The sequence below is a fragment of the Pholis gunnellus genome, assembly GCF_910591455.1.
Source record: "Pholis gunnellus genome assembly, chromosome: 14".
NCBI classification, from domain to species: Eukaryota; Metazoa; Chordata; class Actinopteri; order Perciformes; family Pholidae; genus Pholis; species Pholis gunnellus.
In genome coordinates, this window is record NC_136541.1 from 14,564,636 (window position 1) to 14,705,743 (window position 141,108).

At 43.8% G+C, this 141,108-nt stretch overlaps 11 protein-coding genes across 15 annotated transcripts; 3 read left to right on the plus strand and 8 right to left on the minus strand.

The window, feature by feature from the left end:
- Window positions 1–6,668: 6,668 nt before the first annotated feature.
- fndc7a (fibronectin type III domain containing 7a) lies at window positions 6,669–15,882 on the minus strand (the record flags this gene model as incomplete). Its single annotated transcript, XM_079172992.1, has 13 exons — window positions 15,764–15,882; window positions 15,229–15,247; window positions 14,694–14,951; window positions 13,710–13,970; window positions 12,881–13,138; window positions 12,555–12,806; window positions 11,586–11,840; window positions 10,509–10,766; window positions 9,709–9,966; window positions 9,031–9,285; window positions 8,586–8,849; window positions 8,444–8,473; window positions 6,669–6,766 (listed from the first exon to the last, which is right to left on the minus strand). The coding sequence occupies exons 1-13, from the start codon at window positions 15,818–15,820 to the stop codon at window positions 6,669–6,671; spliced, it is 2,523 nt and encodes an 840-aa protein (XP_079029118.1). The 5' UTR covers window positions 15,821–15,882.
- A 3,025-nt stretch (window positions 15,883–18,907) lies between these two features.
- On the minus strand, window positions 18,908–28,308 carry aknad1 (AKNA domain containing 1; the record flags this gene model as incomplete). Its single annotated transcript, XM_079172993.1, has 21 exons — window positions 18,908–19,093; window positions 19,238–19,406; window positions 19,512–19,623; window positions 19,895–19,993; window positions 20,114–20,251; window positions 20,393–20,499; window positions 20,744–20,926; window positions 21,449–21,563; window positions 21,661–21,866; window positions 21,994–22,088; window positions 22,224–22,383; window positions 22,707–22,865; window positions 23,160–23,341; window positions 24,272–24,464; window positions 24,568–24,701; window positions 24,853–24,912; window positions 24,992–25,143; window positions 25,683–25,794; window positions 25,881–25,955; window positions 26,102–27,312; window positions 28,104–28,308. The coding sequence occupies 21 exons, from the start codon at window positions 28,306–28,308 to the stop codon at window positions 18,908–18,910; spliced, it is 4,053 nt and encodes a 1,350-aa protein (XP_079029119.1).
- A 1,408-nt stretch (window positions 28,309–29,716) lies between these two features.
- On the plus strand, window positions 29,717–38,922 carry gpsm2 (G protein signaling modulator 2). Of its 3 annotated transcripts, XM_079172428.1 has the most exons (16): window positions 29,717–29,907; window positions 30,646–30,684; window positions 32,413–32,747; window positions 34,805–35,026; window positions 35,111–35,246; window positions 35,355–35,494; window positions 35,594–35,717; window positions 35,922–36,037; window positions 36,406–36,561; window positions 36,656–36,764; window positions 36,907–37,036; window positions 37,122–37,198; window positions 37,305–37,493; window positions 37,823–37,982; window positions 38,112–38,302; window positions 38,434–38,922. In XM_079172428.1, exons 3-16 carry the CDS (start codon window positions 32,683–32,685, stop codon window positions 38,599–38,601), a joined length of 1,983 nt encoding a protein of 660 aa, XP_079028554.1. In that variant the 5' UTR covers window positions 29,717–29,907; window positions 30,646–30,684; window positions 32,413–32,682; the 3' UTR covers window positions 38,602–38,922. The 3 variants fall into 3 exon arrangements, with proteins under 3 accessions (XP_079028554.1, XP_079028553.1, XP_079028555.1); XM_079172427.1 differs by having other exon boundaries at window positions 37,823–38,302; XM_079172429.1 differs by lacking the exon at window positions 32,413–32,747.
- A 208-nt stretch (window positions 38,923–39,130) lies between these two features.
- Window positions 39,131–49,396, minus strand: wdr47a (WD repeat domain 47a). Its single transcript, XM_079173542.1, has 16 exons — window positions 49,233–49,396; window positions 48,824–48,907; window positions 48,638–48,722; window positions 47,408–47,539; window positions 47,008–47,184; window positions 46,404–46,915; window positions 46,175–46,292; window positions 44,644–44,828; window positions 43,634–43,873; window positions 43,474–43,537; window positions 42,945–43,102; window positions 42,450–42,619; window positions 42,113–42,283; window positions 41,870–42,001; window positions 41,519–41,737; window positions 39,131–40,827 (listed from the first exon to the last, which is right to left on the minus strand). Exons 1-16 carry the CDS (start codon window positions 49,388–49,390, stop codon window positions 40,685–40,687), a joined length of 2,748 nt encoding a protein of 915 aa, XP_079029668.1. The 5' UTR covers window positions 49,391–49,396; the 3' UTR covers window positions 39,131–40,684.
- A 2,922-nt stretch (window positions 49,397–52,318) lies between these two features.
- On the minus strand, window positions 52,319–82,474 carry camsap2b (calmodulin regulated spectrin-associated protein family, member 2b). The gene is made up of 23 exons (XM_079172426.1): window positions 82,280–82,474; window positions 77,017–77,276; window positions 71,429–71,608; window positions 70,380–70,466; window positions 66,737–66,769; window positions 65,498–65,639; window positions 64,187–64,326; window positions 62,371–62,461; window positions 62,109–62,213; window positions 61,579–61,648; window positions 61,204–61,485; window positions 59,840–60,593; window positions 59,562–59,708; window positions 59,248–59,479; window positions 58,846–59,029; window positions 58,035–58,758; window positions 56,520–56,656; window positions 56,180–56,394; window positions 55,997–56,096; window positions 55,405–55,464; window positions 54,577–54,692; window positions 54,368–54,486; window positions 52,319–54,280 (listed from the first exon to the last, which is right to left on the minus strand). The coding sequence occupies exons 1-23, from the start codon at window positions 82,416–82,418 to the stop codon at window positions 53,981–53,983; spliced, it is 4,617 nt and encodes a 1,538-aa protein (XP_079028552.1). The 5' UTR covers window positions 82,419–82,474; the 3' UTR covers window positions 52,319–53,980.
- A 1,723-nt stretch (window positions 82,475–84,197) lies between these two features.
- ticam1 (TIR domain containing adaptor molecule 1) lies at window positions 84,198–87,401 on the minus strand. Its single transcript, XM_079172663.1, has 3 exons — window positions 87,153–87,401; window positions 85,307–87,009; window positions 84,198–84,896 (listed from the first exon to the last, which is right to left on the minus strand). The coding sequence occupies exons 2-3, from the start codon at window positions 86,865–86,867 to the stop codon at window positions 84,868–84,870; spliced, it is 1,590 nt and encodes a 529-aa protein (XP_079028789.1). The 5' UTR covers window positions 86,868–87,009; window positions 87,153–87,401; the 3' UTR covers window positions 84,198–84,867.
- A 21,687-nt stretch (window positions 87,402–109,088) lies between these two features.
- On the minus strand, window positions 109,089–110,356 carry LOC306705806 (C-C motif chemokine 20-like). Its single transcript, XM_079172662.1, has 4 exons — window positions 110,230–110,356; window positions 109,700–109,808; window positions 109,523–109,597; window positions 109,089–109,407 (listed from the first exon to the last, which is right to left on the minus strand). The coding sequence occupies exons 1-4, from the start codon at window positions 110,303–110,305 to the stop codon at window positions 109,359–109,361; spliced, it is 309 nt and encodes a 102-aa protein (XP_079028788.1). The 5' UTR covers window positions 110,306–110,356; the 3' UTR covers window positions 109,089–109,358.
- Window positions 110,357–114,929: 4,573 nt separating this feature from the next.
- capn10 (calpain 10) lies at window positions 114,930–121,922 on the plus strand. Its single transcript, XM_079173795.1, has 13 exons — window positions 114,930–115,082; window positions 115,559–115,812; window positions 116,231–116,362; window positions 116,521–116,717; window positions 116,839–117,074; window positions 117,158–117,299; window positions 117,605–117,771; window positions 117,865–118,121; window positions 118,205–118,407; window positions 119,551–119,806; window positions 120,120–120,313; window positions 120,419–120,464; window positions 120,824–121,922. Exons 2-13 carry the CDS (start codon window positions 115,669–115,671, stop codon window positions 120,851–120,853), a joined length of 2,004 nt encoding a protein of 667 aa, XP_079029921.1. The 5' UTR covers window positions 114,930–115,082; window positions 115,559–115,668; the 3' UTR covers window positions 120,854–121,922.
- A 169-nt stretch (window positions 121,923–122,091) lies between these two features.
- eif4e2 (eukaryotic translation initiation factor 4E family member 2) lies at window positions 122,092–126,612 on the plus strand. 3 transcript variants are annotated; one of them, XM_079173885.1, is made up of 8 exons: window positions 122,092–122,198; window positions 122,964–123,069; window positions 123,146–123,301; window positions 124,078–124,182; window positions 124,291–124,443; window positions 124,539–124,679; window positions 125,303–125,378; window positions 125,477–126,612. In XM_079173885.1, the coding sequence occupies exons 1-7, from the start codon at window positions 122,179–122,181 to the stop codon at window positions 125,336–125,338; spliced, it is 717 nt and encodes a 238-aa protein (XP_079030011.1). In that variant the 5' UTR covers window positions 122,092–122,178; the 3' UTR covers window positions 125,339–125,378; window positions 125,477–126,612. The 3 variants fall into 3 exon arrangements, with proteins under 3 accessions (XP_079030011.1, XP_079030010.1, XP_079030012.1); XM_079173884.1 differs by having other exon boundaries at window positions 124,539–124,675; XM_079173886.1 differs by having other exon boundaries at window positions 123,167–123,301; window positions 124,539–124,675.
- Window positions 126,613–126,801: 189 nt separating this feature from the next.
- On the minus strand, window positions 126,802–130,088 carry LOC306706525 (phospholipid scramblase family member 5; the record flags this gene model as incomplete). The annotated part of the gene is made up of 7 exons (XM_079173649.1): window positions 126,802–126,828; window positions 127,062–127,120; window positions 127,391–127,490; window positions 127,585–127,696; window positions 129,274–129,466; window positions 129,582–129,659; window positions 129,752–130,088. The coding sequence occupies 7 exons, from the start codon at window positions 130,086–130,088 to the stop codon at window positions 126,802–126,804; spliced, it is 906 nt and encodes a 301-aa protein (XP_079029775.1).
- Window positions 130,089–131,860: 1,772 nt separating this feature from the next.
- On the minus strand, window positions 131,861–137,599 carry chrng (cholinergic receptor, nicotinic, gamma; the record flags this gene model as incomplete). The annotated part of the gene is given in 13 exon segments (XM_079172484.1): window positions 131,861–132,266; window positions 132,350–132,483; window positions 132,572–132,833; window positions 132,949–133,063; window positions 133,148–133,262; window positions 133,963–134,163; window positions 134,266–134,363; window positions 135,567–135,722; window positions 136,117–136,241; window positions 136,319–136,363; window positions 136,445–136,581; window positions 137,474–137,561; window positions 137,564–137,599. Coding segments are annotated over 13 exon segments (1,734 nt in total). The 3' UTR covers window positions 131,861–132,044.
- Window positions 137,600–141,108: the final 3,509 nt, after the last annotated feature.

Consider the following 141,108-nt stretch of genomic DNA (forward strand, 5'->3'; position numbering starts at 1 on the left):
GCAACAGACTTTGGAACATTTTTGAATATATGTTTGTAAAAACTAGAAGGAGATGAATCACCAGAGCAATCCAACCCTCTGACCCACCTGTCATAAAGCTGACCTCCTCGCTGGCGCTGCTGTTGCACTCTAGATTGGAGCCAGTGACGCTGGCAGTGTAATTCTGTCCGCATCTCAGGCCTTCGATCAAGCAGTCGTTGCCCATTGAATTGCAGCTGTGCAAATTCCCATTTTGGTCCTCAGCGATGGCGATGTACAATATTGTACCGATGCTCGCCGTCCAGTTGGCTTTAACAGAGTCTTGGCTGCAGTCCACTGATGCGGAGAATTTCATCGGGGCACAGGGAACTGGAGAGACGGGAAAGGTTTGTGTTTAAGTCAAATACCTCATTAATAAAGTCAGAATAACAGAACATCAATGAGATCAGTATAGTGTCTAACAGAGCCCCCCAAATACATACCAGTCTGAGCAACATCTCCCAACACCCTGTTAGTGGTGCAGTTGTCATTGGAGGCGGTGATCCACACACTGAGGTGTTCACCACACGGCACCCCGGTCACCGCGCAGCTGTTTAAGGAGGAGGTGCAGTTGAAGGATTCTCCAGTGTTCCCCTGTGCCTCCACCGTGTAGGAAAGAGCTCCAGCAGCAGAATCCCAGGTGGTGAGGAAAATGTCGGAGTGACAACCAGCTCCGGTCTTTACGGTTGTTGGTATACATGGAGCTGGAGGAAAGGAGGGACATACATAAAGACTTACTTACTCTCTCTTCTTTTGCCTTCATACAAGATGCCACATTGATTCCATCTAAATATTTAAAAACTAAAGTGCTATGTGAGAACGAGCATGCCGATACTGTGGTAAATGATTGGCCTCATTATATTTAGTTATTATAGTTATGATACGTTTTATTAATGTATTTAAAATAGCACAGTGATTATGCAGATCAAGTTTAATAATTGTATGTCATCAATAGTAGGTTAAATTCAAGTCAGTCAAAGATCAGACATTTTTTTATAATATATTTAACAATCATGTCTTTTTTAATGCTAAATAAATTTCCCAAACAGCTGGGCACTGTAGTTTTTGTTTTTTTTACACGGGAAGAAGAAGTGCATTAGTTGGGGACTATTTTCAGCTGTGGAGTAATACGCACTAGGTGCTCTATTAAATCTAGCAGGCAGGGCTTGTATGTGGGACTAAAATAAACTCCATTTTTTACAATTTTTAATAATTTTTGGATAATAACGAAGAGTCTTTTCATGGGACTTGTTGACAATAAGACAAATATTTAATACTACCAAAATTACGACAATTTAAGAAAATAACAAAGACATTATTGTTGCCGTCTATGTAAACAAATCAAATCCTATACTCACAGGTCCGGACAAACTCAGGTTGGCTGACTTCGGTGTTACAATCAGCGGTGACGCCGTACACGGTGTACGTGTAGTACTGACCACAGCCCGTATTAGTGAAGAAACACGTGCTGTCTGCCGTCCTGCACTCGGTCACCTTGCCAGTTTTGTCCACAGACGTTGCCACATAGTAGAGGGTGTTGTTGGTGGGCTGCCAGTTATAGACGATCACATTGCTGGAGCACTCGTGAATGGTATGAGGATTAGCCGGAGCACAGGGGACTGGGGGAATGGGATTAGACATTAAAACACAATGAATATGGAGGACAGAAAAGGGTGGAATACATTTAAAATCTTGCTGAATTAGGGGAAAAGAAGAACGGTTATGCAGAGAGCAGCGGAGTTTATATTGATCAGTGAATTTTGTGATGCACTGCAATTGTTTAGAAGTAGGTATTTACGGTGGACTCACATACAATTCACCTTCCATTGTTTGAAAGCCCTCAAAAAGATCCTGAGATTTGACTCCAGTCTTTCGTAATAAACCTCTTTGTAGCACTCACCACTTCATTGGAGTCGGTGTGAGTGGACATTAGATAATTAGATACATTAGATAATTTCCCTGGGGGTCTGTATGTGTGTATGTGTGTCTCCTACACTTTTTCACTTTCCAGACTGATGCTGTAGCTGACCTTTGAGATAACTCCCTGACTTCAATAGGCTGTTTAGAGCTTTAGACTGACTGGTGTTGGATGTCAGGTCTTGGTGCCTAAAGAGAGGATGTGTTTCACCGCTCAGCATGAGAAAAGACCAGAGAACACCACCATGGGAGGAACCTAAACAGCTTCCCACAGGACAGACTTATGGGGAAGGTTTGTGATAAAGAGCTTTCCAGAAGTGTGCGTGTGAGTGTGTGACAGTGGGAGGTAAAATGAGAAGGTGTGTACATACATGTGGGAAAAACACATACAGACAGGTGGTGAATGTCTGGGGAGAGGTGGAGACAATGACAATGTTTCCTCATGAGCAGGAGCTGCGCTCACCTGTCTCGAACAAGGAGGTGATGTTGGAATTGCTCACACAGTCGTCAGAGACGGCTGCCACACGGACCACGTACATCTCACCACATTTGAGCATGGTGATCTGGCAGCTGGTGGAGGCCGATGTACAGTTAATGGACGCGCCGGTGCTGTCGACGGCCGTGGCCCTGTACAAGTTGGCCCCGAATACCAGATCCCAAGTTACTGTCACCATGCCGCTGGAGCAGCTGTAGTCCACAGAGATGGTCGTCACTGGGTTAATAGCTGAAGAAAGATGTGTGAACAGATGAGACAGATGTTCAGAATCCTTCTTCCGCTTTTAATCCTCATGTTCTGTATGGCTACTGGAGGCCCTGGGCCCTTTTTTTAGCAGCTCAAAAACATACTTAACATTGTTTTATCAGCTTGATACTTCATTTGTTTCCCAAATTTTATGAGAATTTCTTTCGAAATGTTGCAGAAGTCAGCAACAGAAAATGCTGCATTAAAGACCTCAGCTGTTAAATATGGTTGAATACAGCAGCTTTTTGTAATCTTTGTATGTTGCGACACAAATTCCAAATAAGTTTATTTTAATTTTTTCACAGGAGGTCTAACTAGGACTCAGACCCTTCTGGCATCTCATTGACCCCAAACATAAGTAGCATCACTATGTGATTGACTTTTAGGCCAACATATTTACTATGTATTTGTTCATGCATAGCCCATAGAACACATGGAATGTGTGTATTAACAATACGTTATGGCTCATTTACATATTTTGTCACCTTCATCAAATGCCGGGGGGTCTGTGGGACCCCAAACATCGAGGAAGTAAGGTCAATATCGACTCAACACACAAAGTGAGTGTATCTATGAATTATACTGTTAAAATACTCACTAGCGGTAGTGTATGTAACATCAGAGGCCTCCCCAGGCTCTAACAAGACATTGAAGGATGACACTCCCACTGTGTAGGTGGAGCAGGGCTCCAGATTACCGATGTCCACGGATGTGGTTGAAGTATCTTTGATGACCGGAGCTTTGCTGGGGTTGTCGTTGTCGCTCACGACCACTTGATAAAGCAGGACTTTACTTACAGAGTTCCACGTCACTCGGGCTGTGCTCTTTCCCGTCGATACCAGAGTCACACCGGTTGGTGGCTGCACCACTTCCAAGAAAAATACAGGTGTTAATCTAATGTATTTGCCAATCCCCATTAATGTTTTCACATGTCCTTACGTGTAAAGGATTGGCTCACACAAAACTTGCTGTTAAGTAGTTTTTCTGAGGACCAATCTTCTAACTCTGCATTACATAAATCAGCAAAACCAGCGTCTCATGTGCACTTACGCATCGTGATTGTCCTCGTGCGACTTTTGGCACCTCTTCCAGCAATGTTTGATGAGTAAACGTGACAGTTGTACGTTCTAGAAGGAGTTAGGCCGTCCATTTGTCCACCCATAGTCGTGAAGGTCCGGTTGAAGCTTTTTGCAGGAGAACTAAACAACTCCTCCACAAACAATATATAGCTGTCCGCTCCTGGCACGTCGGACCACTCAAACCTTATAGATGTACTGGAAATAGCTTTGGAAAAGGTGATCTGAGATGTGGCGGGCACTGTGGGAATGTAAGATAAAGGATTCAACATTGTTCAACAGAGGGATTCTTCTGTTTTTGTTTTTATTTAACTGGCAACTTTTTAAAAATGGTGTCATTACCTGTTGTGGCTATTTCAACATCTGTGCACAACATACTGGGAAAATCAAAGACCTTCAGTGTGACTTGATAGACACTTCCAGGTCTTAACCCCTGAATCAGCCTGCGTGTGCCGGGTGCTGTCTGCGTCACCACCACGGGGGCGACAGTGGTGGAGTTCACAACTCTCAAGTCCACCAAGTAAACTGAAGCTCCAGCGTAGCTGTTCCATGTCACATCCAGTGTTGATGCAGAAGGAGACGTCACTGACACAATATCACATCCTGAGAGAAGAGAAAGGAAGAATTTTTCCTGTTTGGGAATATCATTTTAGTACCTTTTGAGATTAAAATAGTAAAAAAAAATATTAATACTGAGGATTTAGTCTGATTTTTTTTTAAAAAATGTTATTGGGGTTTTTGTCACAAGAAGATAAATGCCAGACTTATATGGAATATGCAATTCTGAGCACACCCTGGAGCATTTTTAAATAAATTGTCATCATGTTACTAATTAAAAATGATATTTAGGCCCTCTAGTGGTCACCAGCAGCTACTATCAATTTTAATTATTCAAATCTTCAGTCCATATAATCCACCTAAAGCCTTAAGTGTGTCTGTATTTTGAAGGGGAATCGATGAAGACCAATGAGTTCCTCCTACTGTCTGACCAAGATACACGTCACCTGGAGGGCTTAACAGCCAGAAGAATCTTTCTTTGCTATTTCTTTAATTTGTCAGTTTTGTTAATATCTGTAATTTTACAATAGGGTCCATATCATTGGTGAATAATGGTGCATTTTAATTTTTGATTAAATTCTAAGACAGTTTTGATCAAAACCCCCATTTCTTGGTGCATATTTTTAGGCCACAGTTAAGAAAATACAATATCCAATAAAGACAAGTAAAGATGAACCATATAGATATAAAGATTCACTGTGCTAATGTTTATACATCTAGCCATAAGTGATGGACAAAAAACAAATAGTCAGCATCTAGAAATCAGTGTCTGTCTTTCCTCACATGTAGCAGCAGCAGAACACTCACCTGTTGCCAAAACATGTTGAGTCTGAAAAAGACAAAATAAATTATTAAAAATTACAAAATACAATAAACAATTGATCAAATAAGAAACTGAATTTAAAAAAAAGTTGTATTACCTGTATGACAGACAAAAGGATGACTGATGAATATAGCATCCACATATTATCCATTGTAATTGTCAGGGTTTCAGTGCGTTACATCCATATGTCGGTTCTTCACACTGCAGCTCAACTGAAGTCTTTACTGGCTGAATGCTGTAGATCAACTTAATGGGAGCCAATCAGGACGTCTTAAATGAGGACAGGTAGAACCTGTTGCCTCTTGGTCAACATGAGAAGGAAATAAAGTAGAATTCCTGCTGTAGGCAGAGGAGGGGGCGCTTCCATCCCCCACCCCTTTACGGTAAAACTGCCCTTCCTCCATGTTCCCGGAATATTTTATTCCTGTAACTACCAACTTGTAACACTTGACATAAGAAGTCATTTTTCTCTAAATCTCTACATTTCTTTATGGAACAGGATTTGCCTGCTGTAAAATGATATAATCTCCTTTGTATGACATACTGAGTGACCAAGTCCCTCTCCTGCATCCTTCCTGGATTGATGTCATTTTTCTTGGAAAAATGCATTATTGCATGATAGGTGACATGTATAACTAATTATGTTTCGCTAAGATTAATAATATATAAATACATATATATATAAAAAGATCAGTACTAAAAAAAAAAATCACAGACTCGTAAACTTGTAAAATCCCTAAGAAGAATCATATTTACGGCCACCCTGCTTGTTTTAGTGGGAAATACACCGAATGCTAGAATAAAATAAAGGGTTTGGTCGATAATTCCACAGCTATTCGTTAAACAATACAGATGTAGATGTATATCATTTTAACAATGTTTAGAATATACTATAAGTTGAGTGCTAATAAAGCCCTTATTTTACTCTTTTTATGTTATTTAATAGCGATTTGATGATTACATAACTCAACTAAACAATTTACATTTGGTCACATGTGGAACATAACAGAACTTGATTAATTGATTAATTAATTAATTAATTGATTAATTAATTGACAACTTTGTCTTTTTGCTTTCTCTTCTTTTTCACTCCTTCCTTCCTGGACAACGTGAATGTGCTGTTTTTACTTTGTATTACGGTCTTAAATTCTGTTTTCTTTTGTATTTCTTCCCGTATTTTGTGCCCGTGGGACGTGTCCAATGACCACCTGCCTACAGGCTGATCTGGAGTCAGTTTGTTAGAATTTTCTTTTTGGAAGGGGGACATATTAGTCATGTAATTTGCATGCAAAATAGGTATACCCAACCAGCAGTCAAACAAATTCAACCCACGGCAACGTCTCAAAAGTAGCCTGTTAAGATTGTCTCTTTTGCACATATAGAGTGGTCATTATCATCATTACTAGCCTGATCCTCCACCCCTGGAATGTACAATATACTGTATGTGCAATAAGCTCAAGCAGAGTCCCGTGGGTCAGTTAAACAACCTTTAAAGTCAGTGAAAGTCACAACAAGTCTGTTGAATCAGTACGACCTATTTCAGGAAGTTTCTCTGATGGTTTTGTTTCTGGATTCTTTTTTTGGGGGGGGACTGAATGTAGCTCATGTATCCCACCACCTGATCCTCTGCTCCTTAAAGAAACACCCACACAAGATGATTGACAGCACACGTTGTTGTAATGCAAAAAGCGATGTGCTTTATTGTTGTCGTCTGTCAGCAGCGAGAAAACAAACCCAATGATGGCAGAGGCAACGCTGAATCCATCTCCAGCAATCTGATCAGACGTATCATCCACAGGACGTGCCACACATGACTTCAGGCTAAAGAGATGAATACCTGCTGCCTCACTTTCAACCGACCCTCTTCTTTCGACATGTCATGCGGCCGCCGTGTGGAGGTCTTCTACTTGAGGAGTCCTAAGATCTTATTTCAAATTGATTTGGTCTTTGAATGACTTTTTGCCAAGATACATCCATATGGAGGTTCACTGTAAAGTTTCTATTTCTGCTTCTTTTTCATTTTTACTAGAGGTCGTTACATGTTATGAGGTTACATCATTATGAAAAGGGCAACTGCATTGATTAAACACGAGGCACAGCAGAGCAGAAGATAAAATAACATGCAGCCTATTGTAAAAAGTAGCAACATGGAGAATATTTTTCAAAAACATTGGCTACATGCCCACAGTTATTTATTTGAAAGCCCTCTTCTATAAATTGTATTGTAGTAGTTCAGTGTTTCATTTTTGTTTCTCATATTTATTCAGCAGAAACAATCAGACTCTATACAGCTTTTCTTGCAAACAGCAGTAACAACGAAACAGATATTCCTAAACGAGGCTGAGATTTATTTTTGGTACATTGGGTTCAGTTGTCGTTGGTCTTCTGTCCATGTGTGTGTGTGTGGGGGGGGGGGGGGGGGGGGGGGGTTCGCTGTAGGGCAAGAAAGATGAGAGAGAGAGAGAGGGATTATCAGCCTGGATTTGCTGGAAAAAATACAAATATATCATCATAGCTGCAGTACTGATTCATCACACTCGATAAGAAAGAAAGAGCAGAATACAGCCTTGTCATGCTGAGTCAGGGGGCTATTGAATATCCGTCGTCTTATCTATCATCGCAGACACAATAAGATGCCCGTGTCACGTTTCCCGCCGCAGCTCTCCATCTTCATTCACCTGATTCATGTTCATGCTCATTCTTCTTCCCATGCTTTACAGACACACACGTATCCCAGAGGTACATCAGCCTCACCTGTGCTTGTCTTTCTGCTATATGCACTACTCAAGCACGCCTATTGTTGTACCAGAGTTCTATAGACACAGTCAATTTATGGATGCTTGTGATTCTGTCACAAGATACCCCTCAAGCTCAAGAAGCAGCAACAATGGAAGCATCCTGTAAAAGCAGTGTTCATAAATTTTTTTTTACATCTGTAATGTCAAGGAAAGCGCGTTGTTTGTCTCATGTTGTTATGCAAGTCCAAGTGGGCTGAAGACAGCGCCTTCTTCTCTGGAAGGAGTTGAGTACCAATGAACTTACCGCAGTTAATCCACAGTTTGTCTTCCGCTAATCACTGAAGAAGGAGAGAGATGAGGTTTTCAGTGCAGTAGCAGTTTTCAAACAACTTCTTAGAGTTTAAAAGAACAGTTTTGGTGAATGCACTTATTCAACTTCTTGCTAAGCGTTACATGAGAAGAGCCGTACCACTGTCTAGTCTAGGTGTTAACAATCTACTCATCAAACCCTCTGCAAGATGCGAATACGTGTATTAAACAACGTGAAGTTTACAGTTTAGAGGATACTTACCCATACCAGCATTACTTCCTGGGCAGAGAACTGAGAATATAACAAAGATGAACACATTAATGCAGCTCGTTACCCCAAAATCATTCACAGATTATAAAAATAAATGTTTTTGCACACTCTAAACATCCCCTCCATGACTCACCCGAGTATATCCTGGGTTGACAGAAGTTGACTTTGATCCCGTTCTGTCCCACTGGTGCCACCGCTACTGTGTACACGTCCCCACACGTCGCCTCCTGGATGTCACAGTATTTGCTGCCGGCGGCTGCGATGCACGTGTAGTTGGCTGCCGTCCCGTTCAGCTCGACTGTGTGGTTCTGCGACAGAGCGCCCATGGAGCGCCAGTACACCCTGAGGGAGTTGTTGGCCCTGCGATAGAGCTTGACGCTCGTTGGACAACAGGCACCTACGAGAATGAGTTTTAAGTGTTCATGTCAAGGACATGTGACGTGTCTTTTGATGTTTTTACTTGAAACTTTATTGCTACTGACCATTTGCAATTGTCCAACCTTAACATTCACCCCTCACCTCACACTCTCAAACAGGTGCACATTTCTGTGTGTGTGCGTGTGTGTATTTGCCCTCACTCGATGAGAATCCACGATATTTGCACTCTGACTTGTGTCCTGTGCTGCTGATGGCCTCCAGGTTGACGCTGTAGTTGGTGCCGCAGGTGATGCATCCCATCAGGCAGTGGTTGTCCAGGGTGTGGCACTTAGCGTGTCCGCGTGAGGACGTCAGGGTGGTGATGAAGGAGCGAGCTCCGCTGCCAGGTGACCAGGTCACGTTGGTCATGGCCTGGGTCACCTGGGTCACATTCACATACGTGGGGCAGCAAGGACCTTGGGGAGTGAATCACAGAACAATAATCGACATGTGAGTGAATGTAGTGAGAATAGTTTTGACTGATGCTTCATGATACTTTATCATCCATTCATTCATACAAGATACAAATGTTTGAAATGACCTTATTTAAGCTCATATTCTTATAATGAGAAGTCTATTATTACCAGCGGGATCAGTATGTAACTGTCCTGTTTTTAGCTGCCAAATTCATGTTGTTATATTTATTTGTAGGATAACTATAATGGACAAAACATGGTTCAGCCGGGATAGTAAAAAAGGGATAAACGTTACATTCAAAAAGTTTTACAGCCGACTTGACTTTGGCACATGGCCCTGTGAGACAAACTTGTGGTTTTGGGCTGCATAAATAAAATAGACTTCACATTCAAATCTGGCGATAACCAATCCTACTATCGTACCCGTTTCCAAGGTTTTACTGAATCCAGGTAGACTTCTCCCCACAGTTGTGATGGCCACTGCCATGACCTCATAGGTTGAACCACAGGGCAGCTGTGTGAGCTGACAGGAGTTGTTTCTTGACTGGCAAGTGTGCGTGCCGTAGCGTCCGACAGCTGTGATGGTATAATTTGTGTTGGGGTTGTTGGGGGTAGTGAAGAGGACTGTGAATGTGGAGTTGTTGGTCTGCGTCATATTCAGGATCTCTGGAGCGCACGGAGCTGTTTTCATACCAAAAACACACACGTTAATACCGCAGAGTAATAAATGACTTTAAATGGGAAATAGCATGATTCACTTTCTTGCCAAGAGTTACATGAGAAGATTGATACCATGCTCATGTCTGTAAGTATGTAAATATGAAGCTACCATCATCAGCTGGTTAGCTTAGCTTTATTTAGCACAATGACTTGAGACAGATGTGAACACATACCAACACCTCTAAAGCTCATTGATGGACAAATTATATCTGATTTGGGTTTTTTTCTTCTTTTAAAAACAACACATAGGTGCTGGTAGATTTGGACAGAGGCAGGCTGGCTGTTTCCCCCTGTTTCCAGTTTGTGTGCTAAACTACGCTAAGCTAATCTGGCTGCTGGATGTAGCTTCATATGTATTGTGTAGACATGAAAGTTGTTTTAATCCTCTCATCTAATTCTTGACAAGAAAGCAACATTTTCCAAAATATTGAAATAGCAGTATGTTTTCTGTCTAAGTGTGTATTTATGGGGTGAGATGTCACTCTAAATAGCCCCATTGATACCTGTCTCATGTGTGCGCGGTGCGCAGGTGCGGTTGCATCCTCGTAACTCGCTGCAAGGTGTGACGGTCACAGAATAAGCTGTGTTGCACCTCAAATCTGACAGCGCGCACACCGGTGCTGTGTCGTTACAGTGGATGACATCATTAGTCTGTGCCGCTGTCGTCTCGTAGAGCTCGGCCCCTTTGACCGGCGGCCACATGACCTCCAGCGTCTCTGTAGAAACCAGCTTTATGATAACATCCTGTGGGCAACAAGGAACTGGGGTAGAGGCAGGGAAGAGAAATGCCAAAGCAGGTGAGAATATTAGTCAACACTGTGCAAAAGAACATACTGATGATTTGACATGTTTCAAAAATTATTTTCCACCTTCCAGGCAGCCATTGTTTTCACCTCATGTCAACTTGCATGTACTTGAAACTTCATCATCACACTGCTTTTTCTTTTCTTTTTTTATGTATCAGAAAAGGTGCAGCTGTAACTACTAACATGGGCTCTGTTCCATGTGTCCCAGAATGTCCCATGCCAGTGTGCTTAGAGGAAAAAAACTTTGTACGACCTTTACTTCTTGAAGAAAACATAATTTTTCTTGCACGCCTCCATGCCGTGAACAAATGATCAAAAAAGGAAAAAGTAAAAGCAAAGTTTTAAGTGCATATCAAGTAAAAGTATTCCTTTAATTCTAGGGACGTGATATTGTGATAGAAGGGCCACACCTGAATGGAATGCAGCCATAGTATGATTTACATCTGCTCATTCCCATCATGGAATAGGGCTATTCTTTTCTGACAATACCATGGTGGAGAATTCAGGGAATCTCCATCATTTGAGATTTTAGAGTTAACTGCCAATAAGCCTTGCAAAACGGATGATATGGATTTAGGCATTTCTTATATTAAGGGGGTGCTGTTGAGCAACCACAGGTTACATTTTTGATGTGAAAGTTGCCGATAATAAATAAGGCAATGGCGTACTTTGGAAGATTGTTGGTTGTAAAAAGTACAAAACAACTAGTATGGTCCTTGACTTGATATCAAAAGCATTTGTGGCGGTACTACATGTGGGTGCTTCTGGTCCTACTGGTGGTGTAGTTGCGGACTTGTGCGTAAGGGCTGGAGCCGGCCTGGTTGTAGGGGAAGACGGTGGTGAGGTAGGTGTAGCCACACATGCAGGCAAATGGGCATGTGGTTCCAGTGGTGTTACATGACTCCTCGGTCCCGTCGTCCCTCTTTATGAAAGCCACGTAGTGCTCCACCAGTAGCACGTCATCCCACACAACCGAGCAGTTGCCTGCTACAGGCTCCTCCACCCAGATGTTCTCCGGAGGACACGGGTCTGTCAAGTGAAGCAGGTAGATTTAAAAAAAACACTTGTGAAAGGAATAGTCTGACATTTTGGGATTGATACTACTCGTATTGATGTTCTAATCTAACTGTCAGCAAGAAAGCCAATAAGGCCAAAACTAAGGTCTGGCGAAAAATAACAATAAAATGAAGATGTGTGTGTGTGTGTTGTATTATCATCTATAATCATGGTTATTATAATTATTGCTTATATTATTATTATAATAATTATTATTATTATACAACCCCTTTATGATAACATGTCATTATATTATTATTAGGATATTGCTGTTGAAGCATATATTAATGTATTACTACTGCAACAATTCCACTACATCTTTTGTTTTTCCGCCAAACATCTCGTAGACTACTCCGACGTATACTGTTGCCTGTTATGCAAACATACAAACCCACACACACACCCTACGTAACCCAATCTAATTGTAATCTATACTCCAGTTATCATTTCATTACCTATGTCTTCGTAACTGCTTTATCGTATTGTCTGTCTTTTCATCTGTCTTCCATGTTTATGTTACTGCATGTATTTTCACATTGCAAAGAAAAGAAAAAAGAAAGCTGATAAGCACATTTCCCAAAATGTCAAACTATAATTTAAAGATAGAGGACTTTGTGTCTGATATACCAAATACATACAAGTATGTCGTATTGTATGTGCCTATGGTTGCGTGTGTGATATACCCACATGTAATGTAGTCTGTTGGTTGCGAGGGGTCGCTGGGGCCGGCACTGTTGTTGGCGACGACAACTACTGAGTGGTTCTGGCCACACTCCACAGGTATAATATAACAACCATTATCTGTTGAAGTACAGTTTTGGCCAGTAGTGGTCGTGGCCATGTAGTTCTCTGCTCCCTCCACTAACACCCAGTACACAGCGAGCCCAAGAGACCGACCCGCAGTCACTTGGACGTAGGTCACATCGGGGCTTAGAGGACCTGTAAGTGAAAAGTGTAAGTGAGTTGAGTAACACCACCAGCCACATTCATCGTCTACGTCGTATCATGCTTACGTGTGATCTGGCAGACAGTGAGGTCGTCTCCAGCTCGACCCACAGAGTCCCAGGCCGTGCCCTTGATGCAGTAGTTGGTCCCTGCTTCAAGGCCATCAAAGCTCACCATGGTGTCAGTGGTGTTCAGTTTCACGCGGGAGCTGGAGCCCTCCCGGATGATGCAGAGCATGTAGAGGACGGCGTTCTTCACCGGGGGCCAAGTCACGAGGATGGTGCCGTTGTCAGGAGATGTGGTGTTCAACTTGGGCGCCATTACCACTATAGACAGGTTCAGGTAGATGGAAATGAGAAACAAAAGTTAAATAACAAACACAGATTTCTTATTGTCTACTATTTGTCTCCTCTCCCGACAATTTGGGTGCGATATGGACACAATATTTTTGCGATTATGTTACAGTTCTCTTTATGGGACGACCTCGTTCTCATGGTTTCACTTTTCATATTATGAGAATAGTACATTGCAAAAGCATGGATACAGTTTCCACCGTCCTGCGTTGGCTATAAAGAGTAGAGACTCTGTGACAATGGGCTGTGAAATGACACACTGTTATGGCCGGCGGAGTGAGCTAACAAACTATTGTCCTTCAGGAAGGCTGCGTTTCACCCTTCATACACTAATTACCATCTTTAGTAGTGTCTGGACATGTGAAAGTGGGCAAAAAACACCATTGTTACTCAATTTTACAGATTAATAGTCATATTATTAGCTAGTGAAAATCAGAACGATGTGTTAAATTATCAGTTCTTCAACCTTCTATCACTATTCGAAATGCCCTAGCCACAGGATGAAGTGTCTTTAAGGACTCTGTGTGAGACAGCTCGTCCGTACCTGTCCTGGCCTCGATGGGGTACGAGGGCTGGCTCCTCCCCCCAGAGTTGACGGACATGACGCTCAGCTTGTAGTCCGTGTAGGGCTGGAGCTGCACCACGGTGCCCGGGGAGCTGCTCACCATGGTCTCAGAGAAGAAATCGCCCGTCTCCGACTGCGCCCTAAGGATGTAGCCGGTTGCCCCTGAAACCTCTGTGAACTCCACGGTGATGCTGTCGCTGTGTTTTGAGTAGGCCTGTTCAATGCTGGGGATTTCAGGGGCTGAAGAACAAATTATACTTTTTTTTATGCATAAGATGTATTATAAATGCAGTGGTGGAATGTAACCTAGAACATTCACTTTATTACTATAATTAAATAACAGTTTGAAGTATTTGTACTTTTCTTGAGGTCCTGCCCTACTTCATAATTCTACCCCACCACATTTAAGAAAGATGGTGTACTTTTTACTACGCCAAATGTATTTGAACGCTATGGCCACCATTTTAGATTTGATATGCAAAACATGAGAAGACTTTATAAATTAGGGCTGCAACCAAAACGTTTAATTGCTAATTAACCTTCTAGGAGTAGGGAAAATGTCCAATCCAGCTTCCCAAAGCCGACAGTCCAAAATGCAAAGATATTCAGTTATAATGATAGTAGTAAATAGTAGTAAAGTAGTAATAGTAGTAGTAGTATAAATAGTTTTCTCACAATCAACTACTCGTGAGAAAACTATTGATAATTACTATAACTGAAACTCTAAAACAATAATGCACTGCTTTAGATAAACAGTATATAAAGAGGTATATAGAGATGCTGATTCCATGTTGATGCATAATAATCCAATTACTTTGTAGTATTATTTTACTTCAGCAAAGAATCTAAGGACTTCTTCCTCAACTGTAGAAACGTACGATTCATGAAGTCTGTCTTTATGGACTGTAACGTATCTGAATCACCACCAGGACTCATTTGCCTCTCCTTGCTCGTGTGACTGACCTGTTGTGTCCTCTGACTCTGCACTGCTGAGGACATTGAGAGCATTGTCCATGGCTTCTAGCTGCAAGGTGTACACCGTGTTCGGGGACAGGGAGATGATTGAGCCCATCACGGAGTTGCCACTGAACTGAGCGAAGACGGATCCTCCTGGGGAGTTCTTGGGTGTTGCTGTGATCTTGTAGGAGCTGGCACCAGTGTAGCGGCTCCACTGCACCGTTATACTCTTAGATGTGGCCGCAAACACCGACAGAGTGATGCCTGGGGGAGACGGAGAGGAAAACAGTGTTGGGATACGTTCAAACAGGTGTTTAAGTGGCGTTTTCATATTGTGGGTAGAAAACCTGCCAGTTGCTAATGAAATATGCATATTTGGGTTGTTTCAGAAAATGTGCCGAAGTTGATTTTTATTTATGAATCTGAATCTTTTTGGGGGGAACTTTTCAAGGCAATTTGCATTTAAAACAATAGATAATGTTTGTTATTCGAGGTTTGGGATCATCATAAAGTAAGGCAAATGTAAAAGAAGACCATTTACCATTTAGAGCAGCACAGATCTGAAAAGGAAAAAAAGAAACGTGGCAGGTTAATGAATGAAACAAGGAAATGATAATGATATACGACAGGAAACACAGTGTTTTCGAGACAAGGACATCATTCCAAGGGTAGCAGGCTAGTAGTATTTCACATTATATCCTGAGGCTAATTATGCCTCTGGATGTAATGCCTGTATCATATTCTCGGCGCATGAGAGGCAGCAGGCTGCACATTACCTTCACTCAACACAGATTTCAGAACTGGTCAGCGCAGGTATTTCTTTCAGGTCGGAATGAATTTGTCTATTGAGCTAAGGTTGGGCATGCCACACGCACTTGTTGAAAGCACTGACACTCAAAAGAGCCTGTGTTCATATGTTTCAAACGTCCACTATTCATTTATCTGGATGTATAAAGTAAACACTGTATCAAAGAAAGGAAAAACATGCCAACTACCTACACTGAGGACGCTAAAATTGTTATTTGTTTAAATTGTTTTAGAAAAGCAGTGCACAATGTGAGAAAATGATCTCTTACCTCTGCGAAGGTGAGTAAAAGCAAAAGTTTCAGCATTTTAAACTCTGTTGCTCCCATGCCTTGGCGTTTTTGTGTTTATTTTGCGCTGAGCCACTGCCTTGAGGCGAGATGTGTGATGCGGTTTCTCAAAATGACTTCAGGGAAGCAGCTCAGGCTTAAATTTTACTTTTTCTTTTTTTTCCTCTCCCTCCCTCTCTCAGATGAAACGACAGGTCCTTTATTGTTTCAGCAAATACCAAAGAGCCCAAAGGCTGTAACTCCTCCCCCCCACAGGGGTGTTTGGGTGTCCTATCGGAGTGAGAGGAGAACGCTCATCTTTCCAAGATGAGGATGTTAGATACAAAATAATCAACTGTGTTTTGTCTTTACGACCATGTCACAAATGGGGCAAATTGATTGCTTTCTTGTCATCTTGACATATTTTGTGCCCACAGAAGAAACCCCCCCCACATCCCAGTTGAGAAACATGCTACACTACACCTTATTTAATAAAAGATCATTTGATACCGAGTGATGACCTATTTCTGTGTCTGAAAGGAAATTATACGTCCTGGTTAACTTTTAATCAAAACAATATTTGATCTCTACTGGTTTCCACATCCATGATATCTTGTGACAGAAGAGAAGTTCTGAGAAGTTAATCATTGTGTTCTCAGTTTGTGGACACAAATCTATTAACAACACTTTGTGCCCTATGAATGTAGATATGACGTATTGGTTGGGTGTTAATAACGTGTAGCATTTGCAAGTGAAGGCAGCTGCTTAAGTGTCCTAGAATGTAGAGTTCACTTATTTGTATTCTCTAATATAAATACTTCATCTGTTTCTGAGTCAACTGAGGTTATTTGTCAGCTCAGCACTGACGAACAAAACAAACTAATAGAGAGAAGCTGGCTTATGTAACCACACGCATACATTCGGTAACTTCATACCCTGCTGTACTTTACTGTACTCTATGCTGTACAGTTCTGTGCATATATAGGCTGCGTTAAGGTGACAAAAGAGGCGAGGTTATTGTAATAGCTGTTCTTTTCACCAGTGGCCTAGTATCAGCGTCAGGTGTGCATTATGAAGATATGCTGGGACGATCCCGGAGGACCAGATAAACTCTTTTGTGCATGAAAGGCCAATAGGAGAACAAAAAGTAACAGTGTCAGATTTCCCGGCGTAATTGTGTTGAGCAGAGATATTGCTCTGGAGTATGTCAGTATGAGGTAAATGTAACAAATAATTGTTGACTATTTGAATCACTGACCATTCAGAAACCTTCAGAATCAACTAACAGAGTGATATTTAACGGCAAGTACAAAATCCAGAATCTTTTTCACAGAATGACGACTGTGTTACTTTGGATACATACCACTGCACCACTGCGCCGCCCCTAATCATCACAAAGAGGTGAAATGCCAACAGTTTTCCATGTGTCTTTTTAAATAACAGATGAATAAAGGGACAGTCTTTTCAGCTGTTTGTATGAGGGGATTCAGCTGTCTAAGCAGAATCCAGACCGATTGAAGGTCATCTCTGAAAGTAGAAATGATGGTCAAGTTTATGTTGGTCTCACTTCAGGGACACACAATCCAAGAATGTAATGCTAAAGAGCCAACAGATCTGTGGTGGGAATAAGCACAAAGATCTGAAAACCAAATTGTTGAACATGACAACAACTGCTCCACTGTTATTTTGTATACCAGGAATTGAGGATGGACACTTTAACTGATGACACTTAAGATTCAAATTCTGTAACGAGTGATAGTAAACACAAACGACAAATGATTTTGTTTGGTTACTAGCTTTTATTCTTTTATGCTACATGTTCATGATTAAGCTGACGTATTGCATTATATATTAATTACCAGAATTTGGTACACAGCTTTCACATGCACACAAATGGTCCTGTTTTGCTCCTGAGTGATTTGTGATTATTATCCACTGACAGTCCTTTGCAACTGAAAGAGCTGCAATGGACAGAAAGTGTATTTGATGCACAGTAAGGTTTCACAAAGGATCATTTGTAATAAGCATTACTATTATACTGCACAGCATGTTGGTTTTTCAACTAAAATGGATTTAAGATTAAGTTCTTATGTAATGACATTAATCTACAACTGTGTGAACTAAAAATGTTATGACACATGTAACATGAGGAGTGAGATGCTTAGCTGCAGACTGGGATCCTGTGCTGGCCTCTGATTCTGTATTTGTGTTTGAATGTGAGAGGTGAACTGCACTGGTTGAAGAGTCATGCCTGCCTCACTGTGACTAGTCCGCCGTGTTGATGGCCTACAGGTTAGTGAACACAGGGAGCTGTATGAAGAGATGTTGTCTAGACACATCTTCTTCCCTGATACCTCCCCTTGGAACAACAGCGAAACTCAAAACTGAACACAGCGTGGCACCAGCAGGCTGTGACAGCGCCAAAGCCCTCCAACAGATACTCAGTAAGGAGACACTAGCACCCACAGGCCAGCAGGGATGCGCATTAGAGCGTATTAGCTAAAAGGACAAAGGTTGATACTCATTGGAACTAAAGGCAGACTGGGATTTTCCTGAAATGTAATAATACAAATCTGACCTACTTTTAATATGATTTAGCTTTATCTATTTACCCCGCGGCTGCTTGTGTGTATTGGATTGCTAACAGTTGGTGAGCAGGTGGAAAACAGAAAGGTTAGGTGACACAAGTGCACTGACTGGTGTACTGGGACTGGTGTTGCCCACTTAGAGGTCACAACTGGATCACAGTGTTCCACCTATCAAAAATATTGTGTCAGAATATCATTTCCTCCCGTAATAGTGGCTATAACGTGTTGTTTTGGTTACATTTTACACGCGGTTGAGTATAAAATTGAGATGATGGATGATTTTTTCAAAGAATGAAGTAGGCTAAAGGCATCAAATACAAATGTAACGATATTCAAAATAAACAAAATGCTGTCCATCAACAAAAACATGGACAGCATTTGGTTTATTTTAACACCTTATATATTATACAGGTTATAAAATCCAAATTTTATTTTTGCAGTTTGATTTCAGACTTTTCTATGTATAAATATAAACAACCATGTAAAAAGCAATAACTTTACATACAGACATTCTTCATGTATCATTACACAACGATATGCTCTACATAGGCATCAGGTATCACAGTGCACTCTGCGCGTTATTATGGTTTTTCCTGCCCCCTTGTGGCTGCACACTGTGCACTCTCCTGTGAAGATGAGCCTCAGCCAGGTCAGCTGACAGTCTCTTGGCCATTCGGTCGGTGGTCCTCTTCATGCTGCGGGCCACCTCGATGGCCTGGTCCAGAGTCCTGTTCATTTCCGACTCCTAGAAAACAGTTCGCAAACTTTCCAATGAGCTAACCATGAAAACGTTTCACAGCAACGCCACACGTCTTGTATACAGGGAGGATCTTTTAAAATGTCAGAATAGTCAGCAGACACGCACGTGAAGAGATGAAACACATCTCACCTTGGTCCCTCTGCGTCTGCCTGTCCTGCTGCCAGTCTTTGAGGGCACTGATGCCGGAGACGGTGTCCGCTGGAAGTACACATTACTGGGCAGGAGAGCCGTGTCTGACTGGGTGGAGCGCTTTCTGTGATGGGACATGGACCGCAGAGGCGGCTCCCTCACTTTATAGCTGGATTTGAGGACAGATATTGCTACTTCAACAGAACTATAAAATCGAATAACACAGCGTGTGTGTCTGCTTTCAGTAAGTGGTGTGTCTTAGTCACGCGTTTACCTTGCAGGCAGGCTGCTGGAGGAGCCGTAGTTGACCTGGAGAAGAGGCTTCTGAAGAGATGGAGAGGTGAAGAGAGACCATCTCTCTTTGGAGTTAAAACCCTCCATGACAGCTGGTGATCGGGGAAACATGAGAAGCACTACAGTGTGTATTCCAACACAATACTCCACATATTTACATCCCTGGATTTTGTTTTGACGTTACACGGAAGGACATTTATGATGATGATGATGGAGATTCTGATGACAATTTTTTGTCTCTTCCCTGTTTGAACACGGTTATTCTTGTGCTTTTGTATGTGCTCTGAAACCAATTTGTATATTACGGATTTTTTAAACACAATGACACCGACATGATTAACATGAAATGATAAAATCACTTACTTTGCGGTCTCTGCTGAGCGTGGCTGTCAGAAGCCTTTCCTCCTTTTAAAATGGAGTTGGTCAGACAAGATGTTTTCACTGAGTCATTTCCCTCTGACCCTGAAGGAGCATAACACACGATATTGGATACAACATCCCTGTGTAAACGACATACATAATAAGAAATTCAGAAACAAATGGGGTATGTACTGAACTGTACAAACCAGCTGTGGCTCTGACCTCTGTCGGACTGCAGCGCCTCATGAAGTTTATATTGAAACTCCGGTGCGGAGCGCACACTGCCTCTCCTGCTCTCTACAGGTGAATGGTGGAACCGCAACATGATCTCAGAGCCAGCTGTGTCACCGCTGTCTGTACCTGAAGAGTGGATGATCAAAACCATAGCAGACGATGGAAGGAATATATACGCACACAAACACACATATACAGATGTTGAGACACACTTTGAGACATGGAGTGTATTGCTGTAATTTGCTTGTTAGTGTTTTGTGGTGGAACCTTTGCTCTTGCTGGGGTCCATGTCTGTAGAGATCCAGTCCTCTATCCTCACCTGACTGGAACTGAGATTGCTCACATTCTGTGTGCTACTCGATGGCTTCCACACACTAGACGTTAGAATAAAAAGGGTCAGAATAATGACTGTATAATGAATAAATGGTAAGAACATGACGGGACTACCTTGGACCTTCATCGGATATTGAGCATCTGTATATCTCATGGAAGCGTTTTACTGTATGTGCGGTTGTCTGGTTGTTATCCAACAATTAGTAAAGGTAAATATCAACCAAATGTTGCATCAATACACCCCAACAATGGCCATTATACCAGCCAGCAGGATCAGCTCCCCACCTGTTGCGGTCTGATCTGTGGTGGGTCCGCGGTCTGGTTTTCGACTTGCGCTCCTGACGATCCTGTCTGTATTTGGAGGTGAGATAGTCCATCTTCTGTGCTAGGTGGGGCAGCTGGACCAAGCCCTCCTCCAGGTCCTTCTTCAGCCGGGATACCTCTGACTGCAAGGCCTGGATAGCCACACTAAACACACACATGAAAACACACACAGATGTACGGATGTTCACTGTGTAAATAGGCAGTGTCTGCAAGCGAGTGTGGCTTCTCCTGCTCCTGAGCAGTGGCAGCTGAGTCTCATCATCTAATCAACTGCTGCAGCTTAACAACCCTGGCTTTCCTCACAGTCTTGGCCCGATCGGTACGTCTACTACTGTGGTAGCCATGTTCTCAAGCCTTAGAGGTGTTTTTTGAGTTTAAACTCTGCCTGTCAGCCTACTGTTCTGGGTTCTCAGTCTCCTGCCTATACCTGCTTCCTCTCTTCCTGTCAATCAAGCCACTGGATCGGCCCCAAGAACACTTAACGTCTGCCTAGCCGATCTGCCGTTATCTCCATGCTAAAAAACAAGTTTGCAATAAACCTTTTAACCTGCTTGCAGAGTCTGTGTGGTGCGTCTTGGGTTTCACTCAATACCGAACATAACATAAAGTTGTAGTTTTCAGCAGTTGCAGCGGTCAACCACCAACACTAGCAGCTCCTCAGCGTACCTATTACACGAGCAGGAGTACAGTGGGCTGCCTCCCTCTTCTGTATCCATGGCAGAGCTGAGTACGGGTTCAGATACGTGGTGATGGAGCCGGGCAGGCAGGCTGCGTTCAGCTCCTGTGTGGTCAGTGGTTTGGAAGTGTTCATTATTGCAGTAAGGACCAGATGAGATGAGATGAAAAGAGAACTTCGTAATGCGGGCATATTAGCTCACCCTGCAGCCTGACTGAAGGCTCCTTCGTGGTGCTCTCCACCCACCGCTCCACATCTGCTGCTGCACCAGAGGACTGTGTTTGGACAGATGGGTAGGGACTGGACCATCGCTGGCTAGTGAGTGAGGCTGAATGGATGGCTGTCTGCAGGTTGGAGCAGGAGCCTTCACTGTCTGAGCTACTTAAACCATCATTCTGGGACGGCCCACTGTAGATGGGAGGATCAAACTTGAGTTATTATCAAATTGATATGTAGATTGTGACTGTGCATCAACGGGAGCTCATTTTATTAAATACTTATGTATTTTATTGTTGCTGTGTTTATAGCTTTGTACCTTTCTGTGAGCAGATTTGGTTGAAACAGTCCAGAGGCTGATTGATTCAAGTAGGAGCTCCCAAATCCACTGTCGGTCTCTGGACTCACAATCCTCTGCTCCCCAGAAGACCCAACAACAGTTAAAATACGGCAGCGTGTGCATCCTCTACACCACTGTAACCTAAACACCATCCAAGAAAACCGGTTGCACAACAAACATCAGACTAAAACCAACTATCTGTGACTGACCTGTGACACAGATGAGGTGTTGAGAGGAGGCTCTAAGAGAATGTGGCTGTCTGAGTCTCTCGGTGCATCAGCTGACGAGGAGACCTCCACAGCCAGACTCACACAATCCCCCAGATCACATTCCCCCAGTGGGTTCAAGACACTATCCGGGGTGCTACGGCTGCAGCAACAACAACAAGTGGGATATTTAGATATTTAGAGTCTGTGGAGTGGAGTTGAGGGGAGTTGGGGAAGGGTGAACAGTATGACATGGAAAGCATTGCATTTGGAGAGTGCTGTAGCTGTTCCCTATGTCTAGATAAACAATACAACAATACATGCTGTACAGTATGCAAACGTAGCTAATTTACTCTGTGACAAAATTACGAGACGGATTACTTTAATGAGTCATGCATTATTTAAGAACAAAGGAGTACAGAGAAACCACAAACAGAGAGTCATAGCTCTTTTATGTCTGTCAGGTATTAATATCACATCACTGACCTGTCGTGTGTCCACTCCCTCTGTCTTGAGGATGAGCTGCCTCTGCTCAAGCACGCTAAGATGTTGCTGTGATCTCTCACCTCTGACGAGACAGAGCTCGTCTCATCTTCAGCTTCCGTTGTCGGGATTTCCAGTCCTTCCAGAGAGCCCAGTGAGCTCCTGAAGCAGGACAGAGAAGAGCACAGAGACACTCGGTGGAAACTAACACCAACACCGCACCTGAAACACTATCTGCCCATGGTAAGGCTGAGAGTGTGCCTATTATCTGAGCACAAACACACATGCAAGCACCACTCAAAATATCAATAGGTAGACACAATAGTGACAGTGATACATGCACAACAGTGGTGTATTATTTCTTTTCTCTTTATGAAAATAACACAAGTGCCTGTTCGGCTATATCATTCACGCTATTATAATATTGTTGGACTTTAAAATATTATTTACAAGTACCTTGAATGGCAGTAGCTGTGTCCAGTATTTTTCAGCATAGAGTCAGTTGTTATACGTTCACTGCTTTGCTGGAAACCCTCATCTCCATGGACTTCACTGGCCTCCTCGACTTCCTCCTCTTTTTCTTCCTCTTTCTGTGTCTCCATCTTATAACCCACAGTGGAAAAACCTGCTCTTGGCTCCTGACACATGAGACCCATTCAGATGATTTGCTGTTAGTGTAATCTCACACAGACACACGCTCAGCATTTCTTCAGAATTTATCACAATTGAATGTGCAGGTTGTGGATGCTACGAATGGGCTTCTACTCGTCAGCAGAGAGCAGGCTGCACACAGGCTGGAATATATACAACTAGAAAAGGCTGGATGCTGCAAAGCTGACCCTATGCTATTAATACCCTATAATACTAATACCATTAATGTATGAAAGATGTGGAATATTTCAAGGTTTGTCAAAAAGCTGACAATACACTGAATTACTGACTAAAATGTGTAAGAAGAAGGTGAGGTAGTAGGAATAGTTTGAAAAGTGGCAATGGTTCTAATCCGTATGAATGTCATAAAAAAGTAATACCAGTAATGTATTAAAGATGCGGAATATTTTAATTTTTTCTTGAAAAGCTGACGCTGGACTGCATTGCTTGCTGTTATATGATGAAGAAGGTGAGGTAGAGGGACTAGTTTGAAAAGTGGGAAAGGGTTAAATTCTCAAGAATGTCATTAGAAATGTTATCAATACCAATCGCATTATTGCCTGTTAAGATACAGTTACCTTGTGGGGCTTTTAGTTAAAAAGAAACTAGTTCCAATCCTAGTTTTCTGTTAACACACAGTGAGAGTTGGGGGCTTTATTTTGAAAAACAAGCCTCATCCTAAGCTTCCTGTTAAGATACAGTTCCTTTTTGGGACTTTTATTTTGACGGTAAAACATTGGGGGAAAGGAGGTTAAAGACAATGTTTTGAGAAGATTTTAAAGCCCGCCTCCACTCTTACTGTTGGGTACTCAAGCTCTGAACATTCCATGTAAAAAGGCGAGATAAGAAAAACAAAGATTTAGAGGAACATAGGTTCACAACCTATGAGGCAGCAAGTCTGTCTGTGAGTTGGTTACCTCATGCAAGGATGGTGGAGGTGAGGGTGTGGGCATGCAGAGAGGACTGGGCGTCATTAGCAGCATCTCTTTCATGGATGTGGGAGTGGAGGATGAATGGGGCGGAGAAATCTGCTCACACACATTTTTGTCTATCATCTCCTTTATGTCCTCAAGGTGCATCCCTATCCTGAATATGTCTCCCTCCACCAGCCTGCACACGGTTTAACATACACAAAAACACACACACGCAAGAATGAATGCATTGACATGATACTGAAACGTTCACTCTGGTCAAATGGCGGGGTCTCTTTAACCTGTTTGGGTCAAAGATGCCTGTTTTCCTGGACAGGCCCATGTAGTTTTGCATCTCCAGAGCTCTGTGCTGTTCCTTCTTACTGATGTACTCTCTTTCCAGCTGGTCCTGAGCCTCCATTATGCTCCTCAACATCTGACAATGGACGTATTTTACATTCATGGACATGCAGAAGTGCACAATGTAAATTATAATGCACCTCAAAAACACAACATTGTGATGTCCTATATTTCCATATTCAGTGCATCTCTTAAAGAACTACAAAGAGGAAGTAAACAATACTTACCATTTGTTGTTCTGCTGTGCTCACTGACATGATGCTCACACTTAATTTAAATCCTTCCACCTGAATAGAAGAAGGTTCATACATGTTTTTGTGCATTTAAGGGTTGAATATTAATATCCCGGCACATCTTCAAACTTACCTTCTGCATGAACTGGCTGATGATGTCTTTCAGCTCTGCAGTCATGCTTTCACCATCACTGGGACCCTCCTCGGGCTGCTGCCTGATGGATGTTGTGTTCATCACCTGATTGTTGCTCTGGGGGGTTGTTTCTTGTTTCTCGCCAAAGTTTTCTGAAAACAAAGCAAGACTGGAGTAACACAAACCGAACGTAGGCCATCAAACTATGAGCAATATGTCCTTGAGTCTTTGATGAACTTCCACATTTCCATCTCACCGAAGGAATTGGTAAAGATAATCAATAAAGGAATCAAATCATTCTTTTTTTCTCTCCTGTCTCTTCCTCATCATTGCATTTGAAGAAAGTGAGATAATATTGTATACTTTCAGTGTATACATGCAAAGAATTTGTTACTTTGCGAATTATTACAACTTACACATGATGCAGTTACTGATAATCTTGTGATTTAAAGAAGCAGAAATCAATAGTGAACTATTTTCATGTGGTTTGATTGTTCAGTTTACAGGCATTGTTTTCCACCTACTTAACATGCTTCAAAAAGCTAAGAAAAGATGTCTGTCGAACTAGAATAGTTGTCACCTGACCCCATTTGTCTCTATGGAAACCAGTTGCACTTCACTGCGTAATTTGCAGGTAGCGAAGCAAAGCGTCGACCTGTCATAATATCAGATGTCGGACACAGAGACGTACCTGATGGGGGAAGGTGAGAAGCCCCGGATCCAAGATGGCTTCCCTCAGCTAAGTTACCCTGATGATCATCATCACACGCTAAATAAAGCATCGGTTCTGAGGAGGGTTGAGCCTGTGAAAAGAGAGCCATAAACTTGTAACTTGCATCTAAAACATGACTCTGAAATTGCTCTGAGATTACGTTAACTCTTTACTTACGCTGGTTCCTATTCTCATTTGATCTATAAGGTTCTCTGCTTCAGCATATTTGGTGAGTAATTTATCATATTCAGCCTCAGGAAGACATATGGAATGAGACAAAATGTTAGTCCTAGCTACAATGCGCAGCATTCATATATGTTATTGTTTGAGGACTGACAAGCAAAGGAAATCAAAAAGCTGTAGGTACAGGTGCACTGTGAACCCTGAATGTGTTCTACCTGCAGGTGATGCACCAGTGCTGGAGCAGACTGTTTGTCCTCGTCTTTGAAGACGTAGGGCTTCACTGAAGGCTGGACGGAATCCTCCAGGACTCTGTTGATCACCTCTAGCATCATTGGAGAGGACTGGGCTCTGTGCATGGTGGGGGGGCTCTGGGGAACAGGTCTTGCTGGTCCATTTGGAGTTTTGGGGATTTTTACCTTGGGGGCAATCTTGGAGAAGTCAGGGAGTGGGTAATGGACTTGGCCTTGACCGTACTTCATGTCAGTGAAGGACCTGGTGCGCACAAGTGGGACTCTCTCAACCTGTTCATCCTCTTCGGCCTTTTCCTGCTTCTCTACCTCTACAGCACTTGTATCCTCACTGCCCTGTTCTGAATGTAAACTTGCAGAGCTCGATACAATGCTGTCAGAAGCAGCAGAGGTGACAGGAGCAATTTCCCTTTCTGCTTCTTCCTCTGAACTTGATTTTTTTTCTGATGCACTTTTCGCATCAGTCCTGTCACAGCAGAAACTCTGATTAATCTCAGAATTACAAGCAGGGCTGTCTGAGTGGTTGCTATTAATTGTTGCGCTGTTGTGTGTTGGAGCCCAGCTAAAAACAGTGTCATCCACGCTCTCCAATAGGGACACCTCTGGCAGGGTCTCTGCCTCGATCGGCCTACGGGGCCGCAGCAGCTCCTCCTGGGAGAAGTGTCGCAGCAATAACTGGTCAATGTCTGAAGGACAAGGCCATGATGGGGCAACCTCACTCGGCTTGGGAGCGTCGAAAAGGTCGTCCCGTTTGGTGTTGGCATCCTCTTGTGACAAAGTCGCTGGTTTCTCAGCGTAACGCTCGGCAGAAACCAAGCGTTCCACATTATCTTCTCGATCTCTTGTCTTGCATTCAAGCATACCAGTAACATTAGGACTTGCATGAACCGTTTTGCTTCCATCAGAGCTCATATCGCCCTCAAGGTTCGCTGTTTGGTTGAAGTAGGGGCTTCCTAGGGCACCATCGAAAGGTAGGTCATCCTGATCCTCGTCACTAGTATCTTGCCCCGGGTCCTCATGCTTTAAGGGCGGCTCATCTTGAATGGTGTTCGGTCTTTGGGCGGACACATGCAATATGCTGCTCTTGGTCTTGCTCTCTACCACGTTCTCACTCTGACTGCTGATGACAATACTGGACTCTGACGAGGTGACGTCCAAGGCTGACAGCTCCGTGCTCCCTGCGAATTAAATGCCAAATTAGAGAGCAGCATAGAATCATGCAAAGGGGACATTTCATGAAAAACTCATTTGGGTATCTGGAGTGCCTACCAACCTTCAAACTGTAATACAAGACAACCTAGTCCGTGTTTTGTGGGCTGCCTGAATCAGAAACACTTGAGTTAACAAGCCATTCAGATTTGGCTACCCTTCCTCTGTCACGTGCAGCTCATTAGAAAATACCGCCTCCCATCTGAATATCTCCACTATATTTTATATATATATTTTGAACCATATTTTTCTCACAAGAAAATCAGAGCAAGTGTGGATTTTTCAAGAGAGGGGCTTAAAGAGACAGGTGCTAAAAGTGAGCTTTTCAGCCAGAAGGGGAAAACAGACAGACTAAAAAAAACTAATTTATAATTTGAACATTCAAGCATGTTAACATGTAGTATGCACCTGAAAATGAACATAAAATGTATCCTTTTAGCCTTCCCACCATTAACAATGGCAACTCAAATTTGCTCAGTAACTCTGCCAATATCTCATTACATGTCACCAAAAAGGAACGAAAGCTCCAAAGAATACAACAGATTTCCCTCATCATTGTTACCGTTGACCAATTTAATTTCATACCCAAGACTACAATCACCATGGTCTGTTATGAATCTGTGAGAAAAACTGTATCTTATTCATAAATTCAAACTGGCCATGTGTTATAGCACTACATATAAATATTCATACAGTGTGATGTATAGTTCGGGTCAGATAAAACAAGCCAGTTCAACATGACGGTGACCTCCAGACTTACCACTGAGATGGATGCTTGCCTCGGAGGCAGCAGACTCAGCCTGCGACAGACGTAAGGCTAAAGAATTCTCCAAATCACTGAGGTGGAGACTTTCATCCTCACTTAGGTCGACAAAGATGCTGTGCTGAATGTACTTCTCCCAAAGCACAGTGGGCTTGTCCTCTACCTGGACATCCCCGTCTGATTCCTCCGCTTCTCCCTCCATGGACGCTTTGTCTTCACCTGTCGCAAGACAAGAGGTAAGAAAGGAGGATGGAGCACCTGTTCATCACTTAGCAACGCAACGTGTGAGCTGACAACATCGGATCAAAAACGTGCTACGATGTCAATTATTTAACAATCAATGCATTGTGTGGTCAGAGCTTTGCGTGACACAAGTGTGTTAGGTGTTTGTGTGGATGATGTATGTATGTATGTATGCATGTATGAATGGGTGAAAGTGTGTCAAACAGTGGTGGAAAAGGTTTACTTTAAGAGTAGCAATTATACAATATAAAATGATTCCATTACAATTGAAAGTCCTGCATTTTAAATATTAGTCGAAAGTGCTGTCAGCATCTATGAAGAGTAAAAGTTCTACTTTTAACATGGCCCCTGTCAGAGTTATGTATTGTATTGTTTTGTATGTAAAAAAAAAAACAATATGTAGCCGATAGTAATAATCTATGAATACAGTTACTACAGCTGTCAGATGTATGTAATGGAGTAATGAGTACAATATGAATTGTAGTGGAGTTTAAGTTTAAAGTAGCAGAAAATAGGAATACTCAAGTAAGTAAAGTAAAGGTATCTTAAAACTGTATTAAAGTACAGTAGCCTACTTGTTAAATGTACTTAGTTGGGTATTTCTATCACCTGTGAGAGTGGCATGCATTACAAGAAACATCTACTACACTGCAGAGTCTGTCAAAAAAGCTATTTCACATGTCAGTGTCTGTACTGATATTGTATACTAAACTTTCAGTCTCATATTGTGACGCTGTAACTTACTCGAGTTGTGAACCGGTCCTCCTGCACTGCGACATTAGTGTTGAGATCATCCGTTCCACAGCCATTGCTCTTGATCCTGACATCATCTTGCATCTAGCTGCACCATCTCTGTGTCTTTCTCTCTTGACATATGGTTTCTCGGACAGGTTTAGTGTCTGTAGCGTCATAAATAATGTAGCCCGCACCGCTACGCTGAGCGTCTGGAGCCGGGCTGGCAGCGTACAGGCGGAGTCTAGTTGCTGGGTAACCTCCACCAAAAGAACTACTGAAGACATTAGTTTTTGTTAGCGAGCAAAAGAAGAACGACCAACCTCTGTATTTTAAGTATTTATTGAGAGTCTTTCATGGGGTTTGAGTTCGGGGAATGTTGCACCTTCACCTCACTTACCGACACACAGCGGCCAAGTAGTCATTTGTGCTGACTTTGCAAGATAAAGGGTGTTAAAATGTAACATAACAAAGTCTGCTTGTCTGGCACTGACAGCCACATAAATGATACGTCATGTCTTTTCAAATCCACTGGTCCAATGACTGTCGTCCGGGGCGTGGCTACCTTTGAATGTCGTCCCCTGATTGGCTACTTGGCGAAAACACACAGGGCAGTGCACATCCATACGATTTTGCTTCATTCTCATGGAAGTTAACTCGAAGTTTTCCAAAAGGATAATGTAGCGTTTAGGTTGCATGTACAGAGTGTCCCTACATTTCAGACGTCTGTGTGTGTGTTTTGAAACCGACCTTGTGTTTTTATACTTGTGAGAAAGTAAACAGAAGAAGAGGAGAAGTCACCATTGTTCGAACTGGATCGTCTAACGTAAGTTCGGCCGCTAACGTGCTAACTCGCTACTTTTTAGCTGGATGCGACACTGACACCAGTGAGGGGTGAACGTATGGTGTTCACAATGCTCTCTTTCAAGCTTCCTCACTGAAGAGTTACGCTAAAAATCTTAATATTTACATTCACATGAAATGCCAATAAGAACTACAAACACGTGATGTAGTATTTAAACCGTCCTATATGCATATAGTCAACATATATGACGTCATGATTGGTTTAACTGTACTTGTCTTACATTATTATGTTCACTTTCATGCACTAATTCATATGGTAATACACTGCTATAAAGTCACACACACACACACACACATCACCCATACCGTTAGTGTGTGGCATGTTGTTTGTACACTTAGCTAAAAGTAAGTTTTTGTTAAAACACTAAGGTGTGGATTTAAATGTATGCTCATCTAGGAGGCTGTAGTTTGAGGTGCTGTTGAAATGAATTGTTCTAGTGGGACGTGTTTCTCATATTTGGTCTTCCCTCATTGAGTTGTTTATTAGGTTAACCTGGTTTTTGTACCTACATAAACTGGCAGCTAAGTGTGTGTATATCACCCGGAGAACTAAATCACCAAGTATTTATTAGTTTAATGTCATATACAATCTATATCATAGTGTCCATAATACTAAAATGTTCACACACGTTACCAAGTACCGCAACAACGGCATATTTAGGTGTAAGGTTATTCATGGTCACAACACTTTTCCTTGCAGGCTTCCCAGATTTCCTGTTCCTGTGTGGAAGACTTACCGGTCAGTATCCCTGTACTTATGCAGCTTGTTTCTTTCTTTTTGTTTTCGCTGGCTCATGCTGTAATGCTGAGTGGTGTTTCCATATTTAGATTTTTGCTCTCAGTGGCTGCAGTAATTTTAGTGCATCAATGGGCCGTGAGCACAATGAAAATAGAGCACATCTGCCGTGTGTTTAAGGTGAAATCATGTCCTATTTGTGACACGAGGAGTCAGTGATTACCTGCCGAGAAGCTGTCAATAACAAAACAACCTCTTTGTTTCCTTTGATGTTCCTTTTAGTCACGGATCACATCTTCCTGTTACACACTTGCCCGGGCTCACTGTAGCTCTGTGAGCAGGGCAGGTCTCTTGTTAAACACACCCAGTTGGCATACAATGGTGGAAAAGGCTGCACCAGCACTGGCACACTGCAATTGGTGATTATAATACTTGTGCAGGGACATGTACTGCACAGACTCCCAAAGCCGTGGGCTTTAGCTTGTGTTATTACTGTTCACGTTCACGTAGCGACAGGAAGTCTAGGCTGGGCACAGTGATGCTTTAATTCACTCTTCTTTGGACGGGTTGATTAAAAACACAAGAACTCCAAACAAATTGCAGGCCCTAAACTGTAAAACGTCTCCTCAATTCCTCAAGTTCAGTGTTGAAATACTTCTGCCATTCATGCTGTGTTGTTGAGTGTTTTTATTGAGAGAGATTTATTGGCCTTAACCTTCGTTGAACAAGAGATTCTGACATCAACCAGACAGTTCTTTGTCAAAACAGTTCTTTGTCTCTGCTTTGGTTGGATTAATGAACACAGTACAAATCTGACAACAGTCAGACTTCTAAGTAGTATTAGAAGTAGAAGAAGACAAGTTAGCATACATCAAGTGGCCTTTCTTTAAAGTAGGGCTAAATATATTTAGTTAGCTGGAAAAAGAACACAATGGTGCTCATTTAATGCCCCATCTATAACATGCAATGCCATTTATGTGCCAGTGCCATGTGCTTTACCTGTGTCTGAGAAGTTTTCAAATATACACACTGTTTGTTTGCCTTCCTTGTCTTTTAGCATAGGGAATTGACTCAGTTTGCAAGTTGCAAAGTGGTCTGCTCCCATTCTGTCTGTGTGAGGAGGGGCTGATGGGTTAAAGTTGGGGCACAAATGGGTGTGGCTAATATGATCTCATGGAAAAATGAGGTAATGGTTGACTCTGGTTTTTACTTGGTGCATTGTATCTTGTCCATGTAGCTTGCTTATCGCTGTCCCTTCCTTTGGTGGACGTAGCATTACGCACAGCAGAGGTTCTTCTGTTCTTGTTTTTGCTTCTCTCAGAGCTTCACTTCTAATTTAGTGATCTTTTTCCTGATAAATCATGCAACAGGTTGCCGGCTTCTCTTTCTTTCCAGCGACTACCTCTTCTTTGCATTTGCACACTCTGATCATACTTTTCCTGCCATGTCTGCTTGCATAAGTTGCATTCTGTGGCGTCCATAGCTCGCTCGCCTTCAGAGCACACACACACGCACATCTTCAAGCCTGGATGAGTTGAGTCAGCGTCTTTTGATTGACAGCTTGCCCGTGTTGACCCCCCCCCCCCCCCCCTCTCAACCATTCATCCATTCATGCTCTCTCACTCTCCGCCTGCCCTCGCTTGTGCTTGCTGCTGTTTGGGTCGGTGTTGCCATGGCACCGTGTGGCCAGAATGAGGCTTCACGTTCAGCATCCTTGTGTTGTCTTCACAGAGGGCCGCTGGTGAGATTGCGGTGCAGTGACGCGAAAACACACAGTGCACGAAACGCAGCCGCGTGGACTGCCGCTCAGGACTCTGCAGCTTCTGTCTAAAACACTCACGGGGTTACCTTCAACCTGTCAACATTCGGCAGACGGACGGTCACAGACTTTGGCCACATTTTGTGACTTCTCGTGTGGTTGACCTCCTCTTTTCCAACTCCCTTTAACCAAAGATTTTTTTGGGAACGAAACTGGGATTTTCCCTCATATTATGCACATCAATGGATACCAGTGGCTCAGTGGTTAGCACGGGGAATGAGGAGCAGTCCTTTCATGTCCGCTACAGGTAGGAACATTTCCTCTCTCAGCTGAGGTTTGGTAGTAGAGAACATTTAAACATTTTGCTCTCCCTACTGTGTTTTAGAAGGGACTCTAAATGTATTAATTCTTGGTTAAGAGAAGACAAATCTCCTTGTATTTGTAATTCTTTTAATGCTTGATGTGTCGGCGTCAGGTAATAAATGAGCTATTTATTCATGTGGTGTTACCCTGTTGATGAAGTGATGGTATTGTGTGTCATACGGAATTGAAAATTGAGACCGTAGTTCAATTGTAGAGCGTGAGGACCGTCCTCACGGTGCTTTTGTCAGTTTGTTGACTTAAAGGCAGGCGAGTTTCCCAAAAAAGCCATCAGCCAGCTGTCCATACATACCCGGGGGAAAGCGCTCCGGCAGCAGGTGTGACTTGCTCCAGTTGTCTTCAATATTTAACAAGCCCTGAAAAATTCATCACTGCTTGCTTTTTGTTTTGTTTTTTGCCACACGTGTGTCCAACCTTATTTGGATAGAGGACATGTTTTACTGCTGTTGGGATGGTTGTTGTTAATGACTTGATTCCATTAAACTTCACTACAGAGGCTGCTTGTGCCTGACAGGTCTAATAAATCTATTTAACACCCAGCCCACGCAATCTGTCGGGTGTGCACTCTGCAGCCATAATCTCAGGTGACCAGGTCAGGAGAGAGAGAGAGAGCTTTAGAGACAAGCAGATTAGCGAAGAACATGCTGACGGTGCAGTTTCCTTGCTGCCACGCATTGGAAGTTAACATTGTGACACCATCACACGCGTCTCCTTGAAAAGTTTTCCAGTGCGTGATGCTGTCATAGCAAATGGTTTTGATGTCACAGGAAAGGAATGCTGCTGTTTGTACTTTTGTACACATTCGATGTTTCTTTAGCACAGACTTGTACATTGAGTTTAGGTTTGCATTCTCCATGCTTCAGACAAAGAGAAGGAGCTGCAGCCTGGCAGTTGTTGTTGTTGTGGAAACCTCGGTAGATGCCTCTCAGCAGTTCCATGTGCTGCTGCTGCTGCTGTTGTTGTAAGACACACAAAGCAAGCAGGTAGGCTAGAGTTTGCCTCTTTATTTACAGTACAGGAAAAGTATGTTGGCAACTTGGTAGTAGACAAAAAGGCTTTTCTAATTTAAGGCCTAAGACTGCCTAAGATAATGTTTGACTTTGTTCACCTATTCTAACCCAGCTGGATGACAAAACAAGCTCCTTTGTTTGGTGTTTTTGTGTCATTTTAGCAGCACACCATAGACTTAGTAAGCTATAACTTCATGTACGATATCCACACTAGAATGTGACTTTATGGAAGTGTTGCCGGGTCTGTTTTGGAGAGCTTTCAGACAAAACCTTTGGGTGGGTACATGAGGAAGGCTTGACCTAAACAAACTGAATAGACTTTGTGTGAAGCCGAGCTCTTCCCAACAATGCAGTTTCCTGAAAAACAAAAGTTGGCGGACTAACAATGTTTGCTTTGCACACATTTCTGCTACTTATTCTGAAGATAATGTGTAACTCCGCGAGGCTGGGTTAGTCAGAGATCCCAGAAAGCACTATTCTGAATGCAAGTTGAACATTACATCCTACATTATGAAATTGATTTCCTTCACTACCCTTTGTGGATATTTGAACTCAAAAGCTAATAAACAGGGGAATGATAAACAATGTTACGCTTTAATATTTCTACCCGCTCTTGGCTTCATTTGACTGTAGAAGGAAGCCACTTCACTTTCTGAGGCATGTCAAAGGGGATGTGAGACCTACCATAACAAAGACTTTGAACTATTGTTCTCCGTAGGTGGAAGGAAGTAGCTAAAAGCCCTTTTTCTAAGCAAAGGCTGAACGCTTTGTTCCCTGGTTGTGAGCGGAGTCCGGTCAGTTGGCTGTAGATTTCGGTCGGAGAAGATCTACCTCACCGCACGTTCTTTTATTATTGGGCTTTAATTACTGTCTTTGGTTGCTGCTCAGTAAGAAGCCGAGTTCAAGCAGCAGAGAGCAGACCAGATCGTTGTTTCGCCACCTGACAGACTGACTCTGCTTTGTTCCGCTGTAGGATGGAGGTGTCCTGTCTGGAGCTGGCGTTGGAGGGTGAGCGTCTCTGTAAGGTCGGCGACTACAGAGCGGGCGTCTCCTTCTTTGAAGCTGCCATCCAGGTGGGCACAGAGGACCTGCAGGTGCTCAGCGCCATCTACAGCCAGCTGGGCAACGCCTACTTCCACCTGCATGACTACGCTAAGGCCCTGGAGTTCCACCGGCATGACCTCACCCTGACCAGGTCGGAGCTGCACAAGAACCCCCGCAACCCCGCTAACTGATCGTTACCATGTGTATTATTATTAACATAATGTGTGATCAATAGGACTGTTGGTGACCTGCTTGGAGAAGCCAAAGCCAGTGGGAACCTGGGCAACACATTAAAGGTGCTGGGGCGCTTTGACGAGGCTGTGGTTTGCTGTCAGAGGCACTTGGACATAGCCAGAGACATGAATGACAAGGTGAGGCAGCCCATAAGTGATGATTCTGTAGTGTATAGGAGGGGGAGGGGGGGGGATCAGGAGACATCTGCCTTCAGCACTGACATGTTTTTCCTTGATGTGTGTTAGGTGGGTCAGGCGCGCGCTCTGTATAACTTTGGGAACGTGTACCACGCCAAAGGCAAAAGCATCTGTTGGAGTGGCGCTGAGCCCGGAGACTTCCCAGAGGAGGTCATGACGGCGCTGAGGAAGGCAGCCGAGTACTACGAGTAAGTGGCCGCACTGGTGGATATGTGCAGGGGATGTTTTTTTTATGATACAACGCCTTTCTGCTAGTGTCCAATTATGTGGCTTTTGTGTTCTTTCAGGGCAAACCTGGCGATAGTGAAGGAGGTCGGGGATCGCGCCGCTCAGGGTCGAACCTACGGCAACCTGGGCAACACGTACTACTTACTGGGAAGCTTTCGCAAAGCGGTAGCTTCTCACGAACAGGTTTGGTGTAACTCTAAACGACCCTTTCATTATAGGGTCATAAAAAAGTCATAGTGTATATCTCTTAAAAAAGTCATAAAGAAGTCATAAGTGTAACACCGCTCTATTATTACAGCTTTATAACTGTTCCTCAGTCAAAACCTGCTTCTGTAACGAGTTACAGTAAATGCTAAGATGTGTTCCTATGCCCCTTTCTTTGAACAGCGCTTGCTCATAGCCAAGGAGTTTGGCGATCGCTCGGCAGAGAGACGGGCTTACTGCAACCTGGGGAACGCCTACATCTTTTTGGGGGAATTTGAAGTGGCAGCTGAGCATTACAAGTAAGCCACAGCCTACTCACTGATAACTGAGCAAACACTGCACTTCATCGTCTCTCTCTTCCGCTACATATTAAGATATGTTGGGTGTGGTGTGACAAATCATCTCTGTTGAAAGACCGCTTTTATGAGTGTTGCACCACAAAGCATAAATATAGTTTTTCCATGAGCGTCTTAAAAAACGTCTCTCTGCTCACTGCAGAAATAATGAGGGGATCTTCCCTTTGTGTATTACATGATGTTTTGTTCCCAGACTTTGGGAACTGTGGGGACTTCTTCTGAGAAAGTGAGCCTGAGATGTAAGAAGCCAGAGGAAAATATTGCTTCCTCTCTGCAGTGTTTTACACCGGCTTGTTTGCATGTTTTGTCAGGAGGACGCTACAGCTGGCGAGGCAGTTGAAGGATCGAGCTGTGGAGGCCCAGGCCTGCTACAGTCTGGGCAACACCTACACACTACTGCAGGATTATGAGAGAGCCATAGACTACCACCTCAAACACCTCATCATAGCCCAGGACCTCAATGACAGGTACACACACATTCACTATGGGAAGAAGAATTCCCTACATTTTAACCGTGTCCCTATACATGTGTTTAAATGTGTTTGTTTTTTTTGTATGCAGGATTGGGGAGGGCCGTGCATGCTGGAGTCTTGGCAATGCTTACACTGCACTGGGGAACCATGACCAAGCCATGCACTTTGCTGAGAAACACCTGGAGATCTGCAAAGAGGTACACAATACAGAAAAAAAACATTCTTCTGTCCTTGCCTTCTCCTTTACAGTGGAAACAATATTCTAAGCAGTTTTCCTTTACAAAAACAGGAAAATAAATCCTTCAGTAACCTCTCTATGTGTGTGTGTGTGTGTGTTAGACTGGAGACAAGGGCGGGGAGCTGACGGCACGTATGAACGTATCTGATCTCCAGATGGTTCTGGGTCTCAGTTACAGCACAAATAACTCCACTATCTCAGAGAATAAGGATATCGACTACAACCTGCATGGTCAGTTACAGGTTAAATGTCTTCTTTGAACAGTGTAGTTTGTAAAGCTGGTGATGATATTGTTGTAATTGTTTGTGCGTTTTAGGAGCGAGGCCCAGGATGAGCAGAAGACACAGCATGGAGAAGCTGGAGCTGATGAAACTGACTCCAGACAAGATAAACGTAAGAACTTCTCTCCTGTCACACAAAGTCCACGGTCCACTATCGTGGCTCCGCCCCTCCAGTTCCTTCTGCATTGTGGTAACTGATCCATTCCTGTGCGCTGAAGGGTCAGAAGTGGAACAGTGACATCCTGACCAAACAGCCCAAACCCTCCCTGGTTAAGAGCTCCTCCAAGCTGTTCTTTGTCAGCCGTCTGCGTGGGAAGAAGTTCAAGGCCGGAGGCTCCAGCAAGGTTCTCCAGGACACCAGCAACACCCTGGACACCAGCCAGACGGCCGCACAGGGACCCCAGAAGGTACACAGTGCAGCGTGCATTCAGCTGATAACCACACACACACACACACACACACACACACACACACACACACACACACACACACACACACACACACACACACACACACACACACACACACACACACACACACACACACACACACACACACACACACACACACACACACACACACACACACACACACACACACACACACACACACACACACACACACACACACACACACACACACACGCCTGGACCTCATTTAGTATCTTACAGCGATCATCAAACCAGGCCTGTTCTGTTACGCCGTCGCTCATGTTGGGGTTTTTGTACTTCATCAGCGACTCAGTCCGGACATGCTTGGAGACGAGGGCTTCTTCGATCTGCTGAGCCGTTTCCAGAGCAACCGTATGGATGACCAGCGCTGTTCAATCCAGGATAAGGGCAGCAGGTTATCGCTCAGCAGCGGTTCAGAGTCGCCCCCCAGGGCCATCAGGAAATGTGAGCGCATGTATTCATACACAAGTCATCCAAATCTCACAATGTGTCTTACTTTTCACACCGATATAAATCTTCTTCGCTGTGTTCCTCCTCTGGCTCTTCATCGATTCTCTCTCTCTCTCTCTGTAGCTGTATCAGAGTCTGCCAACGTCTCTGGCGCCCAAGGCCGGCGGTTAGAGGATACTTCAGCAGCGGGGGGGAGCCTGCCCGGCCTCCGGCTCAACCAAAACAGCAACCAGGCCGTGCTCAGCCACCTGATGGCCAACGCAGACAACGCCGAGCCCGACGACGACTTCTTCGACATGCTCGTCAAGTGCCAGGTACCCGACATGACCAAATATATACGGTGCTACCGTCTCCTGTACGATGATAAGCATACAGTACGTTTAATACAAAAGGAGGTTTTTCTAAACGGGAACATGAAATTCTCTTCCTTCCTCTTGACCACCAGGGGTCCCGCTTGGATGACCAGCGCTGCGCCGCCCCTCCCCCAGCGCGAGGGCCGACCGTACCAGACGAGGACTTCTTCAGCCTCATCATGCGCTCTCAGGCCAAACGGATGGACGAGCAGCGCGTCACCCTGCCGCCAGCAGCACCAGCCAGGCCCGGCTCCAACTGAACAAAGCACTAAAAAAAAAAAAAAAAAAAAAAAAAAAAAGGGACAGCCGGGTTTTCTTTGTTTTCATCTCATGGAGGTGTGGATGGACAGCGAGAGGTGGTCACTCACAAGAAAGCCTTGTGTATTTTTACATGTGTCCTTTTGGACAAAACAAAGCACTGTCAGCATTATATGTAGTATACGGTATGAACGAAATCTCAAATTAACGTGGACTTGTTGTTATCCAACAAACTCTCAGCAGTATCAGGGACACAAGTGTTTTTTTTATCCTTCTGTACTCATTTCACCCTGTGTGTATTTTTCAATACACAACTGCCGTTATGTCTGTATTTATTGTACTTTTTTTTTTAATGATTGTTATGATTCTGCCGTCCCACCACTATGAAGTAATGTGGCTTCACTCACAGTGGTGTCTGAGTCAGTGTGGGCACAGAGGTACAGCACTCTTTCCATGTATTTTGTTTATATGTGGGTGTGTGTGGGTGTGTGTGGGGGGGGGGGGGTTTATCAAGGTCAGGCTAGGGAAATGGTATTTTGAGCAAACTATTTGATAAAAGAATGAATTTCACCCGTGTGTGTACAGCCCTTATGCTCTTTCTACTAAATGTTTCGTCCATGGAGGCATCTGGTTTTGGCTTTTTAAAATGTTCGATGTGAACGAAACACAAAAGATCCAGTTTGTGTAAAAGACACTTTATTGAACGTACCAGCAGTCAGACTTGAGTTAGCTTGAATTAATTTAAGTCACTTTTAAAAACAAGAATTAGAAAGGCTTAATACAAGAGCCACTAGCATTTCAAAAACATAGCAACTGTACATACATAAACTCAACTGAAATAAATACATCTATGTACGTATTAGTTTGGCCATATTTGTTAAAACAATATATATACTATACATTAACATAAAATATGCATCTTTGTAAGTAAATTAATATTAGAAGAAAATGTGCAAAGAAAAAGTGCGCATGTAAAATACAAGAAAAGAACAATGCATATGCCCCAAATACTGGTTCTAAATAAATATGGAAACACCCGTTCGTCCATTCAGATTTCTTTGTGCATATGGTTAGACCCTCGCTCTGGGCAAAGGCTGCCACCTACCGTCGTCATCGTGTTACAGCAGGAGACAAACCAAAGCTTCTGAACACTGAAGACTCCTCACCCGAATGAAAGGACGCTCAACCACAAATTCCACTTTGCGTTTCCCTTTGACGCCGACATAACAACAACCTTCCATTGCAAGCAAGCCACCGCGAGAGACTGAATTCAAATTCAAAACAACTGCACGAGCTAATTTACACTTTTTTGAGTTGTAGCAATGCAGTGGATACAGTTAAACAGACATCAGCACATCCCACAGGGAAGCAACAGCTGGTAATAGCACTTCTACAGATTCAGCCTCCTGATAGGAAAAGCAAACTACTGACACACTGAAAAAAAATGACTACACTATAAATTCAACTTGTTTTCCCAAAACGATAGCAGCAAAACACCAGCTGTAAGAAAATGATGCGCAAAAGACGAAGGAATGTAGGACTTCTCAAGATGACTTGACAAAATTTGATCTTGAAAAAATGACCATATTATCTAGTTTGTTTGGTTTGCTTTTACATTTTTATCTTATGGAAACTGAGAACTCAAGGAAGGCACCATCATGAACAAAGCACTCTGTCCTGTCTAATCTCAACAACTCCTCAGTGAAAAGGACGTGCAGCAACTGTATAACGAGTGAAGATGGAGACGAAGTGATGGTGAGGAGAAAATAAAGGAATGACCCTGCCGTTTAACCCCTCGAGGTGACGATGTGAAAAGTGAGTGACGCAAAAGAAAAAAGGGAGAACATGCGGCATGTGTGCTTCTGATATGTCACAGGTTAGTATCCATTTTGGTTTCCTACAGACAGAAGTGAAAGGCCCATTCACCCGTTTGTGTGTCGATCTATGTGTGTGTGTTTCCAAGCTGTAAGTGTCGAGTGTGTGGAAAGAGTGCGACGGTGTTGATGGTGCAGGAGGAGGGTTTAGGGGGAATGTGTGCGTTTTAGATTATAACTGGTTGTCTGTGCGTGTGCGCGTGTGTGTGTGTTATGGGTTGTGCGTCCAGAGTGTGACAGTGCGGTCAGCGGAGGACGAGAGGAAGGACAGGTCCTGTGTGTGCCATCGACATTGAATCACCTTGTCGCCGTGCTCTCCCACCACGGTCTGAGGCAGCGGCTTGGTCAGGTCACCTAGTAACAGAGACAGGAAATGGCGCTCAGACGGGCGGATTTAAAATCGTGACACACGATGACGCAGAAATGATTCGGTTAAAAGCAGTTTTTCCTGTAAGAGGTTAAGTATTAAAAAGAAGTATTAAAACCCTGTACAAGCAAGTAGAGTCTCCGTTTCTTCATAAAAAGCACAGAATAATGTTTACTTAAAACAGGCGTCTCCATTAACGGCAACAATGTCAAACTCCAAAGATGTGATGAAACCTCGGGGATCTCTTTACAGTTTAACTACACATCAAGCAGGTTGGTGCACCTAATAACACGCAACTGAATGTACAGTGTAGCTGCCTGCTTACTCATTTATCTTGCAGACAACCGAGTGACAAGATTGATATCATTCTCACATCTTTACAGTAAACATGTGGCTGCAGCTTAGTATAGACTGGGGACAGGTAGCCTGGCTCTGTCCTCAGAGATCACTAATTAACATGAATATATCTCGTTAGTTTATGTGCCTACTTCTTGGCTGGGAAACTGGCAAAAGTACTCAAAGTAGTTCACAAAAAAAGTTTCCCAGAGCCCAAATTGACTTTAAACCCTTTTATATTGACGGTGACAGTGAAACTGGATAGCCCACATGAAGAAGCTAATGCTAAGCTCATTGAAGTATCCTTACCACCCGATCACTATGTGAGCAGAGGAGACGCACCTTGGAGGTTGCTGACGATGACCTTCTTGTCGTAGGAGCCAGTGAGCAGGTAATGTGCTCCAGGGGAGAACCGGATGGATCGCACATCGCTGGAGTGCGGCCGGTACACCTGGACGGTTCGTCCTCCTCTGATGTCGTACAGCATGCACGCGCTGTCTTCCTGTCCTGTTGCTAGGAGACGGCCACTAGGATCCACTGCTACCGTGGCAACAGGACTGCCTGCGCAATAAAAGAAAGAAAAAAGGGGTGTAGCTGTTAAAAAAACAACAACACATAAACCAGTAAAATGGTCTCATATTGTGAAAGCAGAGCTTCTTCTGGTGTCAAACTCATCACACACACACGTGATACCTGAGCCATGGAAAGCCGCTCCCACTACTCGGACACAGCTGGGCACCCTGATGTCCCAGAAACGCACCGTCTTGTCCTGAGAGCCGGAGGCAATCATCCAGCCCCCCCACGTATACAGAGACAGGATGTGACCTAAACAGCAACACATACTTGTCAGTGGCGATCTATATTTCTCTCTCCTTCATCTCCACTTCCTGTTTTGGACCTCCATGGCGTTTTGGACGGATGAGACAGTCAGCGTACCCGTGTGTCCGCTGAGGGCGTGCAGACCCTGTCCTCTCTGACAGTCGGTGGTGTAGATGTTACAGTCTCCGGCTCCGGCGCTGATCAGGATGGCCCCTCCGCTTTCTGGACCCTCCATGAAGGCCAGGTCTCTGATGGTGCCGTCATGCATGCTGAACTCCAAGTCCGGGCCTAGGGGCGCAGAGAGAGAGAGAGAGAGAGAGAGAGAGAGAGAGAGAGAGAGAGAGAGAGAGAGAGAGAGAGAGAGAGAGAGAGAGAGAGAGAGACACAAGCGAAAATGAGGATAACAGAAGCCCTGCTCCAGTTTAAAATCACGGGATCGTCCCGCTGTCTGTACCTGTGGCGTTGCATGTCTCTGCACTGAAAGGTAGGACTTTGACATATTTGTCATTGGAGCCGGTAGCCAGCAGCTGCCCACAGTGGCTCCAGGCCGCGCAGTAGATGGACCCTTTGTGGTGTTTGTTCCTCTTGAAGCGGACCACGGGCTGCTTTATTGGACTTGAACCGCTGAGGAGAGGAAGAGTGAAGAAGAAAAGATGAGTAAACTGTTTAACATTCACACAATGTGCTACTATATACCGGTGATATTCAGGATTGAGAAAACCATTATGACTTTTTCTGAGAGTCTAAAGAGCTTGTAAAGTAAAAATGTTTCTATTAGTCTTCCTCATCAGGTGACCATTAAAAATCAGTATCATCTACATTCTACAATGCTTTGGATGTAGGGTACCCTCGAACACAAAATCACATCATGGTAACTTTGGTTGGAATCCTAAAAGAGTGGGATGCATCACACCACTAATCATTTCAATAATTCTTTAATTTGTCTCACCTCGTGTCTAATGTTTCTGGATAAGCACAGACACGTAGAGTTTTGGAGTTGGATCCAACAGCATAGAGCGATCCAGACGGGTGAAAGGCGACGGCTCGAATGGCTTGAGTATCTTCTAAAGTGTGCACTGCCACAAACAAGCTTTTAGGCTTGTCGCCCTGAAAACACACGAACACACAAGATTACGTGTAATTAGCGGCATGATCTATTTTGATCTCCTGACATCCACAATGTTATGATGCTGGCCTGAGATCGTGATACAATCATGTTATAATCTGCTTAGCCAAATGTCAAATTAGCATGACGCTGTGTCGTCTTGTTCTGTGACACAATCGAGAGGGAATGTGCTCAACTTTAAAATAGAGACAATTGTTCTGTGACAGCAATAACCGCTAACGTGAGAGAAAATGAGTGTGCGATTCATTTCAGGTTCATTATTCAGCGCAGACGATGACATGCCTGTTGAGTAATAAATTATTTAGAGCAGGTCTGACGGAACTGTTTGAGTGTTACTTGTGTGCACACGTACCTCTTTACTTCGGGTTAAGGAGCCTGGAGAGTCACATGGTTGACTTCCTTTCAGTTTCTGCTCACTGCGAAAAACATAAACACAGCAATCATCAAATTCAACCCTCCAACAAACTCCGGTGGAAAAAAAACAAAAACAAAAGAAATCAAACCCACAGTACCTCTGGGAGACGACAGGGGACTCATTTGGAGGCTGAACCGGGTGCCCCCCCGCGGCGCGTTGCGGGGTGCTGCTGAGCACCCCTCCCCCTCGGGTCTGCTCCGGTGTCACAGATGGAGGGTTGTTATTGTCCTCAGAGGTGGGCGTGCTCCCGTTGCCGTTGCACTGCTGGGTCAGAGACTTCACCTCGTCCCCTAGATCCTCCATCCCCACATTGAGCTCCTCCAGCTTCTGGATGGACCTGAGGAGACCAACACACAGGCGCACACACACATTCATGAGCTCCACAAAGTCTTTCAGCCTGTCCCTTTTTCCCCCCCTCCGTCATGTCATCCGAGTTATCTTGTGCTTACCGCTTTCACCTTTCACATAACAGGCTGTCAGTACGCTGACTGAGTTGACTCAGTTAAATCTAGTTTACAATACAAAGGGCCAGAGGACAAAAGAAACTGGAGTAATGGTGATTAATGGTAATTATGCACAGCTTCCCTTGTGAATAATGCAGAGGATACAGAGACGGGGAGAGGTTGGGGAAAGGGAGGACAGGAGGAACTCTCAGGGGACAAATCAAAAGGGCCCTTGTCCTGCTGACAGTGCAAAAATTAACACATTTCCAACCGTCATTTTTTTGTCACAGACTCAAAGCTAAATATACTCCTGTGGGGGTTTTGGAATCACGCTTGAGTTGCCATGGTACATGTTCAAGAGTGGAGTCTGGGTCTAATATAGTGTATAACTAACGCACATGGTGCGATAGTCCCCTGTGATGTGATGTAGCACATCCCCACAGATGGTGCAATGTGGACAGGAGGCGGGTTTCTTTGGGGGGGGGGGGGGGCCTGTCAGGGCCTTAACACGTCTACTTCTCCTTGTCCGACAGCTGCTCCTTTATCGTGGGAAGTTATTAAAAGCAATACGGTGGTTAGCGAGTCAATTCAGACAAGACAGGGGTCTCTCTACGTTACGGACGCACACCACCTGCCTGACAGGCATCTCTCGCCGTGTCTGTACCTGTTGAGGAACTTCTCTGTGAGGCTGTGCTGCATGTCGCTGGGCGGGGGGGGCTCCTGCTGTACCCCTCCCTCCAGCAGCATCTGCTGGTACAGTTGCCTCTGCTGCTGCTTCTGCTCCAGGTGCTGCTGCACACGGAGGCGTTGCCGATAGTACTCCTCGTACTTCTCTGTTGAGTCACGAAGCTGAGGATTGAACAGGATGCCATTAAACCTTATTGTTTGGTGATATAAATGTATGCATTTAATCTGTTGTTGGGCGATTCACTCTAGAGAGCAGATAAAGTCACTCAGGAGGAGAAAAAAACAGGTATATGGCTTAAATGGAAAATATGAACACAGGTATGTACAAACGAACAAGGATACGTGGAAACTATTTAGCGCATACAAAGCATACTATTCACACACCCATACCACACAGTGAAGCATGTTAACTTCTGAAGAAAGTCACTGCCAACTCCTACTAACACTAATCAAAGGCAGCATTGTGGCCAGATGAGCCCTGCTCCGCCCACTTCTCCTGTCAGTGCAGGTATTAAGAGGAGGAAAGGAGGGCGAGACTGAGAGCTTAGGACAGGACACTTCCCCTCTCTGTCCTCTGCTTCCTGTCCCGACAATCTGATGGGAACTGTGGGTTCGGGGAGGGGCACTGGCACTGTGCCCGCTCTCGAAAAGGGATGGAGGGCAGAGAGGAGCACAAGAAAGAGAGGGTAGGAGGAGTGCGACAACGAGATCACAGAGGCCCCCCCCCCCCCCCCCCCCCAAGTCTGCTTCTGGCCTCTATGTGTCTCTAGGGTGACGGGGAAGGCAGTACAAAGCACTAACACTTCACACTGAGCTGCACTGAGCATGAGACAGACAGAAAGGAATACTGTGTTTTGAGGCAACGTGAGGGCTGTAATTACTCTTTCTTTGGTAAAGCTCCTGGGTTCCTGAGTCTCGTGTCCCTACTGACCTAGAACCAAATCCACCTGGGCGTCTTATTCTCAGGAGATCTGGAGTCATAAGGAGATTTCTTTAAAGATGTGTAAGGGGCTTTATGGACTCCTGTTATTTGTTTTGGACTTTTTAAAATTTTAAAAATATGTGCATCACGTCTGAGTGTTCACATCTGGGTTGTGACGAAAGGAGTACGAATTGGGAAGAACTACAACAAACTACATTAACTAACCTCCATGTGTCCGCACACAGACACACAACAGGGCCTTTCCTACATGCACAGAGGTTAAAGGAGCACATGAAGTGGTGGGACATGATGAAAGCATACAGTACTAACAACACTACACCACAATCACACCAAAAGCAAAAGCCCAACTTCCTTTAAACTAAGTCTCTAATCCAGGCAGAAGACAACAGAGCTAGAATGGACCGAGCATCAGAACTGGCAAATAAATATATATTTAGACCTTCAGTCAAGGCAACACCCATGAAGGACAGAAAACAATGCAGGCAGATAGGAAAATAAAGCACTCGTTCAGTAACGTGCGTCACACAACAGGTCGAACGGTTTAAAAAGCAAAGTCAATGTTTACCTCGTTCCTGTCTCCGGAGCCATCTGTCGGAGCGTCCTCGCCCGGCGCTGGGGCAGGACGCAGGTTCTGAGCTCCACCCGAACTCATCATCTTATCCACAGGCGTGTCTGTCCTAGACCTTCACAGAGAAAACCCAAAACAGGAACAGATTATCTCAGACATCTGACAAAGGTGTTGCATAAAACCAGACACAGGGAAAAAAAAAATGTGGTCCCGTCCAAACCCTTACGTTTCAGGGGATTCCTCAAAGATGCTGTGGCAGTCGGAGCTCTCCATCATGAGGCTCCTGCTCAGGCTCTGCCCTCCTGCTCCGGGGTAGTGAAAGTTGGCGAAGGAGTGGGACATGGGAGAGACCCCTTTGCCTGGCGCTGTCTCCCCGCCACCCGCTCTCTTGTCTTGGCCAGACAGGCCGAACGACAGCCCGTCCAGCGCAGGGTTCAGTGAGCGCGACATGTAGGTGTCAGCGGACTGGGGGCGCCGCAGCGGGGAGGACGGGTACGGAGACAGCTTGCTGATGAGCGGGGTGAGGAGGTCGGAGTAGCCGGTCTTTGTGGGCTTGACCAAGCGGTCCACGTGGATGTTGAGTTGCTTCTGTTCGAAGGCGCAGGAGAAGACGGTGTGGGAGAGGTTCTGCATCCAGGAGAGCAGAGACAGGTCCAGGTCATCGCAGCCGTTACCGCAGAGCATGTCAACGCCCAGGAGGACCTCGCCCTCTGGGATCTCCTCACCGGTCGCCTTGCTCTGCGCACAAAATAAAACCCGACAAATGTAAATGAATCTGGAAACTGGTTTCGGATCACAGTGTTTCTATTTTGGATTTTAGTGGTCCGAACCTGGCAGAACTCCACACAGCACTCGTAGAGGACTCCCTTAAGGAGCAGCTGGAAGAGTCGATCCCTGCTGGCCTTGAATCCAGCCTCGCTCAGCTTCCTGTCTGCAGGGATGAAGTCCGCTACCATGTTGCAGGCCTCATCAAAACACTGCACCCTGGCCGTGCTCGGGTTCCAGTCCTGCAGGACACCAGCAGGGAAATAAGAAGTCAACATACATGCCGAACAAATGGAAGTAAAAACGTCAACAGACCACAGCATTGTCCGTTAGTGAAATCAATTAAACTTGCAGAAAAATGCACGAGAGAATGAAAAGAAGATGCTCCCAGTCTCAGGAGACTTTAAGTATCCTGTATTTCATACTGCTGAAATGTTTGTTTGGATCATCATTCATGTGTCTTGCCTTGAACTCAGCGTGGTGTGTGAGGCGAGGCAGTGTGAGGAGCAGACACAGTTTGCTGTAGTCATCTTTGGAGGGACAGAACTCCTCCAGGGCGTGGAGACACTTGACTGCTTCCTGCATGGTGAACTCCAACTAAAAAAAAACAACATGAAACCAATTTCAAATTGTGACAGTTAACTGATTAGAAGTTTCTCTCTCTCAACAGCAGCGTTTATCTCCGGCAGCACACTGGAGAATGTTACAAGGCTGAGGAAACAAAACAAGGGACCAGCTTCAAGGATATCCCGTACAAGACACCACAAAGGGATGATTTTTGATTTGCACCACCCGGAAAAGTCATTGCCAACACACAATCGACATCAATCACAACAACTAATACACACCCCTCTGCACACTATTGCACACTAATGCAATGATTCCCACAGATGTCCAAAGACGTCGCACCTAATCCAGTTAATAGGCCACGATCGCTCTGGCAGAGTGTCACAAGCTGCAGCTCTGCCGTGTCACGTGACAGCAGGCCCACAGAGTAAGAGGAGAAAAGAAAGAACGAGTTCTGAATAGAAAGAGTCTCAGCATGTGTGAAAAAGCACATCAGCTTCCATTGCTTACTGTTATTGTTGCTATCGGGGCATCCATCCGTCCCCCTGTGAGAAATGCAATGTACAGCTCAGACAAAAAGGAAGGGGGGGGGGGGGCAGCACTTCCTTTTGCCTTTCGACCAAATCATCTGTGGGTGGGACATCCCAGGTGAACAGACATATTATGTAAAACGGCTTCTTCTGACATGGACAGTCGATTGCGCAGTATCAGAGGTGCACATAAACAGCTTAATCCAGATAAATCCTTGACTGCACTGAGGCCAACGGCCAGAGCGCTCCTTGCATGCAAATGCAGCCGCTGTAGACACACACACACACACACACCCACACACACACACACACACACACACACACACACACACACACACACACACACACACACACACACACACACACACACACACACACACACACACACACACACACACACACACACACACACACACCTCTTTTATAGATCGTGGGGTTTGTTTAGATGACGCGCACGATTCCAGTTTCAAACTACATGTATTAAAAGAAATACATGAGAAACCAGTGACAGTCTGTGTCGTCACACGGGAGGCTTAGAGAACATTAACGAATACAGATAGTTAGTTAGTTAGTAGTTTCTCAAAGTTTAATGACTTACATGCAGTGGCTCGTCTTCTGCTGACATGGCGTTGTTCACACACAGAGCCTCCAGAAACTTCTGCTTGAGGACGATGTAACGAAACCTGAGGACATGACAGTCACACGGAAAAGCGTTGATGCGGTTTGCCTCTGACTTTGCTGCTGTAGGCATCAACAAAGGATACGTGAACCTGTACACACTGACCTTTTCCCGTCAAACTTATCCATGCACTCCAAAGGCTGAATGAACTGCAAGACCTCATCCCACTGGCCATCGAGCACCAGTTGCCTGAAACAGAGACAGTTCATTTTTAAAAACACATTTTAAATGTCCCAAAAATATGTCATAGAAATGTGTTTCTATAATATATAACTGAAGAGGAATCTTGATAAAGGTGCATCATGACAAGCTATTGACGCAATAGAAGGTAAAATACCAAAATGTATTTAACACTGAGTAGAACTGCAGTCACAGCAGCGGTGCAGTGTTACAATATCCCCAATGTAGAGGATACTACTACCAGAATAACTAAACTCACGACTGGAACAGTTGCGTTTTTGAGGAGCAGACCCAGACTGCACGTTGTGGTTATTTTGCCGTTGAGTTCGCCTACCTGAGGAAGAGCATGTCGTCTGAGTAGAGCCCGTTGATGACGCCGCTCTCCTTCTCCAGAGCCAGCATGCTGATGTGCAACTTCCTGGAGTTGAGAAAGTCCAGGATCGCCTTGATGATCTCCACCTCCTTCACATTTATGGTCTCCTCCGCTGTCATGGTGACGACGGGCTGACAATGACGGGGGCAATTAAGCAAAACACTAATAAAACTTCATACACACACACAAACTAACAAAATCAGTTAAAGTTTGGTCCCAAGTCTTGATTAAAAGTGATTTTGTAAATATGTGCAACATGTAGAATACATCAATATCAGAAAATATCCCGATTGATATTGTGATAATGATGTCAGCCATATTGCCCAGCCCTAGGAGCAAGTTTCTATTGGAGGAAGCATCTGAAATGCATAAAAGTACAAGCATAGAGATCACCAGTGGTAATGACTGGAGGACTGTGGCTCGACTGGAAAGCTCCTAAACATGCATGTGTGGAACTGTACGCATCTGAAATGAATGCACACATCTCACACTAGCCTACTTCTCCTTTATGAACCCAAATGTCCAGCTTTCCATCTGTCCACGGTCAAATTTCATCCAACATGCATGAAACTCACAATGCGTACATCCAAAAATGCAGTCACACATCTCACATTAGGGTTAAATATCGGTAGATCAAAGGTGTGCAAGGTGACAGCAGTGCAGTCTGTAGCGATTTGCAACAAGCTCTTGTTTGCCTGCTAACTTTGTCTTCAGGCTCCACCCAATCAAATAAATCAGGCGGTGTTATCCAGATGGACTGAGCCTCTGCTTAGGAGGTATTTTTATGCTCTTCAGCCTTTGATTTATCTATCCTGCATCAAACATCTGACACATATGACACGAGGAGTCCAGCTTTTCCACGTCAGATGATCGTGATCTACATTCCACATAAGACTCACAGAGGCTGAGATAAAAAAAAAACAGCGACTTCTGTGTCCAACTTAGCCTGAAAGGATGCAGACACACTCTCCTCCACATGTTGTCTTAACAGAGCAGAGAAATATCTCTTGTGTTATTGCCATGACAGTGAGTAGCCTCTCGTGCATCATGGCCATCAATCGATCAACAACTGCGACAAAACACAGAAATAGCCGTTTTGCCCAGCTGAGAAGTAATCAAACACACACACAAGCAGTCCTGCTAAGCTAGCATTAGAGGAGGCTAATAACACTGGCACTAAGCCTCAAGTCAAACAGCATAAGGAGCTTAGGCTACTTGTTAGCTTTGCGTAGCTTCTGAATTTAACCACCGGATTACAGCGAAACCAACAAATAGCTAGTTACCGTTGGGGCTCATACAAAGCGGACTAATTTCGGTTGGTAGGAGGGGAGACTGGGTAGCTAGCCAGGCCGAAGGGGAGAGAGAGGCATCCTCCAATGGTTAGCTGGACGGGCGGGGTGCGCACTGACAGCTTCCTCTGGAACAACACGAACCGGCCTGCGTGCTGCGTTTAATGCTCACCTGTTTCTAGCGATACATGGGATGGAAAAAAACAGTCCCCCGGGTGTGTCCTTTTCGCTGTGGACAGACGCTGTCACGACGAGGTGCTGCTCGGTGTTGTCAGCGGTGTTTGTCCCGTCTGTGCCTCCGCCTCTTCTGACTGCGTCTCCGCCCTGCTGGATCTCTCTCTCTGCCGCTCCGCTGCTGCCCTGCCCTGCCTGTCTGCTGCTGTTTGCACGAGCGCCGCCTCCATCCATCCTGCACACACACACGCGCGCGCACACACAAACACTCTCAAACTTCAGCAGCAAGAGCTCAACATGGTAGCAACAAATCAAATACATAAAGATGAATAAAGTGAGATGCAACTTGTCAGATGTTATGTCAGAACATTTTTTTTATGAATAGTCATAAACGGTGAGGTCCACAGAGGTTGAAATGGGGCCCTTTTCATCTGTTGTGCCAAAAAAGCTCTTTTCAATTGATTTCACTTCACCTCTACGTAGCCTGCCTTTAGTGGAATGGAACTAAACCCATTTACTCAAGTACTGTACTCACGTAAACTTTTTAGGTGCTTTCACTCCACTGTAAATACAAAATATAAATGAATTAATACATTATGATGTATCATTATGGATTAAGCTACAGAGCAGTGTATTAGCCCCATCTTTGCCAGCGGTACAATTAGTAATCCTTACATAATGATATTATAGATATTATTCTGACATGAGCCATTCTGCATTAAGAATACTTAAGAGCAGTACTTTTACTTCCAAACCAATAGAAGACATTTGTGGAAGCTGTTAGTGCTCTGTATGCCTGCAGTGTCCTGTCTTCATTAACACGGCTCCTCTGTGGCCCCTCAGTGAACCTCTATCCCATCAGGTCTCTATCCAACACTGGTCGGATTCATAATTAAATACATAATTCCCACAATCCACGCAAAACCAAATGTGAATTGTTTGTGTCTAAATGCTATACAGGAATTTATAGTGATATTTTTGCATAAAACTTTATTTTGGTAAGATTCTATTTGATTGATTTATTAGACAATTGTCTCCAGGATGTGTGAGAGGACATTTTGTTTTATTATCCCTAACAAAGGAATAATCAGCTTTCTCAATTTCAAATATCGTACAGGAAAAGCTTTCTAAATGACCTCAAACATGTCTTTGGCATTTCTGTCTGCTATTTTCTGTCAATTATCAGCCAACATACTGTAGATACCAATATATCTGCTATGAGCTAATATTGGTTGATACATGGGCCCAGCTGATTATCCATCAATAAGATCAATATGAGGATGTGAGGGAACACGTGCAGATTTTTTAAATAATATTTTCTGTTATATTTAACAGCCATAAGTCTATGGTATTCAGTGTCTTGCCACAGCAGGCTTCAGTAGTCTGGACAACAATACACAGCTACACTTCAAGTGTCTGAGTCTCTCTGATGGTCTGTGTGTGTGTGTGCATCATACAAGGCACAGTAATGATGACACTTGTGTTATTTACTTAGCTCTTGTGGTGGTAGAAGGATACTATGTCAGTTTCAATGAGGCTAGTATTCCACCGAAATCAATCAAGACAGGGATGTGAAGCCATGAATACTGTTGATAGCTGGCATTTTAATAAAGCTCAAAGTAATAGAAAAACAACATAAACCCATGAACAGTTGAGCATATTTAGTAAATTGAACAGAAAATGAGTTGGAAAAAATACAATGGTTTTCTCAGTATGCTTAATTAATGAATTTCATACAATACCACAATAAAACCTCATTAAGATTTCATATACCTAGCCTTTGCTTTCAACACACTTCCTTCAACAGCTGTACTGCTTCATTAGTACACAACTCCAACAGGTCAATGTCATTACAAAAAATACTTCTATATGCCAAAATATATATATGTACAGTGCCAACACATGCGGAAGGAACATGTGCTAAAAAGTCATGTAAAAGTAAAGTAACAAGCATGACGGTCCTGACGACAGTGGACAGGGTCTTGGAGAAGCATCGTGGGTGAATTCATATATTTACAATCTACTTTGAGGGTAATCAAGCTCTAACAGTTAAGACAATATCCACATTAAAGTGGCATTTTAAGTATTTGTTAGTTCCAACTGCAACATGGTCGATGGTGATTATTCCAATTACTCTTAAATTGCACAGACTGATGACACAGGATGGGACTTCCGTCTATATTCTACGACTGATGATGATCGTCTTACCAGTGATACTGTTGCGTGATCACACTTTTTGCATTTGTAGCATAATTAAAGGCCCCAAAGGACAACATACTGATACACATACGTGATAAATTATAAAAGCTACAAGCAGACTCGCTCATTTTGGATGGATCTGCCATCATATACAAACGTCACTTATATACGTACAGTATATTATGTTTCTCTGAATAAAATCTAAGACGCCTTTCAGAATATCTTCAAAGCATTATCAAAATGAGATAAATTAAGAGTCTGTAGCAGGTGCTTTCCAGAATAGTTTCATGGCACTCCATCTGCTCAATCCTCTCATCATTCCACACTTTTGGATAGTAATTGCAATCGCCAACTGAGGTACTTTCCTCACTCTTCTTGGCACTTCACTATACACACACACATACACAAATTTGAACTGTTTTATACATTTTTCAATCACATGTAAGAAAAAAAGCAAGAACTAAAAAAACGTGCCCGTGTAGCAGCAAAATTCTCATTAAAAAAATGCTGCCTCTACCTGATCACGGATCAGACAGGCCACCCTTGCAACAACCTGCCTAATGGGGGGCGTAATCTGATCCCAGACCTGCGAGTGCACACAAATTCAGTCTTTTTTAACAGGTGCTGACAAACTCACACCGACACTCACAGCGCATCCAAATGACACAAAACAAGCATAAGGCCACACATGATCAACTTATAGAAACCAAACTGCCTCTTTGTGAGGCGTGACATTCAGTGCTTCAGTGGTTCAACTAGGTAAGGCATTGGTCCGCCTTTTTGTTTTTATTCTCTCTTTTTTTGGCACGTGAGAACATTGATACACATGCTGACAAGTAAACACTTGTGTCCCGTTTAATTAGTCCAGAGCGTAACAGTCAACTCTGTAACAACAATGTCTGTGAGGCCCACTTGTGTTCTACATTCCAGTTGTGAAATATTACAGTGAGACCACGTGTCCTTTCAATGAAAATGTAAAACTAACACACAAATTCTCCTGTGCTCGTTCCAGAGAAGCATGTCCAAATCTTGCCCGGCCGTCTGGTGCTACTTAGTGTGCAGTTTTTTGGGCGTGGCCTGCTTCTTGGTTTGCCACAGATGGCTGGCGATGGTGATGGCGTCCACACTGGCGGACATGGTTTTGGCCGGGATCAGGCTGAACTGCTTTCTGTCCGAGTTGTACTTATACAGGCCCTCGATCATCTTGATCGTGATGCTCTTCGGCCCGATGCCCGCCAGTTTGGTGATCTCCTCTGTCTCCGGGCAGTAGGCGTACACGGACCTGAACTGGCATCCGGCGTCACGGAACAACAGAAGGAAGTTATTGGCTTCGGATTTCTCCATTTCCTGCACAAAACCAAAGACAAAAGTCATCGTTTAGTGCAGCATATTTCATGCAGAAAAACACACGCACACGTTATTTGCAAAACATACATCAAGTATCTTGTTCTTCTGGCCTTCGTTGACCTTGCCAGCCAGGCAGCAGTGAGCCAGGGCATTCTGGATGATGTACTTGTTGGACTTGGCACTCGGCTCCTTGTATAGTTTGGGTCCTGTGGGAAGAAAGCCCGCGCATGAGATTGCAAAAATCTCTGTGTAAATCTCGACAAACACTATGTAATAATTACAGGTATGTCTTCTACCTGTGTACTCATTGTTGGAGGGCGTGGATGAGGTGGTGGAGTCGTTTTCCCAATCCTTCTCTCCGTTGCGACTGCCAGTCGAAGGACAAGAAGAAAAACCTTCTGCAGAGTCCGGCCTGGAGACGATCACATACAGACCGACAAATGACACGCGGACACGACGAAAACCCACAACAAACACGTAGAGGTTGATGCACATAAGTGTGTATGAAAGCGTACGCCGACAGATTGCACAAACAGCCATGCACACACACAGTTATTAAACACACACACACACACAGAGAGAGATGGTAAAACAAGGTCAGACGCTGTGACACAATTCTCAAACCCTGCCTGTCGTCTTGCATTACATCACACTGAACCGACCCAGCTGTGCAGCGAGAGACAGAGAGGCCTGTTCAGCCAAGCAAAGCAAAGTCTCAGTGCTGTCTTTATGGTTTCTGTGAGGCATAAGCTCAGGTACTAGTGGAGGAAACAGCAAACACAGCGGTGAAAGGCAGAGCAGCCAACATAAGAGAAGAGAGCAAACAGCAGCCGGAAGAACAATGCTGCGAAAAGCGGAAGAGGATAGAGAGCAGGAGAACCGAGGCGAAGACATCTCAGCCACACAGGTCCCATATGTACGTCAATGCAGAAGCAAAAAAACGGCAGTAATGTAATTTGTCAAATGATTTCACTGTTGACACATCCGTCTACTTTTTATGTGAGTCTGTGATGAAAGAACGTCCAATGAAAAGCAGGCTTAAGTCACATGGAGCTAATTCTACATGGAGCCACATCCGGTGCACTTTTGTCTGTTGAATCACTTTTTTTCGGAGCATTACTAACCTTCCCTTTCTTTCTTTGGGAGAGCTTAGAAAGAACGGGATATGGGCTAGTTTATTGCCTCTGACGGACGCATGCAAAATAGAGGGAGAAATGAGAGAGGGATACAAGAGAATCAAGAGTGTAAGCCTCATAAAAGTCAAGACTTAACAATTAAGAAAAAATAACTTAAACATCACAAAACACCCCGTGACATTAAAGCCACGGCAGAGTATATGATATCTGGGTGTCACAAATGAAATATGGGGTCGTGAAGTTTTAAAATTTGAATTGTAGTCCATCACAATGGCGGTAATATACTGAGGGACGGTGAACTGCACAAACCCACTGCAATATTACAAAAGGTGAAAATGAAAGAAGTAATTCTGAACTACTTGTTGTTATATTATAAACATACATAACTAGTGTGATACTGTGAGATCTATACTTCCTCTTCTACTATACAAGAATAAAATATTGTTGAAAGGAGCTTAAAGACAAGATTGATGAAAACGGCCGGACAGAGTATTTGTGCTTCTTACATCTGTGATTTGTAAATCAAGAGCAAGGAAAGAGAGTCTAAAATCCACGCTGTAGGCATAGAGTGGGTTCTTACCTGTTGTTCTTCCTGTTATTTGGCTGGTCTCTGTCGTTGTCAGCCAGATTGAGAGACGCCAAAGAAACACTCGACACTGAGAAGCCTCGAGGACGCACCCCTGCAACACAAGGAACGCTCAAGCACGGCTCGGTAATGCAGCCGGAGGTGTGTGTTTGTGCTTACGGTTTGTATGTTGCTCACCTGTGGCTCTCACAGGGGGCGTAGGCGACTCCATGACGTCCCTGTGGATGGACTTGGGCCGCGGCTTCTTCTTCAGGCTTCCAGATCGGGGCTTGATGACCTCGTCCATGTTCTCCTCCAGCTTGAGCTGGTTCCTCCTCAAAAACTCGTGCTTGATGTAATCCCTCCTCGCCTTCTCATTATCCTTCTTCTGCTGCTCCCCCTCGGCTTTCACCCTGGGGGAGGAGACAGAGGTACAGATTCATTGTGTGACTGCACACTCAAGTTCAAAAGTATGTGTTGATGCTACAGACATGGGGACAGTGTTAGCGTTGGCAAAAAGAGTCAAAGTAAAACAGACCGTGCAGACTCCCTCTTCTGCTCCTGGTCCAGCTCCTGCTGTTGCTTCTTCACCTGAGTCTCCTTCTCCCTCCGAAGCCTCTTCTCCAGCAGAGCTGCTTTCTTTGCTGCCATGTCCTCCTCGCCTTTCACATCATCCTGGTGTTTAAACGGGTGGGGAACGCACAAAATAAGATCGTACGGAGAGATATTTCCACTGCATCTTTAATACCTTCATGAAAAGCTGGCAGTCATGTTAACTCAGCAGATTAATTATTACACCGTGTATTAAGTTATTATGACAAATAACCCCTTAGTGTGTAATCATTAGAATCATGTTGGTATTTTTGGTAATGTGGTATAAAGTGTCAATTGCAGTTGGCCTAAATTTGCCTCTCTATATCCTTTAAACAGCTCAACAGGCTCATGGGCATTGTACGATTCTTCCTGTCGGTGCTACCTGCACATAGCACCATAAGGCTGTATACACTGTATTATTAACGAGAAGTTAATAATACAGTGTATATCAGTCAATATAATAGTTTTGCTGCAGTGGTTCCAAAACTGGATGAAGGGGGCCACCAGGGGGAGAAACGTGAGGAGTTAAACTTCAGTTGAATAGCACTTTTTCACAGCAGACGTTGTGACCTGTCAAAAATGTATAAAGAATTGTACGGGGATATTGAATAAAAAATCTCACTCAAGTTTGTGAGAGAAAATTCCTTAGGGTTGTGATCGATTATAAAATAACATGGAGAAGACATATTGACCTATAAAACATTTATAAATTCAACAGTCTTGTTACGAGCAATACGTATTATGAATAAGACTGGTTACTACGATCACACAAAGCCATTGTTTCTAAAATCTCATGTTATGAAATGTAATGATTTGGTATATTATAAAATAATGCAAACAATGTTCAGAACTAAAACAAAGTCACTGCCAGACTTTGAACAAAGATTATTTTTCAATACACAAGTGAGATGTTTGTAACTTTACCGTACAAAAAGCTAAAAAAGGGATCAAAAGGAGATGCATTTCTATTTCTATTGTTGAACTCATTTTTGGTTTTCAAAAGGAGTGTTTATAAAGCTATTTTTGAGTGCGAGTGAAATATATTTTTCTTTTCTTTTTAAAATATTGTATTGCCCTGAGGGTAGCGTAATTGATAAGAATGTAGGATAGGCATATAAAAGCATTATGCTTCTGCCTATTCAGTCATATTGTACTAGATTGTATATCGGCTGTTTTTATTGTATTGTGCGTGATGGCTGAATAAAACACTACTGCTAAAAAAAATGCAGACAAACACAGGAGCAACTAAGTTTGTTATAAATGTGATTCTCACGTGGCTAGCAAGATTTATGCTAGCAAGTTAGCTAAGATGGACAGACTTTTGACCTGTCTTGGTCTTGAGTTGCAATGGAGTCTTGTGTTCAAAGCAAACACGTTTACTCTATTTCACACAAAAGCTATTTCATGGATTATCTTAAGACATTTGGAAGATAAAAACAATTCTGTAGCTCCAGCTCACCTTGAAGAAGAATCCACAGCACATCTTTTGGTCTTTTCCATACGTGTCTCCTCCTGCCTCTCCATCTCCTTCCCCCTCTCCCGTCGTCTCCTTGCTGCGGGGTCGTCCTTCTGGAGGTTTCAGCCCAGACAGAGTCACCTCCACCAGGTCTCTTCTGTCCTGGGGGTCTCCCTTGACCCGGCTGCCTGTGGGCCCTTGGATCTCAGACACCGGTTGACACAACACCTCTGACGACTGCGTTTGCTTGACTTCACCCTTTCTTTCCTCCCGTCGCTCGTCTTCCTTCTCTTTGGCTGCTTCTTCAGTAGACAGCTGAGGAGTGCCAGCACTCTTCTTTACCACTACGTCTTCTTTGTCCTTAGTGTTTTCTTTGTTGTCCTTGGTCTCTTCGTTCCTGCTTTCCAGAGGCCCCTCGTCGTGGCCCAGGTACGCAAACGGGCTGTCCTGGTTTTGGCTGGAGGTGAAACGTCTTAGTCTGGGTATGCTGTCCACTGAGGTCTGGGTGTTGAGCATTCGACTGAAAGGCGTGACCTTCAGATCATTTGGTCGTGGAGTCCTGGGTGTCCTGGCATGGAAGGAGGCCGGACGGCGCTTGATGCCAGCAGGGGAACGGTTGGGAGCGCGAGGAGAGCCGGAAGAAGAAAGGATGGGAGACAAAGACCCAACCGAGCCTCGTCCCGACCCCCGGCCCGTCACACTGCTGCTACGCAACTCACGGAGCTGCCTGTGTGGAAGAGAACGCACACGGTCCTTTATGTGTTCACAAACAAAAATATCTTCTTCTATCTTTTTCTTTGTCATTAAGTGATACCTGTGCGGAGATGGAGCAGGAGGAGGAATGACCCAGGATTGTTGCTGTTGCTCTCTCATGGACATGATCGTCTCCTGCTGCTGGGCCAAACGCTGCATCTCTGTCTGCAGGAAGCCCAACGACGTGTTCAGCCTCTCAATGGAGCGAGTGTATTCTGTGAGGTCGATTTCTCCCGGAGACGCGCCTGTATCACCCACCACATTACATGCACAGGTCAGTCAGTCATTTACCAATTTGACAGAACAACCAGATGGAGACTGCCTGATCAGGAAGTTCTCCCAAGCTGACTCTGTTGCAGTTCGTTTGTGGTCTGAAAGCAAACTGACCCACCACTGACTGACTTTGTGATACGAAATGTGATTTGTAGCATACATTTCTACTTCTTCTGTACACAACACTCACCTCCAGCATCCTCACAGGGGGATTTAGGAGCTGCTCCGTCTGGCTTGCATCTCTCCGCCCGCTCCATGCTGCCCTGGTTGGTTTCCTTTGAGGCCGTGAGGGGCTCTGGAGAAGGTGCTTCTGCTGCGCCCGAGCTGGGGCTGAGGGGGGCAGTGATTCCTTTTCTTCTCACCACATTTAGAAAGGCCGTCCTGCCCATCCTCTGACGATGGCGGGTGAAAGCTTCTTCCACCTGTGACGAGAGCGACACAGTGTCAACATTTCTATTTAAAGCTATGCTACTTGGCTGTCTGTCTTTGTCCTGATCTTTTTACCTTCTTCTTTTGGGCTTCAATGGCTCTCCGTTTCTCCTCCAGCTTCATCCTCAGCTGAATCATCTCTGAGGCTATCAGGTGGGAGGGGTCTCTGGGGGAGGGCGTTACTGGAGAGGGAGATGTGATTGGCAAAGGAGGTGTAGACATCTACAAAAGAAATGCAAAGATCATTGACATTAATTCTATACCGACTAACTTCACTCCAAACTGTATTTCTGCCTCTGCATCAAAGGTAGAGTTCAGACGAGGGAATGAGTGACACACAATAGGACACAAACCTGAGAAGAAATGCTTTTTGGCAGGTGTGTATATGGCATATTGAGATCTGAACTCTCCGGTGTGGTTCCTCCACTACTCCTTCCCTCCAGCTTCCTGAACTTCTGCTCTGCAAAGCTCGTCATCCGGACCATGCCTCCCCCAGAGAATCCAGAGGACGAGGCGGGGCTGACTGTGTGGGATCTGGGGATTGTGGGTGCTGAACTGGGACAGGGGCTGCCCCTGTCGCCCCCGTCTCCCCTGTCGCCCCCGTCTCCCCTCTCACCCTCGCGGTTAGCATCACTGACCCCTTTCTGTCCTCCTTCCCTGCGCTCCTCCTTCTCCGGCTGGTCAGGCAGAGGACACGACCGGGTCATGGCCTCACAGTCTGGGTCTATGTCTGAATAGTCTCTCAGGGAGGAGGAGTCCTCATCCAAGCTCTGGATGTCCTCTGTCCTCACATGGATGCCTGTGTCAACTTCATCTGTGGACACAGAGTTGGGGTCGTGGTCGTTAGGCTGAGCCTTAGCTGAACCCAGGTCGTCATCTTGACCGTGGGCCCCTGAAGGGTCCGAAGGGTCTGAAGGCTCCGCGCCGTGGAGAAAGAAGCCATTGTCTCCGTCCCCCATGCCCAGGCTAGCGTGGGGCCGCTCAGTGTCGTGGATAATCTTCAGGGCCTCCTCGATGCTCGGAGGACTTGATGGGCTGATGTGGCTGCTGCGGTTGCCATGGTGATTGTTGGGGCTGTGGTGGCTCTCTGGGAGCCCGTTGGAGTACCTAGAGACAGATTTGGGTAAAATAACCGATGATTGTTGAAAGTAAGGGTTAGCTTTAGGGGATATTTACTATCTCATCTGCTGGATGTCCTTCTCATCTTTCAGTCTCTTTGTAGTTTGAACATATTTTTAACTCTAACATTAGCATTTGTAGCAGAGCCCTTAGGTAACACATGGATTTAAGAACAACTTAGATCATTAGTGGGGTCTCAAAGCTAATAATCTTGTGTTTATCTATAAAGTTTTTATGCACGTTGAACCGTTGAATGTTGAGGAGCAGCACACAAAAGCAAATGACTGTAAACAGGCACTGCACTTGCTGCTGCTGCAGGCACTAACATGGCTACAACTAGAACTAAAGGCTAAATAATACACTAAACCTCCACCCACATATGCAAATTTAAATTCTTTATTTTCCCACTGGGGTAGAAAAACAATCCTTATGTCACTGAACAAACTTTTACTCAAAAAATCCATCCATTCATTTACCTCATGTATGAAAAATTGCCGAATGTCCACCCAAAAAACAACAGAACTGTCTCTTTAATTGAGAATGTGGCGATGTAGAGGATAGAGGTTTAGTATTTTATCCATCCATCCCTCTGCTGTACCTGCTTTGGTTCTTGACTGAGAAGGTGTTGTTCCTCCCGAGGGGTTTGTGGGAGGTGAACTCCTCGTCCTCCTCAGGTATGTGTCTGCTCTGGCCGTTTACACTGACGGGCATGAGGGAGAGGTGGCGCTTCATGACCCCTCGAGATGCATAGTGAACTTTGAAGCCAAGACCGTCACTGCTGACAGAGCGGGTCATACCACCGAGGGAGGGAGCTTCACAGGGCGGCACAGTCGGGTCTCCGTCCAGAGGAATCTCAAAGGAGATCCCCCGACAGGAGGAGCTGAGGGAGGAAGTGTAGTGTTAGTTTAATAAGGAAACATCAGACCACTTCACGTCTGCTCTAGTAGGGCATCTGTGGAGTTCAGGTACCGACCGTTTTTCTTTGGGCCATGTCCCAACACAGCCCTCCACGTAGGACATGGAGGTAGACCTCTTCATTATACCTGTCACAGACACAGAGTAGCTTCTTACTGCATGTATTAAATCACTTATTTCAACAGTTAACGACACATGCTGCAGTGATCTGCTTTAGTTTCAAATTTGTGTAGGGCTCAAATATAGCATGCGTGATACTGGAGCGACTGACTGCATGTATATTAAAACAGCCACTAGAGGGCCTCTAGTTTCACATCCACACATTCTTCCACTGTTCTATATTCATGGCCCAGGTAACTGCTAATAGTACTGATTATGTCGTATTTTTAATAGCACCACATAACTATGTATGGGCAAATTATGGAAAGACTGTTAAAGCTTTGTTAATAAGAATAGTGATACCAATGCTCCTGATGTATTTACAAACGAGGAACATGAAACAATACTCACTCGCATTGTGACAAATCTGGACGCATGATCACTAAAGAAAGATGTATTCACATCCCCAGCTGATAAGAAATATTTTACCCTGTGACGGGGCATTCTCGGGGCTGTCAGGTGTGTCTGCATAGCTCTGTTTGATTGGACTGGAAACAGGAGCCATATTTCTACAGGACGATACAGGCTCACAGGCTGCAGAGGGAAACATATGACAGATACTCAACATTCAACTGCAACCTCAGGTTAATTAATAATGTAATCCTTTAGCATGCATAACATATCATCATCATCATCATCATCATCGCAGTTAGCAATAGCATGCGGATGTTATTGTGAACTTGTACTGTACCGTTTGGATCAAAGACTCTGGGCTGTACAAATGAGGGTTTAACCACTTCAAACCACCAGAAAAGCTCAGCCATAAACACCAGGTAGTTACTCTGCAAAACCACACACACACACACACACACACACACACACACACACACACACACACACACACACACACACACACACACACACACACACACCTTTGTGGTAAATATTGCAGTCACATATGTAGTCATTTATGTATATCATTAACATGACATGTGTCTCTTTGCGGTCACAGCATTTTGACAGATCAGTGAGGTCACAGCCTGCAAACTGTTGCTAGGTGACGGGCTCAGGTGTGTGTGTGTGTGCACGTGTAGTTGAATATTATCACATGTTTCATCGTCAGGGTGCTTTATTGTCAAAGTCCTACGCCTCTTGAAAACTGCCAAAAACACCATCTGGAGTTCAGTTTAAATATGTCACATGTGCACAGACGGATGCACACAGCAGCGAGCGAGTAACCTAAATCACTGATGAATGCATTTGTGTTATAAAGAGAGAGGCTCTGGGGGCTTATATGGATGATTTCATCTGTAGGAAACCTCTTAGTTAACACACACACAGATCAGTTCATTTACTTTCTAGCAAGAATAGATGTAAAAAGATAAAAAACGTCCTAAAAACTTTATCTTCATTTTAGATACGCCAGATAATACTGCTTAATGGCAAACACAACATGTGTGTTTGTGTAATATATGAAATGAATGGACATGCACACACACACACACACACACACACACACACAGGATTTAGTGGGCAGGCTATGGGGAATGGGCAGCGTGCCCGTCTCTTTGGTCTTCATGACCATTCTCTCCCTCTCCTCCCCTCCTTTGCCTACTTGTCCAATTCTAGCACTATACACTCAATGCACAGTCACTATAAACAATATAGTGAATGAGAAAGGAAGGGAGAATTAGAGAGCAAAAAGTGCACAAGTGTAAAAAAGTCTGCTGTGTTGTTTTGAAGAATGGAAAGTCCCAGTCAGCTTGGACCGTGACTTGAATCTGAATGTTCCTACCCACGCTCCCTGCATACTATTTACCCACACGGCTTCTCAGAGAGGCTTTTAAAGTTGTACAGTAAGTATATTATTATTTAGAAACAAATGTGTATAACATGGGGAGATTTTAGCCAGAGGACTGAGTGAATCAGCAGTTGTTGTTATCTTTGAAGTTCACAGATTTGACTCTAAGATAGAAACAGAGGATGTGGAGGTGGAGGGGGGAGACAAGGGAGGCAGGCAGAGACGGGTCAGGACTGTGAATCTCCTCTGAGCAGAATCTGTCCTCTGTCTGACAGAGAGGGGGGGGGGGGGGGGGGGTACAAAAACGGCTTCCAGCATTTGTACTAGAAAAGCAACGACACTCTGGAACACACAGGCTGTCATATTCATTTAATATGGCAGCAAAGCGATACTCACTGTTGCAAAATGATCTTTATGTCCCTGCTAACACACACACACACACACACACACACACACACACACACACACACACACACACACACACACACACACACACTAACAACCCCTTAGAGAACCAAGCCTGCTCACACACACACACACACACACACACACGCACACACGCACACACACACACACACACACACACACTAACAACCCCTTAGAGAACCAAGCCTGCTCACACACATTCATTATTCAACTTTTCCTTGCCTGACTCATTTTTGCCTATTTTAATGCCGCCCTAACTCTCCCTATTCCCCGAAACACTTTTCTTTCTTTAACTGAATCTACATGGTAAAAATAGCACTTTCCACAGCAAAGTCCTTACCTTTATAGATGCATGTGCATAGAGCATGTCCTCCAGGCTGAAGTGGCAGCAGTGGTTGAGGTTGTTCCTGCAGAACTCCTGCACCAGCTGAAGGTTGTACAGACTGTCGGCCAATGACATGGTCTCCTTGAGGCAAATATCTGCTCCGCCAGGGGAGGGGTCAGACACACAAGGGAGGGGTGATAGCAAAGGCCAGGCAGGAAGACAAGCAAAAGATAAGGCATAGTTTATCTTTAAAAAAAAAAAAAAAGAGTGGATGAGGACAAAATGATCCTTTTATATATTTGCACCATATGCAGAAGCTGATTTGAATCACTCAAAATCCTTGAAACAGTTCATGACACACTTGATGATTCGGATGATTCACCAGGATGTTTGTCCCCTGACGTTACTGTAAGGACGGCCCATGCATGTGTATAATATCTGACAAGAGGGAAAAGACCCGGGACAGACAACCAAACATTACAGCAGCTGGTTTCTCTGGAATGATGTCATTCTGCACTTTACTGTACTTCTTTATTATTCTTACAGTAAATCAATCTGCCAGCAAGAAGACCTAAATCACCCTCGCTTCCACATCTGGTCCACATGTGTACGAGCGCCCCGTGAGCTATATTCAATCCCGAGAGTCTCAGAGCACCGACACGAGAGTTGTTTATCTTTGAAATAGCAGCCAGCTACTCCTCCAGCGGTTCCTCGTCACATAACCCTCGTGACCAATCACAGCCCAACTCGGGGCATTTTTAGAAATGAGGGCGCAGCGAAGTTGAGAGGAAGCACGTCTTTGTTCTCCATGTCTGTCCTGAAACCTCTCTGCCTCACAGTGTCTTTCTTGGGTCAACATCCTGCATTTATATCATTAAATGTGACCACAGAAAGTCCAAACAGGGTCCTTAATCTCTTGATTATGTTGTTCTTCGAGATAAAGATTAGTTTAGCCCACTGAAAACATTTCCTGTAAAAGGCTACTACGCTACTCTTTCTTTGTATTGAACTGACTTCCTTTCTTATTTATTCAAAAGGCAAAAAGCCCTCACAAAATAAGGGCAAGTTGATCATAATTATGCTCTTTGTTTGAAGCCCTTTATTCAAATGTGTGTCTGTAGTTAGAGCAGCGAGAGCAGAGAAAAGCCTCCTTTGTGCTGTCAAGTTGAGCCTCAGAGTCACTGTGGTCAGCTCATTGAATGCTGTTTCTAATGTATAAGTGAGCTGACTTCAGTCTTTTAGTATAATCACAAAAAGAGACAATAAGAGAGGGTGTGGCTGGTGAGATGAAGTGGGTGCGGTTTCAGATCGAGGGGTTGGTCCCACCTTCCAGTCTGACGGCCTGTGGGCAGTAAAAATGCAGCAGGGTGGTCAGAGCGCAGCCGTCCGTGTTGTCCTTCAGCAGGTTCTCCACCAGGGGGAGCGACGGAGCGCTCCTCTGCTGGACAGGGTCCCTCCTGTAGCGAGCCTGAAACCATGGCAACAGCACAAAGACACCACATACGTGTCATCGGAGGGGGGGGGTGGATATGAACAGTTGGCGATCTTATTGTTGGTGCAATATCTGCATGAACACTTTTACCTGCATGCACCAGTGCGCACACACACACAACTCAATAACGTAGGTGTTAAGTTAAAGCATAGGGTGGGCTTCAGGCTCAAATAATGCATATTAAATTCCTCATGCAAATAATCGGATAGAATAGAATTACATCGTCTTAAATGTAAAACACGTCAGCACTAATGTGCTCCCTGTGATTGCTTGTGAGGAGCAGTTAGTTCTCTAGAAGGAGAAAAGGAGCAGAATGCATGTAACAAATGAATTGCTTTCAGCACTACACGTCTCACGGGGGCGTGTGATTTAAAGGTTAATAATAATTTGTGTTAGTAGCGCATCCATCCTTTTCTGTTTCTGTCTCTCTAGGCCTGTAAAAAACCACAGAGACAATACCACTGCATATGTCTACAGGGCATCAGTACTCCCAGTTTGCCCATAAACACACAACAGTGGCGTCACGTATGCATTTTACAAGAGATGCGATGGAAGTTTTAATCCCAGCAGCTCTCACTGTCTGACAGCCTCTCCGCTTGTGCATTGAGCTCAGAGGAACTAAATGTTCTCCTTTACATTTGGTTTGTAAAAACAGATTTACGCCAATTTAAAGACATCCAACCGAAGAAAATAACACTGTTTTCAATGCACAATACCGACAACAGACATGCCAGATCCAAAACAAGAAAAAGTGTAGCTAACAATACCGGGGCATCAGCATTATTTTTTTTACAAAAGATACATTGGCCAATTCCTGGTGATCATGCTAAATATAGTTTCTGACCTTTAAGAGTGATGCAAGTTTAAAATAGTTACTATATCATTCAATGAGATTCCTATGAATGTGGAAACGAGGGTGGAGGTGGGAGGTATGTGACCAATGCATGATGGGGCTCAGGGCCACATGCAATTACAATGTGGAGGAAGGGGTGTATCCTGGTTTTGGGTTAGACAGAGAGGAGGTAAATGGTGGTGGTTGATGAACAGGAGTTCTTCAGAACGGATGGACTTACAGGTACTAATCTCCAGTACCATTTGCTAGGAGACTAGATGGTGGATGATGATTGGACAACAACAGAAGAGAGTGGGAGAGGCGTTAGGCCGACAGCATAACACGTTTGGCTACTACAGCTGAGACTGCATGGGGGACAAACACTAGTATGAACTCCGATAGGGCATGCTATACCTCTGCACAGTCCTCTAAATGTAATCATCTTGTCAATAACTTCTTACATATAACATTTCTTCTCCCCTCCCAGGCTCGACAGTCTGCCATTAAAAGGTGCCCAGTGGAGTCTCACCTAACAAACAGCCTTTTGTCTTCAGGGAGTCCATCAGCTGAACTATTTCTAAGGCTAATGGTATTGACTTTTGGTTAAATTGTTCTCCTGATAATACTCATTATTTTTTAAGAGACAAACACTAATGGACCATATCTAATTATAAAATAGAACAATTTTCCCAGAGGGTCAGAAATATTCCATCATAAGAGAGGCCCAGCGGAGCGTTGAGCTAAAAGCTAACATGTTAATACGAAGCTAAGATTCTGATGTTAAGCAGATATAATGTTTAGTTTAGTTTAGTTTGTAAATTTTTTTAAATTGTGCAAACATAGCAGAGATAAATAATATGACAGTGCAGGAAGAGTCAGAAAACCCACTGGGCTTATTTAAAGTCTCCACCTATATACAGGACTGTCTCAGAAAATTAGAATATTGTGATAATCCCCATACGTGTGATTTAGTTTACTGAACCAAGCTGAGTGTTTTTCAAGGCTCAGGAAACCCTTGCAGGTGTTTCGAGTTAATTAGACGATTCAAGTGATTAGTTGAATACCCTACTAGTATACTTTTTCATGATATTCTAATATTTAGAGATAGGATATTTGAGTTTTCGTAAGCTGTAAGCCATAATCAGCAATATTAAAAGAATAAAAGGCTTGCAATATTTCAGTTGATTTGTAATGAATCCAGAATGCATGACATTTTTGTTTTTTTAATTGCATTACACAAAATAAAGAACTTTATCACAATATTCTAATTTTCTGAGACAGTCCTGTATTACAATTTTACAAAATTATAGAGAACACAACATTAATATACATATGACTAGGTAATATTGACAACAAAGTATTTTAACAAGATATGATATAATCTTGGTTTAGCTGGTTAGCATGCTAATTTGCAAATTAGCAGGTATTTGGTCATAAACCCAAGTATTCGAAAAAAAAAAGTTTGACCTGATGTTGGCATTAGAGAAAAAGTCTGTAGGGTTGATCCTCTGGGGAACAAACATATATGTACAAAATGTCAAAATGTTATCGAGGCGTTTCATCCTGTGCTGTTGGGAAACCCTTTAAAAATGTATTGGCCTCTGTGCAAAACATTCCACCAAATTTAATCAAAATCTGTTTTTGAGATATGTTGTGAACTAATGAGGAGACAGAAATAGGACCCTAAACCTTACAACATAAACCTCCTTTAAGGAAGTTGTCAAAGCTACAAGCTTACATTCCCACTGTATCCACACACACACACACGCATGCTGAGCACTTAGTCATAAGACCACAGTTAAAGATTCTTCACACTGTCCCAGAATAGACAAGACCAGACTGAGAAGTGTCTTGTGTTTGTGTGTGTGTGTGTGTGTTTGCAAAGGCATATATGTGCGTGTGAAATGATCTCCTCTAAGTATGTCCCACTCAGTGAATAGTCTTCTTCTGTTGAAGCTGATAATGCAGAGAGGGAAGCTGTGTGATGGAGCGCGCAGTAGGAAAGCAGCTGACTGTCACCGAGTGTACAGCGTAGTCCTCACACTCTTAAAGAGACCTTCTTCTTTCCTTTCCTTTGTTCCTTGTTGCCCGAGTGTGTCTATGTGAGTCAGCGTGGGATGGGTCACATAGACCATGTGTATTATCAGCTTACAGAGCAATCACACTAAGGCAGTGATCACTCTCACTATACGGCACCAAAACAAGACGTGGGGGGGGGGGGGGGGGGGGGGGATGTGCCAAGAAAGTTCCACAGCAGATAAGAGCTGATTTAGCCACTCGTGACATCCTGCAGCTCTTTGATAAGAAAATCATTTTTCTCCATTTGACGGAACAGAGACACACTCACCATGTGACCATTTTACAACTTGTTGTATGCAAACAGTTTAATCTATGGTAACGGGTGTGTATTTCAGCCATGCTTGGAGTGCGGCTTTATGGACGGTAATGTCGGTCAGTCCAGACTAAAATATCTACTACTACAACTATATTGTCACCTATCGGATGGATTGCCGTGACATTTTGTACCGACATGTACGGTGCCCAGAGGATGAATCCTACTGACTTTGGTGATTGTCTTCGTTTACACTTCAAGTGAAATGTCTCGACAACCATTTGAGGGACTGCCACGAGGTACAGATGTTTATGTAAATCTTTTTGCCTGATTTTTCACCCAGCGCCATCATCAGGTCAACTTTAGTTTAGGACCAAATAGCTGCAAATAGATGGCATTCAGCCTCAGCTATACTTTGTCTTTAGTGCTCATTTTAGAAAATGTTAGCATACTAACATGCATGCATACATAACGTCAGCATGTCACCATTGTCACTGTCAACATGTGGTCGTGCTAGCATTAGCATTTAGCTCAAAGCACCCCTGCGTGACAGAGCAGCTAGCATGGCTGTGGACGGTTAGCACGCCAGTTAGCTGAAGCTACCTCTGAAACCACCCAGGTCGGCACATTCAGCTGAATCAGAGTTTCAATCAGTGTTTACCTCTTTGATTTGGTACTGAATTGCAGGAAGTTTACTTTCTCCTTTCCTATTTGCCACAGTTCTATTTTTTGCCTGTGTGCATGTACACGCGCTCGCAGTGAGATAATATTTATTTTTCCATTATGTAACCTTCATTCACCCTCTTGTCTCTGATTTAAAGTCCCGGCCCGAGGCGAGGGTCATGACCTGATAAGGCCCTGTGCTGTAGCTTCATGGTTAAGTGAGTGGAAGAGGACGGGAGCTGACGGCAGTGTGTTTGTCCCAGCAGGCCGACTCGTTGTGTCACATGGACCTTACGTAACTACGAGTCCTGCAGGATGACAACGCTGTCTCTGTCTGTCGCTGACTCTTTAGCTACAGCTGACAACGTCCCTGAGTGTCTCTCTCCATGTCTCCCACCCTGGAGTCATTTCTCCCTCCCTTTCCCCTCTCTCTGATTTCCCCTCCTCACTTCTCTCTCTTTCTCTCTGTGTTTCACATTTCTTTGTCTCTAACAGCAGTGTTTTGCGACTCTTGCCAACATTTCTCTGCAGCTGGTCGGAGACTGAGCTCATCTGTTCCTCTGATTTACAGAGCTCTGTGCTGTATGTGTGCGTACATATCATGTGTGTCTGCGTGGGCCTTATGTGGACACAGACATAATAACCTTTGAGTAAAAGAAGAACATATTTAAAATAGCCTATCAACAGATAGGAGACAAAACAAACATTTGAGAAGCAGAAAATGCATCTCAAAAGGAATATTTTAGGAAATATTCGTGAAGAGTTAAATGGGAATATTGATCTTCTCTGAGCGTGAAGTGCAAAGCTGGAGCCACCAGATTAGTTTAGTTTAGCCCAAAGACTGGAAATAGGGGGACACTGCTAGTCCGGCTTTAGTGTATGTTCTTACTTTGTGTGTTGTTGCGTTTGACTCCTGGAGGGAGGCCTCTCTCTGCTTTTGCTCTTCAACAAGGATGTCCCTCAGGTGTTCATTCACCTGGAGAGAGAGAGAGACAGACAAACAGACAGACAGAGGTCAAATATCAGACAAGTATTTTGCGCACAGAGAGACTGAATGGTGAGTCTGTGATGGGAAGAGGATGAACTTGAACATGAGCACATGAGGCTTCACACATCAAAGAAACATGTTTCACCACCACCTCTGCCCATTAGCCACTGATGCTAAATATCATTGTAACCTGATACACAGCACACAGCTGACTCCCAACTCAAACACACTGAGAAAGAACTTTAAAGATGACTCTAATAGGTTTTTTTTCTTAAAAGAGTCAGAAATAACAATAACTGCTTTTCCATCTCCAAAGGTTCTGTACAAACAGTGATGTAACAGTTTGGCTTGAGGATGCACCGGGTCGCATCAGCCAATCCCAACCATGTGGTTTTTAATGTGCGTGTCTGCAAATGAATCCTGCATGTGTACCTTCCCGTCGCTGGACTGCAAAAGGGAGAATCAAGCACATGAGCTTCTTCAGCAAAGAATGTCAGCAACCAGTTGTACATTTAATTGACTAAACCGTGCCTTGCTGGGGCTCGTTTCATTATTTTAAACCAAATAGAATTAGGGCAACATCATATTTTAAGACAACTGTGTCAAAATTCCCTTAAAGTCTCCTGTAAGATCAGTGAAAGCAACTTGAAGTGACTGTAGGATGAAGAAGATTAAATCAGAGACTTAACTACTGCCCTCTGAAAGCTTTACTCTCCCAATCCTGCTCGAGCAGACCAGAGGAGTTCAGACTGAGTCAGTTATCTCTTGCTAGTTTCTCTGGCATGATTATATGTGATTGGTGCCAGTTCTTCATCAGGCTCTCTTGTAGTGAGATTTTGAACCAGCGATGGAGGGATTAAGCGCTGACACACTTTCCAGCACTTCTTGTGTCTGCTATATCCGGTTGGTATCCTTCAAAATGAGAAGTCCTTGTGGTTTTGTGTGCGTACCTTGTTGATCCAAGTGGCGATTGCATCCTCGGTGTCATAAGGCAGCTCCTGGATGTGTCCGTCACCGTGTGAGGGTTCAGCGGAGGAGCACCTGTTGATGCAGGTCATCACTCTCTCCACGCTCACCATCTCCACAGTATACGCCATCATCAGGGTATCAATGAGCGCCAGATGGGAACTCTGTAGAAACATAAGAGCGGTGCAAGGATTACATTTCACTCTACCACTTCTTTCCAAAAGCATCAAACTGACAATTAAAAGGCCCGACTTTACATGTCCACGTTGTGCTTCTGTGTGCATCATATTGACTGCAGTCCGACCAACTGCTGAAACAGACGTTTTGATTCAACAAACCGACAATGAACCCGCAGTAAACCTATCATGCTTCAACACTCAACAGTTACCATGTGATGTCAACTGAAGCAGTATTGTGGACACCAGCAAGTGGTTGAGATGTCGTCTAAATGGGATCCTATGAAGTGTATCTTGAGAGAATAGAAGTTTCTGTCCAACCCCTCTGAAACACACTCCTAGAAGTCTGTAGAACTACCTTTTAAGTGCACACGTTGCGTAATGTGTTTTTTTTACCAGCCATCAACACCTACAGCGCACAAAGCTTGACCTTCTGCTGGCCTTTCTAATCCCATTCCAGGCCGGTCAGACCAGCAGACCTCCCCTTCCCTTTCCTGTCACCCCACCAGGTCAGCTCAAAAGCACTTACGCGTACTCTGTGCGTACATGTGTGCAACCTAACTGAACAAACAACCTAAAGTCAAACGCTCCGTAATCCAGGTGACTCAAATAAGCAGCCTGTACTGTCGAGCAACAGGCCTCTCTATTCATAACCACGGAGCCTCTTGTAACAGCCAGTGTGACCGAGTGTTTCCCCAAGAAACCAACAACCGATCCAGCGCTACGACTCAGCACTGCTGCCGGTGCTCAGTGACTGCCAGTCTAAACAGACAGCGTGTGCCGAAGTAATATGGCTGTTAAAAAACAAACTCCTCATGGAAATAACTGCTGAGAGACCTGTGTGTCTGATCTCACGAAATAGAGAGGGTACAATCTTATTATATGCTGGACATGCAGAATGTAATACCGAACGCTACAGCTGTAGTGTATTAAATGGGTAAACAGGATTGTTTGGATTGCAGCCTGATATTGAACTATGAAACAGTCTGCAGACACTGTTTTGAATTCCTTCATCTTCAGGATATTGCCAGATATTTGACATTGTGTGCATTCTCATCCAGAGGGACAGGAGCCGGTCTGACTGACAGCTGGACTGACAGGGAGACAGGCAGAGGGAGAGACAGCCCAAGCTGCTTAGGCTGCAGCTGAAGATCCCCAAAAAACATGATTTTCATGAAAAGTTTTTTCTGTGATTGAAGCTTTTCTGAACTCATTTGCATAAACCCCCCCATAATCTTTAATGTTGTTAAGAAGCTTGTGAAGGTGCGTGCGCATGCGTCTGCGTGTGTTCAGAGCATTGGGGGAAGAAGCCACATGAATTTAAATGGTACTGACAAGTCAGTTTGTTAATTCATGTTTCATTGGGATTTCTGTAAATTATCATTTGCATTAAAGCACAAAATATGGATCACAACTTTGTACACCTCTATAGTGGGATGTCAAAGTTTCACCATCATTTTACAGTGTGTCTGTTTTGTACATTTCATAAGAGACTGTATGACTACATGTTTGTGAGAGCAGGTGAGGGTCTTTATAATAGAAGTACTCTATAATAATTACAGCGTGTAGAAACACAACTTGTTGTTTTACTATTTGTGCACAGATTAAACAAACAAGAGCATATCAATAAGTAGCTTTTTAAGAAGCCATATTTTTAAACTTTGGATAGAGTCAGGCTTGTTGTTTCTCTGTTTACATTTGTCTGCTAAGCTAAGCTAGCTCAGTAATTAAAACACAGACATGAGGCATCAACCTTCTAAACCAACTCCCAAAATGTGAGACCAGGCCTTTAATAACACTTTTTAACAGTGAAACATGACGTTCAGTCCCAATCGTTTACATACAATCCCTAAGTGAATATAAAATGTGTTATTGCTACCATAATTATTACTTATATTATTATTATTATTATCTTATGTCTTGACAAAGGTCAGAGGACTGAAACGTCGATGCTGCATCTACATGTGTGTGTAAGACCATGTTGGGTAGTTGTATAGGTTTGACTGTGTCACTGTCTTTAATAGAACATTGCATTCAAATCTAACATGCATGTGTGTATGTGAGTGTATGTATGTACATATGCACGAGAGACAGACAGACAGACAGTCAGACAGACAGACAGGCAGTTCATGGAGCCACTGCTTACATATCTACAGACTATCCAAAGAGAAAAAACACTATACTGTTGACACTACTGCATGGATTTAAAAGCCATGTGCTGTCTATTATCCCTTCACAAAGACCTTTGGGGTGTGTGTGTGTGTGTGTGTGTGTGTGTGTGTGTGTGTGCGCGCGTGTGCACAGAAGCAAGTCTAAACCACTCACGGTGACAGACGCACCTTATAAGGCTGTGAAAATGGCACATGCTGGTCATAAAGAGCTGTAAAGAGCTGCAATGCTCACACATGCACACCCTCGAACAGGAGCATCAGTATTCATCACTACTGTTGTATGGCTGCGTTAGTGTGTGTGTGCGTGTATGTGTGTGTGTGCGTGTGTGTGTGCGCGCCCTTGATCAAAGGCGTCTATAGGAAAGCACAATACAGCTGGGCAAACAGGTAATCAAAGTAACCTCTTTCTCCACAAACATCACAAGGGTCCGTTCAACGCAGGTACTTTCTGAGAAAGTGTTTTTATTGTACAACTTTACAGCTCCATGTCTGGCTCTGTTGAGATGTTAGTGTGTACCGTTTGTCCAAACTGCCACTAAAAAGAATGACCGCTGTCGCTATCTCTCTCTCACACACACACACACACGTCCAGAAAATCCTCCAAATCCCTCAGCACTATTCGGAAGGAGGCTTTTAGTCGAGGGTACACGCCCCTCTGCAGGAAAATTCAATTACCGCTAAGGCTCCGTCACTTTCTCATCTTAGTGCTTTAACACTTAGAGGGCAGCGTGGGCGAGAGCAGGGGAGAAGTCGCAGAGAAACATGGAAGTAAAGCAAGAGGTCTGGCAGCTGGCAAGAGGTCTGGCAGCTCTTTGGAGGAGTGTGTGTGTGTGTATTGTGTGTGTGTGTGTGTGTGTGTGGGGGGGGGGGGGCTCTCATTTGTGCACCAGACATGCTTTGACTCACTGTGAGACCCCACCCTCCACAGTGCTGCAGTGGTGCACATCACGTCTTCCTCCTTTCCTCTCCTCAACCCTCCCTGTTCTCCATGTACTCGGCTCTTCTCCTCTCCCGTCGCCTCCTCTTTGTCCCCTCCTCTCTCCTCTTTCCAGATGGCCATATTAACAGTGGGCCTTTTCCATTCGTTCTCTGGCACACACATGTCGTCCCGCCCGCCAAAAAGGCAATACCTTACTCTTCCCTCCTCCATCTTTCCTTCCCTCCTTTCCACAGCTCTTCCCCCTTTCTCCCCCCTTCCCAGTCGTCCTCTTGTAGACTTCCACATCCACCTTTCCTCTCTTCTCTTGCTCTGCTTTCCTGCTTCCTCCTGGATCACAGCCAAATGGTAGCCCCCTAAATTCCATCTTCCCCCTGTTCCCTCCCTCTCTCTCTATATCCATTCGCCCTCTGACAGACTGCCACGCTCCTCCTCCTCCACCCCCTCCTCCTCCTCCTCCTCCTCCTCCCTGACATGAGTTATTCTTCTGTTGCACAGTATTTGGAAAACCATGAAGTCATCATTTTCTCTGCAGATATACCATAACCCAAAATGAAAAGCCTCGACTTCAGCCTGCCTGAAATTATCCTGCTGAGTCCGCAAATACACACACACAGGCAGTTCCTGTACTTTGCAGAGGCAATCTAATGAAGTACGAAGGGCACAGAGCAACAATAAGGATGGACAGATTAATGCCTGTTACACAAGCGAAGCTCAGCAGCCACAGGGAGTCAATAGGCTTTATTTTTCTACTTAACACTGTCACTTAAACTGTACGCTAAATCACCTTCCATTCACACTGAATCACAGAGACAAAGAGAGCGATGTATAAATGCCCTTTAATAGTTTAGAAAGAACCCGGGATCATTACGCGCTGCATGTAATCGCCGCCCATCATTCCCACCTTCACAACATCCTCGATCAATGAGCGATGGAGCACAAGCAGCCGTAAACATGAAAATGCCCTCGACTTGTGACTTTGAGTTATTCTCTGGAGCCGTAAAAAGGGAACGCACAAGCAGAGGGCAAATAAAACACCGGCTACAGCCCGAGATCGAGAGACATTTGTGGTGCACTCGGTGAACTATAATTAAGCTTCGATTAAATATTCCAGGAGATAACAAAGTCCCGGTCTCATTTTAATCCACACAGATGAGTTAGGATGAGACGGAGGCAGCGGGAAGGAAAGGATTAAAAAAAAAAAAGACCGTGACAAGGGGAGAGAGATGGAGAGAGGGAGCGCACACAGGCAGTTCCTCTACTTTTACAGAGGAAATCAAAGAGTTGAAGAAAGAAACAGTAGAACAGAGAGAGAGAGAGAGCAGGAGAGGGAGGGAGGAGAGAGAGAGAGAGAGGGTGCACTGCAATGCAGACACCTTTCGGCGTCGGCAGAAGTGCCGGTCTCCAGCCATGCGTGTGCTAGCAGTGTGTCTGGATCTGCTGCTACAGTCTAAAACACCACGAATCAACGTCGCTATCGAATTAGCAGAATTATGTTCTAGAGCTTCGACAATGAGCTCTCGTCAATTCATTCGTCCATCAACAAGGAATTATCGACAGCCGATGATCATTTTCTACAGGCAACAATTCCCCAAATGAGTTTGTTCCAGCCTCTCTGGTGAGAGGGCTTTCTGCTCGTCTCCGTTTAACATGAGCGTAAACTGAATATCTTTGTCTCTATTTTCTCATATTCTGCAGACAAATCTGTCTAATCTCCATTAATCAAGCATGTTCACATTAAGATCAATCAATGATGAAAATAATTGTACGTTGCAGCCTCATTATGAGCTCTAGAATACATAAGGCATGAAGGCCCGGAGCCGTCTAATGACACAGAGACCGAACAGTGAGTAATGGGTTGCTATAGGAAACCCGTCATTAGCGGTTGTTTTCCTCTCAACAGGACAGACCTCGGAGGCCGGTCTAACAGTTGGACACATGGAGCCGTGCACTCGAACACACACATATCATATAACTGACTTACTCCCCATGAGGGGGAGACACAGCAAAGCACACAGTTACATCTGATAATCCTGATGGCCAGATTTAGCTAGTTTCTGACATTTTATAGACAATTAATGAAATTGAGATTCTTAATTGTAGCCCTGTGTGTGTGTGTGTGTGTGAGCATACGTGTGAATTTGCAAGAGAACAGATGGAGATCTAAAGCCAGTGATCAGAAAGATGTACACACAGAGAACCACGGGTTATAGACTAAACTGTGAAATGTGAAACCAGCATAAATACCAGGATGTTGTTCAGTGATGTACTGGTGCATCTCCACTCACCATGTGTATCGGCGTGCCGGTCAGGTCTCTCTCAGTGACCAGTCGGTCCTGGTCCGTGACGTAGAGGCCTTTCTGGGCCAGGGCCTGGATGACAGCGTTGTGTCCCAGTAACGGTTTGACGGCATCGCTGCGGAGGATCAGGCTTCCCGCCCGGCAGTAGAGCTCTGCGGACTGGAGCAGGCAGGCCACCGGAGGCTTCAGGTGCTCCTGGTTGTACTGGTCCCGGTATAAAGGCTCCACCAGCTCCTCTGGTACTGCATCTGGAAACGACACAGAGACGGAGCGAGGATACATGGGTGAGATGTCATTTTGATCAATATGCTTCTACCTGTCCTCCTGAGACACCACCGTCGACAGAGACGATAATAAAAAATATATTTGACTGTCTTTGTTGTTACTATGGCTCCATACATTGCAGCTCAGAGCCTCGTCTTTAGAGCCATAACCAGCTCAAAGCTGCAACAGTATAATCACACACACACACACACACACACACACACACAGAAAGGATGGTGTACACCACAAAACCTCATGAACATCATGAGTGAAAAGTATATTTTCACAAAAACAAAAGCCTGGAATGAGGCAATCTTCAGGCAGAGAGCGCTTTTCCACCATCCACGTGTATATTCGTTGGTGCTTATCTTACCGAGGATCCACACGGGACATCATGTGAGCACAAAGCAACAGTGTGTGTGGGTGTGCGAGTCGTGAGTATGTGCGTGTGTAGGTGGACGTGTATGTTACAAAGCATGGAGCGCCTTCTAATCGAGTTACCTCATATAGTGAATCTGATTTCAGGGGGAAATAGCTGAACACACACATGCAGCTACACTTCCAGGACTCACTCACTCTTTCCTTCCTTCTTCACCAAACTCTGTTGATGTAAACCACATGTTGTGACTCATAGTTATACAATACTAGCCATCACTGTGTCATTGAATAACATACTCTTATCTAGGCACCTATAGCCCATGTGTGTGAGCCAAGTAAAGGAATGTGTGTGTGTGTGTGTGTGTGTGTGTGTGTGGTGACACACTTTAATAACACTGCGTGCTCCAGTGTGAGTGTGTATTCCTGGTGTGTGGGGTCATTTCCTCTCTGTCTGCCTCTGAATCACACCGAAGGAAACAAAAGACATAAAAGGAATCTATGGGCAAAAAGGTACAGCTTTCTGAGACAAAAGAGCTCAACATAACAACACGATACAATGTAACATTTAAAGCTCAAAACCCATTAAACTTGTGATCAAACATCTGCAGTTTTCCAGTGGCTGTGGTTGGTGCAGCGTTCCCAGGCCACGGCTCCGGGTGATGAAAAGAGATATTTAAAGCAACAGGCCGATGTTAACCCACATCAACGTCTACTTTATAACAAGCTAGTCACGACTATTACATTGACACTACTTTTGTCAGAATGTTTATAAAGCTGATTAATGGAACTCAAAATGTGGTAAATAATATCATCATTTGTGTGAAGATATTGTGTTTCTTGTTAGAAATGGTTAGTTACGGTAAACTCTTTGAAAATCACTCAGAAACGATCAGAAAGACACAAGCTTTCTTTTCCAGATAACGGCAGTTCGCACTTGAAAGTGTTTTAATCGGACAACCTTTAAGCTTCGAGGTTAAATCCTTTAAAAAAAAAACATTTAAAGAACCGCAGGATACAACAGCACGGAGGGCAGGCTTTTCTAGAGTTCATAAAAATCTGCCTCGTCAAGTAGAAACCCTCTCCTTTGTGTTGGCCATCAAAGAGGAAACAGACAGGAAGTAGCTGCCACAGGAAGTCCAGGCACGGAGAAGACTGCTCCCCTGGAGACCCCCGAGATCACAGCTCAGCACACACAACGTCACGGTCAGCAGTGTTTATCTCTGCTGGATAAACTAAAACTAAAAACATGGCCAACAGGTAATGATTTCTGATTCATTTCTTTTTACAGGGATTAGACTATTATTTCATTAGCTTTGGTTCACAGGTAAATAAAACAATACTTTAAATACTTTAAACCTGCTATAACAGATTTGTTGGCCATTTAGATGCAGCAAAAACCAGCTGTGAATGCAACGCTGACAAATTATACGATATAAAAATATAACATGGTGGACTTATGGAGCAACATTATCATGTAAGTCCAACATTGGCTCTCTTTTTGCTGTTTTTGGTCTCTACCAACTCCTGAGGGAAATATCTGTCTCTTTAGCCGCTAAATGCTCCTCTATGTTCACCGACGAGCTGCGAAACCGTGTCAATCTGACGTCTGGTGCTGGTCAGATCACACACAGTCGGTTTTCACAACTTTAACTGAAAACAGCTGGCTGCTACGTCCAAAAAACGACTCCATGAGAGCGGTGAGAGTGAACTCCTTTCTACTATCTGAGCTGCAGGATGGACGCCTATGTAAACGATCCATCGTAGCGCTTTGCTACATGATAGCTGGTGGCAAATGTATCCATGTAATGGACACTCCAATATATTTCCTACACAAAAATTGGTCGCCTGAGATAGCTTCTTAATCCAAAGCAGCGCAACATAATTATGAAACACGGCAAAAGTCATGAGTCATGTGCTGCAGCTAATAATGTGATATCACCCTTTGGTGAACACTCACCTTCAGATTTGGATGAATATTCAAAGTACAACCTCATGTCGCCGTTGAGTGCAGTTACATTGAACCAGTGCCGAGGTAAACAAATGCCAGATAGCGACCAGTAACGTTGATTCACTCAAACGTGTGTTGTGCTTAGTGTTACTTAACTTGGATGTTTGAGCTTCCCTGTGAAGACTGATGCATGTGCAGAGTTTAAACCTGGATCTGCTGAAGCACAAAGCCAGCACACACACACACACACACACACACACACACACACACACACACACACACGCTGAGAGCGGGCTATTCAGTGAAGAAGGAGGCATCTTGTGTCCCACAGTTAAACTTTTGACCTGCGTGTTCATAGATTGTGGATTTTATAATAACAGAGAGGGAGTAGATGTGATTCTAACAACAATGTTCAAACAGTTAATTGATCTTTTTTGTGGTAAAAGGCACGAGTAAAGATTCAAGGCAGAGTAGTTTTATGGGTCTTAAAACATGTCTGGTGGGGTTCTTTAACAACACTTGAAGACTAGCACTCAGGCCCTGCTGTTAAAATCCGAGGCGACCCTTGTTGAGGCCAACATGGAGATGCATCAGTGTGGAGACAGTAAAGCTGTGCTCAGACAGTTAACACACACAAACCTCCACATGCACACATGTGTTTTGTGTCAGTACTATCAGTGCACATCTGTACAAAGCATCTTATTAAAAGCCATTTGTTGTCTTTGTCTTTCTTTTGATTTTTAACTTTGGGGTTTGTTCACTGAATTGTGCTCGTTTTCATAAATGGTCCTCTCTGTCTCTTCCTTGTCTCACTGGACAATGCAAGTGCCATATGCATATTTTACTCCCTTGCTTCCTACAGCAATGGTCAGCACAACCGTGCTTACACAAATCCACCTCTCTGAACCTTCAGTCCAAACTTACATCTGAGCGCCACCAGATTCAAACCATCCGTCCAAACTAGGCCACACAAGGCTCTGAGGCCTGGTTGTGAAGTGGGCCACAGTTTGTCGGCGGTGCCGGGAGCTGAAAGTGTGTCACTAGAGGGAAGGGGGAAAAAAACAAGGACGAGCAGGTCGTGTTGAACCAAGACCTGCTGATGTCACCTTGTGTGTCTCCCCAACATGCCATGCTCTCTGAGAGTGAGTCACATGCAGCTATATGGAGCCCACTGATGGATCAATGAGGTGCGATTCAGAGGTCTCTCTTTTGATCCGTCCCTTTCTAGGTTTGTCTGTCTGTGCGGCGGGCGGATCACTCTGAGACTCGAGAGTGCTGTACACGGAGGAGCAGCCGGTAAAAGCATTCATTAGGAGCTGGAGTAAACCTCGGGCCTGAGAGCAGGCTGGACGTACTCTGTGTTTTTAAAGGGGGAGGCAGCAGACGGGCCAGAGCTCGGATACATGTAGTCACGTATGAGGAGTAATTACTGACGCACGCGTGAAAACATCACCGGCATTACTGTGAAGACCAGCAACAACACAACAGTGCACTGTAAGCCGTTATGTGAAGCTTTGATACTGTGCTTAGAAAAGAAGGAATTAGTCAATTATTCAATTACCTCATCGACAGAAACTTAGCTGGCAACTTTTCCAGTCCAGCTTTGACGTTGAGTTTTATATGATAACTGGATATCTATTGGTTTTTGGACTTCTGGTCAGACAAAACAAGACATTTCAACACGTTGCTTTGGCAAAGTGTGACGGGCATTATTCTCTGTATTCTGACATTTTATAGAGCAAAAGATAAATGTTTCAGTCATTATTCAACCAAATATGTCAAACACTCCCTGTTTACGACAACTTTGCTGCTTTTCCCCGACTAATGTGAAAGTAAACTGAATATCTTTGAGTTTTCAACTGTTGGTTGGACAAAACAAGCAATTTTAAGACATCCCGTTGGGCAAAGTGGGATGAGCATTTAACATTTTGATCAGATATTTTAGAACATTTTGGATCGGCTGCATGAAAACCAGTCGAAGGGAGTTTGGTTTCATTGCAGATGCCATTAGACTTATAAACAACCAGAGACAGACAGACACGTTTACTGTCTGCATAGAATCACAAATGCATTTGCACTTTTTAGATTGTTTTTATGGGTGTGAGTGAATGTTGACACGCATCGTATTGTGTTTGATTGAATCCAAATGCATTGAGTTATATTTCTGACATCGCTCAAGTTACAACACAGACGTGGAGTCCGTGCATCTGTTGATCAACAGTAAAGGCTGGCGGTACAGATCCGTAGCCAGAGTGTTACATAACAGCTTTAGCCTCCTGCAGAGGGGAACAATCATCATCAGACAAGCAACAGGTTGGATCAATGACACTGTGACATGATGAGCAGTGATGCAGCTCATTCGACTCCTGAACTCCAAGTAGAGACTGTTAACAAAAATACAGAAATGCATTAACCTCAAATACTATTTAGTTTGATGCCACAACATAAATAGGACTAATGTTATTCTGGTTTTGGAGACCAATTCGTTTTCAATTGCTGCTACTTCATGGACTACAAAGAGAGGAAACATTTCAGTCTCATTAAAGGCTGCTGTTGACAAAATAGTCCCCTTTGGTCCAACACATCTGTCTACTTCCCTACACGTGTTGGAGGATTATTTTAACGATGTTTGATGATAAACGACTGAGAGGCGTCACCTACCCGAGCCGAAAGCCTTGGCCACCAGCCACGTCAGGCTGCACGAGATCTTGGCCCTGGTGAAGTCGTACTGATCGAAGCTCTTGATGGCAGGGACGATGAAGGTCCGTCTCATCCCGCTGTCGTCTGCCGCATCTCCCATCTTCTCTCTCTCTCTCTCTCTCTCTCTGTCTCTCTCTCTCGTTACTACACAGCAGCCGGACGAGCAGTCAGCCAGAGGGACTCCTCCTGACTGCGGATGACATCCCGTCCAAAGGAATTCAATGCAGAGAAATTTCCCCTTCTCCTGACAAAAAAAATGTGGGAAAAAAAGAAGAAAAAAAAAAACTTTGCGCGTGGCCTGGCTGTTGGAGAGCACGACGATGTTGGATAACACAAGGCGCTCCTCGCTTACACGAGCACCTTCATCCGTTCTTTTTGTAATGTTCCAGTGGTATCCTTAATTAAACCCTGACAGCACAGCGCAGTTCAGCGGCTGGATTTCTGAAGATCTCCTCCCTTCCCTGACATTATTCTCCTCGGGTTGTCCGACATAACGGCGCAGCTGTGCGGCAGAGGAGGAGAGCTGCCGTCCGACGCCAGCCGGGGGGGGGTGGAGGTCGTATCACGCATTAACCGAACAGTCCGTTTGTGTACATGTTGTTCGTCTCCTTTCTAACTGTTTTCCTCTCTCTCCCTCTATCTCCTCCGCGGCGTCTTCTCTGCGCTTTTCCTGCGGCACCGATAGGAGGACAGAGCGCACTGCGCACGCGCGATCCACCCACCCCAGTCTATTCAGTCCTGACGGGAGTCATCATAAAGTAGCACAGACCAAGGTGGAGTTCACTGGCCCAATGGATTCGGACTAAAACCCAAATTATCTTTCAAAGGAGAACTGAGGAAAGACAGAAATGATATGAGTAGGTCTATAAACCTGGAACTATGTTGGCAGATTTACAGACAATCATAATTACTGTATATTTATGAAGAAGAGTCGTGAACAAACGTATTTCGCCCTTTCTGAAGGTATGATTAATTAGATAGAAGCAGGCTAGACAAATAGAAGATTCCGTAATAGAGGAAACCAGCAAACAAAAGGTCAGAGGAGTCTGAAACACACAGAAAATGGCTAAAGTACAATTACGGGTTTGCAGCACTTTTTGTTCAACCTACTTAGTGATTTAACATTGAAAATGATTGTCTATTTATGATATTCTGATAAGAAGTGTGACCCTGAGGTAGGTGCTGATCATGTACAACTTATTATTGTACAGTAATTCAGTTAAAAGATGTCAAGAAAAGGAAAGAAATGTTGATTTTAAGCACAAAGCTCTATTCTGGTAGCCTGAGTATTTGTGAGACGTTAGACATTTACACCATCCACACACTACTTTTAACTCTTGTGTCTCCAAACTGTCAATGTTTCATGAACTACACAAATCACTGTTTTCTTCATTACAGTGCTTTTTACATTTTTACAATATTTAGAGTCTTGGTATGGGTAACACATGCAGCAGGTCAGATCATGTTGTTATTTAAAGGAGTCATCAGTGGTGTGTACAGACTCTGTTGGGCTGGAGACAAAGTGATAAAGGGATGGCAGCACAGGGGAATGTGCACATGCTGAAATACTCCTGCACCTGGATATAACTGAGTTTAGGCTGAATTGAGTCTCTCACCCACACACACACTCACACACACACACACACACACTCACACATACACTCACACACACAAACTAGGATGCTAGCCCGACTGATTTCTTTGTGAATAGGGTGCTCCTATGGGTGTCACCTTGTTTTCTGTGACAGTCAACACTGGCTTCACCTAAACGATTAAGAACATTGAAATACTCTTAATCCCTAAAATGATGTCAGCTGGTTACTTGTTTTTTTTAGAACCAAGTACATTTTATTTTAGTACGATGTAGAAAGTGCAGGTTGTTAACCAAGAATTGAGTATTTTCCGTAGTGGTGTTGTGTCTTCTCAAGTTAAGCATTTGAATCTTCTGGCGTTGATTAAAGGCAACATTAGAAGTTACACAGGGGTGGATAAAACAAGCATACAGTCAGAATTCGAATAAAAATGTAGTTATAACGCACCTTCAACAACGAGGTTACAAAGTGCATCAGAAAACACAACACGGGGAACAAACTACCTCAGCACAAATATTTGCAAAAACGAACAAAATACTTGGAGATACAAGAAGAAAAGATCAACAAAAAAGTCAAATTAAGTGTTCGTCGTTTTCAGTCTGAACTATTTAAAGTTCAGCCTCAGAATCTCACCTGAATGTTCGCCAATCAGTACAATCTTTAAATTAATTTGACCGGTTATTGATCATCGAAAAAACACCTCACCACAATGATTTGAATATACACACACACACACACACACACACACACACACACACACACACACACACACACACACACACAAAATCAAGATTTTATTTTTTTAGCTCTGAGATACCAGACCAGCAGTGTCGTGTGATGACGCTGGCTTTTGTAGGTCCTGTGAAGGCCGATGAGGAGCAGTGAGCAGTGTGGAACAACATCGCTCCCTAGTGTCCACAGTGGGTTCATACAGCAGAAGAGATCAGGAAGTACACATCACATATTGGTCAGTAGATGGCAGTCGTCTGTTGAAAATCAAAAGCATTGTTCTGCTCAATAGACTCTCTTTACGGCGTCCTCTTTCATTAAAACGCCACTGAATTGATCTTTTGAGAATTTTATTGAATTTCCTTTCACCAACAGGTTTAAATACAATGAAATAATCTACTCCACCGCGGTGGTTACAGCTCTGACATTTTAGTGTTCAGACAATAAACATGACTATTCCTCTCATTTTTCAACAAATAATTTGACTCCACAGTCATCCCCCCCCCCCCCCCCCCCCCCCATCTTTAAGGTTATTGCTCCTCCGCTGAATCATCTTTGTCTGCACCTCCACCCAAAGTCATTTGAGACTTATCACCAATTATTATGTAATTAGCATTTTCAATGTGAATATTCTGTTGTTGTCGTTGCCGGGGAACCCTGCCCTCACCGTTGTCTTGTTCGGATGGCACAGACGGGCCGAGACGAAGTTTTCTATCCAATGAAAGCTCTTCATCTAACTGTGCTGTTGCACACTCTTCGAGCAGCCGTCTCTTCTGTCTCTCCTTCTTCACCAACTGCTCTGCGTTCCAGATTTTCCTTTGCCTTTCAATCGTCGCTCGACGGAACAAATTTTTTATTTTGCCATCGAAGCTCCTGTTCTCCTTGAGTGGATTTATTGTTTGCAAAACCAAAGGGAGGCGATCTTTGTGCATGCAGTTCTCCTGTGGCAGAAGAGGGATAACGGTGTTGTACTTGTGTGTCTTGTTTATGGAGTTGATGAGGGCAGAGTCTGTCTCCACCTCCAGCATGCGAGTGTTGAAGTTGCGGGTGAGCAGCAGGAGAGTGAAGGCCGAGTTGTTGATAGCATCCTCTACACACCTCAGAGTGCTCTTTCCGGGGATCTCAAATTCTGAAAAAGTTGCACCATCACTACCAATGACCGCTTCCATGCTTACCCTCATGCTCTCGGCCACATCTTCATCCTTCGGTGCATGCAAGATAACAAATGAATAAAATATTGTCTCTTCCTCCTCTTCGGCATCTTTACTCTCTTCTGTTTGTTTGTTTGTGGTTTGGTTTAGAGTCTTAATCTGAGCGATAAGACTGTCCGACTTACTGCCCTCTGCAGGTAACGCTTCATCCATCTTTGAGTGTTGCTCTTCACCAGACAGAGGAGGTTGACTGGATCGAGGCTGAGATGCGAGGGATTGACTAAGTGCATTTTCTGCGTCACATTCGCCGACAACGAGGGCGGGTTTGGTCTTTAGTTTGGATTCATCGGATGTTTCTGGAGTTACTCTGTCATCTTGAAATGAGGCTGTCGGAGCTACACTTATCTCTAGATGAGTAGGGTACGACGGCATCGAAGAGGTCACCTGCAGTGGGCTGGGCAGACTGTGAGCTCCCTCTGCCTGATCCTGAGGCAGGGTAACTCTTAAGGTTGAGTTACCTTCGTCCAGGCCGCTGAGAGGATCACGGTAAGGCCCTGACTTGAGATCGTTCGAGGAGCACACCCACTCTGCAAACTGAGGCCCACAGACGACTTTAGCTTCCTCTGTGAGGTGACCGTGCTCCAGTTTCTCACAACTGCTTGCTTTTTGATCGTCAATGGAAAGGGCTCTCTTGTACGCCAGATTTCTCAGACATGGATCACAGAGCGTCCGTTCTGACAAAACCTTGAAAATACGAGCCAACAGGGTCAGAGATTCTCCTGCAAGCTCTTGAAAATGTCCACAACGAACGGCAAAATCCTCTAATTTGCCTTCGCTCATCTGCCACTTTTCCACTAGCTGGGTAGCGAGGTGGTTGTTCTTCAGCCTCTGGAGTTTGTCCAGGGCACGCACCTCTTTCTGGAGAATAATCAGACATAAGGCATGTACAATATTCTCTTCAGGAGACTCGCCCAGCTGGAATGTCAAGCTTAGCAGCCGCTGCGGAGGTGCTTTGACTAGTAAGTCGAAGACGTCTTTCAGTCCCGTCCCCTGATCTTCTTGTCCACCGTGACTCATTTGTTCAGTTTAACCTGCTACTCAGGTTGTAAGAGAAGCCGACAGGATCACACCTGATTTTCCGACATTTTCTTCCTTATTTCTTCAAAAAACTTGAGTTGTTGAGCAGAGAGGTGCACAGTTTGTATGGGCTTTCTTCTTTCTGTAAAGAGATCCCCCCCCCCCAAAAGAAGGTAGTTATACATTTGTATAAGTAGCCCAAATGACATTTAATAAATCAAACTTGATCCACCAAGATCAAACTGACACTGAAACAACAATCATAAACCGGATTATATAACTCACCTGCATGGAGTCCAAGGAGCCATAACATTGAGTTGAGTTTGTGTGTTGCCAGCTCATATAAGGAAGTCACTCAAAGTATCTTTTCCAGTTGAGTTCGACCAGTAGAAATCCCTTCTCTCTGAACAGGAAGCTCGCAGTGCACATTGGAGTTTGACCACAGAACACCACTGGTGAGTCTTGTCAAACTTTTGGGATCAGGTTTATCGGTGACTGTCGAAGACCTCTGCCAGCTTGGAACGTTGACACAACAGGCTGATGATGTCACAGATTGTGAAGTAAGGGAGCTCGTGAAGGACAAAACACAAAAGCAGGAAGAAGGAAAAACATGCTCTGCCTTCCAAATCCCCTTTTCTTTTTACTTTGAGTACGTACTTCAGATGCCCTTACAAAGTACGTACTGTTGCATGCAGCATGTATTCCAGTTGTTAATACTACTTTGTACTACTACTTTGTAGTATTCTCAACTTTGTCGCAACTTGACACCTTGAACTTTGACCCCCTTGCTCGTATATCCGCTCTGCAGAGGATTGTGGGTCAGAATAGACACAAAAGCATGCTGGCATGTGTCCTGCAGATTGTGACCGGATGCAGTACAACATCCCGGTATTTTTGGCATACTGAATGTGACATCCTATGTATTGGGACATACTAAATCTTCTTCTGGCATACAAGATTGTTTGGTGGTATGGGAATTGGACCGCACAGATAGTTCTCCAAATTACCAAATAAGTTGCATCATCCTTATTAACGCTTTACATAATGTAAACATTCACCAGAATTGCTGCTCACTTCTATAACGTGCACTTCGTGACACTCACTCACCTTTGTATGATCAGATTGCTTTCAACATCGCAATTCAACACTTGCGATGAGTGTGGAAGTTACTCTGGCTCCTCGTGCACAATGGGCGCAGAAGAGAGAGGAATTCTGGCTTTTCTTCCCCCCTCTCTGCTGAGAGGCAAGTGTATTTTTATCCACAGAGGAAACCTCCAACCCTGTATTTACCAGGGGTGGGGTCACGCCACGCAGAGTGCAAGCCAGCATCAAATCTCTCACTACAGTGCAGACAGAGAGCCTCTCTGTTCTTACCGCTGAGTGCAGTGTGAAATGTTTACTGTATGACCACTTCTGAGGGATTACAGTAACTCCATAGGAAGTGTGGTTTCTATGTGTATTGTGGCATTGGTATGTATGTAGTGCATGTACAGGATAAAACATCACCATTCAGTTGAGCTAGCACATACCACCAAGACCGGAGCGTTCTTTTTTTAAACATAACCCCATGAATAGTATACCAACTAAGGGACTGTGTGGAAATCATTAGAGGACAAGTCGGTGGGGGAGGTCTGAAAAGGGTTTGACTGTAATGGCATTTTTATATAACTATAACAAGGGGTGTAGTTATTGGGGTTTGGGACTGTTTGTTTGGTGGGATATGAATACATCGGCGTATTTCCCTCAGTATCCTAACTAAACCACAGAGATTCTACCGTGCTGAAAGGGTGAGCAGCTTTCACCACATATTTTGTCACTGCTCTGTGACATTCACAAACCCTCCTGACTCATGTTTCCTTTTGCTGCAAGGGAAAACAGCGGTTGTTCCTCGCTGGGGGGGCTGTGCTACATCTGCAGAAGACATAGAAGCAAATACAAAAAGAAGGCAGTGGAAATAATGTTAATTCTACTTTACCATTCACCAAATATTGACTAGATATATCGCAGATCTTTCTGCATGCACGATGCACTTAACGTTAACGTGAAATGGTCGTTGCCCCGGATTAGATGGGTCACAGAATACGGTGTAACACTGGCACTTGTCATTCTCAGGTTATCAAAAATGCAACAAGCTCTTACTTGGAGGACTGTAGATGAATATTTCAGCACAAGATTTTAGTCGGCCCCCCTGTTGTTGTGCGTGCCCTCCAGAAAATATTGCATTTAACAGTTGTTTTGTTGACTTTGGCGATGTGTGTCCACATGTTTAAGTTAGAGCAGTGGGCCATATTCAGGCATGCAGTGTTGTTAACAACCCTTTGTTGAGTTAACATGTGCATGTGTTTTTGCAGATGCCTGTGGTGTCAGAAAGAGACAAAAGGGACCATCTAAAAGAGATTGTGGAGGACAGATTTGATAAGGGATTCGTTAACCACGGATTTTACCAACCTGGAACCAGATCCAAAATGGAGCCAGAACCCATCCCTATGTACGACGGACAATCAGACATACACCTTCATTTATACATAAATTACAACATCATCTGATCTAACTAACATTTATTCTTTATATCTGAAATCTGGTGTGGGGTTAGAGGCATTATAGCTTGATGTATAAATGAATTTGAAGTTTTAATTGGGGTACACAATTAAACAAGTTGTACTGACTCAATACGGTTCTGTATTGTTTTTTTTTGGTATTGGGGAGAAGGGTGTTGCAGTTTTTGAAGTTAAAGAAAGGGTGCAAAATAATACTTATTTTTCAGAAAAGTGGAGCATAAGATACAGATCCTTCCCCACCCCAGTAGCTTTCGTACGGTCCCTAACATGAAAGCACTGGCGAAAAAAACCCAACAACACACACATTCACACAGCCTCAGGATCATCCTCAGTTAGTTACATAACGGACTGCCAAACGTCCGTCTTTATTGAGGTCAGTTCTTCTAACAAGAAACACGCTCTCCCAGCAGCTGTGTTAGTCAGCCTGGCGGTAAATTTGCCTTCACCTCGAAGCAAAACATATAGTAAGAGGCTCTGTCAGTTCGGCAAATCGTGACTTTGGACAGCTTCCGTAATGGTGTTTGGCGCAAATGCATTCTGACCTCAGCTTGTTTTAGAAGTTGAAACATTACGTTGTTTCAACAAAAACACATGCAACTTCACGTGGCTTATTACCATGAACTAAAATGCACAGATGTGGGTGTCTGTGCGTTTTGTGTGTGTGGTTTCTGGCCGTGGGAGAGAGCCCTGAGGGAGACACAGAGGGGTCACGTATAAGAGGCTTTAGGGCACACGAGTGAAAAGGAGGCCCTTTCTTGGACAGAGACCTACGGATTAGGATGAAAGACGTATATGAGTGGGGGATGCTCTCTCTTTTTTTTATCTGTCTCACAGGCTTGCAGCATCTCTCTCCCACATTCTGCGTGATATCTATTCAAAACAAATCAGCAAGAAATAAAGAAACAGATACAAAGACAGACACGGCGGAAGATGCAAAGAGGATGATACAAAGCCATATAGATATGATGGGGAGATAGGCGCAGAGCAAAATTTGAATTGAGACCTTGACAGATCGATAGCCTCTTTAGAATTCAGTTTGTGAGAGGCCAAGAGAGGCCATGAAGCGCGCTGCTCTTTTCCCAGCCACTTGATTCGTCACACATGCTTAGAGAATTTAACACACTCGCTTCTGGCGGGCAAATATACGCTCCACACACATGTACATGTGAAGACACACACAGATACAAGGCCATGCACTCATTCAATCGAGCGTCCACACCCACGGTCTGGCCTCTATTGAAACACTGAATGAAACACCTGCACTACAGCCACGACTGCACTCGACAGAGAAGTTTCGCATTTTCCCCGCATTCTCTGCAGTTTTGCTGAGAAAATACAAAGCAGCGTATAGCTTTAAAATCTTACGCAACAGCGCGCTTTGTTCAGATCACGTTATGGATGGTTGCGGCTTTAGGTATAGCCCACATACATTGAGGCAAACTCAGCCCATGCGTGTGCTGTGTATCAAAGCCAAAAATAATGCTTGCGATCACACACTGGGGCTAGATTATGTTGTTGACAAAGCGGGCCAACAGATCTGAGTTAATGTGACAGTTAACTAGCATTAATTCAGGAGCAAAGGTAAATGAAGCGGCCCTGCGGACACAACAGGGGAATGCGGTGGGGATGGGAAGACGTGTGTACTGTACCACACTGGACCATGCTTGGGTGAGCATGTAGGCCATGCCAACAACAATGCATAATACAGCCTCTGGTGATGGGGGATGGATATGCACACACACAACACCCCCACCTCACACACACACACACACACAGACACGCACTCGTACAAACACACACACACTCATACACACACACACACAGAAGCGCACACGCATGCACAGACATTGACGGTGATGGGGCATGGAGCAGTTTATGCTCATATCAAAAGAAAGTCTTTGATCAGTGTGACAGGAAGGGCACTCGCCCCAGAGGAATTAGCTAACTCTTGCCTTGCAAAAGCACATCCACAATAAATCTGGCATGTTTGCATTTGCAACAGAGAATGTCTGATATTTAGCCTCATTAATATGCTAAATGTATGAATATGATTTGTTCCAGCTCAACGTCCAGAGTAGCATGTCCAAGAGTGGCATGATAACCCTAAAGAGAAGAATGTGCAGAAATTCAGGTTGCGTGTATAATCCTCTGAGTTTAATAGGTTGTTAAGCTGCACAAGCAATTTACATTTGGCTTTTAAATACCCACAACCACCAGTTTTATTTCTCCTGTAAAAAATGTAAAAATAACACAATAACAGCTTCTGACTGTAACGAATTCAACGTATTGTTTATTTCTGCCTTTGGAGTCTGAGGCTGCAGTGCTTTGTCAAGGATACAGTTAGAATAAATGCTTAGTGGCACCTGGAAGTGCCTCAACATTTTTGCTGGTCCATAGTCTTCACTCCAGTTTACATTCGGCCTGATATTCTTCAAGGTATTATGTTTAATATTTACATAATTTATATTTGTATATAATTTCCTTAACTGAATAATCTGACATTGTTTGGAAATACGCTTATTCGTTTTCTTGCCGAGAAGATGGTTACCACTATCTGCATGTTAAATATAAGACTACGGCTTGCAGCTGGTTAGCATAGCTTAGCATAAAGACTGGAAACAGCTAGCCTGGCTCCATATTAGCAGACCTTACCTGCCGAAAAACACAAATTGACATTTTTACACTTTAGTTTTTCTGCAGAAAACTAAATATTACGTAAGTAAAGATGACACCTACCTCTTAAAGATCTTGCCGGCATTAAGTAAAATGGCCATTACAAAATACTGGCTTCTACATCTTCAAGAAGAAATGACCTACTCCATACAACTAGGAGAACATCGGTGGGAAAAATGGTGTGCTTATCAAGCCAAGGAGATCTTTCATCCTTTTGGTATGTGCCGTGTGCAGTATTTTATTTTAAACCTTTTTTTACTCATCATCCCATATTTATTTGCTTTTTTGTTTCGTATTTCTGTAAATCTGGGCTGTATAGATTAAATTGTTTTAATTTGACTTTGACTTTGTAAATTGTGTATCGTTTTGGCCAGTGAGAAAGGTTGATGAGGTTTTTTAAGTCGTCCACCCGTTCATAGATTTGCAAAGCAGAGGAGAAAAGAAGTGACAGAATTCGGAAGAGCGTGGCGCAGAAGAGGAGAGGAATTAAAACCAGCATTGTATCAGAAATGAACAGAACTAAAAGAATAAATGGACCCAATCTGGCAGCACTTGCCGTTAGAATAGCTGCCCGTCCAAAAGCCTGTGCCCAATCCCCCATGTCACTTTTGTCCATCTCCAAACCCTGCGGATGCTCCGCTTGTATAGCAGATGCACATAACCAAAGGATGTGAGGCATGAAAGCAATGGGAAATTCATTACATATTCCTACCCCCCTCCGTTCACCATAATCACCACAATTAGCAGACATCTGCAGTGACTCCAAAGCTGGGAATGTATTCAGGCAATCAGAGCAGCTTCACCGACAGCACTGACTGCAGCCCCCTCTGTGATGGGCCTCATCCTGAAGGGAAGCATTCCATTAGAAACTCAGTGATTAATTGAGACAGAGAATTTGCTCCTGGCGTCGAGCAAGAATGAGACCCGACAGGAGGCATCCATGATGGCAGAGTTGTACGCGGGGTTGGTGGAGGTGGTCCGGGGGTTGCCGGGGACTGCGCCACACTGTTGATGATTTGAGATAAGGCGCTCACGCCGTGGTTCCACAATTAGCTGTATGAGAACAGTTACCAGACAACAGCTATATGAAAATGTTCTGACCCATCAAGTAAACAAAACCCGTGTGTGTCTAATGATGATCCAGTTTTTATAGCTACTTGCGTTTGGAGGCCAAAAAAGTGATTGGTGTTGATTGCTATTCCTTATATCCCCTGTTATCTTTTGGAAAACAGTTGATATTTGGATTCCCAAATTACCCAAAGCACTATATAGCCCTATATGGTGGGCATGCACGCTTAGCTGGTAGATAAATGTAACTCATGTGTACGGTTTAACTGCTCAAACTTTGAAGGAATGGTTTGACATTTTTGAAAATGTGTTTGTGAAGATTGATAATGTGAAGCTACAGCCAGCAGCCGGTTAGCTTAGCGTAGCATAAAGGCTGGAAACAGGGAAACAGCTCTGTCCTAATGTAGCAAAAAACTTAGCACCAGCTAAGCTAACTGGATTTAGCTTCACATTTACCATACAATCTCTGGAGTGGTATCAATGTGGCCTACTGTACAGTATGTGCTCCATCTCTAGAGGATGACAGCATGTTAGACAGCTCATTACTGAAGCAGTTGGAGATGTCCCTCTTACTACGCACAGTATGGAACAGCCATGGTTTTAAGCCGCAGCTTAATATGGTGTCATAGTGATCAGCAGTAGCATATCGGACACTTTCCATTAGCATTGAGTCCAGCGTTGACTTGTCTCTGGATCACACACACATATGACAAGAGTAAATATGCACATCATACAAAGGCATAGCTGCACATGGGCCCTATGCTAAGCAGACTTAGACTAAGCAGTTTATTAGACTTATTTAGAGACGATTTGGCCACAAGTGGCAATTACATGATGGTAGCCAACTCTTGACCTACGACCAACGCGTCCCCAGCTACTGGAAATACTACGTTTGGCGGCGCCTGGTTAGAGCGTGCAGGAGGCCGGACATTACGCAAGAAACACAGAGGTCATATAGCTGGTTCGTTGTTTGTTCTTAAACAACCGACCTAAGGCCGTTTCTTGGACTTGACGACTAAATGCCGGCCCTAAAAAGCAGAAGTCCCTGAATCTCGTAGTCTCTCTAGTTAGACACTTTCATTGCTGTCTTTGTGTAAATGACCCCTCTTCTTCACCCTTGGATGTTCTTCTGGTTTTGCGCCAGTCGCATGCAAACGCCTTTAACACGCCCACTCACTCGCTGTGAGTTCTCCAGACAATGAATTCACACATGGGCTCGATCGGACATTACATGGACTTTGCAGTAAGGAGCTAGCAGTCCATTTAATGTCCGGTCCAACATCCGTCTAGATAAGTTCAGGCTTGCAGTGTGTGTGTGTGTGTGAAAGGGACTTTGTTGCTCTAAAGATATCGAAATGACTGAAAGCAAGTGAAATGGGAACAAAAGCGGGAAAACTCCAACATGGTGTGGTACACTTCATTTACTTCATGTATGACTTTTGAGGTAAAACTCTTGAAATCTTTATCTGCAACATGCCTAAACATAGTGTTTATAGCACGAGTAGAGAGGAGTCATGAGGTCAGCAAGCTGACTCAGTAATATCACAACACGACATAAAGTTTGTTGACAATAAAGAACATTAGGGAAGGGTGAGAAATGAATGCGATGTTTCATTTTTATGTTATTACTCTTTCAACAGTATTGTTTTGGTTGATAGCATTTTTTAATAATCCTTTATAGACCAGTTATAAGCTGCAATACAAACAACTTTTGTATTGACAGGTTGTGAAAATTCCCTTTGACTAGTGTTTGTCCTTTCTTCTTGGTAATAATGCAGTTACAAATGTTAGTAATTCATAAATGACTGTGGTTACTTTACTTATAACTGAAATAAAACTACAATTTATAGATCTGTTATAAAGGCTCCATATCAGAAAGTGGTGCCAAAACATTTAAACCCATGGAGAACCATATGACCCTTCAGCTAAAAATCAAGTATGAATTTAGCAGAATGTGTAATTATAAGGGTTTCACATAATGGCGGTCACAAGCATAAACTCCTACACGTTTAGATTTGTGAAACAGCTGTGATTGAAGCTGAAGCCAAATTAAGAGGAAAGAGAGATTAGAAACTTAAAGGAAATTAAGCCACAGCTGTTATTCTCATTGGGATGTTTGAAATTAGACTGAATACTGAATAAATCTAGGTGCTTTACTTCTGAGAGCATCATTCCCACCAGTTATGCAAATTAGCCTTCAGATCAGCACAATAATCAGATGACGTGCTGCTTTGTTGAGATTTGAGCGTGCTATTTTATCGGTTTAACGGAGACAAGAGCGAAGCGTCTTCCAAAAAAGAGCTAATTTGCGGCGGACAGCCTCTTGACCGTCGTAAAATTGTAGAGTCACAATGAAATGGGTGTGATCCTCCACTTGGTGCTTCCTTCCTTCCAGTCCAAGGGTCTGGGCCTAATAAAGGCCTGCGTGGTGCAGCACAGACTCACCGCCTTTCTTGCTGTGTGGAGAAATGTGTTCAATCACCATGGCTACCGGTCAGAGAAGAGCCCCCGCTGTGGTTATTAGGATTTCTCTGTCCGCTCACAAACTGGCTCAGTATGCAGGTTAATAACCCACAGTCTGTATTGTGGATGTGAATCTGTGTGTGTGTGTGTGTGTGTGTGTGTGTGTGTGTGCGCAGGAGGCCTGTAGGTCAAGGGTGATTTAGCATCGTACAGTAAATATCCCTCCTCCAGACGGAGTGCTGCAATTTAAAAAAAATTCAAATAATCATCTCGAGAAAACGCCTAAAATGGACTGGCCCTCTGCCTCCCTACAGTAGCACTGATGTGAGAGTGGGAACACGAGAAAAGCTTTGAGCAGTATTGATTCAGCTGAGTACTCTCGGAGCGAGTACCAGAGGATCTGAAGAGAGAATTATCCATGCACCATTTCCTCCCCTACTCCTGTGTGGAAAATTCTGCAGTTCCAGCTGTCTCCTAGCCTACATACAGCAGAAACACACTCACACACACACACACACACACGGTGAGGAAGTCACATGCACACACAGCCAGCCTTTTTCTTGAGGTTTGATGCTGCAAAAAAATAATTGTTTGATTTATTTATAGTTGTTCCCTTCCGTCTGGTTAGTCCAGCGTATTTAATTCTAATCTTAAAACAGGACAAACATAGAAAGAAAAGAAAAGAAAGCACACTGCTGTAATGGTGTAAATCTTATTATGTAATCTATCATTTTTTTTCCCCTATGTGAAATTGCCATTATGGGTTTGTAACAGTGATCCCAGAGCCGATATTAAGAAATCTGAGGCCATTACAAACATGAATATAGCTACCACAATCACTCTCGGGTTAAAATAAGTGCTCCAGTTTGCCAGTTAGTCCACGAGGAGATTATTAGAAGCCATAAACGGTGGTGGATAAGTCCACCAATGAAATCTGACATTTCTGAGACAGGGCATTGTCTGCATATGCCGCTTTTGCCCCGAGAATCCTCCTCTTCCACTCCCCACCCGGTTTCTCCTGAATAATACACGACAGCGCACCCCCTACCCCCCACCCCACGCGTGCCCCTCCGTCCAATGGCAGGCGCGCATTTTATCAAGCTATCTCCTCTGAGCCAATCCCGGTCCTCCCGGTGATCCCTGTAAACCGGATGCCCTCCCTCCTGCCTCTCAAACAGACGTAATCTGTGGATCAGAGGAGCCAGGCGCTCAGTCGGCGGAGAGTTGGTCTCGGACGGAAGTGATGAGAGTGAAAATACCCACTGAGGCACACTTGAAGAAATCCTCATCAGTCCAGCTCGACGGGACCGTGCATCCTGTTGTTTTACAAGCAGCGGGTGAAGGGAAATGTTGTGAGTATGCCGTCATGTAAAATGCATAAACTATAACCTAAACCTAGAGAGGCGTTGTTTTTTGTTAAATCCAGCAGAATCTGTAGCGGACATATAGATGCCGTAGTTGTGAGAAATGATGCGTCCTAAAAAAGAAAAATCATTTTTTTTCAGAAGAAATGAAGTGTAATCTGCTGAAGGAATGTGGAAGCGCGATAACATGTGATGGGTCTGGGGTTTGGCGCTCCGTGGGCTACTAATGAAGCGGCTTCACGTCTCCCAAAAAAACGAGCGCAAGTGAAACATGCCAGCGGACAGAAAAGCGTGTCTTTCATCGCTCATTTTCATAAAGCATCCGTGTGACTCGAGAGAGAGAGAAAAAAAACGTGATTTCCGATTGGTCTGTGCAGCCCCCCTTTTTTTTCTGCACACTTGAACTTTTGTAATGCTTCTCAAGGCGCATCGATGGTACACGGTGTACAGATCGCTGTTTCCGCTGCTTGGAAAGTTTGAGCGATATGTTTAAACAGCCGGTGCAGCCCAAAGGAATCCCGGTGGGAGCCTCCCAAACAATATAACTTTGATTCATTTCACTCACCAGACATTCTGCTGTTCCTATTGGGCCTGAAAGTCAGCGAACACTGATAAATGGTGGCTATTATTTTTCAGCTGAACAATGCGCGCCGGCTTTTGTGTGGACCATCTGTCATTGTATCGACGTTACAGCAGCCCTCCTGCCCCCCCAAAACAATCCGAGCGAGACACCTGAAGAGCAGAAAGCAGACACCGATCATTCCCAGCCGCCTCCCCGTCTCTCGCCTCAGCCGTGACTCATTATGTGATCGGTGCGTAACGTAGCCAGGAAAAAAAGAAATACGCACTGAAAATGTGTCATGTTTTCGTGCGAAAGGCGCAACATAATGCATGCGCGACTGTTTTGTGTGCCAAACGCGGAGAGACGTTGGAATAGTGCAAGTAGAGCTGCAAGCGTGGCTTTGCGCATCCTGAATTCTCGGAAACATTGTGTGTGCGCATTTGACTTCCCTCCCGGAATTTTGGGCCTCCAGCACATGGCAAAAAAAACAGCCAGACTGCCATTTTCAGGATGGGCACTGTTGAGAGGATGCACTGACCAGATAAACGCACCTCATCACGAGCGCTCCACACTTTTGGGTCTAATGGGCCACTGGGCTGCTTGACTCTGCAGGTAATTTAAAGCAGCTGAGAGCATCTTTCTTTAAGGAGGCTTTAGAAGCTGCCGTGCTCAGTCTCTCAGCATGCCGTGCCAAGCACTAATATGCCTTAAGGTTAATGAGGCAGTCTCCATAAATTCTTCTGCTGTTTGGATACAGTAGGTCTAGACGCTTAGTGCAGCACTACATTTTACTGGCTATGTATTGTACACAACGTGCTTTAATGAAAAATGCATGGCTTTTTACTGAAAAAACATTTACCGAATGCTGACATTTAACTGCTTGTACTTACATTTCTTGTACAAGGGGGGGGAAAAATCTGTCGTGTCAATGGAGAAATGCACAATGGCTGAATAGTACTATAGGTGCTGATGTGCTGTGATAGCCTCATTTCCGTCCCTCTCAGGGCTGAGTTACACATAATTCACTTTGTCCCTTTGTGAAGAGAAAAAGCAGCATCCTGCTGCTCCCTCCCAGCAAAGAGCAGCGAGTGTCCCGAGTGCGTACCTCTCATGTGGGGCTTTAATTCAGTTTGGAGTTGCTCTCAGAGAGTTGTCGGTGCGCATTGTGTGAATGGAGCATCGTCACGCGCGATCAGCTTCATCAGCTGCATCCTGCAATTGTGTCGAGAATCAACCTGCCATCAGAGTGGAGCGGCTCTCCACCACAGATCCCTGTTCCTCCATTACTCCCCGGCTCCTTCTGGACAGCATTCATCGAGCAATTCAAATGAGAAAAATAATGTTCCTGTTGTTTTTTGTCAGTCGGCGAAGATGTCGTGTCGTTAACATCAGGGAGTCCCATCTCGCTTCTTCAACCGTCACATGACTCCCAGCAGACACCCGGTTTTCTTCCCCCGCTGCCATCAAACATTCAACACACAAATAATGAGGAAGAAAATGCTCAACCCCCCCCCCCCCCCCCCTTTTTTTCAATCATTAAAATACAATCTGCAAACTTTTTAATTTCTTATTTCTGAGACATCTGGAAGACATAAAAAGCGCAGGTTTTTTTTTGTACTTGTTCCAGCTCAGACTTGATTGTGCATCTGTGGATCCAGAGCAGAAGATCTGAGAGCAGCTGTTGACCACATACACTTTGTGTTTATGTGTTACAGGTAAATGAAGTCAAGGGGTGAATGAGTTCACAGCAGCAGGAACCTGTGTGTCCACATGTGTGTGTTTGTGCTTCTCTTGGGTGTGCGGGTGCGTTGTTGGGGTAAATGGAAAGGTTAGGTGGTGGAGACCTCCGCACTCCGTCATGTAGCCTCAGGCATCTCAACATTCTGCCTATCTAGTTGAGTGGATGACCTCTGACCTCTTGTCTAGCCAAAGGCTCGGGTCAAGCCAGCATATTGGCACGTTCATGAGCATGTGATATTTGAGCTTTTTTTTTCAGGACCAAACGTGTTCTTAGCTTAATTAAGAAACTCTTACGGCGTGTGCGTGTGTGTGTGTGTGTGTGTGTGTGTGTGTGTGTGTGTGTGTGTGTGTGTGTGTGTGTGTGTGTGTGTGTGTGTGTGTGTGTGTGTGTGTGTGTGTGTGTGTGTGTGTGTGTGTGTGTGTGTGTGCACGCGCAAAGAGGAACGGGTATCCTTTATTTTTTTAGGGAAGGTTTTGGATAAGAAAACACAATAATAGGAAACATGTTACATTTTAAACACTCCCCTATGCTTAATAAAGTCCGACACTTGTCCAAACAGTTTGATGCTTCATGAGCTCCTTTTACCTAGAGGCGCAGACCTAAATGTTTCCTAGATATGAGAAAAAACAGATATCCTGGTGAGTTGTCAATGACCGATTCAGGTCCGCCATTAGACTCTCAGCTCATTTATCCGAAGTCACAGCTGTTGTGTGGCTGCTTTAATCATGAAGTACGCTAGATGTAAGACAAAAACATTGCATTAGTCCCAATCTTGTCACGGCTGGAGAGAAACAGCCTGTCTCAAGTCTGTCACAACATGCTCTCTAGTTTATCGCCGTGCAAGAAACTCCCCATGGAAAATTTGGAATCTTTCCCATTGTTCCTGAAGGAACGGGGGCTTTCATATGGAAGTGGGGAACGCCAGGAAATGACAGGCATTCTTTGTGAACTATTTGAAAATAAACTTGTGGGTCCTCGCTTCCCTCTCGACAGCTAAGCAAAAACTAGAAATAAGAAGAGAGGATTATGTTCTTAAAAATCCCTCAAATGGCTTTTTTACTTTCTTATGTTTCCTGCTGCAATTTGTCCACAAAGTATATTTTCTTATTTGGCGCATTGGAGACATGCCATCAGAGTTTCAGCTAAAGAGCCTTTGTCACGGGCTTTTCACTCTTTTCTCTACAGTTTCTTGAATGGGTGCATTCTTATTTTCCTCCTTATTTGTCCTTATTTTGCCTTATCTTTCCCCCTGGCTTTATACACAACCCCGCTGCTTGAGTTCTGCTTTATGAGGTGTGACAGTGAGGTCTGGTTGCTGAGGCAGTCCGTGTGGACTGGAACTTAAGGCTTTACATTCAGCCGGCTGCGGTCGGGGTTTGGGGAGGACTTAAACTCTCTTCACCCCTATACAGTTCCTCGTATACAGGAACTGCTTTCATTCTGCTGAGCTGGCATAAAACTGCAGATTGGAAGGAGAGAAAAAAAGAAAGAAAAACAGACCTGCCTTCCTTCAACCTCGGGACCTTAATTGCATACACACAGTTGCTACCTTTTTAATAAGGAGGAAAGAGGAAGAAAAGTCAAAACAGGTGGTCATAAGCTTCTAAAATAGTTTTTTTCTTCAGTTTCAACAAGTCTAAAATCATTTTCAAAGTGTAGTTTGGTACCAGGTGTTCATAGTTGAACTTCATCCTCGTTCCTTTTGAGATTTAATAACAGGACCTTTTTTTTCTGTTTTTTTTAGTTAGTCAGTTTTGCCATACAACCCCCCCCCCCCCCCTCTCTCTCTCTGTCTCGCCTCCTCTTGTTGTTTCCCCACCAGGCCAGTGGTAGTTCCCAGGTATTTGTCCGGTGTAGCGTGGTCGGGAGGCTGGTTGTTCTGTCCTCTGTGAGACAAAGGCTGCGCGCCTCAAGAAGAGGGATGAAAGGAAACGGGGCTGTGCAGCCACTCCTTTTTACAATGGGAAACCTCCTTAGTGAGGTTGTAGAGCAAATAACCACCTTCTCTCTTCCCTTTTTTTTAACAAGCACTGAGAGTGTGTCTATCTTTTTGCGGTAGGAAGAGTGCTGTGTGTGAACATATAGATGTGTGTGTGTGTGTGTGTGTGTGTGTGTGTGTGTGTGTGTGTGTGTGTGTGTGTGCACGCGCAAAGAGGAACGGGTATCCTTTATGTCTGCATAAAAACGTTTTTTTTAGGCTTTCTCTTACTTCCACCTGCTTAGTTTGGGGCGACAGATGGTGCCTCTCTTGTTGAAGATGTTTCCCGTATTAAGGTTTGTTTTGGTTGTGGTTTAAAGAGTTACATATTGAGGAGCACAAAATAAAGCCTTTAATGATTTAAATGATTCTGGAGCAGTCCAAATTTCCTCAGCTGGGCCAAAAGTATTTTTTAGAGACAGTTTTGAAATGAAATGATTGATTATAATATGTGAATTTTTTTACTTATGCAATAGTGGCAATACCACAATTTAGCATCTATTACTTTATTCATTTACTAGTGGATAGTCTATGTTGACACGGTCATGTATTAAAGTACCGCAGGATGAAAAATATTAAAATGAAAGTGCGAGTACCTCAAAAATGTATTCATGCACGGGACTTGAGTGAAACCATGTTGTTAATTTCCATCTCCAGTTTTATCAAGGATTTATTATTCCATGTCACATTTTGTCTCGTAGTCGATAACAATAATTTGCCACATTGTTACAGATCAGTTGAACTATACGAAAACATCTCTGGCTGCTCAAACCCGCTGGCGCTCGGTCTAGTGTTATCATCTCGGGAGGTAGTCAGAGGGAGGGAGAAGAAGCCGCAGGAGTCTTTTATGGCTCCAGCTCTAGAGACAACTTGTTCTCAGGCACTTCTCTTCTGGCTCTTTTTTATGACATCATAAATTCCTCCATTTCCTCTGACCAGCCCTAGGTGGATATAAAGGACATACCTGGCCAGTAATTGTCTGTCTGGCCCTCTCATCTGTCAGTCTCCATCTACTACCGGTGACTTCCTCTAGAGCCAGACTCTCTGACTGTCTGAAGATACTCAGATACTCTTAGATCTGGACGGTGGACCAATAAAAAGCGGTTTATTTGACGAGCGAAGGGGGCAAAGAAGTTGTTACTGCATCTTTGTTGATCATTTAGGTCAGCGAGGAGAGTCAGCCTGGCACCCATGTTAGTGGCCTCTCTGCGTACATGTGCACTTTAGACCACGCTTACAACAGCCAACTCTTAGACCTGTTGATACCTTTTGTTTGTTGAAGACTGAGGATAAAGAGCAGAAAAGAACAGATTAGGGGACGAAAAAGAAGGGGTTATTTTTGGGGGGGGGGGTGGAAACAAGAAGCCCTCAGGAACATTCAGCGCCCACATTCATCCGATACACTGCTGGGGCTCCTTAGGGAGGCTGGAACAATACACGCACCAGCACGACAACATTCCTCGAGGTTAAAAAGGTCAAAGGTCACCAAACGACCCCATCCTGCCAATGCGTCCCAAGGCATTAACTTTGTGCCTTTTGTTTTTGGTTTATGTCTTCGCACTTGTAGAACAGACTCTGCACCTTGTGTTACAATGTGCCCTTTACTCTCTGATAGACTCGGTTGACACAGGGCACTTTCACGGTTTCATAATGTTTGTTAAGTCCCCCGTTGGCTCAGGTATAGATAGTTTAAATGTACAATGTGCGAGTTCTGCTACACAGGAGAAGACAATACATTTGCTAGAAGCGGCACAGACCTTCAGATTAAGTTGGATCCTTTGGTCAAGTTACACAATGTGCTTTTTTTAGAATTATGTCTGCAGCTCACGTCACATGTAATATCCCAGCCAGATGTTGGGCAAGCCCAGCTCTGTAAATGCTTGGAAAAGAACCACCACAAAGCAGTCAAACTGCAATTATCCATAGTTTGAATAGATTTTAAATGGCCACTTTATATAATGAACTCACCAGGGTCAAATATTAGGGCCGAGGGCACTGTAGGTCCTCGGAGTCATGTTTGCGCTCCCTTTTGAAAAATCCGGGTTCAGAACACCACAGCTCACTTCAAATGAAGTCTGAAGGCTGCCATTAAAGTGGAGCATATGCATGTGTAGGCATGGAGTGGCGTGTGAGGCCCCAACAGGCAGACTGCAGGTCTGTTAGTCATTACGGGTGAATGTACAGTATACACCGGAGTGGACATGCAGCTACATTAAAGTCTCGCCCACGGCCACATCAGACCACCCCAGAGACACACCACTGGCACTTCCTTCATCGCTCAGCCTTGAGGGGAAGCTTGTTTTGGGATTTCCGGACATTAATTATCTGTTGATTAGGAAACTTACTACTTGAAATCAGATTAATTGTGACTTTATATAATAGATCGTCAGATACCCAGAAAAGCTTTCTTCCGTTGTTTCCGTACACTGTAAAAAATGAGACTTGGCCTCCTAACCGTTTTGTCTTTGTCTGCTTTTGTCTTCTGCCTCTAGGTTTTCACATTGTGCCTCCTGCTTGTGACGCCATGAAGATCATTTCCATCAGGTATATACGCCACATCATCATTAAAACGGCTTCATGAAATCCTTAAGTTTCTCCATTACTGAATATCCCCCATGTGTCACATTCTTTTGTCCTCTTTCTTGGAGGAGAGGCATCACAGAAAGATGACTATAAAGCTCTCTGAATTTTATATCCTGCACACTAAATCGGCTTACAGTCGAGGAAGGAGACATCGCTCTCTATTAGTCCGCACTTAGAAATGAAAGCCTATCTGGCTGCAGCTGTGGAGGAGCTCCAAAGATGGGGACGTTTATTGTCGGGATCAAACGGAGGCCTTTTAATTTTGTCAAGCAGCTGACGCCTCTCCCCTCCCACTCTTCCAAAAAGACGCTTTTCTCGGTGATGTCGAGCGGCTTGCTCACGCAAGAGCAGGAGACGGCGAGAGTTTCATCGCAGGCAAAAAAGATAAAGTGCAGAGTTTGTTGGTGATGGGCTCAGAGAGACGAAAGGCCCGGCAGTTTGCCATATGATGTAATTATCCTGCATTTCAAAAGATTATCTCGCTCCATCAATATAGTGTTTAAATGTGTGTGAGAGTCTGTGTGTGATTTGATCTCTGGTTAGTACCCCCGGTGTAATGTTGAGACTCTGTGGCCTGCAGCTTGGCCCCCTATTTAAGCTGGGTTAGCTATGATCTCTCTCCCCCCCCCCCCCCCCCCCCCCCCCACCCCCCTCTAACCCCAATCCCTCCCCCCTCCGTGATCCCACCCTCCCGCACACACATACACACACATATACTGAGTCTCTTCACACAAAAGAAATATTCAGCTGTAGAGAGAGGGGGTCTCTCAGAGGGCGCGACATTGAATTGGGGGGGATTAAGAAGAAATGGCTGGCTGACACTGGGGTTGCCATGGCAAAGCCCCCCCCCCTTCTCTCCCTCGACCCTCCGCCTATTTTTCGTTTTAGGTCTCATTGTGGGGTGAGGTGTGTGTGTGTGTGTGTGACTGTGATAGAGAAGGGGAAATGTAATATGGCTTATGAATTTAGCCTCTTATCTGAGCTGCTTCACCGTGAGAGAAAAGAGACTTCTAGTTCACAGGCTGCAGCTCAGACACGAGAAGAAAAAAAACAGAAAAGGCTCTAAAAACCTTGTGTTTCATGTTATGTACTAAGTGGCACATTATTTATTATTTGGCTACATTTTTTTTCTTTCTACGCTCATCCAAATAAATGTGTCGATTTTTACATATTCATGAAGGAAAGGATGCGGTGAAAGAATGCGGAGGCGATAATTCAAAGACGCAGACAAAAAGCGGAACTGTCTGTTTCATGACCTTCTGAATTATAGCCGCCACACCGCCGATGCATTACTCATTCATTGTAACCAGTGCGTGTGATCATGCTAGCCTGACGTCTGCCTCGCTCAGCAGAGTAATGGATGCAGGTCTAGCCTGCTCAATGACATCAGCGCACTAAGCCGATGAAACAGTGCGATGAATGACCGTAGATCAGCGTTTACCCCTCCTGACGTCAGCCCCCCGGTCTGCGCAGGAGCGCGGCGACACTGTCGGGAGTTGTTCCCCAGCTCTGCCCTGCGTCTGACAATGGGAGCTCTCAGCCTGTGGTCGGGCGCTGGGGTCTGAAAAGCTTGGCTGCACAGTGGGACATCGCAGCATTGTTCTCCGGACTAGATGTCTATAAGAACCGTGGCAGGCTCAAAGATATTTCTCTCATGTTGTTCTGAGCAATGTCAAACCAAAGATAGAGTGTCGGGGGGGAGTAATACAAAAGTGCAGCGTCTATTTATTCTGTTTATTTAAAACATTTATATTTATTTCTTTGTGAACCGTATCTGATTAAAGCGTCGGGTCACTCGAATTTCAAAAATGTAAGCCTGGTGTTATATATATATATATATATATATATATATATGAACGCAAATATTTGTTTCATCTGTGTCGTTTATTGCATTGAAAAATTACTTTTATAAGGCCCTATGAAAACGGTTTGATTATTTAGAGTGGCTGGGACTTTGTTTCTGGAAAGAAACGTGGTTTGAATCCTAAAAAAATGTTTTCTCAACGCTGTTACATTTCACCTCTTTTATGGGGTAACATCAGAAAATCCCAGAGACGGATATATCTGAAAACCTGAGCAAAAGAAAACCAAACATTTGATGTAGCTGCTGTATCTGCAATTTTTGACAGACCCCCCCCAAAAAAAATGCTGTGCAACATCAGTGCTAGCGTCTTCCTCTTCATCTGTGTTTCAGATGCTGCTCCGGACAATTTTTGACGTGACGATGAAAGAAGGACCCGTGATTAACGAGGTGGTGGTGATGCAGTAAGGCACATCCTCTCAGTTTATGTTCCAGCTTAAACACACATGATCATGTATAACATAACCAGAACCACGTTTGCCCCGTGGACAGTGGACTCATTCTGTCGTTGTCCTGTTGCATTACATCCCTCTGCTGTGCGACCTGGCCTCTGGGGTTTGAATCACGTCCTCGGCTCTGTCCCTGTCCCCTGCCTGTCTGACTTGTCTGTTCTCCCCCCCCCCCCCCGCTACGCCCTGCCTCGTCTTGTCAGCTCGGCTCACGGTCACAGTCCTGCTTGCCTCGGTGAACATTCAACGCTGTCGGTGAGTTTTGGTATGGATCACATAAAAACCATCGACCGTTGACTGTGCCCCGAGGCTTGCCTCTGACGACGTCGGGGATGAGCAAAAAGGAAGAAAAAAAATGAACAAAAGGGCATGTGGGCGCATGCAAAAATCTAGAGAAGAAGACGCACACACACAAAAAGTGACACTCTGTTTCCGCTGTACCCAAAGACCAAAGGTCACAATCAACATTCATTGCTGTCGCTGGGTTGGACTGTGTAGAAAAGCTCGCTGAACAATGAGTGCAACTGTGGCCCAGATCTGCCTGACTCGCATCTCAGCCAATCAGCCGACCGGATGTGAAACACAGATTTCTTTATTTATATACTTCTTGTTTTTCCACTTCTATTTTCTCCTCTCCTTCTCCCTCCCCAGCGCTGGATAGTCTTCAGGGGGGGGGGTGAAAGAGAGAGAGAGAGAGAGAGTGAGAGAGAGAGAGATAGATAGAGACACAAATAGACTCCTGGCGGCTTGCATGTCCTCATCCTCCTCTCCTCTAATTGGTGGTTATGTGTGCAGCAAGGGGGAAGGAAGCGGAGTGAATGTGTAATCATTTGGAGTCTCTTCTCCTTTAGATGTTTCATCCCTCTCTTTTTTGTTTGTCTAATTATATACAGAGCTCGGTTAACTCTGTTAACTGTTCCGGCAAGAATGAGCGAGTGACAAAGGGAGAGGGAGGACAAGGGGGAAGCAAAAAAGGTGGAAAAATTACAGCCCCAGTAAAATTATTATCTAGTTTTTAGTATATTTATTCCAATATTCTCCCAGTTGTTGTTGCTGCAAATGTGCCCGTGCACAAGCCATTTGAAAAAGCAAAATTGTTTTCACCGCTCTGACTGAGGATGTCTCATTATCTTTGTTTGAGCTTCATGAGAGACTGTCTGGTTTCCTGTGTGTCTGTGTGTGTGTGTGTGTGTGTGTGTGTGTGTGTGTGTGTGTGTGTGTGTGTGTGTGTGTGTGTGCACATATGCCATGATAGAAGACCTGTCTGCTGATCTCAGAGTGCAATATGTTATTTTCTTTCGATACCAAAGCAGCCTGCTCCCTCATGGGAAAACACAAGTCTATAACCTTGTCGTCCTCCAGACGTCCGGGAGCGGCCATGCTGCTGCCATTTCCCACTGTACCCATCTGTAACAACTCTGCCACACTGTGTCCTGTGTCTGTAATTCACGTTATGTAAACACACAGCCATGTAGGAATGCGTTTGGTAAAGTATGACTGATTAATTCAATAAAGCTCTATCAGAATCCATGCATTAGTGTGTGTGATGTGATTATTTACGCTGGGCATTCCACTTATAACTCGTATTCGGTGACGTTTCCCTCCAGAATATGCTTCTGACTCCCATCTTTCCATCTAACAGGATGTACTCCCGCTGTCATTTAGTAACCCATGTCCCTCTCTCCCCAGTCTCTCTGTATTATTCATAGAAAAGCACTCTGCACACTGGTGCAGAACAGTGGAGGTGATGTAATAGTGGCTGCGAGCGTGGCTCCAGACTGTCATTTGGGATGGATCCATGCGACAGGAGAAAACGCTCATTTGTTCGGCTTTGTTGGTGTTGCCAACTCCTACGCCAACAGCTGATGGCCAATGATCGGACACGAAGCACATCCATGACAGAATTGTATATATCTTTTAGCAGTTTAAATACAGAAAGTCACATTTCAAAGACTTGAAACCCTCCCAAAATGTGCAAGTGTTCATAAGATGTTGAAAGAGAGCGGGGATGCGGCTAAAAGTCGACATCATTGATTGATGCAGCACTGAACATTGTCGTGCTGTGGGATGAACTGGGTTTACTGACAAATGGCACTGAAACAGCTAAACTTGATAAAAGTGTTGCTGAGACATTTATTTTTGTTTTATCATTTTACACGACTTCTTCTTTGAAGTGATACTACCGCCACCTAGTGTTCAAAGAGTTTATTACATAACTTCATGCACACGCGGCTCTTTAACTCTACATTGGAAGTTACATAACATAGTTCACACAGGTCATTCATTTTCACAGTACAACTTGTCTTTTCTACTACTTTGATTAAAAAAACAATGTATACATATACATACATACACTGTATATGTATGTGAATGTATATATTTTTTATTCTACTATATTTGTCCCTGTAGGGGGGAAATTTGTCTCTGCATTTGACCCATCGTGTATATAGGGAGCAGTGGGCTGCCTATGACAGGCGCCATATATATATATATATATATATATATGTAAACACATTTATATATATGCACTACTATGTTTACAACAGTATTAGTCCCTGCAGAAAATCACAACAGACCTATAATGAAACACCAGAAGCATTTAACTTCCTTACAGCTGATGTCAGCGTTTAATACCTGTTCTGCTGCGTGCTTCAGATAAACAGCTCTCACTACTTCCTCATGCTGATGTCACAGGTTTTCCACTGTCCGTTCAGCTATTTGACCTGTTTTGATTACAGGACACAAAACCTCCAGGGCTGGAATTTCTCATGGCGTCAAAATAAACAAGGAAGTTAAGATAAAAGAAGTTGAGCAAGAGTGCACCTGTGTTTATTTCAGTTCTGTGTAAAGTTTCAAGAATACATACACAGAGTAGTGTTTCCATTAAGAGACCTGTCACAACTTATTTCTTTTTTTTTCAACTTTAATGATTTTATATAAAAACAACATGTGCAAATACAACATTTTACAATAGCAAACAATATGAATATGTGAAAATAATATTATACAATGCTCTTACAACTGAGCTGATGCCTGTATTAAAATACTTTTTTTTAATTATTATCAGCAGTTTTATTAGCTTCAACCGGGAGTTTACTGAATGATAAAACTGTGGAACATCATTGGTTACTGGATAACAGGCAGATAAAGCGTTTGGGCTCCACCATCCATCTTCAAAAAGCAGAACAACTCTACTCCTGCGCTTTTGACGTCTTGATGTGAACCATTTGGGCTTTAGTTCTGCAATGACAATTGAACCAGTTATAATCAGCCATTCTCTTGTGTAAATACATTTCACAGCAGAATTAAGCTGTTTCTTTGTTCTATTGCACAATTTCTTTGCTAAAAATCTTACCCCAAACGGTTGACGTACTGCATCACCCAGTTGAGAGCAGGATTCACGCACGCTTTACCCTTCTTTGTGTGGAAACTAAAAGGTAATAAACAAAATGAACATGAGTACACTTTTAATGAATACTGGTGCTATGTCTTGTGTTATTTATGTTCTGGTTGAGAAGTAGGAGATACTCACATGATGGCATTGATATGACATGTTTCTGTGGAGGTCTGGACCGAGTACCCCTTGATTCTAGCAAATGGTATTTTGGATGTCATGTAACTTCGACAACATCCGTAATGTCCTGTGAAACAAGAAAAAAGATGATTAGATACGGAAAGGTTAAGAGAACTTTTTCTGTCTATGGCCAGATATATAGATATATATATATAGATAGATAGATAGATATACTGTATATACTTTATTCATCCCCAGGGGGGGAATTAGTTTGTTACAGCAGCAACGATATACTTCTGCAAATGAAGTAACAGAGTAAATAAAGATATTAAGTATTAAAAAATGCACAATATATAGACTAAAATAACAGAGTAGGACATATTAAATATAAGAATTTAAGAAGATAAAATAACAAAAATGCACATATACTATGAAATACAATAGTGTTAAATTAACTAACTAAAAAAACAGTATCTGAGTATGGAATTAGATAATAAACCAAGTAAAAACAATGAAAAAGAAAGAGATGGTGGAAACACAGAACATACCTGCAGATGCATTTGTTACCAGCAGACAAGCGGAGAGGAGTGTGAGCACCGCGACTGTAGCTTTGATTGACACCATGACTTTCTCTGTGTTGGCAGCAGTGACTCTGAGCTGGAGCTGTTGTCTCGTTTGTCCTCAGGTGGAGTTAGAGAGCTTGTGGTGACTGAGCTAACGATCACTGCCTCCTTTTATATTCTTCAGAGGAACGGGGAACTTCCACTGAGATCAGATGAGATCTATAGACACATCAAGTATTACACCATCATAGAAAAAAAAACCCCATCACTTTCCCCAATGAAAGAAAAAAGGGGAAGATGTGGGGAGGAATTCATCACACACACACACACACAGTAGCAGTATTGCCATTGTGAATACAATAGTGATGTAATAATTATCTGTGTGGATATTATCAAACAGATCACATCAATTTGGAAAAATTCCCAAGTAGGAAGGAATGTTTTTACGGTGTTTAAAGGTAAAGTTGCAGGGGAAGAAATAAAAAAACAACTAATATGAACATTCAGTGTTGTAATTTTCAGGATTTTACCGTCAATATAAATGAATTAATAGCACTCGCATGTTGAGTCGACCAAATATGAATATATAAATAGTTGAACATCCAATTCAACGTTAGATGGATGTTCGGTGTAATCACCACACCTTGATATAACAAAGAGTTCTGCCTACAGAGCCAGTGCGACATGGGAAGTTACGCAGGTGTGGCTCCTCTCTTTGTGCACGTACTATTTATGGCAGGATATTATTTGATCAAAGAAAACAATCGGAGATTTCAAATTTAGAGAGGATGAAGAGATGAAGTTCCACTGGAGACCTCGTTGTGCACCGCCTAGATGTGGGCCTCCATAAGTAGGTTGCTTTGAGGTTGTACTAAGGTTCTTTTCTAGGTCAGAGGAACACTTATTAACTACTCAAGAAGCATGCATCAAAGGGAAAAAGTGAAATAGGTCACGCAACGCTTAATAGCTGCATGATTGTGCATCACAAACTTTCCAGCAAAACCACACCATGATTGAAATATACTAATTTAAATAAAAACTCAACTGTAGTATTGTCTCTGATGAACTTTAGCAGTGAGACAGAGCTTACACGTAATACTCACATGCTATGTACATAATGTACATAGAGATTTATTGGTCACTGTAATCGCTCCTCCTGTTCAGACTAGACGTGAAGTGTTTCCTTTCCAGTGCGACTCAAATGTGGGTGACAGTGGACAAAATCCAAATTTCTCCTTCAGCTGAAGTTAATATAAGTTTGTTAGTCAAATGAAGTGTTCCGCTTTTAAAATAAAAGCTCCGTGAATGTACCTACGAGCATATGGGGAGTTTTGCTTTAAGACGGGCTTTAAAAAAGTAAAAAATTAATTAAAAAAAATCTTTCCATGAATGTAAGGGATATTTTAAGAATCCAGGTTTCTGTGAGAAGAAGACATCAAAAGACATCTACTCACAGAAAGAAGAAGAGGGCTTAAGCCGACAGCTCCGCTGTGATCTTTCAGTATGCCTTTTCACAGCCCACTCCAAACCAGTCACACGCGCTGAGACGAAACACAGAAATGCAGAGAATTAACCAAAGCAGTTTGAAATTACCAAAAATTCCTTTAGGACCCTTTTGCTAATAATGCGAAGTTGATTGATTGTTCTGTCCTATTGTCCCAGTAAGCCATGACAGCGTGACAGTGAACCAGCATGAACAGAACCAGGACCCTGAAACTAAAGCAGCTAAAATGACCCAGTCACTCATCTTATACTGAGATGTGTCAAGATGTCTCTTTCTTTCTCATAGACTGTATGTAATTCTGTCCTTAAATGAATGCTTGGTAATCATATCTGCATCATCTCAACGTTTACAAATTTGTATGAGCGATGGCGACGTGGTATATTAACCAGGAGTGCCCACTGACACATTATAGAAATCGCTATAAATGGTAATTTGATGTGAGGACAATAAATACAATGAAAACGTTGTACGGTCATAAATTGCAAACGATGTCTTTTCTATGCTGCCTCATCATGTTGCTGAAAAAAGGTCAGCAGGATGTCGTGCAGTGAGGTAGGGGTTTGAGGTTCCTGTCAAACCTTTCTATTGCACGTTCTATAATTCTGGTTCTCAGTTCTCTCTTGAGCAATAGATACCGATCTCAATGAGTCTACCATGTTACCAGTTCTGTAAGAAGTATATCGATATTGTACTTGGCAAATACCCAACATAAAATACTTTGTTCTAATACTCTGTTCAAACTGTTAAGTTAAGTAAAACTATTCTAAAAGTATCATCAGCATATACAGTAAAAACATCAAGAGTAAAGGTACGCAGAACCGCTTCTGACAGAGTCATATTATTGTTATCGTAAAAATGATCCGCATCATACACAGTTGGGTAGTTTTAACTATGAAAATATGTCATATTGTATAAAATGATCACCTGTATTGTGTGACATTTGAATCTGCAAAACAGTAGAGAAGAATAAAGTAGTATTAGATTGAGGGTAAACAAGTACAAATACCTCAAATGTGTAGGGATATTTGAGTACAGTACTTGAGTGAATTAGTACGTAGTTACATTCCACGTCTGCTTATTAAATAAAGTTATAAAATAATGCAATTTGAAAGGAACTGATTTAATAGTGTTTACATTCAAAGGAATGAACACCATTTATTGTTCTGTACAAACTTTTTTGTAGTATTAATCCTCAACATAACAACATGCAGGCATCTTTAAAAAGAAGTGTTGCACATGTACAGTATACTTCATCTCTTAATTGTTCTCTAGTGATCCAGAGAAAAGGGGGTTTTGTACCACTATTGTGATTCAAAGTACGCAATGCCCACACTTCCCGCTTGACCCAGATATGTTACAGCATCGGTATTTCCAGAAGTACTTCCTTGCTCTGTGGTGGGACATTAACTTTGGCATTTGATATTTAAACTTTACTGAGACTAACCCTATCAGCTCATTACGTCTGAGAATCCAAATCAGAAAACCGATATCCTGCTGAAGAAAAGCTGCGTGAGGATGGCGAAGCTTACTGTGCTTACTGAGCTTACTCTGTTATACTGGTGCTGCTGGTGCTGCTGAGTGACAGCAGTAAGTGACTTCAGCTACTATTCACTGCACATGATACTTATTTATTTAGGAGATTACCAGTTGTTGTGAAATGTCTGAAATACTACAAAATCCAGAAGGTCACAGATCACTGCAACATTAAGCCAATAATGTAAGAATCATTAACCAGTGCTTCAGAAGAAACACACACTACTATAACAAACAGAGATGTTGGCTCTGCCATTGTAATGCCTTAACTTCTTTTGTTGTCTTAATACAGTTTCAAGACTTTGAAAAACAGACTTCTCTGCGCTGATCCTGAAAGAAAATGGGTGAAAGATGCCATGAAGTCTGTACCAGAGTAAGTTCATCTCGGTATTCAACAAATGTCTGAGCTAAAACACAGAACAGGCATCAATATTGAGTCAAGATGCAACAATCTGTGACTGTGACTCAATGTGACGTTTTCCTTTTTGTCTCTCCAACTAGAAAACATTGAACAGCATTTTAACTCGTGGGGATCACCTGAGGAAGTCAGCTAAAGGACACAAAGATATACAAGAAGAATTAAATGTATTGTTTCAAAGTCAGTTAATATATTTTTGTACTACTTTAAAGCCAATAAAAACTGTATTTTTGCATTCACTTTTTCTGTGTTCATCTATCCAAGTACCTGAATCTGATGTTTTAAATAGAAATGATAAAAATCCATCTGTATATTTTTTGCTGAAATGAACAAGCATTAGGAGTACTCAAGGATCCAAAGTAAAAACCCTTTTTGATCGGCTGAGGGAGGAAAGGAAGGAAAGAATGACAAAAGAGAAGAAGAAATAATTGAAGGACTGAATACACTGATAGACAAAAGGAAAACACAAGAAAGACATGAAAGAAAGAAAGAACGATGGGGAGAAAACACGGACATGCAATTGCCAGTAATACTAAGGACAGTGCTTGAGTTTACATATCCTCAGTTGCCACTTAACCATATTGCAGTCTACGACAACAACCCTGCAATAAACCCCAACGTTATGGAGGTTCGCTTCTTGAAACTGTGTTTAATTGCTGCATTTACTGTATTCCTCATATTTAGTCTACACTCACTGATAATAAAAACAACAGGAGGACAACATGCATCACTTAGTATAACGCAATGCAATTCACAACAGCACCACAAACTACATCCTCCAACATCACCATGGAATTTAATTTTTACATTACAATTAAGGTAGGATTTATTGCAGGGTTGTTATATTATAATATGATACATATATTTATATATATATCTATATCTATAGATATAGATATAGATATAGATATAGATATAGATATAGATATAGATATACATAAAATATAATTAGGCTGCATTAGTTTTAGCCAGATGTGCCTGATTAATAATAATAATAATATATTTTCATCCGTACAAACAGCGGTCCACCGTGTGTAATTCCCGATACCGACAGTAGGTGGCGGGCGTGTTCAGCTGCACAGGAAGGATTCACTTTATGAATGAACTGCTGGACGTCCAGGCGGAAGAGACTTTACGTGTATTTATACTCAGCAAGAATGACGCACCTGGTTTGTATGTATAACTGTTCATCATAATGACACCTGTCGTGCTTTTGGGTGAAATAAAACTCGATGTAATCATGGTTGTTGTGGCTGTGAAACCACGATAAGATGGAGCGATACGGAGATACGATGCTACTACATGTGTGCAGGTTAAGCTAGCTGGAGCTAACGGTTAGCTGCTGTGTTGTCATGAAGAACGAATGCTTCAAAGAGGAGAAAGGTAAGAAACAGAAACACAGAGGTGCCCCACACAATTACCTGCAATTACCTGTAATATTACAGTTTGGTTTGGAGACATATTCATAAAGCTTTCCTTTATATTTCCCTGTTATTACGGTTCTGGGTAACAGTTCATATTTGTCTTTTATCACTTAAGCTAGGCGAATAACCAAAGTATGATTCCCCCTAAAACTACATGCATACAATGTTGTTACAATATATATTCATTGTAACATTTTATTATACACATATTTGTGGATTATGAGGGAAGGTGAACTGATATTGTTTGATTTGTTTCTGTCATAAATAAAATACACATAACACACTTGAAGTATTCACAAACTAACTTCATGGTCACAGGTAAATAGAGTTAAACTACCTACATCTACATCAGGTTGCATCTTTCTGTTGATGGTCTTTGCACCGAACCACAAATAAACAAACTCTCATTCATATTTAATCTAACTTTGTTTTTAGGTGTAATGCATGTGTGAAGTGTACAAAGAGGCCGTGAGGATGGTCACAGCTGGCTGAGGTTCACCCACGGACCCATCAGGTTCGATCCAGGTTGAAAAGAAGCAGGAGCCATGAAAGAAGCAGGTGGAGCAGAGCGTGGAGGCGAGGCTTTGTTTGAGGACCAGGACTTCCCCTCGGACGACGCCTCCCTGTTCTCTGACAGCTCCACGCCCATCGCCCGGCTGCAGGGTGAAATCTCCTGGAGACGCCCGCAGGTCAGACCCAGTGCTAAGAGGAAGTGGGAAATGCCGTCGGGTATTCCTTGTGCGTTTTGTTTTGTCAGAGATTGAATGTTGCATCACCTGTCACAGGTTGATCTGTTCAACCACGGAAGGATTACCCTCATCAGGTGGTTGATTGGATTATGAAAGAGTGCTTACAGGTTACAAAAAGCAAATATATATAGTAAAAGACATATGTTTTTTATTTAATTGTTTATCATCTTGCAACTCGAGGAAACTGATTGGGTGACAACCAATATTTATGAGGCCCTGGCCTTCATGTTGACATCTTCTCTTAACTCATTTCTGCACCTTGTTTTTTTTTCAACTCTCCAAAACCCAAATCCCAGAGTTATTGCAAGTCTTCTTTAAGTGTGTTTTTCTCCATTTCTGTCTTCTTTTACACCTCCAGGAGATCTGCCAGTCGCCAGTTCTCTTCCCTGACAACGTCAGCCTGGGTCATGCAAAGCAAGGCTTATTAGGAGACTGCTGGTTTCTCTGTGCCTGCACCTTCCTGCTCAAGAACAAACAGCTACTGAACAAGGTAGAGCAACAACTGTATTGTCATTCAGAGTTCAATAGATGTTAATGATCTACGGCTCTGGCCCAGTGATTAGACTCGGTTGCATTGACTGTGTAAGTCATGAGCATGTTGTCTGCGGTGTGTCCTATACTGCTGTGTTGATCTGTGACTCTCTGCAGGTGTTGCCTCCAGAGCAGCCCCAGTGGGACGACAGCAGGTACAGGGGCTCCTTCCAGTTTTGTTTTTGGCAGCAGGGACACTGGACAGAAGTGACCATCGACGACCGCCTGCCCTGTATCAATTCCACTCTCTGCTTCTCACGCTGCCACTCCCCCACTGCTTTTTGGGTTGCCCTGTTGGAGAAAGCCTACGCCAAGTAAGTAACGCGTGGAATTTCCCATCTTATCTCTATCCTACTTTGAACAACACCATGAACCAACTACGTGTTTAGTGAAGTTTTGAAATCCCGTTTCCTGTTTTCCTTCCTTCCTCTTCAGGATTCATGGCTCATATGAGCGACTGTGGGCAGGGCAGGTGTCCGAGGCCCTGGTGGATTTTACCGGGGGCCTGGCTGAACGCTGGAGCTTGGGAGAGGCAGAGGAGGACCAGCAGCAGCAGCAGCGACCAGAACAAGACAGCGACCAGGTCAGGGGGAGAATCCTGGACCTGAACCTTCTGCTTCCAGTGAAAGACGAGTGTGCGGTTAGCTGCTCCACTCACAGCAGCCCAGGAGGTCAGAAAGAAGTTGTTTTCTTGCAGATACAAGCGATGTTGATCCTGTGTCACATCACCTGATGACCTCGATGACTGTTGCAGGTGCCAGTGAGCTGGGTCAGTACCATGCGATGACTGTCATGGAGTGGTTGGATGTCCAGATGGTGTCAGGGAGCAAAGTACTGATGCTCAGGATCAGAAACCCCTGGGGAAGATGCTGCTGGGGAGGGGCCTGGATAGGGAGGTAGGCGTGTGTGTCATAGTTAAGATTAAGAGATGAGCCTTCAGCCCACGGTCATTGCCGTGTGTGTGACCTATGCGTTGACAATGTAATTATATCTCAGTGTTATTGAATGATGATATATGAGTGGTTTATCTGATCAAGTGTGCACCAAGGCTCAGCACTCTGAAAGTCCAGAGAAAATGCACTAAAGCACCTCGCGGACATGATTTAGTTACTCGCATGTACGCACCTTTTTAAAATCCACAAGTCTGCCATTTAGATTCAGCCCCAGTCTGCAGTCACTCGGTCTACGTCTTTGTCTGCAGTGGTTTGGCTTGGAGTTCTGTCGACCCCGTTTCTGCGTTGGACCTACAAGCCAGGGTTGCGCAGGGCGAGTTCTGGTTGGATGAAACCGAATTTCTGTCCCAGTTTGATGATGTCACAGTGGGCTACCCCATCAGTGATGAGGGCCACCTAAAGAGCATCTATACCGGTGATTCCCTTAATTCGCACAAGACTGTTTTAAACTGACTTTGACCTCCTCGTCGCCCCTTTTTTAAAACCTTGCCACGCTCCTCTCCGACAGGAAATCTGCTGACACACAACCATCAGCTGGCGGGCCGGTGGACGAAAGGGCACTCCGCCGGGGGCAGCCGAAACAGCAGCGGCTACGGCAGCAACCCAAAGTTCTGGCTCAAAGTGTGCGAGAGAGGAGAGGTGCTGGTGTCCCTGCTACAGCATCGAAAATGGAGACGCACAGAGCAATGCGCACAAACGGCACTGGAGGATAGCAACAACACAACACACCAGCGCTACCAGGCTATTGCTCTACACATGTGGAAGGTCTGTGCTCTCACTTCTAGGAAAAAATAACTAGTAAATGTTTGTGTCTTTACATCGTGTCACTCGCATGTTTCTGTCAATAGGTGGAGAAGAGGCGTTTTAATCTGAGCCGGATGTTGAACAAAGCTCCCTGTGCTTCTACTCACTGCCATGCCTACGAGAGAGAGGTGGTCCTCCGTGAGCAGCTGGAGCCCGGACACTACCTGCTGATCCCCAGCACCTACCAGCCAGGAGCTGAGGCCCGCTTCCTCATCAGGGCCTTTTCCTCCTCTTCCACATCCCTCAGGTAAGGACCAGTGTACAGATGGAGAAAGGCAGCAAGCTCGTCCCATCTATGTGAACGTTATGGGGAAACATGCAGCGCATCCAGATTATGTTTGTTTTTCATAATAACGTTTGAACTTACAGATCAAAGAGATTTACTGTATTTCCATCTTTAAAAAGTTAAGGTACTTTTAGAGATATGTGTAATGTTGTTTCTTTGGAGCCCAAAAGGTGTCATAGAGAGAGGGGGGGGGGACTAATTGGTTTCTCAAATCAGTAAAATTAGATGCACAAATGAACAGAGCTGAACAGAAATTGTTAAACAATAGGTTACACAATATCTGCTTTCATTCGTTGTGTTGTGTTATCTTTAACATCCCTTAAATGAACTCAGAGCATATCTATTGGCCAGGAGATGGCTCACGCACAGCCATGTGAACAAAACACAGAGAAGCTCGGATTACATTATTATTATATTAACATCATTATTATTGCATCATTACTATATCTTTACATAGCAGATAGTTGTTTGATGCTTTACTAATGCTTTGAATATCAAATGTAGCACCCGGCCTTACGCATATGTTATCATCACCATTGTTAAATGTGTTCTTTATATTTGTGTGCATGATTTATTAATTTGAGATCACGATTTATGCGTCACTAGTGCACTGCCTGTTCAACACGTGACTGTTCAGAATACAGGCCTCCTGTAACCGCTCGCTTCCTGAAGTAGATCTCTAGTCTCTAAGGTCTTACTTCAGCGATTCTTGAATGTAGAGCGACGGAGAGTGAGCTATACCCAGAATGCTTTTGGGTGGTCCCCTCTCGTTACACCACGCAGTGTGTACGTAATGCACTTCTACTGCATTTGTCCCGTAGATCTCAAAAGCTCACACTTGACACTTGTACTTTCTTGGGTCCTCAGCTAAACACCCGCCGAGTGTGAAGTCCATCGGACGAACGGTTGTTGATAAAATCAAATGACACACACAGAGACTTTCTGTGGTCATGATGTCTCTTATAAAAATGAATGACAGCAAGTAAACAGTGACATCTGCTGGTTAATTTCTTTAATGTATTTTCCTACTTCCGTGTTTCGCCACGTGAAGTGCTGTGCTCAATGGAAGTTTTCCTGACATGACAATGTTGGTGTCCTCCTCAGTGCCCTGAAAAGCCCAGCACCTACACTGCCATTGACAACCGATGGAGAGTGGGAGACCAGTTACTTCCGGGGCTCGTGGGCGGAGGGAAGGACAGCCGGAGGAAGCAGGAATTTCCCGTCTCACTGGCAGAACCCCTGCTTCCCTTTTACAATGTGTGATGAGTCAGCAGTGACGTCAGGAGTTAATATCAGGATTAACCTGCACCAGAGCCGCCCTGACACGGATCTTCACCCTATTGGCTTTCACATATACAAGGTCAGTGAAACATTCAGGGAGAGTACCGGCGTCATTTAGAAGTACGGGGCCATTCACCTCTGTGAACATGCAACCTCAGTCATTCATCAACGTTTCAATAAACATCAATGTGAAAGTGCCAGGGTTAGCTCAGCAAATCATTAGCATTTGTAGCCCTGACGCAATTAAAAACAGATAAACACATTCAAATAAGATCATTTATGTATACTTTTGTCTTAATGAACTTTGCAAAGATATCTGTATTATAATTATTATCTGCTGTAAAGACGAATGGATGTAATTACACAGCATTTGATCATCACTGTGCATCCAGTTTCCAGAAGGGGGGTCTGAGCAGACGCTACCAAGGGACGAGGATCCAGCTGCCAGTTGTGTCCCTCACTGCTACACCCAGGATGTGAGTCTGGCCTGCTGTCTTTCTCCCGGAGACTACACCATAGTGCCGTCCACCTATCAGCCCGACTGCTCAGCAAACTTCACCCTCAGCCTGGCTCGCAGAATACACAGGTGGGCTCTCTTCCTGTCATTAGAACGGGATTACACAGCTTATAGCAGTATCTTATAATGTTGTTGTTGTTGTCAGAAATGATAATGGATGTGTGTCTCTTTCAGGAAGGTGGTGAAGAGCCAGGAGAGACTGGGAAGAGCCATTCAGGAGGTCAGTGCATTGAAGTAACTTATTATTGTGCAGCGCTAAATGTGGGAAAGACGACGCTCGCCGATGAGTCTTCTTTATTTCACCAAATGCTTCATCATTGTGATTTACAGGCTCTGTAAACACAGAACCTTCATACTCTACAATAAAGCAGAATCTTTATCAGTCACCCAATGACAGACAGACACATAGATGGCTAAAGGATGCTGCACATTTAATAGACAACAAATGAATCAAAAACATCAATCTATAGCTGAATCCTACCTTTTTTAAAGCCACATTGTAAAGTGTGTGATTGTGCTCAGATGACGGCAGCGCTGAATAATCGCTCTGTCTTGCTTTTGTCTCTTTCTGGGCGGCAGATCTCTCACATCTCTGTGATGCAAAGCTAGTTCTCTGGGACTGTTGCTGCTCCACTGACGTCGGCTCACCTCCCGGTGCCTCTTGGCCCATGATGAAAGAACCAGTTCTCCCATCCACCCTCACCACGGAGGCTGTGTGTGTGTGTGTGTGTGTGTGTGCATGTATGTGTATGTATTTGTACCACTAGTGGCTGAGAAGGCAGGCAGGCAGATTTAGTGGGAATGTGTGTGTCGGGAATCCTGGAAACCCCTTTATTCTGAACCGCTGAGGCTCAGGGCTGATGGGCAGCCACACACTCATCGGCGATTAGGACATCAGAGGTTGTCGGTGGGCTGGGCTGCTAATGAAGTATGACGGGACTTGGTGGTGTAAACAAACAGCCGCAATTGAAGAGGGCCGCCGCTGCTCTTGCTCATTCACTCACTGGTACGCCTGCCGGCCTGGAACAAAGGGTCCTCTCATGAAGGTCCTCGCAGAGGCACAGGGGGCAAGGGGCGAGGGGTTGGTCTCTGACAGCAGAGCCAACCAAACCACACCACACCATAACGTGCCATACCATGCCAGAGCCATCCTCCCGTCCCTCACCCACAAACACTCGACTCCTTACCTAGCCTCTATGGTTTGTCTCAAGACACAGACAGTTTCTTTTTCAGTCCTCATTCCCAAACATGCTCACCAGGCTGGACCCAAAGAAGTCCACTTTGTTCCTGACTCCATCCTCAACCCCCCTCCCCCCGACTCCCTTTTTGTCCCCTCCAGACTCGGTCCACGGCTCTGCCTGGACCTGAACAGAGCCATGGTTTGAAGTTGCCGCAAGAACAGATGACAAGCGGATGGATGGAAGTGATGAAACGAGGGATGCGGCACATCAGAGGAGGCCGCTTCATGAAAAGAGGCCGCCAGCCCTTGTTGTGTTGAGGCTGCGTATGTGTGTTGGTGTGTCTGCCTGCTCGTAGCCATGTCTGTGTCGAAGTCACAGGGTTTTCTGATGATTCATTAGACCCAGTGTTAACAGAGACTTTTACTAAGCTATAATTAACTGATTAGAGTGGTACAGTGATGTGTATTTATTATGATTGGGAGTTAAACACGATGAATAAAATGTTAAAAGATAAGTTGGTGCTGATATGTCCCATATTTTTTTATGTGATTTTAGCTTTATATTTGGATTTCCAGTGAGTATAAATGAATTAATTAGGTCAAAAACCGAGGAAAGCTATGTGTCACCCCCACGTTCATCACAACGACCAATACACTGCGTGCGCGTGCACGTGCGTCTGCTGTGCTCGCTGCTGTTCCTGCGGAATTCAGGAGACTGTGGTCGGACTCCGAAAGGCTTCCTACCTAGAAAATAATGAACAACAAATTTGACGCGTGAGTAATCAAAAGTTTCTGTGGGATATCTGCCAGAGAGTGGGCCCCCGTCGCGGCTGTACATTTACGTGGGAGAACAACGCTAATGAAAGCTGCTGCGTGTTAAAAAGAGAGGTGTGTCAGCTTTAATTGCGTGGTCCTGCATGCTCTGTGTGCTACGTTAGGCTTATAAACCCCCATGAGAACGAGGTCCACACTCACACACACACACACAAGTGCGTTTAAAACGAAGGGAAGTAACAACAAAGAGTACATAGTATTGTATAAATGGGGATGTGCTCTGTTGTTAGCTGTAGCTTAGCATTGCGGAAGGCGGACAGGCCTTGAATCCTCGGTGTGGCAGTTGTTGAGAGGCGGTGAGACGTGCGCGCAGTCTCGGTTCAAATTAGACTCCCATGGCCCTAAAGTACGGGCTGACAGCTAACCGTGTGTTGTAAGATATCCACGAGCAGAGTAGATTAAGTACAGGTGTGTACGTGTGCATCATAAACGGTCAACATTTGTTAAGTGTTTCCCATTTTTATACTAATGAGGGCACCTTCAATATCATAAATACCTTTGACTACAACACAACACGCTTCAACAGCAACACAAACGTGTTTACTGACCTGTCTTTCTGTTGTTTTAGACAGCATTGTATTAAGCCAGGTAACGTTGTACCTAATTACTTGTCAACAGAGATGTAAGTCATTCTTAGTTTAAAAGAAGTCGATGCATGACACAAACGTTTGTGTTTTTGCTGCTCATGTTTCCCATCAATTCCAGTCTGAAAGATGACGACAGTGGAGACCACGACCAGGACCAAGGCTCACCGAAAGACGGTGAGAAGGAAACAACCGAAGACGAGGACCAGAACATCTCCAAGAAAAGGGTATTAATAAAGCTATTAGAGAATGACTGGTGTGTGTGTGTGTTTTTGCAGCTTTAAGTTTCATTGTATGGCTCAGTCACTTTCTGATATTCTGCAGATGGTGGTGCCAGGGGCAGGAGAGCACCCTCTTCAATACAACTACACCTTCTGGTACTCCAGACGCACCCCAGGGAGACCAGCCAGTACTCAGAGCTACGAGCAGAACATTAAACAGATTGGCAGCTTCGCCTCGGTAAGTCGCTCCACGTGACTCCTTTTTAGATGGGGCATACCAGTGTGCGAACTACAGGGGAGACCCTCTGAAAGCCTCAATAGCAAAGGAGGGTCTCTGAAAAAATCTTTTAAAACAATTATTTGTCACTTGCAATTGTCCCTAAAATGTCTTTTCATTGTGAAGACAGAAATGTTTCCACTTGTGTTGAATACCCAGTTGTTTCTGGTAAGGCCTTCTTACATGGGTGGTGCTGTTGCATTTGATCTGCAATGAAAATTTAAAAACCTGTACCTGTACTGAAAAGCAGTGGATTGTTTTTCCTGCTCTGACATCATGGTAACACTGGGTTAAAAGTACAGACCCAGAACTCATCATGTCAGGAACCGTAGCCCAAGGCCTCTGTGGTCCATTAACCTTTTTTAATTTAAGATAGGATATCTTTCGGTCCCTGGACTATGTGCCTATGTGCTGTTACTACATTGTGATAGAGTTATGCAGCGGCTGCTGCTGTGCATAAGGTGAATAAGGTGCATACAGCGACACCCGAGTGTGTGTCGGGTTAGAAAAGAGAGGCGGTTAGGATTGTGTTGCAGGCCGTAGCTGTTGCTTGTTTTTTGTAGTGTTGTAGTTGTGTGAGTGGCCTTATTGTTAACCATATTAGCCTTGGTGAGGTGCGTACCCCCCCCCCCCCCCCCAAATTCCCACCGGGTATTTCGCACACGGGGCAAACCGTAGACATAGAGGGAGCTTATCCTGACTCATTTTGATACAAACATTGTTTCGTCCCTCACCAGGTGGAGCAGTTCTGGCGTTTCTATAGTCACATGATCCGGCCCGGTGATCTGACAGGCCACAGTGACTTCCACCTCTTCAAGGAGGGTATTAAACCTATGTGGGAGGTGAGTACTGCGATCTTGTACACTTAAGACCGTATCTTGTAATGAATCGTATCTATTTGGTTTTATACGCGAAACGCCCTCTTTTGAAACCCTGCCTCTTGCTTTTAGGATGATGCCAATAAGATGGGTGGGAAGTGGATTATCCGTCTGAGGAAAGGCCTGGCATCTCGTTGCTGGGAGAACCTGATCCTGGCCATGCTCGGGGAGCAGTTCATGGTTGGAGAGGAGATCTGTGGGGCCGTGGTGTCGGTACGCTTCCAGGTAAACCCACAAACGGACACACTCTGTTGTACCCGGTCACGCACGCTGCCTACTTCGGTTTACTCAGACATGCCTTCTCTGCTTCTTTTCTCCAGGAGGACATCATCTCCATTTGGAACAAGACCGCTGGCGACCAGGCGACCACCGCCCGTATCAGAGACACCCTGCGCAGAGTCCTCAACCTGCCCCCCAACACCATCATGGAGTACAAGACTCACAATGACAGCATTAAGTATGTATGTCTCATCGTTTAATTATTTTCTCTCTCTCTCTCTCTCTCACATAGATGTATACATGCTCACAAATTACACTCTCACATTTCTGTCGGGATTACAAGTTACTTACTTGCTATAATAAATAATAAATGTTGCTTCAATGATATAAAACAGAGCAGAGTGAAGATTCACTGCTTCTAATTTAAATGTTTTTTTGGTTTTGGACTATTGGTTGAAATATCAAGATGTAAAATTGGGCTCTGGAAACGAATGATGTTGTTTACAATTTTCGGACATTTTGTAAATTAAACATTTAAGTTAAAAAGTCAACAATATAACCGATGATGAAGATGAATGTTAGTCGCAGAGTTACTTTGGAGTCTAATTACTTTTCTTTGGCAATTATGATTTACTAATGAAATGCCTTCATTACAAGACTCACAGCTCTAAAAACAGACAAATCTGTTTTTCTGTTATTTGTTGGTGTATGTTATGAAAAGACAATGAAGTAACTTTACCATGTTTCAAGTGCTTTTGATCTAAATTCATTAGTGTTAGGATTGTGATTCTCTTTTTGAAAAGACCTAAATATCCAAACGGTTTGTTTATTTTGAATGATGATGTGCTGCATCCTTTGTCGGCAGAGCATGGGAAGACTTCCATGGACTGGTGAACCCTAGCGGTGGACATTAGCCTCTCACACAGACCACCTCTGCAAGAGTAAGAGCTGTTGCTACATTGGTTCGGAGTGAAATCAATAGTCTCTTTATGTACTTTGTCTCTTGCTAATGTTGTTTCTCTCTGTTCGTGGTGCGTAGGTGTGTGTGTAATATGTGATGTGCTGGAGGATGACGAGTCCAGGGAAGGATACTTCTACGTGAATTGGCACTGTGCAACATGAAGACGGAGCAAAAGTCAGGAACAGAGGCAAGAACACCACCATTCCTTCTTTGCGTCAAATTGGAAATGAACAGAGGAGCCTGTCACGGGACACTGAACCAAGCCGAAGAGAGAAATATGCGTTATTTTTAATCAACCAGAGAAGAACAAAGCCTCCAATTTCATTTTAGTTTTTTAATGCAAGATGTAACATCTGTCAACTTGCCACCAGAGGGAGGCCATGTGACTGGTGTTTGCTGATCTGGTTACTAGCTGTTGACAAAGTGTACTTGACTAAATACAACAAAACCAATCTGTTATAGTACTACATCTGATTTTATTGCTTAACATAACATCACACCTCCTGCTGTTTCAAATTAATCTCTGTTAATCTGTTTTATTGGGACTTGAACAGGGTGGCAGGTAGATGTTATTTTATTACAGTGCTGTATTTTAACTACAATTTCTCTGGTCATTTCGAACTAGAATGCGAACTGTTATTGTGTACGATATGCTTGTAAATACGGTCCACTTCAAAGATCACTTTACTGGATCCGCAATGATTCTCCATCTTTGACTTGGAAGTTGAATCCCAAAGGATGAGGAGCATCCTGTGTTGGGCAGAAGTTTGTATAACTGGCATCTTAAGAATGGACTGCCAAGCTGCCTAAATCACTGTGCCTGGCCTCGAGCCTGACCCTGAACCAGTGTCCCCTTCTGTCTGTTCTAGTCTTTATCCCGCCTTGAAAGAATCCAAGGGATGGGCTCTGCTTTAATGTCCTCAACAAATGTGTGTAGGAGTCCTGAAACACTGACCGTCACTCCTTTTGCCATTTTGTATTAAACAAAAAACGAGACTGGGCCCACGTGTCGGGGTCTGTTACAGTTTCTATCAATTCCCTGGGAGCATTTTTTGGAATCATGTCAAGAAAGCGCCTATAGCTTGTTGAAAAACTGTAACGCTGCCCGTGTTTGGTGGTGCGATGATGGGTGCAGGTGTGCGTCAGCGGTGAAGAGACACTGTTGGATCCACACCTGATGGATTATAGCAATAAATGTCAAATATGCATCTGCTGCTAAAGCTGGTTTCCTGTCATTTTATTTCATAAATTGAAGTTGTGACCGACATTTCAATGGTTGCCTTACAAATACAATTCAATGATGCAGTTTCTTGTACCATGCACTGACTCGGCGGTGGGCGCCTCATTTTTGTAGATCACTTTCAGCGATGTCCGCTTTACCCTCGATTGATCCTTTTCATTGATCAGCTCATTTCAAAGAACATGTAATTCTGTAGAGAAAACACGAGTTGATCAGTGAGGGGATTTCATTATGTGGCCCTTTTTCACAGCAGACATTAAGTAATCCAGTAAACGATGACAGAAGCACACACCTGAAACTGAAGCAGCTAAATGGGATTAGCTATCTTTAGCGTCACTATTTATACCTCTACTTTCTCTTTTGGCCTATTTTAACACAACAAAATACAGGAGCGAGCGTGATAATAGAAATTCACTTACTTACCAACAAGAACGTGGCCGCCAGCAGCAGCAGTTTAGTATGTGATTCCATATTCAGAGGCACTGGAAAAGTGACATTACAATTAGATTTACAATGTGTCACGACAAACTATGGGCTGTCATGATTACAGAGAATTTGAGAAACCCTCAATGTTCACACGCTACTTTTCATTTGCACTAAAGAAACGAATGAGAAGGCTAAGTGGAAAGTAAAATGTAATTTCCTCATCATTGTTAATTACATCCAATTAAACTCTGCTTCGTTTTGATCTTCGGACATGTCGGGAGAAGTTTTGGGACCACTTCATGAGGAATTAAAAAAATCATTCTCACCCTCCAACCCAAAATGTTCGTGGTCCATGTTGTGTTCCACATTGAAGCCAGGCCATTTCTTCCATATTGTGCCCATTTTCTCACCAATGTTGGAGACAATCTGGTGTATGAACAAAAGCCAGAAATACTGATTGAAAAAACACTTTGTAGAAACACATTGTTACATTATTTTTGCGTTGCTTAAATGTGTCTACCTGGAATTGCTGGTTGGAGAAGCAGCGGTATGGACAGCAGGAGCCCTGGATTCTGATGGCCGATTCTCCTTCTGACCCACGCACTTCCAGGAGAGGGGTGAACATGCTCCACCTGAAAACACAGTCGGCCATCACACAAAAACATCTCCTTACGTAATCATGCAACAAGCAACCTGGGAGATGCGCTGGCCAGTACTTCACACACTGGCACAGCCCAGCCTTGATGCTTGGTTGATCACATTTTCAGCTGTCATGATTCTGAAGCACCAAAAACCATTGTTTGCTTGGTTCCACAAGGGTTCAAACTGGGGCATGCTTTATTCACGCACAACAGAGAATATTTATAAAGTAGGTATCTGGTCGCCGAAACCTCTGCCAGATTAGTCTTAATTGGGGACAAGTTCATCGAGTGTTGCTTCTTGAAAACTCTAAATTTGACACACAAAGGCACCCCAGCTAACCCCGGAGTCAGATTTAGGCCAAATGAAGAGGGAAGTATTTTGGTTTGACTACAAGAGACTTGTTTCCATTTCTCCCATCAGCCAACATTCCCATGAGGATATGCCGCATTCCTTCCCAGCACGGGGCAGCTCTGTAGATGTGTCTCAGCAGCTGTTTTGTGCATTAATTCTCCCAGGTTTAGACTACACCCCAGCTGAGTGGAACAGTAAAAGCTCTCACGGCTATTTACAGACGGGCCAGGGCATCTACAGTGGTTCAGGGTGGCCAGAGGCTGGGAGTGACATGGAAAATGGCTCACATGACAAGCTGTTCAGTCTGAGAATGTGAAGTATCAAGATTGCTGGTACAATATTCTGATGGTAGGAGTCAAATGACAAAAAAATCTGAGATTACATTTAAAAATGTAACGGCAACATCACTGCCCATGAAAACGTTATTAACATCGTTGGTTAACCGAAATAGTTTTTTGGGGGTAATTATACTTTTACTTGGCATACTATTTATCACAAGTGTTGCACTATATTTCAAGTCACATCCTTTAAAAAGTAAAACCATAAGTCACATAAAAAGTCCTGATAAACTGCGTGAGAATGAGCAGAAGAAAGGAGATGAATCAGCAGCAGCAGCAGCAGCAGCAGCAGCAGAGAAGAAGCTGCAGGTGTTTCTGCGGCCACAAGAGGGCAGAGCTCTGCGTTCACAAGTCAACAGTGATGGCACTCAGGAGATGAAACCGTACAAATGTTTGCGCTCACGTGTCGGGTTTAGTGCTTCAAGCATAATCCAATTAAGATCACATTTGGCGGGTGGCTGCAATCAGCGGCTTACCTCGCCATGGTTGCATCTTTCTTAATGCACCACCTGGCCAGAGCGCTACAGGCGGCCTACAGTGGGGGCACGCTGTGTCAGGCTAACATGCTAAATGCTAACATGTGCTTCCCGACTTCTGCATTCACTGAGGAAACTTCAGTGAGGTGTTTGAGGACTTCCTGCTGTTTGAGACCGTGGATCCCTGATGTGACAGTAGAGTCCTATCCAGCGGACTGGTTATACTGGGACATAGGCAGTAGTGGGCTGTTATATTTTGTTTTGAGAATTAACGAGGGAGAAGTTGAACCTGGAGCCGATTGTGGAGGAATTTCGCAGGGTGCGCCCCCCCCCCCCTCGTTTACTTTTCACCACTGTTCAAGCTAGACAAGGGCAATAAAAACAGAGCTGAGACCATCCTACCTCTGACATACAGTGCCAATGAGATGTTTTTGAGGTGTGTAGGCCCTCATCTCCATCAGGCAGCAGCCGAGGCAGCAGGCGTCCACCCTGAGGGGCCTTTCAAAATAAAAAACCTGCCGGCCCTGACAGTCAAAGCCCTGCAAGGAACAGGCCCGAGCAGGACCGCAACACTGCAGGCAAACACAGGAACTCTCTGACAAGAGGAAGAGATCAAGGAGAGACTGAGAATACATTGAAAAAAAACTATAACTCACTCTCTCTTTATTAAAGATGGATATGAATGTTCTCAGCTGAACAGCGACCAGTACCTTCCACAGCCACAAATAACTGTGACCTGCTGCTTCCTGTGGTGATGCTGTAGATCCTCTGAGGAACACACTGTGGACCTACAATGACGAAGCATCAGTCTTTTAAAACAGACAAATCTCTGCACTGCAAGAGTTCCCTTTTATACACAAACGTCGTCCCTCATACTCGCCTTGCAGCTCTGGTCTTGCAGTGATATGTATTTGACTGACTGTTTCCAGCGCCGACATAAAGTGGGATCCTGCTGCACCTCCATGGCACTGCTCCTCCGCTCCTGGACTGCTCACTTCACCTGGTGGCTGAATGTAGCCGTTCTCCATCTTCCTCTCAAGAGCCAGACCCGGCAGTTGCTCATCAGATTCCCAGTCATGAGGATTTTGCTGTTTTGCGTTAGTGTGGCACTCGCATGAAGGCCCACAGCTGTTGTGGAAAGCTCTGAAGATCATCTGGATGTGCTTCTCTCGCTCCAGTTGTCCAAAGGGAAGAGGCTGATTGGTCACTACTGACATGGTGTAAAACTGAAAATATATGTGGAACTCAGCAATGACATAACAATGACAAACAGTCATCTTGTACCACAGGTGTGTATGAGACCAAGGTCAAAGGTCACTAGTTAATGTTTGGATGTCATTATTTAGGTTCCAGAATGGTGCGACACAAGTCACCAGGATGTTTTCAGTTACAGGAAAATGTATTGTAAATGAACAGTATGTGTCCTCATTATTAACCTCTCCAAAATTAATTAAGCGTATCTCTGCAACTGCAAGATCTATTTGAATCGGAAAGAAACATCGGAAGCGCTTTGGTTTCCGTTTGTAGTCAGAGTAGCATGGACCAATAATGTTCGAGCAGGCTTTGGTTGAAAGCAGGTAAACAGTCTGAGAGCAAAAGAAGCAGAAGGCAGTGGCCAGAATAGAGTCTTGGTTGACTATTTGTGAAATAAGCCAGTTGAAATTGAACTCCAACTTCAGTCTTGCATCTCAAGTTGCTTATTGGACTGTAAACAATGAGCAGTGCGCTGATAAGGAAGTCTTGGCCCTTGCCCCCAGAGGATTGATATCCGATGGATTGGTACACAGCATCAATAAAATATTTCATTTCCGCCTGACAAACCTGTACACACACCACAACATCTGAACATTACTTGTGCACAGACTGATACTAATAAAGTGAAGCAGAGCAAAAAGGTTTTAGTCTGTTAAGGCAGAATCTCCAAATGTCCATTTGAAAAGTTCTCAGGTAACTGTAAAACTATGCATTAATTCCATATAAATAATTTTTTTGGCTTTGTTTTTGAAAAGTTTTGAGGGAAAAATAGTATAACTTTGTGTCACAGAATATTGTTTTGAAGAAGGAAATCTTCTTTTTAAATGAAGGCTTACAGTTAAAAAAAAAAAAAATGTAATTAACTCTTTGCAAGGGAAAGTTAAAGAAAAAACACACAATGTTCCTTAGAGCAGGACAGCAGGTTTAGAAAGTTGTCTGGCACCAATATCAACGTTCTCGCCTTAAAGTGATTTCATCACAGCAGCCGGCCTGAGCCTCCTTTTTATTCGCATCACACACACTCAGCTTGCACAGTTTTTTTCCGCAGCTGCATGCAACACTGCACATTATCCCACAAGTACCATAATGAAGCCCTACCTCATGTCCCGCATATAGGCAGTGAAGAGTACAACAGGTGCCCAACATCTTCTACAGCCTTATTATCTCAAGGCTAAGGAAAGCAAAGACATGAAACGGCACAATTGAGCATAAGAAGTCTCTTACTTACCATCTGTAGTCAACACTCCTGGTACCGACTGACTCTGGCAGTCTAAGTGTGACGGGGTAGAGACCAGGCAAACATCCATGAGTCGTCATAATCAGGAGGGGTGAAGCACAAACCTCCTTACCACCACTGTGTGTTTGTGTGAATATTCACGTATTAATGTTTGGCTTTGTGAGTGTGTGTGTGTGTGTGTCTCCTGTCCGCCAGGCTCTGTCTCACCCCCTGACCATGTTTCCATCCCAACCAGCCGGATCTGTCTTTTGTTGGGTTAGAAAGGCACCACTCAGCCATGTAATTGAAATCCTGCTTCCAGAGGTGGGGGGCTGTGCAGTGTGTCTGTGTTTCGGGGGAAGCCTGGGGGTGTCGGTGCTCTCTATGTGCCTCAAAGAAGGTGTCGAACACTTGATTAAGAAATGTCTGAGATTGAGCAATCACAACATTACAGTTGTACTTTTGATTGATAAAAGCATTTATTTGGCAAAAGTAAACTTGCATCAAACACTGACGGGAAGAGCAAAAAAAAACATGCTCATTTATTTCTTTTTATCACCATGAACAAGATTGTTTGTCTTAACCTTTGTGATAGTCATCATACCCCACATCTTATTCATTCTCTCTGTGCCCCACTCATGATGGACACTGTCACATTTCCACTTCGATTAAAGGGATCAAATCTGGACACTTTCTCCTGTTTTCACCCTAAGAAGTTCGCTCCTATCCCATTCTCAATTAGATCAGTGAGGTTGTTTGTTGGAGGGAGATACTTCTTGGGATCCCCAAGGAACGGTGAGGATGGAGGCTGGTTGAAATGGCCCATCAGGAAGATCCCAATCGTGCCGATAAAAAACACAGACACCATGACAATAAAGCAGGCCCTGTCGATCACCCTGGCGACCAGGAACCACTCTTCATTTTCCTAGGGGTTGGAAGAAAACATTGGAGATTATAACTGATGTTGAAACCTGAGAAAATAAGCAGATACAAAAATGTAGATCTTACATTCTGGAAGTTGTTCTGTTGCCTTGCAGTCTCAGCTATGTGTTTGCAAGAGGACACGCACTGCTTTAGCTGTGGAGAGGCCTTCACCAGGCTGGCACTGAGCTGCTCAGCTGTACCCCCCTCCAGCCCATCATCTGTGCACAAAACACACCAGTAAGTCATGACGGGGGGAACACAAACCTTCATGTGTACTTTAACATGAACACTCATTCAAATACCTACTTAGCTTCTCTAATACTGATTTCACCAGTCCATTTCTTTCTTTGAGTCTGGCAAACATGAGTTCAGACCGGGCTGTCTTCATTACATACTCCTCTGCCTTGGTAATGAGGGTCATGGAGCTGCGGCGTCGGCAGGGGACCAGGAACACACCGTTCCTGTCTGGAGCCAGAGTTTCTCCATTTCTATTGTCTGCGTTGTCCCCGTTTGGTGTCCAGGGTCGCATCTGCATCCTCAGCAGCCGAGGCAGGATGTTTAGGAGGATCTGAGGAGGTCGCAGGGTCAGAGGGTGATCCCGTGTTTACTTCACGGCACACAGCATGTTCATTCAGTAGCCTCTTAATGGAAATAAAAGGGTTTGGTCTGGCCCGCAGTCTCACCTTTCGGACTTTATCTGTCATTATGTGAGTGTTTGGGGTTCTCAGGGAAACGTTGAGGACTATCACACAGTTCATCACCACCATGGTGGTCACTGACATCACAAACATCAAATACCTGAAGTCAAAGGTTCATAAATCACATCTTTTTCTCTCTTCAGATCAGCTGAACCGAAATCTGAAAGTGATCACACAGACTTACTTTCCAATTAGAGGCACTGCCCTCGAAGTCTCTGGAACCTTCTTAGCGATAAGGAAGAGGAACACAGTCTGGCCCAGAAGAGTGGCAATAGACATGGTGCACTTCTGACCACCCGCTGTAAAACTCAAACCAATATTCAGTGAGAGTGGTGAGGTTTTTGTGTTGATGAAAACTGATATTAACTACAGACCATCTTGCGAAGGGATCACACCAGCCAAGATGCCAAATTGGGCCACGGGCGTTAAGTGGGGGGCCCCTACCGCACTACCTACCCCCCTACTTCCAGCGCCCTTGCTTGGACAATACCCATCTTTAAACTCGGTACTAAATCTGTACTACACACCTGTACAGTTTTGTGACTGCATCTTGCACAGTTGTGTCACTACGGCGGTGACTAAATCTGTCCAGATACATAAACAACTAGCCAAGTGCTTAAAACCGCTTCTTTGGCATTTCCCTCTATAGTATGTGTCTTCATTAGCGCTGCACAATTAGTTGAATATTAATAGCGATCACGGTTTTGGATTCCCACAATTAAATGAACGTGATCAACTGACGTTTAAAGTGTGTGCTCCACTCATAGAAAACTCTGCTGCATGTCAAATTAAGCCAAGACCAAGAGTGGTTCACTGACCATATATGGGTCAATGAAAAGTCAATTTGAATACAGTAGTTCAACTTATGACAATACCCCAAGCAATGTTTTACCTTTTCTGGTATCTTTTTGCTTTCCCTCAGACTTGGGGAAGGTTAACGTGACAGAGGTCTGACTACCTAAGGTTAGGTTTAGATATACACATAGAGAGGAAAAAGACCTTTGGCAGGTAAGAAGTAGACAAGAAGGCCGAGGGAGGAGAAGAGCACACAGGGAGCGATGATGTTGATGACGTAGAAGAGGGGCTTTCTCTGGATGATGAGGAAGAAGACCACCTCCTGGTGTTCCCGCTCATCCTTAGTGTACAGAGTGTTGATCACCTTCTTAGCCGGCCTGTGTTTGATGGCCCACTCTCCATTTTCTAACAAAATTAGATTGCAGGACATGTTGCTATACATTAGATAATGGCAGTGCTTAGTTTTATTGTGAATAGATGTTCAAAATCATTCAAATGTTGCTATACCTGTAAAAGCCTCCGGGTCGATATCCACCCATTCCAATGTGTGGTTCGCCTTCTCTTTGAGAACCAGTTTGATCTCGTTGGCACTGTATGTCTGGGAGCTGCACACAGGGAGAAGACATATGGTCTGTTACCACAACAAACACAGCCATCTATCTACTTTACAAGACAGCATGGTGAAAAGGGACCACGAATGATGGAATCATTGTTCCTGGTTTGGACACTGGATTCTATTCAAATACACAGAAACTTGATGTAAACAAGTGAACGGGAGAGTCCCATATTTCCACAGTGCCACTTTTGTTTCCCCTGATTTGATTAATCTATTTAATTTAACTAATTTACTTATTTGTCTTAAATTACATTTTGGATGGTTTGAACACATGGTCTGAATTTAAAAGCCATTTCTATACTAGATCCTTCTATCAAAACAAATTCAATGTTTTACCTAAACTGTCAAATTTGAAAATGTTTTTTTCAAAAATGGCTTGAATTAACTTTTAAACTCAACTATGTGTAATTTGTTTATGCGGGTAAAATGTCCTCCACAAGTTATTAAAATCCCCAAATTCCTAGAAGCCATTGGGGACATGACCTCTGTGTTCTCAGTGATAGCTCTGTGAACATGTGAGGATATTTATTTCTAAAATAAGGAAAATAAATTCTTTAGAAATTATATCTATAACAAGCATTTTACTATAATACACCTGCACCTTATCCTCCATTATACTGTATGTTACCAGTTTTATATATTACTATTGGAGTAGTAACGTATCTTTAACACTATTTTCGACATATTACATATATATCACTATATAACAACAATATAATTACCATTATATAGTTAATATTGCTCTCTAATATATTATGTATTCTCTTTGATTTCTATTATATATATATATATATATATATATATATATATGTCATAGTATTGTATTATTGCTGTATAATGCAATATAATTAATTATAAATGTATTATATAATCCTCATTTTACAATCTAATTCAAAGAGTTCTTTATCTGTTTCCTTAACCCTACCTATCAGCCTGTATGTGCTGCTGTAACACGTGAATTTCCCTTTAAGGATCAACAAAATCTTATCTGAAATCTGTCTAAGTGACTGCACAGTGATTGATCGATAGATTCCTGAGTGACAAGACAACCCATTTGAGAGATACATGGTGAATCTGAGGCGTTTTTAACTTCTTAATAGCGTGATCTAGTTTTTTATTCGTATATAAATTGACGTGTACGTACTGCTCACTGGCCAGCCATCAAATCCCTACAGATCTCGTCTCTACTCACCGGAAGACCATGGTGCAGTTCTGCCAGTCAAAGGGAAAGTAGTTGACAGTGATGGCACAAGCACTGCGGTAGATGGCAGGAGGCAGCCAGTACACACAACCGTTAGGAGACACCAGTGCATTGCAGTAAAGTGCCACCTCAAATTGTCCATCCACGCTGTTAACAGAGGGAAATACACACAGACACATTTCTCCTACATTGTATATACTGTATTTATTGTAAGTGTACAGAACATAATACCAACATTTAAACTGCACTTGGTAAAATTACTTCTGCCTAAATAGATGTCTGATGTATGAACACTTCTCCGCCCACAGGAATGAAAAAAGTCCCCCCCCCCAAAAAAAAACCCCTGTCATTTACTGTCATTGCTTTTAGTCATTGTAAGCTACGCAGTGCCGTTATTGACATCTTGTCTAATATTTCTTGCACGCTGCAGATAAAGTTTCTCAACTAGTTCATGTATGTGCAAAGTTGCTAAGTGAGGGTCTGACTAGCTCGTAGGCTGAGACCAAGTACTATGTGAAAGTGTGACGGTTGTTGCACGCACTTGTTCTCCAGTATGATGTCGGGCAGCCAGATGCTCTTGGAGGGGACCCGCAGCTGAGAGGTGATGTTCCCATACAGAGCCGACCTGGGAGGTTGGTCCCACCTGAGCCTGTAGTCGCACCATTGCTACGTACAGAAATACTGAGGGTTTCAGCGCAAAGCAGCAAAAAGAAATCCAGCAGTGAAGATGTGTGTAAGGTTACCATTTCTATCCAGACGCTTGTTGTCAGAGCCTCCTCCTTTTCATTCTAAGGAGAGACAGTTTGGTAAATGATGTGATCCATCAGGCCCGAGCAGCCACTGGCAGTGTTCAGAAACACTGAACTCACCAGAGAGATGAGGTTGGTGAGCGTCATCTTGATGTCGACCTGAGTGATGTCGCCACTGTTGTCCATGGGCCGGACGTTCTTGTTGTAGCCTTTCATCAAATCCTTGAAAAGTTCCCCTTCAAGGTTGATGGCTGATGCTGCAGACGAACCACACAGGGCAGGGCGAGAAAATATGAGAGTAAAACAAGTGATAAGGGACTCATTTAAAGGAGCACTTCCATACATTTTACATATTAAGTTCAATATTTTAAAGACTTAAAGTCAGGATATCTCAGCTTCTGCTACTTCACTTCGGACCAATTTTTTTAAATCTGCCTGTAAGTGCAGTATGAAATTACTGGAGTACCATGTTAAAATGATATATTCACTCATGCTTCATAGATGACCCTTTTTATATAATGGTCCCAGCTTATTTTCCAGTAGAAACTTTGTTGGAATACAAACACATCATGATTATTATTTCTTTCTTTCTGTGTAATTTAATTTAGTAAAATAACATTAAAACAAATACATGTTTTGTCCGTTTTTATAGACAAACAATTAACACACAGTGTTGGTATGGTCCAGCACTACAAATTAAGTCCGATTTTTGCAACTTTTTATACATGCCCTGTCAAATAATGCACTACGATTCAGTAACAAAGTATTTTTTATCACAAAAGTAGATCCTTGTTGTTTCATCAGCCTTTCCCTACTGAACCTGTCACAGCTTGGTGAACGGCAAGCTTTGTAATGAGAATTGTCTCGGGGGTGTAACCACATTTAGTTTGAATGTGAGAATGCAAGCTTAATGAATAAAAAAGAAAGCAATATTTAAACTGTTCAAGTATGTTTAAAATAATTAAACGTTACAGTTGGTTGAGCAAAAAGGTGATACGGTGCCTCCTTGAAGAATGTTGTACCTTTTGTCTAAGTGATTTATGTTGCACTTAAGTCAACATAAATCTAAAAACTTGACTTTTTAAATTCAAATCCCTAGAGACTAACAAGATATTGTATAATTTCTCACATATGTGTTGAATAGCCTACCTGTGGCAGAAATCATAAACACCCTCAAGAGGAGTGACACAGCGAGCGGAGGTCCAGAATCCATTAGTGTGTCTGTTTGTGCTGCGCTGTCCGAGACAAAGCTATGATCACTAATCTGATACACATGGACACTACTTGATGGAGTTGCTGGCACTTAGACTGTGTGTGTGTGTGTGTGTGTGTGTGTGTGTGTGTGTGTACGTGTTTCCCAGCAAAAGTCAGGGCTTAGGCAGATGGGATGGGTTGAGGTTTAGAGGAATGTTTGGGATTTGGTGGGGAGTTGATGATTGTTAGGATTGACTCCAAGAGTTTATTTCTAGTACTGCATAGCCAGCTGTCACAACACCCGCACACACTGATTTTAGGTATTGTACTCGGTGCATGTCTTCCCTCCAGTGTTAAAGTACACCATCAAATCGCACTCTGTATCTTAGCTCTGTTCCGTGCACCTGGCTGTCGTCATTCAGATGTCCACATGAACAATAAAATAACTTGTGGATTCTGTGAGGGCAAATTTAACACATCACCGATCTATAAAAAACTTTTTTTTCCACCAGCAGCCATAGTTAAATGTGTTCTCTACAATAAAAAGATCACAGACCAAAAGATTAGACAATAAAGAGAGGGAGACAGCAGCAACGTTGTGCCTGTCTGCAAGCCAGAAAGTTAAAAAAAGCCGTGCAGTGGACCAGAAAACAGGTGAAAAGTCTTGTCCATTCACAGCACACCCACTGTGATGACTGGCCAGGCTCTGTGTGTGTGTGTGCACGTCACAAAAATACTCGTTCCTGCCATGATTTGGCACACTCCCCACATACACATAAACACACCAGCCAGAGGCAAGAGTGTTGCAACAGAAGTATGTGTGAGTGTTTACTCAGCTGTTCCACTCACATCCCTGTATATCCCTCTTTTAGCATTTGGACTGGGCAGAAAACTAGCACAGATTAGTTGTGAAGTTACTTTGTTTTGTTTTGTTTTGTTTGGGGGGGGGGGGGGGGGTTATCATCACCATGCTGAAATAGTGGCCAAGACTTGGCAACCACAGCGAGGAGGACAAAAGTCAACACACAGCAACGACGAAGCCTGTCTCCAAGTCGAGAGTGTCACTTCCTCGAGCAGCAGTTGTCATCACTCACAATGCTTGGACTCCTTACAGACAATACGAGACTCTAAAGCTCAGCATAGATATGTGTCCTGTTACAATTTCCCGTCCTGGAAATAAGCCGTGAAGACAGGGAGGATGTGGGAAGTACTGGTCACCGCAGCACAGCAGCTGCTGTGTTGATGGGAAAGCTTACCCTCAAAGGGTCGGAGGACTGAGGTCAATATGGGGTCACAAAAGTAAACCAATCGGTAATGACACCTGTCATGAGAGAATATGTTTGGGTGTCAGCAGAACTGCTTTACTAGCAGCAAAATACTGTATGGATTAGCAGCATTACTGTCAGTTAAGTTGAATTTGGAATTGCATAACTACAGGTTACCCCAACACTCAACACAACAAGCCATGGTATTAATAACAATTTTATTTATATATAGTTTTTGTTTTTTTTACAAAAATACAAATGCTTTTCTCTATACAAATAAATATGGTAAGAATAAAGTACGAATATGAATAATATATACAGTCTGTGTGCTTCACAAGAGGCTCAACCTTTGCAAAAGACAATACGAATAACTTATCATTTTATACAGATTCATAAGTTAGACAAGGCTGCGTCTCCAACCCCATAAAAAAAAAACCTGTGGCGTGATGGGTGGCGATAGTTGGATTGATACATTCATGGTTGTGTTTTCATTTAGACCCAAAGTCAGGTTGTCAAAAAAATGCTTTTCTCAGGAGATGGCAGAATAAGTAACGTTCGAGTGACTGTGCGTTGTACGCGCGTCTCTCTGTCCCACGACGAGGCTTTTCTGGTGCAAACGCGTCTTTTTGAAAGTCTTTGTGCTCATCATCTCTCATTTGAGTCTGTCTTTTGTTTTTCATGTCATCTTGCTTGTTTTTGTTGTGACGAAGTTAAGTCTTGAGTGCCTCCAGTCCCAAAGCGATGATCCTTGGCACGCTGCGGTAGAACGACTCGTTCTCTAGGCCCACAAGACTGTAGAAGGTTAAAGGTCGTCCTCCCACCACTGCTCTGACTCGTGCCTGATAAAGGCCTCGATCATTCTTGGAGCTCAGATCAACTAACACCTGAACAAAAAAAGAAACCCAATGAAGCAAAGAGAGACAAAGAAAAGAAAAATGAACTGTTTCTTTCTACTGCTCTTAACTTCTCCATCTAAATTTATAACTTACCTCTTGGAAGGTCATGCGTAGGTTCTTGCTTGGGATGCTTAAGACCCAGCTGTAAGAGTCTCTGACTTGGCTAACTTGCTGCGAGGACTCTCGCACTCCAGGACAAACTACAGGAACAAACAAAAGCATTTCATTTGAGAAACATCTAGCCATGAAAAAAACATTACATGGAATACATTGTCATGGTGTTTTGATGAAAGTTTCGTCTGAACTACATGCGGTACCTACTTTTCCCACTGGCCCCAGGTATCTGCCTCTTGCGAAGAAGGCTCCTGTATTTTCTGTGTGGACTTAAAGTCTTTGCAGCTTGTCTGGGGTCAGCGGTCGTCTCTGTGTGAGGACCCTCAGTCACCGGCTGAACCACAGATGTTGACTGCATTAGAGGCGCTGAGGATTTTAATTCTGTTCTTTCTTCATTCTCATCAAAAGTAAAATCCTCCGACGTTGTGCTCCAATTTTCATCAGGAGAAGAGTCTTTATTGGAGGAGGTTTCACTCTGCGACGCATCTTCTGTCACAATCTCATCCCGTGTGCTTGATTTCTGAACTTCATGCATCAGGGCAGTTAGAAGTGACCAAGGCTCCCGTGATTCCTGGGAGGAGGAGGGGCCGGTGTGGACAGGTGCTCCAGTGGAAGAAGTAGTTAAAGGGTGAGTGTTGGAAGAATCCTCCTGGAGGTAAGCCGTGTCCAAGTGCAGGCTGGGAGGAGCAGATCTGGAGTCCAATTTGGAGCGCAGAGCTGAGATAACAGATTGAAATTCTCCCTCCAGCTGATGTATTGAGGAGTCTTGTGCCTGGAGATGACATGTACAAATTCATTTAGCTATTAAGTTTCTAAGTAACATCAAAATAAATCCACAATTCAATTATTGTTATGTTTAACTGCGATGTCTACATATTCAAAGGTTGCCTTTCAAAGCCAGAAGTCCTGCACCTTTGGACATTTTAGAAGTCTACCTGTAGGAAAAGCTTGTTCTCCTGTGTTGTTGGTGTGGTGGAGATGTCTGTGGACGTGTCAGTGTGTTGTTTGTCCAGGTCCTCAGCCATGCCTCTCAAGTAGTTCTCCCAGTCATCCACAGAGGGTCCCACCTCTCTGAATAAGGCTGGGGGAACTGGAGAAGGACCCTGCTCCGTTGGCACCACAGCTCCACCTAGCTGTTCTGCAAGTAACAAACGTGTGTTAGAATAGGGACACCGGCAACACTATTTACCAATGCACCTGAGAAAGACAGAGAAAGTGGAATATTTGCGTTATGTGTTGTCTGTAAGTTATTCATTCATTTTAAACTTGGACAGAAGATGGAATGACAAGTTGTCAATCCTGTACCTTTAATCTG

Excerpts from the sequence above, each read along its gene's own strand:
- gpsm2 (XM_079172427.1), top strand. The coding sequence starts at position 32,683 with ATGGATACCAGTGGCTCAGTGGTTAGCACGGGGAATGAGGAGCAGTCC. Across the intron at positions 35,247-35,354 it reads CCAGAGACATGAATGACAAG|GTGGGTCAGGCGCGCGCTCT; the intron begins GTGAGGCAGCCC and ends GATGTGTGTTAG. Across the intron at positions 37,037-37,121 it reads TATCGACTACAACCTGCATG|GAGCGAGGCCCAGGATGAGC; the intron begins GTCAGTTACAGG and ends TGTGCGTTTTAG.
- wdr47a (XM_079173542.1), bottom strand. The coding sequence starts at position 49,390 with ATGACAGCGGAGGAGACCATAAATGTGAAGGAGGTGGAGATCATCAAG. Across the intron at positions 44,829-46,174 it reads GCTCCGGAGACAGGAACGAG|CTTCGTGACTCAACAGAGAA; the intron begins GTAAACATTGAC and ends TTCAATCCTCAG. Across the intron at positions 42,620-42,944 it reads CCAGAAACATTAGACACGAG|CGGTTCAAGTCCAATAAAGC; the intron begins GTGAGACAAATT and ends TCCTCTCCTCAG.
- camsap2b (XM_079172426.1), bottom strand. The coding sequence starts at position 82,418 with ATGGGAGATGCGGCAGACGACAGCGGGATGAGACGGACCTTCATCGTC. Across the intron at positions 59,709-59,839 it reads CAAAAAGCATTTCTTCTCAG|ATGTCTACACCTCCTTTGCC; the intron begins GTTTGTGTCCTA and ends TTTCTTTTGTAG. Across the intron at positions 58,759-58,845 it reads CCTGCTCCATCTCCGCACAG|GCAGCTCCGTGAGTTGCGTA; the intron begins GTATCACTTAAT and ends TCTTCCACACAG.
- ticam1 (XM_079172663.1), bottom strand. The coding sequence starts at position 86,867 with ATGAGTCACGGTGGACAAGAAGATCAGGGGACGGGACTGAAAGACGTC. Across the intron at positions 84,897-85,306 it reads GCCATCCGAACAAGACAACG|ACGACTGCCATCTACTGACC; the intron begins GTGAGGGCAGGG and ends GATTTTCAACAG.
- LOC306705806 (XM_079172662.1), bottom strand. The coding sequence starts at position 110,305 with ATGGTGTCAATCAAAGCTACAGTCGCGGTGCTCACACTCCTCTCCGCT. Across the intron at positions 109,809-110,229 it reads GGTAACAAATGCATCTGCAG|GACATTACGGATGTTGTCGA; the intron begins GTATGTTCTGTG and ends CTTGTTTCACAG. Across the intron at positions 109,598-109,699 it reads TGTCATATCAATGCCATCAT|TTTCCACACAAAGAAGGGTA; the intron begins GTGAGTATCTCC and ends ATTACCTTTTAG.
- capn10 (XM_079173795.1), top strand. The coding sequence starts at position 115,669 with ATGAAAGAAGCAGGTGGAGCAGAGCGTGGAGGCGAGGCTTTGTTTGAG. Across the intron at positions 117,300-117,604 it reads GGAGGGGCCTGGATAGGGAG|TGGTTTGGCTTGGAGTTCTG; the intron begins GTAGGCGTGTGT and ends CTTTGTCTGCAG. Across the intron at positions 118,408-119,550 it reads TCCTCTTCCACATCCCTCAG|TGCCCTGAAAAGCCCAGCAC; the intron begins GTAAGGACCAGT and ends TGTCCTCCTCAG.
- eif4e2 (XM_079173884.1), top strand. The coding sequence starts at position 122,179 with ATGAACAACAAATTTGACGC. Across the intron at positions 122,199-122,963 it reads ATGAACAACAAATTTGACGC|TCTGAAAGATGACGACAGTG; the intron begins GTGAGTAATCAA and ends CATCAATTCCAG. Across the intron at positions 123,302-124,077 it reads AGATTGGCAGCTTCGCCTCG|GTGGAGCAGTTCTGGCGTTT; the intron begins GTAAGTCGCTCC and ends GTCCCTCACCAG.